The 129,975-nt window shown below is 27.6% G+C and overlaps 3 protein-coding genes and 1 long non-coding RNA gene across 10 annotated transcripts; 1 reads left to right on the top strand and 3 right to left on the bottom strand.

Annotated features, from left to right (window-relative positions):
• Positions 1-31,276: 31,276 nt before the first annotated feature.
• LOC129984711 (uncharacterized) lies at positions 31,277-38,846 on the bottom strand. Its single transcript, XR_008785522.1, has 2 exons — positions 38,518-38,846; positions 31,277-33,264 (listed from the first exon to the last, which is right to left on the bottom strand). It is a non-coding gene; the product is annotated as an uncharacterized LOC129984711 (long non-coding RNA).
• Positions 38,847-38,931: 85 nt separating this feature from the next.
• On the bottom strand, positions 38,932-54,347 carry LOC129984278 (BUB3-interacting and GLEBS motif-containing protein ZNF207-like). 4 transcript variants are annotated; one of them, XM_056094128.1, is made up of 12 exons: positions 54,122-54,347; positions 52,610-52,736; positions 49,892-50,021; positions 48,830-49,027; positions 47,534-47,560; positions 45,141-45,168; positions 44,192-44,300; positions 42,536-42,647; positions 41,706-41,756; positions 41,224-41,336; positions 40,622-40,772; positions 38,932-40,045 (listed from the first exon to the last, which is right to left on the bottom strand). In XM_056094128.1, exons 1-12 carry the CDS (start codon positions 54,160-54,162, stop codon positions 39,927-39,929), a joined length of 1,206 nt encoding a protein of 401 aa, XP_055950103.1. In that variant the 5' UTR covers positions 54,163-54,347; the 3' UTR covers positions 38,932-39,926. The 4 variants fall into 4 exon arrangements, with proteins under 4 accessions (XP_055950103.1, XP_055950105.1, XP_055950102.1 ...); XM_056094127.1 differs by having other exon boundaries at positions 38,933-40,045; positions 44,192-44,312; XM_056094130.1 differs by lacking the exon at positions 47,534-47,560.
• A 9,633-nt stretch (positions 54,348-63,980) lies between these two features.
• LOC129984097 (BUB3-interacting and GLEBS motif-containing protein ZNF207-like) lies at positions 63,981-90,357 on the bottom strand. Of its 3 annotated transcripts, XR_008785469.1 has the most exons (13): positions 90,098-90,357; positions 85,662-85,788; positions 82,003-82,141; positions 80,574-80,789; positions 78,938-78,964; positions 78,045-78,072; positions 77,221-77,329; positions 76,292-76,403; positions 75,579-75,626; positions 74,997-75,106; positions 71,563-71,716; positions 66,854-68,184; positions 63,981-64,209 (listed from the first exon to the last, which is right to left on the bottom strand). XR_008785469.1 is itself a non-coding variant. In XM_056093877.1 (12 exons), exons 1-12 carry the CDS (start codon positions 90,139-90,141, stop codon positions 68,066-68,068), a joined length of 1,233 nt encoding a protein of 410 aa, XP_055949852.1. In that variant the 5' UTR covers positions 90,142-90,357; the 3' UTR covers positions 63,981-68,065. The 3 variants fall into 3 exon arrangements, 2 of the variants coding, with proteins under 2 accessions (XP_055949852.1, XP_055949853.1); XM_056093877.1 differs by having other exon boundaries at positions 63,981-68,184; XM_056093878.1 differs by lacking the exon at positions 78,938-78,964 and having other exon boundaries at positions 63,981-68,184.
• Positions 90,358-90,686: 329 nt separating this feature from the next.
• LOC129984316 (ran-binding protein 3-like) lies at positions 90,687-116,669 on the top strand. Of its 2 annotated transcripts, none has more exons than XM_056094177.1 (14): positions 90,687-90,805; positions 101,597-101,628; positions 103,271-103,313; positions 103,444-103,506; positions 103,686-103,787; positions 103,869-103,913; positions 104,014-104,094; positions 104,973-105,192; positions 106,854-106,905; positions 107,406-107,523; positions 109,589-109,707; positions 111,419-111,533; positions 111,658-111,794; positions 115,254-116,669. In XM_056094177.1, exons 1-14 carry the CDS (start codon positions 90,793-90,795, stop codon positions 115,575-115,577), a joined length of 1,464 nt encoding a protein of 487 aa, XP_055950152.1. In that variant the 5' UTR covers positions 90,687-90,792; the 3' UTR covers positions 115,578-116,669. The 2 variants fall into 2 exon arrangements, with proteins under 2 accessions (XP_055950152.1, XP_055950151.1); XM_056094176.1 differs by lacking the exon at positions 90,687-90,805 and adding an exon at positions 90,954-90,978.
• The last annotated feature ends 13,306 nt before the right edge of the window (positions 116,670-129,975 follow it).

Raw genomic sequence — 129,975 nt, 5'->3', positions numbered from 1 at the left:
TTGCTTAAACTATCAAAATTCGATAAATCGATGCACGTATGGCACTCGGGCAAAACAGTTAGGCTATTAATTTAATATATAAATAGCAATGTACTATGTAGTGGTTACCTCTATTTATTACCGAATCTTAAAGTCTACATTTAATAAAAGCTAAATAGTTTATATTTTTTGAAAGGCAGAAATTTTTATTTCAACGCTGCAAATTAATTTATTGTAAATTGTTTTTAAATCATATTTCGCATGATAGTTTTAAAATAAACTGTGCGCTAATAAATGTACACTCTTATTAAATACAAATTAGGACTCTTGATTTTTTTTAATAAGAAAATAGCTTATAACATGAAGTCAATAATCATTGGGTCTATAATCTTCAGTTCGTAAACATTCTGCATTGCGCACAAACATTCTGGATTGGAATCAATACCAATATTCTCAAAATATCCAAAATGATCTACTTTTCTGACATTTGTGTGTGTTATTTTTTAATTTTCCAATTTTTAATTGTTTAGTAGATTTTTTAATAGTTTTGAAAACTATTTTTCAGGTTTAAAAAACATATTTTTTGTCATGTTAATTTCCTAATTATCAATCGTTATCTGTTTGTTAGTAACAATTTCACTGTCAAATTATTTTATTCTTACAACATTTTCAAAAATGTGTTTTTCTTTACAGCGATAATATTGTTGGAAATGTATTTAAATTTTTATACTAAACTTTTTAATTTAAATTTTATATGAAGTTTTTTTCATTTGAATTTTTACATTAAATTTTCGAACAAGCAATAACTACAAAAATTAAAGGAGATAGACTGCTAAATCACAATTTAATAATATTTTAAATATACTCGTAATTGTAACAAAGATAATGAGCACTTGAAACTGTATTTAACATCGTTGCAATGTATCTAAGTATAAATCTAGTTACAAATAGAATGAAAAGGCGCATTGTAAAATATATTTAAAAATATTTTGAAAAATCAAATGGAAATTAAATTGGTGTGACTGAAAATCACATATTTTAAATTTTAAAATAGAAAAAACGCTTTTTCTTTCTTTCTTTCTTTTCTCAACAATATGATCTGAATTTATTGCGAAAATTTTACTATATTGATTAATTTCCATTTAAAATCTAATTCAAAATTTCGAATTGTTTTATTGAGAAGTAACTGTACAGGGGGAAAAAATTCGCGATGATTTTCTCTGCAAAGCGTTGTAAAGAGTTTTAAGTTATGTGACTCGATGCTTCGTCATGTGACTCACATTCGGGATGAATTTTTTTTTAAAAATGCAATAAATGAAAAACATTTTTGAATTTTTGCATAAAATAAAACAAAAAATATCAATGAACATATTATTTAAATGCCAAAAATATTTTTTTTTAAGTAGAAGAAAATATAATTTTTTTTCTGGCTAAAATATTATCAAATGCGTCATTCAAAATTTAGCCGATAGCTTAAGAAGGATATTAATTAGTTTAATGAACAATAAATAAGCTGTATTTCTATACAATCCTTAAATATTGGGGATACGATTGACAAATAATGTGAAATTTTCAATTTTTTTCGCATTGCGAAACATTAAAACAACAACACAATATTTCTAAATTAACGGATTGCATATTTTCTAGTTTACGAACTTGAGAACATATTGAAAAATTATATTAAATTTAAATAAAAAAATGCATTAAATTTTAATTTATGAAATTTTCTATAAGAAAATTCTACCGGAATTCAGAATTTGAAGAAAAAAAATCGCTTTAATCAATGTAACTTCTCAAAGGAACATAAAACAAAATTCAAACAGTTTGAGGCTTTCAGAAATCAAGAATACTGTATTTTTTTAAATGATTTTTCAACGTAATTACTTATTTTAAGCAATTTCTTTATCACCTCTGTGGGAATTTAAATTTATTATAAACATCTCGGTAAACAGGAAACTTTTTTTTTTTTTTTTTGTATTTACACTTTTAAAAAAATGCATCTTTTCAGTAACATATTTGGTGTAAAATTTGATATACATATGGAGAATTAAATTGTGACCGTCATTAAAGCCGCTGCTGAATTTTGCTGCAAATATAAGAAAAGTTTCAACTAATGTTTTGAGGAAAATTAACTAAAATGGCTTTTCTTTAATAAAAAAGAACATTGAAGTATGCTTAATCAACAATTACTTTTTATTTAAATTTTTAATCGTTTTCTTTTAAGCTTGTCTTATTGTTTTCTTCCAGAATTGTTATATACTAATATGTTCTGGCAACAGTCATACAGTTCTACTTATCTACTAATCGTATTATATTTATTTATTTTGAAAATTTGTGATAAAGTAACTGAAATGAACGCATAGCTCCAAAAATCTCATAAATAAACCCAAAATCTTAAAAATTCTTCCAATTCTTCAACAGTAAAAAAATATTGTTACGCAATGTTTACAAAATGAATTTTGAAAAATATACTGCAGTGGGAGAAACAAATTGTATGAAATTGGAATATATATCATTCAAAAACTAATTTTTATTGCTTTGATTTGATATTAAAAAAATTTTGCACGATAATATTTCCGAAAGACATCACGAAATACCCCCCCCCAAAATTGTTTAATTTTTAACTAATTAAAACTTTTAACAATAGAAATTTTAATGGCAATATTTTTAAATCGAATAATCTTTAGAATCCATTTAAAATTAATAAAAAGGTTATTAAAAATATTTTTTAATAAAAAAAAGAGAAATATCAAAAAACGAAGTATTTCAAAATCTCACCATAAAAGTATCTATAATTTTCCTATTTGATGAAACAATACATTTTTTTGAACTGAATTGTCTAATTGCGTTTAGAATAAATTTCAAGGTTGTGGTAAAATCTGAAAAAACAATTATATCTTAATAAAATTAGTATCATTAAAAAGAAAATTTATTGTTCTTTAAGATGGTATAAATATATTTTTTTTGTGTGTGATAAATTTCTGAAGTTATTGGTAGAAAACAAGAAAACAATGACTTATATTTTAGTATTTTAAGAATTAATAAATTTTGGAAGTTAAAAACAGCAGATTTGGCCTAGAAATGTATTCTAGAATGCCATGTACAAATTTGAGGTTGCTAACTTTCACTGTATCTGAATAGCTTTTGAATCCGACAGACACACACATTTATTTTAGACTTTTCATAATAGATCAAGAATTCTCAAACTGTGGACCGCGTGTTAACTGTTGGAGAATCGCAACAATACGAACAGTCAATTATTCAGCAGATATGTTTCAAAATTTGATGCATATCAATACTTTAAATCCTAAGATTCTGTAACAAATTTTATTCATCGAAATTCTTAGACTATGTAGTTATTGTTTCATTTACACTGGAACAGCCAAAGAATGGTTTTCGTTCAAAATTGAATAGAAATCTTCAAATTTGGTGAAAAGGCCATATACCAAATTTCATTCCTCTAGCTCAAAGCATTTTTGAGTTATCGTGTTCACATACAGAGCGACAGGCAGACAGATATGATTACAAAAATGTGATTCAAACAGATGTGAAACATCGAGCTCAAACAGATGTGAAACATCGAAATCTTTTAAAATCTAAAAGTTTTTTTTTTTTTTTTTTTTGCTATTACGATAGTTCATTTTTGCATACTTCGAATACGAGAAAGTAATAATGCATCTAACATTATCTTTAGGTTTGTTTAATAAAATTATTGTAGTGAATTATAAGGAGAAAAGATTTTTCTCTGAGGATATAACATAATTTGCTACTTGTTTTAAAGCAGCGTAAAAAAACTGTTATCCATTTATTAAATTATTTAATTTATGATATTTAAATATAAAACATTAGTTCACTAAAACCCAGCACTTTTATTTACAAATGTTGAATCCGGTATAACGATATCGGAAACCAAATTTTGCAATCATGTTATAATATAAATTTGCTATTCTATAACTCAAAACTATATACAGGGTGTCTCAAAAACCTTGACCGCGGCTTTTATTCCTTATCATAGACATATATTGTAAATTACAAAGTTGTGTAAAAAAAAGGTGCAAAATGTTATGAAATCGATTAAACTTTTCAGGGGATTAAACTTCAAAAAATACAAAATTTAAATTTTTATACGTACCCCGTACAAAAAAAAATCCCAATGAGTAAAATGTGCCCCATACTTTAATAAGGTCATGTACAAAATTTCAGAATCAAAATTTCAAAATTCAAATCTATGCTTCCTGAAAAATACTTTAGAGTTTTATATCATGAATTACAGAATATAGCTTAAAAATAGCACAGTCAATGAACTTGTAAAAAAACTTATGTAACCTTTCCTTTAAGTTATTATTTCTACAAAATTTTAATACATTTGAACCAATAAATAGCAAAGTTATTATTTATTTATTCAATCATTACTTTCTTTGTTAATTTGTGTATGACTCCTAAAATACGACATCTGACATGATTTTTCCTCTTTGCAAATTCATATCCAGGCATCGAAAAGTGGTTTAAGTCAGCAATTATGTAGTTTCATACCTTTGAGACTTTTTGTGATGAATTGCTGAAATTTTGTACATGACCTTATTAGAGGATGGGACACATTTTACTCATTGAGATTTTTTTTGTATGGAGTCCGTATAAAAATTCAAATTTTGTATTTTTTGAAGTTTAATCCTCTAAAAAATTTAATCGATTTCATAACATTTTATACCTTTATTTATGGAACTTTGTCATTTACAGTATATGTCTATAATCAATATTTAAGGAATAAAAGCCGCGGTCAAGGTTTTATTATTACCCTGTATACATAAAACTAAAGGGTTGAAAAATTCTACACCCCCTTGACATATTCGGATAAAATTTATAAATATTAACTTTTCTGTATCACGAGTTTCATTTCAGGCGATTATTTCTCTTGTTTTAATCAAATGTTAATTAAAACACAACACAAATATTAATCACCTAATTAAAATACAATTTGCAATAATTCCTTTTGTTATAATTGTTATTAAAATATTAAACTTTTTTTTTTGTTTACTATTTAATCACATGTATCATTTGCTAGCTTTAAAAATATTAAAATTAATATGTTTGATTCGGAAATTTTTACATCCTTTTTATTCCGTAATCTAAATACATTTTACTATACGAGCGCAATGCATTACCTTCAAATATTGCTTTTTAAGTTTGTTGTAATACCTTTTCCTGAGTGGCTTTATTTAGTCTCAATCTTAAAGCATTTTTAAATTTTTAAAACACTTATTTAAAAAATCATATCTCATTTTAAAGACTCGTTTTTTATTTCGGTTCACTGAATAAGATTTTATTTCACTGATAAGTTGCCAATTTTTATTGAATTATTATCTATTTTATCGCACCAGCTTCAAAGACATACTTTTTAGAACGTGTCAAACGCCATTTTTTTTCTAACTTTGTGAAACTACAGATTGGACTTTGTTTCTTTTTGACTTCGCAGGAGCTATAAATTTCGATACTTTTTTTTTTTCTTCTATTAACCTTTACTATCTAATCATTTGAGCTCAAAATACAAATACTGGATTTTGAACATTTGATTAAACATTTTAGATAATTTAAATATCTCGCCACCTAAAATAGTGAATGAGGATTACAAAATCTACACTAAACAAGAAAACTTCCCAACAAAAGCAATTGACCTCACCGAAAATTTCTTACATATTATCTAATGAAGATTTTATCACCTTTTTCTCTCGCATAAAAATTAGAGACTTAGGCAACGTCGTGAACAACACAAGTACTCAGATTTTTATTTTGTGTCTTGCACACAAATGCCCCATAAATTGGAATATTGTGTGGAGAATAGAATATGCATTTTGGAAGGCCTTTTTTTCGACTGAATGAAACCAAAATTTGTCATACAACTAAAATTTTAGCGACAAGATCACATACAAATTTCATTTGTTTAAGTTATAGCGTTTTGAGTTAAATTTTATTCGTCTAGTGGAAAATGTTTTCGAATTATCATGTTCATAGACCTAATACCAAAAGTTTGTTTTTTGGACTCAGACAGGTCTGAAACTTAGATTTGTCAAAATCTCAATAACTATTATTATTATTACTTCTTGGCGAATACTATACCTTTTTTTTTGTGTGTGTGTGTACTTCCTGCCCGAGAAAGTAAAAATAAACACAATCAAAAGAATTTTTTAAAATATGGTCATTTTCATGCTCATCAATATCCGTTTGAGTCCACGTAGCATTTGCACCATGCTAGATCAAGTAGTTGTCTAGGGCCAATGGGTTGAGGAAGATAGCAGGAAGATCGATTAAAAGACCGTTATTCGTCTAGTTGCCAAATAAATAAATTTACGACAAGAATATAAATTTCATAATCACATTTGAATAATATTAGCACCTTGTCATCTAATTGGTCGAGCCTTTATTTTTTGCATTCGGTTCACTTAGTCATAAGCGTATTTACAAATACGGAGCATCTACTTCAATAATATTTCGTACAAACGTGAAGATATAAGTCCTAAAACAGAAAACAAAACATATTCAGAAAGTTATTAAAATAAAAAAAATAGCCTAAAATAAATCAATAGTATGATGCTGAGTTAAAAAATAATGTATTGAAATTTGATAAATTGAACAGTTTATTAAACGAAAAATACATAGTGTATACACGACCTAGAGCCACAAAGTATCTAAATCCGTCATTAGCCCAATGAAAATTATTTATTTACTTGAGGGTACCTGGATTTTATAGTTACTGAATTTGCTTTTTAATAACATGCCTCTTTAACTGTCCACTTTAATTTGTTCTCTCTCATTCTCTCTCTCTTTCTCTGTCTACACACACACACACACACACACACATATATAGAGAGAGGGGGGGAGGGAGGAGGGTTATACATATATATTTAGAAATTCCAAAGTAGCTAATCAGCAACGGTCTTAAAAAATTTCCTGATCGCTTGTACTTGTAACTTTAATTTCAGAATTTCACAGACAATCAACTTTTCCTTGGAGTTAAAGATTGGCAGACATCAGCCAATGATGTCTGCCAATTCTCTCTGAAACTATATAAAATCGAAATTCTATCCTAAGCTCATTCTTTCATCCATTTTATCTACTCGGTTCGTAGCTCTGCTTTCGCCATTGTTTAAGTAAAGAAATCTTGACAAAGTTAAAGACTGGAATTTATCTATGAAATTCTAAAGAATAAAGGCATTAAAAAACTCAAGAATTGTTTCTTTAATCCAAGTTTCAAACACACACACACACACACACACACACACACACACACACACACACACACACACACACACACACACACTCTGACTGCACTCTAACTTTAACTTCTGCGTCACGCGGTCTTTTATTTTTCCTTTGAGCCAAAATGCCATGTTTAAAAATTCTTTTCTAAAACTATATAAGCTTAAAACACTTTCACATAATCTCTATTTCATGCTTTCTGCCTTCCTAATCGGTATTCTGCACTATACCTGTAATGCTTTTAACAAAGGAATCTTGACAAAAGAAAAAAATCGGATTATTGCCTTGAAAATTATGAAGAATAAAAATCATTAAAGAATTCAATGCTTGTTCTTTAAAGCATGTTTTTCATATATATATATATATATATATATAAGCAAAAATTTTGTATTATTTCAAAAAGTTCAGTTTTTGGATTTTTTTAATATTCAGTTTCAAAGGATGTTTTAGAGCCCTTAATCCTAGTTTAAATAGTAATTAATTAATTTATATTAAGGATAGAAATAATGAAAAAAAGACCTTGTTATAAATTGTATTTAAATTAATCTTGAAAAATTAATTGAAATTAAAAAAGTAATTGTACAGAAGCTAAATTTATGGCACTGAAAAGCAAATTTTTCACTTTTCAAGATGACGTGAAAATAATTATATTTCAGTGATATAATCCGAAATTTTGGCGTAAAAAACAAAAATCCTTCTAGCCCCATTTTAATCCTTTTAAACGAGCAGAGCAATTTTTTTTTAATAGCGCAGTTAATTCATCTAGGTGCTAAGGAATGTAAGTACTAAATTTTATTGAATTTTGTCAAGGAGCGTGTAATTGTGTAAGGTTTAAACTAACAAACAAATGGTCATTCAATTTTATATAAGGTGTAAAACTTTGCTTCCGCCATTTTTCGATAGAGGCTGCAGCGATAAGTGCTAGACGGATCAAAAATAGATCAATCAGCACATCGACATTAACACATGTATATCTGCTACATTAATTTATTCTCGATCGAAGATGTTAGTTTTCGAGCCAAATTCTAGTCATTTGCCAGAAGTTTTGATTTTCTGCTTCCATTTCAAGAAAACTGTGGTTGAAGTGCATCGATTTCTCTCAGGTATTTACAGTGAGTTTACTCTTAGAGGGAGAATATGTTGTGATTGATTTCAATGTTTCAAGACCATTGAGTTTGAGATCGATCACCGGCATGGTGGTGGAAGAGAGAAAATTTCCGAAGATTCCGAAATGGAGACATTACTTGATAAGTTTAGTTAGTTTAGTTATATTAACGTCCCGTTTGAAGCAATACCAGGGCTATTTTGGGACGGACCTCGTAACTTTGAACCGCGGTCAGATGACGAGGACGACACCTAAACTGGCACCCCCCTCTCCACACCACACCAGCGGGAGGACGTTTGGTCAGGACGGATTTAAGATGCAACAGACCCCCTTACACGACAGTTCTTCGGTGGAATCGGGTCTCGAACCGGAAACCCTCCAGTTCCGAAGCCGATATCTTACCACCAGGCCACTGTGGCCCCCATTACTTGATAAAGAGTCGTGCCAAGTGCAAGAAGAATTGACAGAATCATTGGGAATGACTCAACAAGCCATTTCGAAACGCTTCAAAGCCACGGGAATGATTCAGAAGCAAGGAAATTCTTTGCCTTACGAGTTGAAACCGAGAGATGTTGAGTGACATTTCTTTACTTATGAATAGCTTTTTCAAAGACAGTTTCGGAAAATGTTTCTAAATTACACTGTGACTCACGACAAAAAAAGGGGTTCAATACGATAATCCCAAGAGCAGAAAATCATGGGGAATACCCGAACATGCCTTCGGGTCGACAGCCAAACAGAAAAATAATGCCAAAATTATGCTCTACATTTTGTAGGATCAGCTCGATGTGTTATATTAAGAGCTGTTGAAACCGAATGAAACCATCGGCACGAGATCGGCATCAATGCAATTGAAGTGTTTGAGCCTAGCAGTGAAGAAGAAAGGAGACAATCCCAAAAGAAACACGGCAAAGTTATTCTATAGTATGACAATACTCAACCATATATCTTAAAACCGTTCAAGACAAACTTGGAAACAATAAAATGGCAGGTCTTATACAGCCCCCTATACCCTCTAACCATTCCTCTTTCCAACTAATATTTGTTTCGATCGATGGCACACGACCTGACTTTTTCCTTTGTTATGAGGGGGTCCAAAAATGGATAGGTTTGTGGATCGCCTTAATAGATGCATCGTTTCTTTGAGATGGTATCCAACAATTGTCAAAAAGATGGAGAAAGAAGTAGCTGGTGATGGACAGTGGTGATTCATCTGAACGCCAACAGATGGCGCTATGAAAATCCAGAACTTTGAACTCTTGTTTATGTTCAGGGATTAGGCATTCTTAGGGGATGCTTGGAGGAAACGGATGCCAAGTAAACGCGCTCGAAAATGTGTAGTTTGAATAGTTTGAATCTGTATACAACAAATTTATTCGCTGTAATAAATATCGAGACGTGGATGAGGTGAGTCATTCCTTTATTTATTACCATAATCCTTCAATAAATCAACAGACAGTACTTTGAATTATGAATAGGTTATATTTTTTTTTAAGAATAAATCCCCAAATTTTGGAGGAAAAAAAAAAAAAAAAAAAAAACTGTGGAAGCTTAATTTTACACCTAATAGATAGATTTAAATGTTTTCTTGTGTTTTTATATTAAGTATCAAATAAAGAAAAGTAAATCAAAGAACGTTTCAGATATTATCTTCCCTTCCTTAAATTTGCTAAAAATTGCTGATCCCTTAAATAAAAATTTTATATCATAAAGTTGCCAGTATCAATCTAGAAACTTCATATTTCTCTCACTGTCAAACTCTAGAATGGGAACACCAAGCCATCTTTTTATATTTGTACATGCACCAAACGTTGAAATTAAGAATATTGTTTATCCTAAAGTTTTAGAGTAGTAATGGATTATTTATTATTGATTAGGGTTAAGGGCTCTAAAGTTCAATACCATGATGCAAAAATTACAGTTACAGGTTAAGTATAAAAAAAAAAAAAAAAAACTGAGGTCATTATGTCGGTAAAATTCATAGTGGAGTATTTGTAGGAAAATTCGGGTCAAAAAAAATGTTTTATTTGGTCTTAAATTAAAACCATCGATGTTGATTTTTGAATTACTTTGTATTAGTAAGTAAACTTAAATAATTTGAGTAATGCAATGTATGTATTAATTTTAAAAAATGCACAAGGCAATATTTCCTTAACTTTTTACTTTCTCATACACAAAGTATATAACAAAAAGAAATTATTGCAATCGTAAAAAAAAAAAAAAAAAAAAAAAAAAAAACTGAGGTCATTATGTCGGTAAAATTCATAGTGGAGTATTTGCAGGAAAATTCGGGTCAAAAAAAATGTTTTATTTGGTCTTAAATTAAAACCATAGATGTTTATTTTTGAATTACTTTGTATTAGTAAGTAAACTTAAATAATTTGAGTAATGCAATGTATGTATTAATTTTAAAAAATGCACAAGGCAATATTTCCTTAACTTTTTACTTTCTCATACACAAAGTATATAACAAAAAGAAATTATTGCAATCGTAAAAAAAAAAAAAAAAAAAAAAAAAAAAAACTGAGGTCATTATGTCGGTAAAATTCATAGTGGAGTATTTGCAGGAAAATTCGGGTCAAAAAAAATGTTTTATTTGGTTTTAAATTAAAACCATAGATGTTGATTTTTGAATTACTTTGTATTAGTAAGTAAACTTAAATAATTTGAGTAATGCAATGTATGTATTAATTTTAAAAAATGCACAAGGCAATATTTCCTTAACTTTTTACTTTCTCATACACAAAGTATATAACAAAAAGAAATTATTGCAATCGTAAAAAAAAAAAAAAAAAAAAAAAAAACTGAGTTCATTATGTCGGTAAAATTCATAGTGGAGTATTTGCAGGAAAATTCGGGTCAAAAAAAATGTTTTATTTGGTTTTAAATTAAAACCATAGATGTTGATTTTTGAATTACTTTGTATTAGTAAGTAAACTTAAATAATTTGAGTAATGCAATATACGTATTAATTTTAAAAAATGCACAAGGCAATATTTCCTTAACTTTTTACTTTCTCATACACAAATTATATAACAAAAAGAAATTATTGCAATCGTAAAAAAAAAAAAAAAAAAAAAAAAAAACTGAGGTCATTATGTCGGTAAAATTCATAGTGGAGTATTTGCAGGAAAATTCGGGTCAAAAAAAATGTTTTATTTGGTTTTAAATTAAAACCATAGATGTTGATTTTTGAATTACTTTGTATTAGTAAGTAAACTTAAATAATTTGAGTAATGCAATGTATGTATTAATTTTAAAAAATGCACAAGGCAATATTTCCTTAACTTTTTACTTTCTCATACACAAAGTATATAACAAAAAGAAATTATTGCAATCGTAAAAAAAAAAAAAAAAAAAAAAAAAAACTGAGGTCATTATGTCGGTAAAATTCATAGTGGAGTATTTGCAGGAAAATTCGGGTCAAAAAAAATGTTTTATTTGGTTTTAAATTAAAACCATAGATGTTGATTTTTGAATTACTTTGTATTAGTAAGTAAACTTAAATAATTTGAGTAATGCAATGTATGTATTAATTTTAAAAAATGCACAAGGCAATATTTCCTTAACTTTTTACTTTCTCATACACAAATTATATAACAAAAAGAAATTATTGCAATCGTAAAAAAAAAAAAAAAAAAAAAAACTGAGGTCATTATGTCGGTAAAATTCATAGTGGAGTATTTGCAGGAAAATTCGGGTCAAAAAAAATGTTTTATTTGGTTTTAAATTAAAACCATAGATGTTGATTTTTGAATTACTTTGTATTAGTAAGTAAACTTAAATAATTTGAGTAATGCAATGTATGTATTAATTTTAAAAAATGCACAAGGCAATATTTCCTTAACTTTTTACTTTCTCATACACAAATTATATAACAAAAAGAAATTATTGCAATCGTAAAAAAAAAAAAAAAAAAAGGATTTCGACAAATCTTCAAGCTTCAGACCATCCTGAGTCCAAAAAACACATCTTTGGAATAATGTCTGTCTGTCTCATGACCGGATTAAACCCTCTAGGGGCCCATTAGACACATTCACTGACATGAGCGTCATCCTTGAATTACAAATATTTTCGAATTGTACCGAACCATCTGCTTAATTATATGATCCCATCTCTACTATAATTAAGAGATAGCAAGAAAGGATCATCTAATTAGATAGGTGATCCAAATATAGGGCTTGAGCTGAAGAAGTGAAAGTGTTAAGCAATGGAATTCTGGGAGTTTTTTTTTTTTTTTCTTCTTACTCCAGCTTCCCAAAGCCAGGTATGTATTTATTGATTTTAATTAAATCTCTAAATAAACAGTTTTAAAAAACAAATTTTGTCAAACTAAAACAATAAAACATTAAATTGCGTATCGCTTTCAAGAGATTTAACATATGCATATCATTTCAACAGAGGAAACATACATTTCACCAAGTTATTAAAATAAAATATTAACTTAAAATAATTCGTACAAAGCCATGTCTGTCTCCGTAATTTATAGTTTGTAATACTTCTTCTAAATATTTGTATATCCGTGAATTGATCTAATCTTATAATCTCACTTAAGCCAATAATTTGGTTTCCACTTAGATAACATTGTGTTTTCGCTTTTTTAAGCAATGAGCAAAGGTATACAGTTTTATTTGCTCTGTGTCACTTCATATTGCTTTCTTACTAATTCTGCATGAGAAAAAAACCTCCGTAGGATCTGTTCTTTTAGCGCATTAAAAGCAACCTTTTAATTGGGGTTTAATTTAGTTATATTAACGTCCCTTTGTAAAACAACACTAGGGCTATTTTGGGACGGACCTCGTAATTTTTGAACCGCGGTCAGATGACGAGGACGGCACCTGAGCTGGCACCCCCCTCTCCACACCACTTTGTGGTGTCTCGAACCTGAACCAGCGGGAGGACGTTTGGCATGACGGATTTAACGTGCAACAGACCCCCTTACACGACGGTTCTGCAGTGGAATCGGGTCTCGAACCTGAAACCCTATGGCTCACAAGCCGAGGCCTTACCACCAGGACACCACGGCCCTTTTAATTTGGGGATGGGGGTCTTGTTGAAGCTTCTGTAATTTTTTCTTTCTTGTATACGAAGTGTAGAGAAAATATTGTCATCGTCAAAAAATTCGAAACTTTCACATTTCAAATATCCACGAGTTTGAAAAACACGTTTGGAAAATGTCTGCCAATCTGTGACAAAAATAACTCAAAAACGCTAGGAGCTAGACGGATGAAATTTGGTATATTATCTTTAAATCAAGTTTTTAATTTTCTGTCAAATTTTGAGCGAAATCCATTTAAAAAAGTCTGCCTGACCGACTGTCCGAATATAACTATAAAACATAAAGAGATAAAATTTGTGCATAGGTTCATCATCTAAAGTATAGATTGTTATCAAATTTAGAACCAAATCTGTCAAGTGATTGATTTTGACTGAGCTTTCACATGTATGTTAACGCGAAAACTGAAAAATACAAGAACATAAATATATTAATTTAAGTCTGTGATTTTGTAGCTACAATTGTAGTTCTGTTGGAAACAATGCATCTTCATTTGAAATTCAGTTTTCAAATATCTGTTGATAAATGCCAGGGATTAATAAGCAATAAAATACCACAGATCACATGATAAATTCAGTAAAAATATTAAATTCGCGCCAAAGATCAATATTTCATACCTATTGTTCGCCAATGCCATGCAAAGCATTCGCTGCCTTAGTCAAGGTCCATGCTTTTTATGCGAGGGTAGGAGCATAAAACCTTTATTAGATCGTATGCGAGAGAGTTTTCGGGAGACTACTAACGCTGTTTATTAATTATCATGTGCGTTTCAATCCAGAACAACAAAATGATTTTTATTCTTAAGAATAAAATTAATACATTTTTAAATGTAAAATTTTGAATACTAACCTTTTGCATTTAACGTTATAATCAGTTAACATAAATCTTTTACATTGTAATACAAACAGAAAATAAAAAAATCATATATGTTAAAATTACTTTTACAGAGTAATAAGAAAATTGTTTAGTAATAAATTCACTTTGAATTGGAAATCTTTCATTATAATGTCATTAAAGATAATTTATAAAATACCAATAATACTGTTATTTATAAAATTGGCAACTGTATGGGGAATATTTTTTTAATTGAAACTGGAACTCAATATTCTAAATAATACAAATATAAATTAAAAATGGTTCGACAAATTCTGTCACACATTTCAAAAGTTTTCACAATACCTTAATTAGAGTTAAATAAGTTTTTAAAAAAACAACTTTTTAAAGTTTAGCATTTCTAATATTAAAAATAAAATAATTTAAATTCAGACATAGCTTAAATTAAAGCTCTTATCTTTCTATTGGTCTTAGTTTTAATTCACCAAATCATAAAACCATATATATATATATATATATATATATATATATATAACCAATCTAAAGTAAGAAAAAGTTTGAAAACGAAACTAAAATGAAAACGAAACAAAACAGTTTCGAAATCGCAACTAAAATTTATTACCTATTTAAACTAAAACCAAAAAGGAACTTCATAGTATTTAGAGAGCGCAATTGCAGCTACTTCTAAAACACAGATGAATTGATACAAAAGTATTAGAATCAAGTTAATAGGTAAAACAAAAACCAAATAAAAATTAAACCAAAAAAATTATTAAAAAATATTAAAAAAGAATCCGGCCTGAAGACTTTTTCAAGGGTCACCCTCAGGCAGGGATTCAAATAAAGGGATTTTTTCTGTGAGGACATACAGACATTAATTCTAATAATGATTCCTCGTGACCCGAAAATCCCCCGAAATTATGCTCAAGAGATATACCATTTTAACAGAAAGGAAATACAAAATAACAAATTAGAAAAAAACCACAAAGTAAAAATACAATAAAAACAAGAACAATAAAAACAAAAACAGCATTAAAATTAAAATTAAAATTAAAAACGAAAAGGCCAAGACATACCATCCAACAGTGAACGAAACTTTAAACAATCGATTGTGATTTCCTGTTTTTGAAAGTTAACGGTAAATTATGTAAACAGAGGTAGGCACCCAGCGCCATCTATTGAGTGATCCAATATGCAAGTAAATTTCTATTTTTATTTAAGCCAAAAGATTAATCCCAAACCATACCTTGTTTAATTAAAAAATTGACATTACAGTAATTTCTAGGAAAATCATTTTTAATTAAATTTTTAAGGAGGATATTTGATGCTTCAATATAAGAATTTTTATTATTGCAAACCCTTTTGATCCTGTTAACTTGTGAGAAAATAAGATTTTTGAAAATTTTAGAGTTTAGATTGGAATGGTAGTTACATAGTTTTGTTATTTTAAAGTTGAAATCATCCCTATTATCGTATATACCAACTATTGTTTTATCATTAGCAATTTCGATTTTTAAATCTAGAAAGGTAGCCTCAAGTTGATTTATATTTGTATCTTTTAGAATTAAATCTTTTGGATAGCAATTAGTAATAATATTAGTATTGTCGAAGTTAATCAAAAGTAGGTCATCAATATATCTCCACCCGTTTATTAAATTATATTTAATTATTTTTTTCTCATAGTAATGCAGGAAAATATTAGCTAAAGCACTTGAGAAAGCTGTCCCCATTGGAATGCCCTTGACTTGTTTATAAAAATTAATACCATTAAACACGTAATTTTCAGTAATATTAAAATTACATAACTCAAGCCAGTTATTTTTAGGAATGATATTTTCATTTAAATATTCGTCATAAATAAAAGTGCAGACCTTTATTAATTTTTCATGAGGTAGATTAGTGTATAAATTTTCGAAATCAAAAGTATTAAGTTTATTAATGTTGTTATCTTTAAGAAAATCCAATACTTCTTTGTTACTAGAAATAATAAAGTTGTCTTCATTTTTTATTTTGTCCAGGATAATTTTTAAGTATTTAAAGAAATGTTTACCCGTATAGTAATTATAACTACCAGTGCTACAGATTACGAATCTGAATTTTAATGGATTTTTATGAAATTTAACTGTTGGGAATAAATAAGGATAGTTAAGAGAGCAAGTCTTAGTTTTGGTTTTTTTTTGCGAAAGCTAGCATTCTTTTATCTAATTCCTTTTTCCCGGTGTTCTTTAACATATAAGTTGCATTAGAGTTATATTCATTAATTAAAAGTTCTTTATAATAATATTTACAAATTAAACAGAAATTATTTGCTGATTTATCTATTACTGTAATAACAAATTTTTCTTTTAAATTTTTTATTTCATTTTTTAATGTTTTACTAAAATAAATCCCACGTTCTTTAGATCTGTCAAAATCAGTATTCAATTTTATTTTAATTTCCTTTAAAATTCTCACTTTCCATTCCCCGAAACCTTCCGCAGGCCAGTGGTATTTTCTAGATAATTTGGCAATAAAAACATCCAAATCATTACCAATAGAAATCAAAATTTTGTTATGGTTTATTTTTTCTCTTAATCTAAATTTTGTTCCTCTTCCCATCAAATCTCTTAAAGAGTTGGATTCAATAATTTTTAAATTACTTGTAATAATATGACCTTTATCAATATCTATAAAATCTTTATATTTTTCCTTGTTACAGTAACAATTAAAATAACAAAACTATGTAACTACCATTCCAATCTAAACTCTAAAATTTTCAAAAATCTTATTTTCTCACAAGTTAACAGGATCAAAAGGGTTTGCAATAATAAAAATTCTTATATTGAAGCATCAAATATCCTCCTTAAAAATTTAATTAAAAATGATTTTCCTAGAAATTACTGTAATGTCAATTTTTTAATTAAACAAGGTATGGTTTGGGATTAATCTTTTGGCTTAAATAAAAATAGAAATTTACTTGCATATTGGATCACTCAATAGATGGCGCTGGGTGCCTACCTCTGTTTACATAATTTACCGTTAACTTTCAAAAACAGGAAATCACAATCGATTGTTTAAAGTTTCGTTCACTGTTGGATGGTATGTCTTGGCCTTTTCGTTTTTAATTTTAATTTTAATTTTAATGCTGTTTTTGTTTTTATTGTTCTTGTTTTTATTGTATTTTTACTTTGTGGTTTTTTTCTAATTTGTTATTTTGTATTTCCTTTCTGTTAAAATGGTATATCTCTTGAGCATAATTTCGGGGGATTTTCGGGTCACGAGGAATCATTATTAGACTTAATGTCTGTATGTCCTCACAGAAAAAATCCCTTTATTTGAATCCCTGCCTGAGGGTGACCCTTGAAAAAGTCTTCAGGCCGGATTCTTTTTTAATATTTTTTAATAATTTTTTTGGTTTAATTTTTATTTGGTTTTTGTTTTACCTATTAACTTGATTCTAATACTTTTGTATCAATTCATCTGTGTTTTAGAAGTAGCTGCAATTGCGCTCTCTAAATACTATGAAGTTCCTTTTTGGTTTTAGTTTAAATAGGTAATAAATTTTAGTTGCGATTTCGAAACTGTTTTGTTTCGTTTTCATTTTAGTTTCGTTTTCAAACTTTTTCTTACTTTAGATTGGTTACTCGTTCTTGCATTTGGTTGGAATTTAGCTGCAGGTGCGCTGTTCCACGAACTGCAAAATTTTTAAATAAAATATTTTTAATTTTTTTTGGTGGTGGTGGGGGGTTTAATAGGTTTTTTGGTGTATTGCCTAAAAAATTTAAGAATTTTCAGATCATTTTTCCTGATTTTACTTTTTCGAGAATTCCTTGTTTTTGGCGTTTAGGAGATATATTTTCATTTTAATAAATAAATTAAACTATGCAAAAAGTTAATAACGAATTTATCATAGCGCATGGCCCGTCGCGCGCTCTACCAAGGGGCACTGTGGATAGCTTTGTGTCAGGAGCATTCACGGAGAAAAAATTACTGACACAATTGTTTTGTTTAAAAAATCTTAAAAATACAAAAAAATATAAAATTTGTGGAAACGGAAAGTGTAGGACATGTCCTTTGGCAGATAAGGAACAGATCAAAAATGAAAACTCAAAATTACAAACATTCTGTAAAAACAAAAATTTGATTTATCTCCTTAATTGTTCAGAATGTAATTTAAAATATATTGGCCAAACTAGCACCGAGCTTAATTTAAGAATTAACAATCACAGATCCGATATAAAAAACTTCATAAAAAATAGGACCACTGACTTCGAACTGGAGCATTTTCAAAACCATAACTTTAACAATATTAATATCTACATTCTAGAAGACAATATTAACGAATTAAACAAAAGATTAGATCTGGAAAACATTTATATTTGCAACCTGAAAACTTTATTTCCTTATGGTCTCAATAGTAAATTAAATGGGGAAGGTTATGCAGATTTAAACAATAATTGCATTTATAACAAATTTAACATTTTTAAAAATTTTCTAAATAAAGATAACTTTTCTAAAAGATTTAAAAGAGGTAAAGGGAAAGGAGGCAATTTTCAAATTATATTTGAGGAATTTCAAAATTACTGTAATCTGGAACACAATAGTGAAAACATTCACAGAATTAGGAAATACATTTTTGGTCTTAGAAATAATAAAATGAAATGGTTTTTAAATAATAAATTCGGGGAATTAGAGTTTAAAAATTCGTACACTAAATGTATTATTCTAGATCTTATTAAATGTAAACTTAACATTGGAAAAAACGATTTACTTTTTAATAATAAAAATAATGTTTACAAAGAATACTGTGTGATTAAATTCTTGGATATTTACTTCGAATATCTTAAATTACCCAAAATTATACATAATAATAATATATTTTTTCCTCTTGCAGATAAAACTAATGTATCAATAGCGTTTAGTTACACTTCAACTTTAAAGAAAAAAATTTGTAATTATAATTACTATAGCAAAAATTTAGATAAAATAAATAAAACAGATTGTTACTGTAACAAGGAAAAATATAAAGATTTTATAGATATTGATAAAGGTCATATTATTACAGGTAATTTAAAAATTATTGAATCCAACTCTTTAAGAGATTTGATGGGAAGAGGAACAAAATTTAGATTAAGAGAAAAAATAAACCATAACAAAATTTTGATTTCTATTGGTAATGATTTGGATGTTTTTATTGCCAAATTATCTAGAAAATACCACTGGCCTGCGGAAGGTTTCGGGGAATGGAAAGTGAGAATTTTAAAGGAAATTAAAATAAAATTGAATACTGATTTTGACAGATCTAAAGAACGTGGGATTTATTTTAGTAAAACATTAAAAAATGAAATAAAAAATTTAAAAGAAAAATTTGTTATTACAGTAATAAATAATTTCTGTTTAATTTGTAAATATTATTATAAAGAACTTTTAATTAATGAATATAACTCTAATGCAACTTATATGTTAAAGAACACCGGGAAAAAGGAATTAGATAAAAGAATGCTAGCTTTCGCAAAAAAAACCAAAACTAAGACTTGCTCTCTTAACTATCCTTATTTATTCCCAACAGTTAAATTTCATAAAAATCCATTAAAATTCAGATTCGTAATCTGTAGCACTGGTAGTTATAATTACTATACGGGTAAACATTTCTTTAAATACTTAAAAATTATCCTGGACAAAATAAAAAATGAAGACAACTTTATTATTTCTAGTAACAAAGAAGTATTGGATTTTCTTAAAGATAACAACATTAATAAACTTAATACTTTTGATTTCGAAAATTTATACACTAATCTACCTCATGAAAAATTAATAAAGGTCTGCACTTTTATTTATGACGAATATTTAAATGAAAATATCATTCCTAAAAATAACTGGCTTGAGTTATGTAATTTTAATATTACTGAAAATTACGTGTTTAATGGTATTAATTTTTATAAACAAGTCAAGGGCATTCCAATGGGGACAGCTTTCTCAAGTGCTTTAGCTAATATTTTCCTGCATTACTATGAGAAAAAAATAATTAAATATAATTTAATAAACGGGTGGAGATATATTGATGACCTACTTTTGATTAACTTCGACAATACTAATATTATTACTAATTGCTATCCAAAAGATTTAATTCTAAAAGATACAAATATAAATCAACTTGAGGCTACCTTTCTAGATTTAAAAATCGAAATTGCTAATGATAAAACAATAGTTGGTATATACGATAAAAGGGATGATTTCAACTTTAAAATAACAAAACTATGTAACTACCATTCCAATCTAAACTCTAAAATTTTCAAAAATCTTATTTTCTCACAAGTTAACAGGATCAAAAGGGTTTGCAATAATAAAAATTCTTATATTGAAGCATCAAATATCCTCCTTAAAAATTTAATTAAAAATGATTTTCCTAGAAATTACTGTAATGTCAATTTTTTAATTAAACAAGGTATGGTTTGGGATTAATCTTTTGGCTTAAATAAAAATAGAAATTTACTTGCATATTGGATCACTCAATAGATGGCGCTGGGTGCCTACCTCTGTTTACATAATTTACCGTTAACTTTCAAAAACAGGAAATCACAATCGATTGTTTAAAGTTTCGTTCACTGTTGGATGGTATGTCTTGGCCTTTTCGTTTTTAATTTTAATTTTAATTTTAATGCTGTTTTTGTTTTTATTGTTCTTGTTTTTATTGTATTTTTACTTTGTGGTTTTTTTCTAATTTGTTATTTTGTATTTCCTTTCTGTTAAAATGGTATATCTCTTGAGCATAATTTCGGGGGATTTTCGGGTCACGAGGAATCATTATTAGACTTAATGTCTGTATGTCCTCACAGAAAAAATCCCTTTATTTGAATCCCTGCCTGAGGGTGACCCTTGAAAAAGTCTTCAGGCCGGATTCTTTTTTAATATTTTTTAATAATTTTTTTGGTTTAATTTTTATTTGGTTTTTGTTTTACCTATTAACTTGATTCTAATACTTTTGTATATATATATATATATATATATATATATATATATATATATATATATATATATATATATATATATATATATATATATATATATATACAATTAAATTTTATGACAAAGCTGAATTGTTAAAAAGAAGCACGTCCCCTCTCAAAGAAATCTTTCATCAACTGAAGATAGGAGCTGATGTGTTGGTCTCAAGCTCCGGATATACAGGTGGTTATCAAAATAATGGAAACACCTTAGATTTATAAAGAATCCTTTATCAGTATAGTGTAGGACCGCCTTTGGCATGTAATACTATTTGGATTCGTCTAGGAATCGATTCCTACAAGTGTTGAATAGTGTTTAGAGGAATATTGTACCATTCTTCCTGGAGATTGTGAAACTTTTGGGAGAGAAACCGGTGGAGGATATCGATTCCGTATTGAACGCTCTAAAATAGACCGTAACGGTTCAATTATATTGAAGTCGAGTGACTATGCGGGCCAAGGCAGATGTTTAACTTCATCTTCGTGTTCATCAAACCATGATTGGACAAATGTCGCTGTATGGATAAATACATTATCATCCTGGAAAAGTCCATCTCTTGCAAGAAACGAAGTTTGCATCGTAGAATGAACCTGGTCAGTTAAAATTTCTCTATTCTTCTTCCCAATGATCCTTCCTTTCAAGGTTACGATTGGTCCAGCAGAAAACAACGACATGGCTGCCCATATCGTGACAGACCCACCTCCATGCTTGACAGTTGGAAGGAGACAATCAGGATCATACGCTTGTGTAGGTGTCCTCCAAACGTGCATCCGTCCTGTTGTAGGGAAAAGTGTGAAACACGATACACAGACATTTCTTTCTTCCACTCATCAATCGACCAGGTTTTGTGAATGTGACACCACTGTAGAAGACGCTTACTATTAATGTCTGTGAAAAGTGGCTTGGGAATTGCTGCCTTGCCATAGATGTTCTGTTTTTGAAGGTGCCTTCTAACTATAATCAATGACACTGGAGAATCCAGATGGGAACTGAGCTCTGCGGTCTTTTTTGCTGCAGTTGTTCGCTAGACATTTCAATCCGCTTCAATACACGTCGGTCTCTTTCACTGAGCTTCTTTTTCCACTCACTATTTTGCTTTGCCGAACTTGTCTTGCCGCGCTGTCTGTATCCTGTTATGATTTTAGATACCGTACTTCTAGAAACGCTTAAAAGTTGGGATGTTTCGGTCACACTTGCTCCAGCTAGACGGTCTCCTACAATTTGACCTCTTTAAAAATCTGAGAGGTCCGACATTTAACGCTATTGAAAAATCCAAGAATTATATAACTTCAATAAAGCTAACACATACTACCAGAATATATACATTGCTATTTATAAAAAAAAAACAACTGATGGCTATTATTTTATTTTAATGCTTACGAAGCGCATTCAAAAATGTCACTTTTATTCACAGGTGTTTGTATTATTTTGTTAACCACCTGTAAATGCCAGTTGAGTCAATTGTTATAAAACACGCATTCTATTATTTTTGCACATTTTAAATTTCGCAATATTGGCCAAGTTTTTACCACAAATACTTCACTTTACTTAAGTCTAAATCTTTGCAATAGTCTAAATTTGGCAATTCTCCTCCAATATTATAAAAGATATATAGTATAATGGGATGAGCTGGTACCACGGGAATATTACCTATCTTTAATTTCAGTTAAATCGTTTAGATATTAACTTCACGATACCGTGAAATTGTCGGATATTAAAGTTGTATTACTTTAATTGCAATATAAATGCTCCGTTCATTGTATACATGAAACTTTCTAACGGGAACCAATCCCATGATATCACGATACTATTAAACCAAATTAGCAAAAATATTAAGTTGATATCAACAAAAAGAATTTTTTAAAAAAGGGGGAAAGAAACGATGAATCCGGCCTGAAGACTTTCTCAACGGTCACCCTCAGGCAGAGACTCAAACAAGGTATTTTTTTCTGTGAGGGGTCTGACTTTCATCCAAAGATATTGATCCCTCGTTACCCGAAAATCCTCTGAAATTGAGGCCTTAGAGATAAACTAGTTTCTAGTTTGGTGACCCTTGAGAAAATCTTCAGGCCGGATTCATCATTTTCCCCCCTTTTTCTTTTTTTTAAATTCTTTAGTTTATATTAACTTAGTATTTTTACTAATTTGGAGGTGACCCTTGAGAAAGTCTTCAGGCCGGATTCATTATTTCTTTCCCCCTTTTTTTTGTTTATATTAACTTAATATTTTTACTCGTTTGGTTAAGTTCATCTGTGTTTTAGTAGTAGCAGCATTAGTGCTCTTTAAATACATTTGCATCTTTTTAAATTCTTTTTTAGTTTGATTCAGAAATAATTTTTTAATTCAAATTTCATAATGTTTGTATTTTTTATTAATTTTTTACGATACTATTAAAAATATAAATGTGTGGTTCACCAATCATATAGATTTCGCGGTATTGTGACATCACTTTTTTATTCGTCTCGTAAACTACACAGATATTAAACAAAATCCTTCTTTCTTAAATTTCAACAATGGAAGAAAATCACGTGATCGGATAGTTGATGAAACACTCGGATGATGATTCTCGCTCATCATTCAAAACGGCGCATCAATTTATTGTTTATTTATTTATTTAATTTTGATTGTCAAAAATACGTGCAGAGTAATAAGAAGATGCAAATTAATTAAACGGAAGAATTCGATTTTAAACAATTATATATATTTATTTATCGGAGCAATAAACAAGTCTTTGTATTAGGCGAATAATTTTGCTTCGAATTACTTTTCCGAGTGCAAAGGGTTAAGTGTAGGTAATTAGGCAATTTTTTTTTTAATTGCAAAAATTTGCACTGCTTTTATTAATATTGTTACGAAATTTCCGGGTTGGTTTGGATAGTGAAAGTTATATGGCGTGGAGAACGCTCAATCAGCAGGCGGCAGTAGAAAAAACAAACAACGACGTTTATTTACACGAAGACAGGACAGCACAAAGACGATAACTATATACAGCATAGAGAAGACAATTATCTTTAGCCGAAATGTGCACACAGCAGCATACAACCAGACTCTACTGCAGGCAGTAGCGCACAGCTTAGTTCAGCACTAGCTTGACTCCATCGCTGCTCTGCTAATCTCTGGAAGACTCGTTCTTCACCGTCGATTCCGACTACTCCAGGCAGCTGCAGACTGCCTCCTTTTATAGGTCTCAGGAGTACTATTTCATTCTAGGTCAATTATAGGTCAATTTAGTACAATATACTTTGGATGATAGGAATGTGCACCTTGGAGTGATTTTTTAAAGATTAGAATTTAAAAAATTTGAAAGATGTTTCTTTTTTTCGCGATAACTTCTTTCACGTTTAAAAAAAAAAGAATAAAAAAGAAAAGAAATAATCTTATTTAGATCAATTAGCTGCCATGCAAAATGTCCTGATATTCGATTTTTTCAAAAATATTTTTTTTAACTAAATTTCAGTGTATTTCATTATTGCGATGAAATTCAACCCATTTTCATAGTCTCATCAAATATTTAAAAGCATCATTTTCTTCAAAAACTAAAAATAAAAAAAAAAGTTAATTATCTACACGGTTTACATGAGGAATCAAAAAGTGAAAATGGTATTGATATTTTTACATCAACAGAACTGTATACAAATTGGGCAGGAATAAATATGTTTTAAACATCATGAATTCATATTCACTATGACGATCATTGAAAAACAAGATTCCTCTGCAATATTTTGATAACCAAATATTTTATGCACCGTTAATTCATATTGGTTAAGGTATTTATAATTAAAGTTACATGCAATTTGAATTTCAATACTTACAATGAAATTCAATTATTATGAATTTCCGTGATTTTGTATTTGCGGAAAATTGAATTAATGCATCGACGGCAGCATATCGACCTCTTGACCTGCAGCTACCAAACTTGGATATTTATACATCGTAGGATTGGAAGTACACCTCAGAGCGACTTTTCAAAAATAAATTAACTAAAAATTAAGAGAAATTTTGGCGGGGATTTTTTTTTTGTGTATGATAATTTTGGAAAATATTAAAATGCAAAAATTATTTTTATATCATTGTAAAATGCAAAAAATTATATTTTCAATGATACCAGTTTTTTTGCCATATAATTTTTTTTCTACTTTCAATCAATTTTCAAATATGTGTTAAGGCTATTTTACAATAAGATATTTCGGTGTTAAAGTGAATCTAAAATCGTCCACTCATATTTCATCCTGCCTTCCCCCCCTTCCCAACGACGCGATCAAGATATGAGGACTCGGCTTATTTTTTCATGTTGAGTAGGCTTCAGTATAAGGCATGTTTTATATATTTTTTGTACTGAAAATTAAGGTTTAGGTTCAGGATCAGGCAATAGTGGAAAATTTTTAAGGTGCATCCAATTTAGAAAATTGCTACTTTCTCTTATGATATAATTGGATGAATAAAGATGTTTACAAAAAAACTTAGGGAAATACAAAGTGTAGTGAATAGCTTATAATCCAATTAACAACTACGCTGCACGAGCAATTGCTTTTGTATTCTGGTTATGTTACTGGACTGCGAACCACAAGATCCCAGGTTCTATCCTCGTACATCCCAATCCGCAACATTGGTGACCTAAGACGATGAACCTTCAACCTTCGTACAAGTTGTTGTGGCGCCATCTACCCGCAACCAAAGTCGTCAGACTCACTTGACGCAACAACCCCTCACCCACACACGCTCGCCATAACGCTTGGCGTTATTCAAATGGGTACAGACGTATTTGTATCAATAGCTAATAATACATCACCACTCAACAGCCATATCGTTCGTCTCACTGGAGGAGAGTCTGTAGTGTAGCCAGTTAACAACTACGCTTTATGAACAATTGCTTTTGTATCCTGGTTATGTTACTGGACTGCGAACCACAAGATCCCAGGTTCTATCCTCGTACATCCCAATCCGCAACATTGGTGACCTAAGACGATGAACCTTCAACCTTCGTACAAGTTGTTGTGGCGCCATCTACCCGCAACCAAAGTCGTCAGACTCACTTGACGCAACAACCCCTCACCCACACACGCTCGCCATAACGCTTGGCGTTATTCAAATGGGTACAGACGTATTTGTATCAATAGCTAATAATACATCACCACTCAACAGCCATATCGTTCGTCTCACTGGAGGAGAGTCTGTAGTGTAGCCAGTTAACAACTACGCTTTATGAACAATTGCTTTTGTATTCTGGTTATGTTACTGGACTGCGAACCACAAGATCCCAGGTTCTATCCTCGTACATCCCAATCCGCAACATTGGTGACCTAAGACGATGAACCTTCAACCTTCGTACAAGTTGTTGTGGCGCCATCTACCCGCAACCAAAGTCGTCAGACTCACTTGACGCAACAACCCCTCACCCACACACGCTCGCCATAACGCTTGGCGTTATTCAAATGGGTACAGACGTATTTGTATCAATAGCTAATAATACATCACCACTCAACAGCCATATCGTTCGTCTCACTGGAGGAGAGTCTGTAGTGTAGCCAGTTAACAACTACGCTTTATGAACAATTGCTTTTGTATCCTGGTTATGTTACTGGACTGCGAACCACAAGATCCCAGGTTCTATCCTCGCCCATCACAACTCGCTAAAAAAGCACAATGAAGAGAGCCGTGTAAGATTTCTAAAATAGTATGATTTATATGTATATCAAAATTTGAAGCTTAAAAACTTTTTGGGGAGAAAATCGTTAAGGCTAACTTTTGTAGAGCGCAGAATTTTGTTTTATAGTACTCATAATGAAGACCTGAACAGGTTTGAAGTGCCAATAGCTTCAAATATTTAGTCTCTGAAATGAACAACATAATACCAGAGGTTCGCAACAATCACATCTGCTAATAGATGGTTTTTTTTTTTTCGGACTACAAAAATATTTAAAATCTAATTTCACTAAACTTTCATTATGCTGCTAAAATAAACTTCTCACATACGCTGCTAAAATGTGGGCAATGGCCGTGAAAGATACTCTTGCTATATTTGAATCAGGAACATTAAGAAGCAAATTTGATGCAATTAAATGCGAAAAATTGTTAGAGAAGAACCAGCTCGGAATTTTACTAAGTATTTAAAGCGCCAAATATTATTAAATTCATAGCAAAACTGAGGATTAAATGGGCAATCAAGCCATTAAAAAATCTTTATGGCTAAAGACCAAAACTAAGGTGAATTGACTACCTGCAAAAAGACCCGGATAATATTAAATATGAAAAACCTTGGTCAAAAGTAGCACAAATGGAATGAAATTCTGAGGAAGAACTATGAACATTCAGGGTTTCCGCGTAAGTGGAGAAGAAATTGAAACAATTATTTACTATAAAATGCAGTAGCAAACAAATGAAAGCTAGAACTGAATCAGGGGTGTTTGTGGGACCCCAAAAAATCCCCTGAAACTTTTACGGACTTACTACCGACATTTTGGAGTTTCGAGAAGGGGGGGGGGGAGAAATGAAAAATTACGATTATGAAGTATTGAATGACCTAATTATAAAAGTTCAATGAATTACTTTTTTTGCAAAATTAATAACCATTAATTTTGCAAAATTAAGACCTTTGAACCCAGGTCACGTGATCGCACATCTGGTCGAACGAAGTCTCTCCCTTTTTTTTCTGCCGCGCCTACTTGCCGAAAAGAATCCAGAAGAGAATGTCCGAGAACCGGGGGAATGAGTCATAACTCGCAATAAGGAAAGAACAAAAAAGAAGTTTTTTCACGCATTATCACTGCCTTTGGAGAAAGAAAGGAAAAGTTTTCGCCACACACACTGACCTTGCGTTTTCTGCTTTCAAAGCAAACAAAATTACCCAGATCAAAATAAATAATTCATTATTATTCCTACTTCCTTTTGAACGACGATCCCCGGAATTTCCGGGTATCGAAGTTCAAAATCCCCGGAATTCCGGGGTTTCCCCGGAGCACAAACACCCCTGCTGAATAAAAAAAATCAGTTAACCACATGGTCTTCCTAGCCGGAGCTAGCTGTCAATCATGTAAATATCACGTGATCTCCCTGTTGATGTTAGTATATATTTTTTTCCCAGTAAAAGCGAACTTGACTCGTGTACTGGGGGGAGTGTGATCTCGGCTCTCTCTCTCTCTCCCGAGAAATTTTATGTGTAATTCTCTAGGCCTACTACACTATGGCGTAATCATGTGCCTTTTATTGTTGATGTTACCAATAAACCCCATAAAAGACAACCTGTGTCTTCAAGTCATTTCACCCAGGAGACAATCTTCACTATCAAATAAATTATTGTGTAATCAAAAAATGCAATAATTTACAGAACTAGGTAGCCTGTACTGAAAGTTTATACAAGAACAGGGATGGCGAACCAATAGCACGCGACACAATATTTTGGACACGCCACCGATGAAAATGGAACTTTTCCCAATTCGATTGGGTGGAAATTGAAGAATTTCAAATGAAACTGATTGATTTCCAGTCTAGTTCAATATGGTTTCAAAAATTTATTCAAACAAGGGAAAAGTTGAGATTGATTGAAACAGAAAGATTAACAAGCAATATAAGTAAAAATGCCAGTAACGAAATTTTGGAAACATGCAATTCAATTCCAGACATATTTAACTGTTTGAAAAAGCTGAGCTCGTGCTATTTTAACTATATTTTCATATACCTATGCCTACGATTAATTATTTTTAATAATATTTATAATATATTTTTATAAATATTATATAATTATTTAATAATATATTTTTATTTAAATAACATTAAAGACTCGCTTAGAAACCGTTGGCAGATGATTCCAGTTCAGCATGCATTCTGATCTTACAATCCTAATACAAGTTGTTATCTAATCTGCAACAATCGAAGTCACACTTAATCTTGTTTTAATTTGAATTACATATATAACTAAAACATCTACAGCTATACAGTGCAAATTATATTTTTTCACAGTAAATAAAGAGTTTTCAGTAGTTTGTATTTAGTTTTATTATCTTGCCAATAATCACAAGTCAAAATTATTTTACGGCATGTCTATACCTCTTTAAACTTTTCTTTAGAAAAAATGGCACGTTGATCCATAAAGGCTCGCCAACCCTGTACCAGAAGAATGCCTTGAAGCCCAAAGATATGAAGAAAGCATGAAGATTTACCTGAAAGCTAGTACTACTATACTAGGTAGCCAGTACTGAAATAAAGTTTAGTAATCCAAGATATAAGAATCTATTTAACTTAAAATTTCTAAATTTTTTGCTTATGCATTCATTAAAGTTACCTTATAACGAATTTTTATAATGTAAATATCTGCCAAATACATGCATCAACAACAACATGCTAAGCCTGTACTCTATTCAACACTGAGACAGGCATGGATATCTGATACTGTCTGTATTTTAGGCGATCTGCGTATACTACGATCGGTGCAGTTAAAATCTGTTTATGGCCAAAGGCATCCTTCTTGATGAGACTTGCAGGTTGAAAAGGGGAATGCTACTCATTACATCCCCTTACTCCTAACAGAGTATTTTATTCAATGTAATAAAATTATAAATAAATAAATCTCCTTTCTGAACAAATAAGTTGGTACAGAAAATTTTGTCACATAATTTTAAAATTTCTTCTGTTATATAATCAAAAGATATCTATATTCAATAACACATTTATGCATGATTTCAGTTTGCTTAAGATCCTTAAGAATTTCTTTGATGAATTGGAATTCAGCCTTAGAATTTCCTAAAATAATAAAATTCCAAGTTTCATTATTTGATTAGTTTTAGTAGCACAACAGTGGAAACTTTTTTTTTTTGTTTAAACCGCTAGTTATATTTAATCTAACAAGATTAAATATAAATAATATTTAAATAATATATAATATTTAATTTTTAGATTAAATATTTAATCTAACAAGATTAAATATAACTAATAGGGCATGTAAAAATATGTAAAAACTTAGATTATGTAATTTTTTCAATAATACATTTATTAACTCAAATGGCATACAAAATAATTATCACTACTTTAAAATACTTACCATTTTTAGTGACCACTTATTTGTCAAAATTATTAATATAAAATGTTTTTTTAAACATCTCATTTTGTTATCAGGTGAGTATGAAAAACATGACTTTAATTGAATCAATCTGTTATAAATGATTGTGGGTGTAACTTAAAAAGTGTGTATACTACGAAATAACCTAAGAAGTGAAAATTCAATTTTGATGATTCTGTCAAAAAAAAAAAAAAAAAAAAAGAACTTTTATTTTTAATTTTAACAATGATAAAAGCGACTAATTTAATATTTTTATGAATGCATTTGAATTTAATCTTAACACTAAAAATATTATTACCAATTGTGTATTAAATTAAAAAAAATCACACAGAGATAAAACTGATATCATTAAAAGGTCATCATTATTATTGTTTTAGTTTTAAGATAGTAGAAACGCCACTTTCATAAGATAATAGTTTTGAGGATATGGTCATCAATTTCTATAAGTCATAGCAATTACTCATCTGTCAACAGCTAAACCTATATTTGCACTCGATTAAATTTCCTGTTTGATGGATATTTTTTGCTTTTTTTTTACATACTCTTTCCACTGACTAAATGGAATTTTTGGTGACATGGTGAGTCTTCTAAAGAGCATTTCTAATAATATTTTGGAGCTCCATTAATTAGCAAAACACCGAAAGAGATGCAGCTGTAACAATGTCCATATAGCAATTTGTTTACATTTAGTTGTCATTCAGAGTAAATATTAAGAGCGATTTCTGCACCAAGTATGTTCATATTTTATCTGTAGAATTTTTTACAGTGAAAGGTATATGTTTATATAGCCTCAACTATTGTACAACAATCATAAGACACTCTGTATAAATATATAAATATTGCAAATGTTACAAATATTTGACCTCCCCCCCCTCCCGATGAACTGTTAATTTTAAATAAAATAATCACTAAATTTTAATGTTCTGGCATAATTACAAAATAAATTAATATATGTAGTGAACATAAAGAAATGAAATTAACATTGAAAGGAATTAAAGAATACACAAACAAATATAATAAAAAAATTTAATGATATATTCACAGGATCGCTTTTTCGCTTACAAACTCTTCAATGGTGGATTAGTGAAAAATTAGTGAAAAAATACATAAAAGTATACAAATCTTACTCATATGAGATTCACAACAATATTCTATTCAATTTTGTTACATAATTCATGTCCTCTTCAGAAGATCATCGGCATCGGAGGCACAAACAACCAATTCTTGATCTGAATACAGTTCTTTGCTTTGGTTTTCATTCATACGTTAAATACTCCTGGAAAGCTAAAAATGTTACTTCTATTTGAAACACAAAAAGATATATTTTCCAATATTATGTTTGTATTTAATATATATTTGTTTTTAGTATCATTGGATAAAAAATATATTATGAATAGTAGAAGTATCCAGTGGCAGCTCTTGCATTGTAGCTCTATTAAGAGGAAGAGGGCTTAACTCGTACTATGTTACACAGCATAGTGAAGCTTTGTCTTAATTTAGTCTGAAATTTTGCTTTTTAAATTAATGTTTAATAACTTGATGATTAAATAATAAAAAAAAATAAGACTTTGGAACTGTTATAAGTATATTTTAATTAAGAATTATAAATGAACAGTTTTTAATTCTTTAACAATTAAATTAAAATTGAACCCTGATATCCCTTAATATTTTATGTGACTTTTTTATTCTTATTCATAAAAATACATAACTGTGGCTAAACAAAATCAAAAAGAAGTGTGAAGTTCAAAATAAAGATATTGTATTTTTTTTTCTTATTATGATATTCATGAGTTTTTTAAAAATTAAAGTACACTACTTTTATTTCTCAATAATTAACATTTATTTTCAAATTTTTAGGCTTTCAAAAACTTTCCTATAGTGGAAAAATCTTTAAAATTTCACCACTAATATCTCTGCAACTGTATTTACAATAAAACCTTTTCCCTTTGCAAATTTAGATTAGAAGTGAATGTGCTTTATTATCACATGGAACAGTAGAGGAAATCTCCTCTGAATTAAAAATCAGGCATTTTTAGAAAGTTTCTATCCCTATAAAGACATGTTATTATTTTTCTCTAAATATTGAAAGATCTAAAAGGAATTGCATTAAATTAGTGGTGAATTTAAATATTAACAACGAAATTAAATAAATTAGTGATTACAATTGATATATACTGGAGAAAAAAATTTAATACATGATGCACTTTTGAAATGCCAATGCTATAAGTTTTTATCATTAACTTTAAGATTAAATTAAACTTTTTTTCTTGCAATTTGATATATTATTTTTGGCTATTGGATATATTATATTGTATTAATTTTTCATTGATACAAATATTGCTTTTTTTTTTTGGAATTTACTTTCTATTAAATATTTCTTAAGCAAATCTTCAAAAATAGTTCATATAGTTTTTAATGAGGTGGAATATATTCATTTTTCAATCAAATTAAAAAATTTTAAGAAAATAACCAAACAATATAACATTTTTCTTTTCTTTTTTTTTTAAAATGAATGAATGTGTTGAAAGGTAATTGGTTTTAGCTTTAATTAAAAATTCTTCCAGATTTCCTTATGGAATTCAGTTTTAAAAATATAACAAAGCAAAATTAAAATGAATGCCCTAGAAACAAAATTAATAAATTAACACACATAATGTCTACATATCTTCTGTTAAAATGTATTACATCTATTAAGCATATGTTATAATGATAACTGCCTTCAACATGTAAATAAATAAAGAAAAATAAGATAAACTTGGGCACCATGTTTTTAAAAAAAAAAAAAAAAAAAAAAAAAACAATTAATAAACAAGCATTTCGCCGAACCTTTATAAAAAGGTTGGGGACAGAAGTGTCCAACAACACAAGATGTGTTGTGAAATGCTGGGCTAAATACAAAAATAGCCACTTAGCTTTCCCCACACACTGGATGCGAAGGTTTATTTCCCTTCACCGCAGGACCTTAGTTTCCATGAAGAGTAACTTCTTTGCATATATCAACTGCATAGAATTAAAATTGTTACTATCATCAAAGATAAATGGAAAATTTTTTATTACTAATGACATTAAAATAATAGCAACACATCAAGGGATAATAAATTTTTTTACAAATGCAAAAGAGAATAAATAGTTTTTTAAAACACACTTTAATAATTATCTTAGAAAGTAGAGTGCTTTTTTTAAAAATTACTTTCTACTTTTTAAAACTTTTAATTTTTTTAATATAATAAATATAATAGGATGTTTAAAAAATTATTTTTTCAAATTCTACTAGATAGTCATTTAGAATCAAAATTAAATTAAATTTATTGATTAACTAATAATTCAGATGATATAAAAAAATAAAATAAATTAAATAATCATCCTTGAAGTGATTTCTTTTTTTAAAAACCACCAGCATGTAAAGAAGTAATACAGATTATGGAATCCCATCTTCACAAACATGAAAAAAGACATATTTAATGCATATAAAAACATTTATATTCACTATATGGATACTTTCAGTTGAAAAATATAAATACTATTATTTAAAATATGAAAATAAATTATAGGAATGTGATGAATATTTTACAACTTATATCAATAATTTGATGTTTAGTGCAAAAGTATGAGGAGCATATTTATTTCAAGCAAGAGACTACTGATAAATATCTTTTTTATAGCACAGAAATGGTTTGAAACTACAAGAAATTTTTGAATTCCGGTTTAAAAATAAAACTATATTTCAGAAATCTTTAATATATTCATATCAAGTCTTTCTTGAAAATGAAACAGTTCATGAGGACTTAATAATTTGAAGAGAATTTCCTTTCTTGCATTCTAGTGAAACAAACCAGGCATATAGTTAATAATAAAAATAAAATTGGACAATCATACATTTGAATTTTTATTTGGCTGTACAGGTCATATGAATTCTCTTTGGCATCTTACTTTAATATGCTGTTTAATGACTACAGGGATTATATTGAACAAAAATAATGAAATAGAATACACACTTACAATAACTCAATGCATGTAATACTTAAGTATTTAATGTATGAAATATATGACAGTACATCCATATGCATATAGAAAAAATAAAATAAATAAATGTAGATTTGATAAATGATGAATAATAACATATTTTCAATTCCCTTTAAAACATCAATAACTCATTCAATGTTATTTCAAATTAACACGTTTAAACAAACAAATTTGTATAAAAAAAGTTCTTAACAAGGAATGTTCCAAGTGTGTTGAAACAATGTTAAAAGAAAGCCATAAAAAATATAATCTAATAAATTTCAGTTAAATGTTCCTAATCAATCAGATTCAAAGAATCCGATTCCAATTTTTTATCATTAAAGAATAAACATGAAGAAGAACAGAGTCAATTTTCAATACTTCATTCATAAATTAAACCATACAATGGCCAGCCAACATGAAACCATACTATAATATAAACTAATAGTCATTTCTTTATATTCCCAAGTAATAAGAAATATAAATGGAACTAAGAGCCTTTTCTGACTTAAAATTGGCAAACAAAGGCTTTCATAAGTCAAATGAGATGAATTGTTCGATTTGATCTCATGAAATAATACACCACTTCGAAATTTAAAAAAAAAAAAAAATTATACCAGTGAGAAATGTGATAACTTTCAAAACAGTCAAATAACAAAAATGATCATCTTAATATTTCACTATATATTCACTATATCAAAAATCAGGATTTATGTTCTTAACTTCAATACAACAGCTCGACCAACTTAATAAAGTAAATATGAACACCCAAATTTGAGATTCTGTTATCATGTCAGATCCACTTTCCAAATGATAAAGTTCTATACTTTTTTAAGTTATATTAATTTCAAGCTGTTAAAATTCAAAAAGCAAGGCAACAAAGCTATAAATAAAATAAAAATGATACAAATTAATGTCATCACAATAGCCTCGAAAACGTTTGCACAACAACTTTGATCACTTGATCCTCAGAAATGTAAGCAAGCAAATAGAAATAACAATATTAAACAGTTTAGCTATGACTAGAAATCTTTCATGTACTATGTACAATACTGAGACTTTCCAAAACATTTTGTTGTTTCTCTAATCATGTGCAATTTAAATTAACTTGAAAAGTATTGTGAATTCAAACACACTAAACAGTTGATAAATTATCCAGCCATCTAGACATTCTGCTGCATTATAGTTTATGTCATGCAGTTATTGTGAATTAAGATAAAACAATGATATACATATTTACTTTATGACTTCTAACAATATGAACATTTAATTATCATTGTCAAGGTCACCTCTACTCTTTTTTTTTTTAAAGTTAAATTTATTTTCACAATTACATAAGATAATATTCATTTATTTCAAAGATTATAAAAAGTTTTTGAAAGACCGTAAAATATACTTTCAACTCAAATCTCAAAACATTTATATATTTTATTCTAAAATAGCCAAATTGATACTTTTTCACTTTAAAAGACATTTAAAAAAAAGAAGATAAATTCTTCCAAATAAGATGAAGAATATATATTTTTAAAAGTGATAAAATTTAATACATTTAATTCTATAATAGTGGAAAAAGAAGAGAGTGTAAGGCAATAAAAATTTTAATCATAATATATGCAACTTTTCATCTCTACATTTTAAATTATAAATTTTATATGTGAATCAGTACTTTCACTCAAAATTAACAGAAAAAAATAAGTGACATAAAACCAGTTTTTTTAAAAAAATTTCATTACTTATCACAATGTTTCAATTTGATTCTTTTTTAACAATAATTAATCTTGCACAGTAAATAAATAATTTATGTGAATTGAATTAATACAGCAAGCAAAGTAAAATGATTATTTTGTACTATGATAAACTATTGAAGGCAATTTATTTGAAAACTGTTATCTTGAATAAGAATTATATTTTAAGTATTATTAAATAATTTCAGATCATAACATTCATTTGAGAAATGAACACTCATATATGAAATTTCTTAAAGTGCATTTATAACAGCGTTATAATAATACCTGTTCTACTACTTAGGAATAATTCACATTTAATGACAATATTAATCCTAGCTTAAAAACATTACTATTCTTTCTTTGTCCCTAAAACATTTTATAGAATTCCTGCATAAAGCAAATGAGAATGTGTTGGTACACTGTAAGGGAAATCATTTGACTAGTTACCAAATTTTCCCCAAATATGCTTTGGAAGGTTGGTATGTGTACTTTGAGTGCATACTTTGGTACAATTTTCAACAAAATTTTAATCAACAAAAAAGTTAAGCAAAATTCAGGCATTTTTTTAAAACATAACTTTCAAAGATATCAAGATTCAAAACCAACTCATATAACCACCTTAAAATTTAAAAAAATAATCTTTTAAATAACACCAATTTAGATATTAAATTTTTCTCCTAATTTTAACAATTTAAAAATCCTTTTATGTAGAATTTGCAGCAATAGTTTTCATTCTTACAATGAAATTCAAGTTTTTTCATTGCTAATAAGAATATTTAATCATGTACTATCCACCATTATTTAAAGCTGGTTGATGATTTTTTATATTTTATCATATTCTCTGCTAAAATTGCAATGAATTTTACTTTCAATTTCTAATTTTATCTAATTTAGATGGTTCATAAATTTTCAAAGATCTTAACTATATGAGAATTGAAAAAGCATATAAGATAAGCTGACTGATTATGATTCTAAATTTTTAATTCTTTTATCAATATATTTTAATGGAGTGAACATGATATCAAATATAAAATATGTCACACCCCTTTAATACTAGAATCACTTGCATATTTTGCATCTGAAATAAAAAAGCAAAGTTAATGCTGATAATGAACAATTAAATACTCAATAATCCAACACTCACATCATGTGACCTCATGCCATTAGGGCTTCTTATAAATAAAACAGAAAAAAAAAAAGGCAATTCTATAATAATAATATATCTTAAATGTTGACAATGATTTGAAGTTTAAAATACTTTGTTAAGCATACCATGTATATCAAATATGGGATTCCGACTAAATATAACTGACTCACTACTATCAGTGAGAAAATTGATCACCACAGATGGCTAATAAAAAAAAAAAAAAAAAAAAAAGGTAAAACATTTTTTCCCCAATATCGTTTTATCTCAAGCAATCTCAGTTAAAATTTATACCTCGATAATAATCTACTGAAAGAACTGTATTAATTATCAATATATTGTTACTTCTTTTTTTAAAAAAAATTAGTAAAATTTCTTAAAACGTTTTAATTAAAATAATAATAATAACTTTCAAATCAAATGAGGTTATTAAGTTTTGTTTGAAAAGTGATGATAATATACAAACTCAAACATACTATAGCAGTATAAAAGAATGTCAAATGAACCAAAATACTTAAAATTTAATTATAACGTTATTTACAAATTTTGTAAATTTATGAACCAATTTTTCACTACATAAATTAGCCATACTATATATCACAAGTTAATAGAAATAAGATTTCAAGAACCAAAAAAAATATTTTCTCATTTTGAACTTAATAATCTGAAAACTAGGGATGTTTCGTAAAATTATTATTTGCCATATTTTCAGAAAATAATCTTTAATTTGATTAAAAAAAAAAAAAAACTTATTTGCATTATGACTCCCTCTTGAAAAATATTAATTTTCAAATAAACTAATAGAATTAGATACTACTACTTTTTCTGCTTTTAACACTTAATCATTTGGAAAATGGGAAAAAATATGAAAAAAGAGCATAACATAATAACAAATAATTTCCTTCATTGTAAATGAGGAATACAATGCATCAATTAGAAAGATGTTTAGAAATCAGAACTCTTTGAGCATTGAAAATCAAAAATAAATGCTTGTTTCAAACACAGATGCCTCCTGGAGCATATTTTAGATAATATAAAATATTCTTTTTATAAAAATTATAGTAAATTATATGTAACAGCAACTTCTACTTTAGTGGATAATATATATAAAAAAAAACATTTTTCAAAGAATATAAAAGAATAAGTAGTGATTTACATTTATTCATTGGCAGCAAATTTCATTTTAATGCATGATAATTTTCAATAAACAAATTTGCCTAAGAAAACAGCAAATCCACGTTAAAGAAAATGTGCAGAAAATACCTTTCCATACATTTCGCCGAACCTCCTAATGAGGTTGGGGACAAAAATGTCCAACAGCATTTAATGCTGTGAAATGTATGATAACAAAAGGTACTAAGATGCAAATGACCTACTCACTGGTTAATCAGAATGCCGTAGAAGTTAACTTCATCCAATCATTCATTATTCTTCGAGTACAGCCAAGTAGATAATGACAACTGTGCAAATTTTTAAAACAAGCAATTAGAAGATGATTCACAGATTTAAATAAAATTCTTCTTATTCATAAAATACTTTAGAAGTCACTATGAAATCCCCTCCCCTAAAAATAAATAAAATAAACAAATAAATAAAAGTGAAATATTAAAAAATGAAATTAATAAAAATGGTAGATAATCTGAGCTACAATTAAGTAAATGAAAATATGTGAAAAGGAACTTAAAAAATGATTAAAAAAATAAATATTCTTTGCATTTATAATAAAAGTTATATTATAAGATGAAAAGTTAACAAATGCTTTATGAACATCAATGCTTGACAGAATAATAGAATATTACAAATAGTATCAATTAATGTACTAAAAACAATCAGTGCGGTAACATAAAAAAAAGGTATTTGAAATTGATAGTTTCAAGTACAGTGTTACCATAATAAAAGTTAAGCCATTAAAATTTTGAAGGCTTACATAAATTTCATAGTAACTTCATCGAAACAGGCAAAATCCACAGAAATATAACAGTTGACTATTTACAGCAACAAAAAAAAAAGTTTTAATTAAATCTTTTTCATTATTAACACTCCTTTTCTTCAATAATTACATGACAAAGAATGTTAGCATGTATGTAAGTGAAATTTTTTACAATTAATACACTTGCTTAGCAATTATGTAACCAATTTAAACCCCTATTTGGAGTTACAAAAAATTAAAGCATAATGTATCATTTGAAAGTCATAGTTTTATAAGAATAAGCAAGTTTTAAATGGCAAAGGCAACTAAATAAAGAAATAATATCATCATATTATATTTTTATGAAAAATTGGCAAATATAACACATTATAGGATTACATTTAATTTAAATGAGAGAGGTAATCTGATAAATGAATGATGTATTAGGAACAAAAGAACAGCTATATGGAAAATTTCAAATACTATAAAAATACAATTTTCATGCATTTTAAAAGAAAAACATACATTTACTATTCATTTAAGAACATAACAACTACATAAATAGTCACAAAAGCTTACATATACAAATCACTTAAAAGTACAGGCAAAAATAAGTGGTGAAACAGAATAGTCTAGTTAAGAGTTGCATTCAAATGTTTATAGAAGATTCCATTGTCCTTCTAATTCAAACATTAATAGCATGTTATTTTTAAGCATGTCAAGAAGTTTTTCTTTTTTTGAAGAAATCATCTTAATATTGAACATAGATAAAGTACCTCCTGGTACAAAAGTTCTCAATAAATGGCTCTCCCCCCTCTCCCAATTCTTAGTATAATAAAACACTTTTAGACACTTATCTTTGTGCACTTGTAACGATGATTTAATAAGGACGTGACCCTCCTTGACCCATCATAGGTGAATGCAATGATTGGATATGAGGATACATTGTTGGTGTAGAATATGGTATACCCATTCCTGTTATAGATGTTCCAGTCATTCCTTTAGGAGAAAACAAAATTATCGCATTTAGACATTAATTTCATAAAAACATCAATTATATTTATGTGGCAGTTGCATCATAAAAATAACGAGTAAAATAATAACCAACTTGATTAGATTTTGTTTTTTGGAAATTATAGACTTATAAACTTTTTATATTGTTCACACCATTTCAATCCTCATTTTTAATTTTTTATGATACTAAATACATTTACAAAATCATTTAAAACAGTAATTTGGATGATTTATAACTTATATCATTAGCAATAATTTATATCAGTAAAAGAAAACTTTTACAATAATAAACTTGATATTTATTATTTCACAAAGAATTAAATATGTCTGATTATTTAACACACACACACACACAAACAAACAAGACACCGCATTAATTTATTAAATTTGATATGTCAATAAATAAGTTTGTAAAATTTTACCAAAGTTTAAACTTATAATTAATAATAAAATTTTGTATTAATAGAATTTGTGCCAAAATTAATTTTATAAAACTAATCTTCAAAATATTACTGAACTTTTCTTAGGAAAGAGATACAAAGGAAAATTAAAATTACTAACCAGGTGGCATTGCCATAGTACCTGGTCTCATCATCCCATTCATCATCATAGGGCTACCAGGCATAGGCATTTTCCCAAACATCATAGGTATATGCATTCTATTTACATTTAAATACATTTGATACTTGGGCAATTGAGCTCTTATTTCTTCCTACAAACAATAAAATAAACAACAAATTTAAATAATGACTGATCAACATTACAAACAGGAACTACCTAATTAACAAAATTAAACTAACTTGGATCATACTGCTACAAAATGATAGTTTATACACTGATACTTGACTTGTCTTCAAGGCATTTGTGTACTGAATTATCATATTTCAAAAATTAATTATTTTAATAAAAATTAATTCATTTTGACATCCTAGAATTTAATACAAAAAAATATGGAGTTCATAAATATTTTCAAAGTTTTTTCTTTAATTTTTTGTAGATAATTAAGTAACACTCTTAAAGCAAAATGCATCATCAAATAAGACTGCAAAATAAAAATAATAAATATATAAGCAATTAACTATTAGTCCACAAAAAACTCATTTTAGAGATGAGCTCATAGAATTAAAAGCTGGTAAATCAAATAAATATTTAAAACTGCTTACCAAAGATAAATCATCATCAGGATGTAAAATTTTACCATTAGGATTATCTGCAGGAATGATAAAGGCAGGTCTTTTCACTTCATTAGTAACTCGTGGACTAGACATGATTTCAGCTACAAAATAAAAACACATATGAGAGTTTAATTGTGAATGCATATGAATGATGCTGCCATTTTCCAAATATTACAGAAGAAATTTATAATCTCTGATAATTTTTTTTTTTTAAACCAAATCAAAACATTTGATAATATTTATAAACACATATCACAATTTTAAACTTTATACTAAGAGAAGTGAAAAAGTTAACACTTAAAAGAAACTTCAATAAGTTTTAAAATAAAACTATTAAAAAAATTTATTTATAGAAAGAAAAAGGAATCAACAGCAACATTAATGTTTTGCAATTAGACATATTTATCAATATTCTCCATAATTGCCAAAATATAGATGGCAATAATGCAATGAAATAAAACACGCTTTACCTGAACCATAAAGGATAGGTCCAGCTCCATGTGTTGATGATGTAATACAACCTGTAATAAGGGGAAAAAACCCTTTTTTTAAAAAAAAATTACATAAAATCAATTAAATATAAGCTTAAGATCATTAGATCTAAAGCTACAAATCTGGGCGAGTAGTTATTTATTAGATAGTAAATGTTATTAACAAAGGTTTTCGTTTTCAAGATTTTATTTAGAGTTTTAAGAATTAAACAAAATTTTAACATTTTCTTTCTATAACTTCAGAGTATAATTTAATTTTCTAATATTTTTTACACCATTCTGAAATTAAAAGAAAATTAATAAGTTTTCCACAGACATCTGTTTTATTTATATATATTTTTTTCTCAAATTTTAGTAAATTAAATATATTTAAAAACATTTTACTGTAGTTGCACCTGCTTTTATGTGCATTTGCAGTGATGATATTTATATATTTTGCGTGTATGTTGTATCTGCTACAATTATGAATAAATTCTAAAAATAATATAAAAAGGGATGAATCAATCCTAAAACATCAATATTTTATGATGATTCAGACTAGAAGTTCAAATCCCCTTTATTTTATTTTTTTATATAACAGGTGTGAAATAATTGCCACAGACACATCAAAGCCAAGTTCCAGAACAGCAATAATTCCAAAATAAACTATATGGAAAATAGCCTAGAACCATTTCATCTTAAAAATTTAGTATTACAGCTTTCACATAACTTGGAATTTTTTTTTTTAAATTACCAAATTACCCTAGGAAACTCAAGATTGTTGCATTCAGAAATCAAATTATTATAAGCAATGAGAAAATAAAATGTACCTGTCATACTTGGAGAAACACCCCCACCATAAGCTGGAAAGGTCGGTCGCTGCACAGTGGTCATTAATGGCTTAAAATCTGTTCCTACAGTCATTTGTGATGATGCAGGAGCCTAAACAAAACCATAGCATCAAATAGATCAGTCACAAAAATTTTTATTGATTAATTTAAACATCAACTACTTCGTTAGCTAAATGGTACTCATTTTCATATTTTTAAGATGAAAAATTTAAGAATAATTTTTATTCACACAAGTAAATTCAAAAATTCAAGTTAATTGAAAGCTGAAAGAATTGACTAGTCACTGACTGAAGCAAAAGATACTGCATCATGCTAAAAAGAAAATCTGGTTCAGCCGAGAAACTCTAGTTCATTTTGTTCTTAATATGCAATGCAAAAGAGTGAATGCAATCCATCAACAGCCAAATACAACTTTTTATACTACAACAAATCTACAAACTTATATACTACAAAAAAAAATTATATATATATATATAAATGTGTGCGTGTGTAATGATATTTTAAAATGTAATTTAAACTTAATTAATTTCCTAATTTTTTAGCTTAATTTAGCCTACATTAACTTCATCCTAAAATGTTCTCTTACTTCCAGATCCAATACTGCCTTTTTTATTTAATTAATGCAATGGAAGCTCTGTAAAATTGCTGACATCGACAAGTTCCCACATTCAGAGTGAAGGGATAAAAAATTGTTGAGCTAAGCCATTCTTTTAACAGATCCCTATAATTCCCTTACCAGAATCCACATGCGTAAAGAAATCCTTGTCATCTCACAGTATATAATCACAGGAATAAATCTTTTTAGCTTTTCCTCATTTCACTCTTGTGTCTTCCGTGCTGATGTGCTCGTCGCTTCTGTTTGTACATAAATATTGCCTCCAGGGATGGAATAAAATGAAGATAAATATTCAAAGTGTCTGCTACGTCTTTGGCTACGATTCTGCTTCAAAAATATATGCTCTCTCTCTCACACATACACACACAAATATATATATATATATATATATATATATATATATATATATATATATATATATATATAAATTAGTAGATGCATGGTTGAGAAGAAGAAACTTTTGAAATTTTAAAACTTCAATTTATTTCACCATGAGAGGCATAATTTATGTACAAAGAATAAATAGTAAGAAATATGTTAGTACATTGCAATACAAGCGTATAAGAGATAAAATTTTTTTCTCTTCAATGATTTTACTATGAGATTTTGATAGGGATTTCTTTGACACGTGATTTAGAAATGCGAATCATAGATATCTTTAAAAGACTGTTGCAAACATTCAAGATTTTTGCCCCTTCGCTAGGAGCATAAGAAAATGCTGAGATTAGCAGTTTTATAAAGAGTGTGTAGAATTAATTAAGTAAAAAGTGGGAATTGGATCAGGAAGTATGAGAATAGTTTAGAATGAAGTTAATATAAGCTAAATTAAAATACAAATTAGAAAATTAATTAGGATTTAAATTAGATTAAAAATATCATTATATATATATATATATATATAAAGGAGAAATGTTTAGGAAAATTCTAGGAAAAATGTTTTTAAAATAATTTTGAAATTTTCCATTATACTAAAATATAACTAAATATGTATTTCAATTAACAAAAAGATACATCCGTACTTGTGGAACTGCAGCTGGAAAAAGTGGTTTAGAAGGAGCTTGTACTGTAGTTGACATAGATGAAGGTGGTATAACTGAAGTTGGTGGAATTGCTCCCATCATGGGTAAACTACAATCATAACTAATTGAAACAAATGTGATTAAAAATAATCTTTAAAAATTTTTTATCACACTCACATACATATACAATTAGAAAAATATTATTCAATTTAGATTAATAAGTAATCTGAATATTTACTAATGTGTGAAATTTAGAAATGTTAGTAAAAATTAAAATATTATTTGTTTAAATTTGCTTTAAAAATGGTAATTAGTTGAAAGTAAGGATTGATAAGGTGTTAATTGAACTTCGAAGTATCATAATTCATTTTAAAAAATGCATCTTTGATATATTCGTATAAGTGAGAAATTTCGGAATGTTTCATACAGGTCAGTAAGGAAAAACTGCAATTTTGAAATCTAATAGAAAAATAAAATATTTTTTAAACTTTTCTTTACAAGTGGTATAGGTGCTACACTAATAAAGCCAATAAACCTCCTTGAAACAAATCAGTTCTCACTCTAATCATCCAACTGATCATTTTACATCTTTATGCTACCCAGGTATCCATGCATGTTGAGAAGATTGAAAACTAATAGTAAGGAGTTTTATTATCTCCAAGGTAAGATAAAGGGGAAAAAAAAAAAAAAAAAAAAAAAAAAAAGGCCTTTTATTCTACATAAATGCAAAGAGTGGAAAGCCTTTTTCTATTATTATTTCAAAACTGCAACTAAGGGGAATTTAAGTTTTTCTATAGCACATAATGTAAATGATCAAAATCGATTTAAAAACCAAGAAGGGCAAACAAACAATTCAAATGCATTTATTCAGTTACAAGATTAGTTTATTTTATCTCAATGAAAATTATTTAAATATAATCAAATGAACTAGAATTCAAAAATAACTTACCCTGATGGTATATAACCAGACGGCATTCCTGTAAGTTTTTTAAAAAAAGAAACATTATATTATTCTGATTCAAAATTACATATAAAATTCAGAAATACTATTGATGACATTTTTATTAAGAATAATATATATATATATTTTTTTATGTAACAAATTTTATAACCCATAAGTTTTAAAAACACAGCCATTTTACGATTTAAGAATGTAGAAGACTGAAAAAATGTTAATACTGATTTCATTCGGAAATTTTTAAAGGAAACAAAATAAATTTACAGATAAGTAAAAGATTTGAAGAAATAAAGGCAGGGAAATGATGCGTATGAATTTTAAAACCACTTTAATAATATATGTAATACAAAATTTCAATCAAAATTTGTTTAAATTTCATTAGAATACAATAAGAAGAGGGGGGGGATTATTTTTTGGGGAGTATACAAATAAATAAAAATAAGTAATCACTTATTTGTAATTAATATATTATCTTTACTTGATTTTCTTACAAACTGTATTCTTACAAAGAGTGATTTAGAAACTAACCTATTACAAAACAGGAATAAATCTGTTTTGAATACTGAATGATTCAGATATATAAATCCATGGATAAGTAGTTCAAAATGAAAAGTCTTGATATTTTTCTGTTGCTTTCACAGTAATTTTCATCAAGTAAAAATTATGTTGAAGATTACCACTTTTTCAGCAGCATATAATACTTCAAATTACACATAAATACCCTAAGTAAGTTGTTAACTTTGCACTAATTTCATATAGAAAAATTAATATAAAAAAAAGCATATTTCATATATGACTATTCACATATGACATATATGACTAAAACAATCTAAGAATATGACTCACATTTTAACTGCTGTAACACTAACAGAAAAGCATAAAAATTTATACAAATAACTAATATTTGTAATTCAGGTAAATTTATAATAGTGAAATATAAAACATATGAAAGAAAAAAAAAAAAGTGATATTTAATATTAACCCTGCATCAACTATAGTAATTAATTTTTAGCCACTTCATTGATAACAAAATCACCTTTTTTTCTTTTTAAAGCAAGTGTAATGAAATTAGCTCATTATAAAATACACATTGATTATTTAAAATTATTATTATTTAAAGTTCATTCTAAAAATAATCACAATTGAAATTAAAGCACAAGAGTTAAAATGTTAGAAAAATAAAATAAGAAATTGCTTAAGAGGAGAAATACAGTAAAACCTCTTTAAAATGTAGTACAAATCATCAATAAAAACAATATATTATTAAATAGTGAACCAAAATATAATCAACTACTCAAGCTAGACACTATAATGGAAGGAGTCTAATTTTTAATTCAATTTCATAATTATTTTATGATAATACATTTATAATATCAAGACATATTAATATTTTTAAATTTTTAAAAAAATTCATTTTCCAAAAATAATTTAAATGAAATAAAAATTATAGTACTTACAATAACCATTTTTATGTAATCATACATGCTAATTCTTCCATTCTTGAATTATTATCACAGAAAGTTTAACAACAAAATGGAATTCTTATTGATTGTATAGCTACTTCAGATTTTTTAACAATACATAGAACTTGATAGATGCATGAACTAGTTTTATTGTTTTAAAAAAAGAAGTTTGAAAATAATTGCACAAATTTTAATCTTATTTCAAAAACTTTTATTAGTGATGATTGCTTAAGAATTAGATTTTTAGGTTCTCTTAAGTCTTTGAATTCTGAATTAATACTCTTAAAAATTTTTTCTCCAGTGACATGATGTTGATCCATCTTTTTGATGTTTTTTCCTAACACTTTTTGATGTTTTCTATTGCTTATTTTATCATGATTTTCACTGTCTTTGTCACAGTAAGTATATTTAATGAAATCTTCAATTAGCTGTAACTAATTTACACCACAATTCATATAATCATCAAAAATAGTTATTATTCTGAAATATTTCCAATCATTTTTTACTTTGTGTATCTGTTCTTAATATAATCATTTTATTCATTTCCATTTCATTTCAGGATAGAAACAATTTTTACTACCTCTAAAACATTATTTTTAACATTTCATATTTTCTCAATATTATTTTGCAAAGGAATTCAACAAAGGATTGTAGAATTATGTATGGTTTCAAAATATAAAAAATAATAAGACTTTACACATTAGTAGAAAAAAAATAAAAAAGAAGTTCGGTAATAATGTGTCAATTAATAAAAATAAATTACGCACTAGTGAATATCAGAGATATTTCATAAATTTTTTTAAACACTATTGAATTGAATCATAACAAAAGTTCAGCGTATTGTCAGTGGCAAACCAGTTTTTAAAAAGGTTTCACTGTAAAATTAAGAACAAACTCTCAAGATCAAAAGAGTAGGCCCACCTTTATTCATGCTGGTAGATGGCAAGTCTTAAAAGAGAAAGAGAAAATATTATTGCAAGGCAATATAAAGAAAGTATAAAAGATGTGAATTTTATTTTACAAATATAGCTGAGAGAAAGAAAATGAAATCTGAAACACTGACATCAGTCACCACACGTTCAACTACAAAGTATTATTTCATAGAATAATTAAATGTATGAGATTACCAAAAAAAAAATTCTATTTTTTAATTATCTATTACAGCTATAAAAAAATCATAATTTTATTTAGAAAGAAACAATTATTAATAAAATTTAAACAAGATTAGCAGTATTTAATTTAAAATGATAATTTATACAAAATAGGCAACCCTAATTTTACACCATACAAATCATATTTTACTGAATAATGATAGCTCATTACATAATTCTTTTGAATGTTAAAAGTTTTTAGTAAGTGCAAAATAAGTAGTATCACTCTATTTAATGAAAATGGAATACATCATAATCAACAGCAAAGTGAAACTGCAGAAAACAAATATTTGAATGGATCGCTGCAATAATCAATTAAGCTAAATGGGGGATGATTTTTTTTCTGAGTAAACATCACATTTAAAAAATCTTTTATTAAATAGCAACATTGGTATTTAATTAATTTAAAATGAATCTACCACTGAAAGAATATTTGTTTACATAAATGATAGCTACAGAAAATGGGAGAGAAAACTCTGAATCGGATTTACAGGCAGTGATAATTACTAAAAAATAATTTTCAATCACATGTACAGCATTGACAAATTCTTTGAATCTCTTTTAACAAGAAAAGATTGCCGGAAACCATTTGTAGTAAAAAGTTCAAAAAGTGAACTCAGAAGAATTGCACAAGAATACAGCTTATTCTAATGTATCAATATGAAACAAAAGTAGCTTAAAAACACAGTTTTTCCTTTTATGTTTTTTTTTTGGTTACTTTTAGAGCTTTTTTAATACTTGGGATTATATCCATTTATCAGTAACAAAGAAATAAGTAAGAATTATTCCTAATATAACAAATGAAAGTTATAATAAACCAATAAAAATCAGTATTTTGCAGTTTTTAATATTCTTCTTGTTCTTGCGTACAGCCGACCACCGCGCCAGGATTTGTTGTATCCGACTGAGTTTTTAATATTAAAAATAAAATGAAAAAGTTAATAATAAGATAGCTACTAACTATAATAATATACTACAATGAAATGCTGATTAGTTTGCCTAAACAAAACCCATACAGTATTTTTTTTAATAAATAACTAAATAAAATAATTTAAAAAATCCTTACCCATTGCCATGGGTCTCATATGGCCCACAGCTGGATGGCCAGGCATAGGGGAACCATATGGCATACCTGACATCATACCTGGCACTGATATACCAGTCATCATACCAGATGTTGAAGTTGCAGTAGACGTAGTAGCTGGTTTTTTGTTGCTGGACTCTGATCCTGAATTTGAATTTTCATCTTCCTCCGTATCTTCATCTGAAATATATACTTACTCTTTAAATGATCATGATTAAAGAAAATGATTTAAAAGTTATACAGAGAAACACAAAATGCTTTTCTTTTTAATAAAACCTAATACACAAAATTGAAAATATTATCATCTTCGAGAAATATTTTACTGATAATAACCAAAAGTTTTTGCTTCATGTTACAATTCATTACTCCAATAATAAGCATATATTTTAAAATAAAAAATTATATTGATGAGTTAAACCAAAATCTGCTTATGTTTTAATTTTAAATTAACTGTATATTTTTTTAGAGATGTAATAATTCACATTTATAAAAAAATTACTATTTACAATAATTAAAATAAAAGGTAAAAATATATTAATTATCAAAATAGATTATGAATAAATATACTTTGACTAATAAGTAAAACTAAGAAATTCACACAATTACCCATATTCATCCAAACATGAATACTACATTTTATATAATTCTAATCCTGCTTTGAGAATTCTTGCATGTTGTTTTTTCAGACAAATACCAACATTTTGTAACACCATTTTTAATCTATGCACACCAAAGCTCTGATTTTTTTTAAAGAAAAGATATGATTAGTCTATAGTGCATTTCTTTTTTAAATCTGTTGATTAGGTTGAAAAATCTTATGTTCTTAATCAATCTGATCAGTCAATAAATTGACGATATTTTTAATAAATTAAATTCTTACTGAAAGTGGTGAGCTCTTTCAAGTGTAATAGTTTCAGTATCTGAAAAACACCATATAACAAACAAACAAACAACCCCTCCCACCCTCAAACTCCTTTGAGGAAATGCAAAAATAAATTAGTTTAATTAAGTAAAACATATATAAATATAATAAATCATATTCACCCTTGCTACCACCTTTTTCATGCTCCTTTACATCACCTGTTGGGATGCCTTCCATGCCATAAATTTCAATTTCAATATTATTTCGAGTAGGCAAAGCATTGGGAACATTTTCAACAGTTTGTTTATGAACCTAAAAAATAGAAAAAAAAAAAAGTTTTAAAATACAAAGGATGAGATTTAGATTTATTTTGAAGGATAACATTCAGATCAAAGCATTCAATTTTAAAGTAGATCAAGTACTCTTTTTTAAAATTGTACTATAACAAATAGTAAAATCTTTATAATGTTATAGATGTTAAAAAAAAGTTATAATGAAATGAATGAAAGAATACCAACCAGTTATTTCAGACGAAATGTAGTTTAGACAATTCTTTGGCAATGAGTTCTTTTTTTGGAGAATACATAATATTCATATTTTAAATCTAAGGAGCATTTAGTTTAATAAGAAAAAAAAATGCTAAATTGACAATTTTGAAATTTTTTTCAAGTAATGTGCTAAAAAGTATGTTTTTACTGCTACTATAGTTGTATATAAGAGTTGAATTTTTTTATTTGCCTGATAAGACTAAAACACAAATAAAATCACAGATGTAAAATCAAACTCAAAATAAAAAAAAATATTTACAGTAAAATCCTATTTCCCATGACTATCTTTGAATAAAACTGTGATGTAATAAATAAATAATAATATATTCTAATTTTTACTATACCATTCAATTTGAAATTTATAAGAAATTAACTTTTACAATGAATAAAATATACATTTCAATATATAATGAGACCTAAAAGCAAGACAATTTCGTCCAAGTAATTTTAAGGAAATTAACTAATAAATATAAATTATCTGCATCTGAATTCAGCATGAAAAACAAATCAGCAGTTTGAAACATTACTAATACAAGATATACTGTTAAAAATTTATTTTACACTACTGTTTGGTAAGATTTCCAAAAATGCCATGATAACATTCTTCTCTGTTAATATTATCAAATATGGATATCCAATTTTGGAGAAAAAGTAGTACAAATAAAGTTAGTGGCACCTAAAATAGGTATATTTTTTACTTTGTAACATTAATAACGGTTTTACTTGCTATTGAAATCTTGCAGCTTCATCAAAATGCTGTAAATTAAAAATCTTATGCTTGGAGTTACATATATGATGAAAGGTAAATTATGCACATAATGTCAATAACATTTTAAATGTCATCCAACAAACATTTTAACCTTTAAAATAATGACTTTCACCCTTTTTTTGTTGTGGCACACAAAGAAAAAAAGTTTAAAAGTTGTTTACTTACCTATAATATACTGTGTAAAATAGTTTATGATAATAATTTTGAATAAAATGTAAAATAAAATAATATAATAAGTACTACAATAAAATAATATAAGAGTACGTTTATTAAAGGATTAATTACAAGGTAATAATAAGAATACTTTTAATGAGAAATTTGAGCTTGATGTTTTTTGATAATTCTATTTATATTTGGTTGTAAAAATCACATATTTAACACATATTTTGGTTGTAAAAATGTGGTTTGGTTTGGTTGTAAAATCACATATTTAACACAAAATTTGGTTGTAAAAATCACATATATATCACGTATTGTCGTCTACATTTAACAGTCTCAATCTTTTTTTCGTTTTTATGTTGGTAATATTGAAAATCCGAATTCACACAAATAAGATGTAGAAAATTATAATAATATTTTTAAAGCTTTTTTGTCTATCATGGGATAATTGCATCTAATGTTATTCCAAAATAAATTAATTGATTCTTCCGAATATTTTAAAATTAAATCTCAATTATTAGAAAGCAAAATTAGTTCTTCCTCTTCATTCAAAATTAATTTAAATACAGAAGTATTCGTTATCACAAATGGATAACGAACCCAATCAAATTTTTTCATAACTAAATTTGGGAAATAATGAATAATTCTCCCCTCTAATGTTGTCAAATAGTCAATAACAGTTTTTAACTGTTGTGAAAACAATTTTCTTTTACAGTGCACTTGTCTTTAATTTAAACAAACTTTACTCGTAATTAAAAAAAAAGCATTATAATTTTTACTATGTACATTTCTAAAATTTATAGCACACTTTAAGAATTTGGCAACACATAAAAGTGCTGCGACACAGTGGTTGAGATTCACTGCTTTAGAGTCTAGCAATTTTGGTATTAGAATTAAGCAAATTATATAACAATAGCTACTGGCAAATATATCCATATTCAAGTTAAGCGAGTATAAAAGCAACTCAAAAGGCTTGTTTGTTTGTCATGTAATCATAATGACATTTTAGGGCACAGAAATTTTTTGAAAATACTAAATTTTAATAGAGACTCATAAAGAATATGATTCTCAGAAGAATTTATAAAACGCTGCTAATCTATGACATCACCTAATGCAGCGTCTTGTAGGAATTTATTCCTATTAAACACTTTATTTGATTATTTCAAATTTTTTCTCAGTAAATGGGATTGAAACTATCTCTCTCTCTTTTTTTCAATAAGTTCAGGAAGAGTTCCAAAACTACATTAACTTTTTCTTATATCCTGTTATTTATCAAAATAAGAACTGCAATAAAATATTCCAAAATAATGTCAATATGCATTTTTTACAATATGGCAGAAATATACAAATTTATTAAATCTTATTACACATTTTTATACAAGGACAGCTACATTTGCTAAGATTCTAGAAACATGTATACTTACTTGCATGCAATGAATTGCTAAACCTGGTCCAGTATAAAGCTTTCTCTTGCATAAATGGCATCTAAAATGTTTTGCCTTTTGATGCTGAATGAGAATTTTTTCATCAACAAACTCTCGATTGCAGTACCTTAATAACGTTAAGAAATCTAAAGGATTGGCATAAATAAAGCACCAACATAAAAAAGGGCTAAGTAAATTACAAACAGAGAAATTTAATATTGGACAGTCATTACAAAAAAATAATATTTTCTTGTTGAAAAATTATTTATAGTACAAGCATTATAAATATAGTCTAGGAAAAAATAATAACAAAAGTATAAAATACTATTCAGGTAAATCTAATTTTACAATTTATCTAAAAAAAAACTAAAAACACTAGAAGTTTCAGTAAGAGAAACTTATAGTAATTAGGTATTAATTTGGATAAAAATGAAATTAAAATTTAGGACAAATTTAGCAGTATCAATAACAGTTCTTACAAGAGACTTGTGAACCCTGGAACAACAGATGTATATGAGGGTACCCTCTTTATTGTTTCTTTCAACTTTAGCTATTTTTTAGTTAATATTTTTTTTAATAATTGATTTAGTTCCATACAATTTAACCGCAAATATTTCTATAAGTGTCTTAATGATGAGTGCTAAATTATATATGTTCTTGCATAATACTGTTAAACCAAAAAGAATATGACATTCCAAGATTTAATCTTCAAGACAATCTGGCCAGACAACATCTGATATCTCCGATACATTCACTGGTTTTTATTTAATTAGAAATAAATTTTATTTCAAGTAAGTATACAATCTCCTAACTTGAAAACATATCATTAGTGAAGATTAAAACTTCAATTTTTTAAATAAAATTACCTATATAAAGATAATTGATCATTTTATTTTTTTCTCAATTGGGACATTGCCTTGGTTATAGTTAGGCTGTTATAACAAAAATTAATAAACAGTGGTTGCATATTAAAATAATTTTATCTTTAAAAAAGTGTTAATGTTTTATTATCAATTTGTTTTCATCAAAATAATACGCTATTTTTTTTCTAACACTTCGATTATTTAACTCATTTTTATATAAAAATTGGATGATAAATAAAATCATCTTCATTTTATAATAATAATTAACTGAAGGTTTGAAAAAATATTCTCATTTTATATGTAAAATAAAATAATTTCTTTATAGATAGTATAAAAAGACGAAGAACTTTTAAGCTATCTATAAGAATTTATAGACAGTTTAAAATAATACGAAATCCGAAAGCATCTGTGTAAAATGAAGATATATTTATTCTCTCTTAAGAAAAGGAATTCGGATTTCTTTTAAAGGACATTTTCATTCCTGAATTCTATGGCTGACGTAACTATTGCGAAACATTTTTTAATTTTGTAAATGTCATTCATCTTTTTTAAGATAATCTATACAATCTCATAATATAGAAATTTGGTTAAAGTAGCAATAATTCTGAAAAACACAAGAAATTATGATCAAAATATGTTCAGAGGATACCAGCACCAAGGCTTTGAGGGCTTCTTCCTTTTGCGCCCCATTACATTGTTTTGAAATTCAAATTCTCTTTAAATCTTAGTAGAGTTGATATATAAGAAGAATTATTATATAAATATATTGATAAATTATCAAATAGGTGGTTTTGTTTCACCAAAAGAAGCTACATTTTCTTTATTTAAAATAGCAACTTTCTGGAATAGACATTTATTCCGGTAAATTCACGAAAACAATCTTCTTTTTGTTTCTGGTTCGAATCAAATCACTTCACTTCTTTTAACATTCCGAATTTGTGCGGTTTTCGGTTGTATTCACCAATCGTGATGATTAGTAGTCGCTGTTCAGAGATCCAATAACGTAACGACAGCCCCAAAAAAAATGTATTTTTTTCTTTCTTTCTTTCTGTTTGCTTTTTGTACCAGTTCTTATTCTTGATAGAGCGAAATCGAGTGATCAAAATTTGATCATTTGTTTTCCGGATGAATTACAGAAAGAGAATTTGAGTTAAGCAAGTGCTTCATATAATGATTTTAATACTACTAGTTACTTAACTGAGATTATTAAATAATAATAACTGAAACTATTTAAACTAACATTAATTTTTTTTTTTTTTTTTTTTACAAATTGCAAGAAAATTATTAAGGGTTAAAGGTTTTTTACAGAACATAAAATGTATATTTGCAATTCCTGCTTTAAAGAAAACTCCAGAATTTTAATCTCAATATATTTTATAGAAAATCATTTTTTAAGTAAATATTAATCTATAAAAAGGTTTGAAAATTTCATTTTTTTGAAAAAAAATTATTGTTAGATTTTATTTTAAAGTAATTTAATTATTCACGCAAAGAAAAACGTTTGGTATTTTTGAATCATTTATCTAATTGGATATCTGGAATGAAAATTGTTTCTTCATAATGGGTCAATCGAATAATGTTTGTTTATTTGTCACGATAAACCCAAAAGTTTTGTTCTATCAAACCTAGTGTTAACACGTTTAAAATATTTTCTTGGCATTCTTAAATAGAATTCAAAGAAATTGTATTGGAATTCGTCCAACAGATATGTCGAGAGTCGTTGTATATGTATAACCGACGAAGGGACTCAGTATGCTGCGAGAGTGTAAAGAGTTATCAATCTCACTAGATCTATATAAATCTACTATGATTTTGGTTGAAAATATTTCAGAGGAAATAATTTACGCCACCACTAATAAAGTTTGCCTCAAGTAATGTAAATCTGATTTAGAATTTGGAACTATTTTAATTTAATTTTCAAACACAAAAATAGTATCCGGTGGTCAAATTATAAATTTTAATTATGATAATAGACGTTATTTGTATATCTTAAAAACTTTTTTTACGTTTTTTTTCTTCAATTCATTCATTTTAGCTTTTATCATATAGGAATATTCAAACATATGTGACAAATTTAAATATGAAAAAAATTTAATTAAATATTTTTAGGAGTTTGTAATATTGCGTTCCAGTGCAATAAGGAAAATAGTTTTAAGAGCAGCTTTAACGGATGTTTTATCTAGGACCACCGACCTCGACGTCAAACTTGGCAATGAATTTGGCGACAAAATCAAAGAATTCAGAAATTATAAGAAACTTTTATGACGTTTGGTCTAGAAGTTTCTGTGCATTGTCATGGAAATTATAAAAGACGAAGCTAAGAGTCAGGCAGTATTGAATCAATGAGAGTAGCAGACTATAGAGAGGCGCGAGTAGTTATGCGAGGTCTCTTTCCAGTGAGTGCCTTATAAGTATTTTATGTTTATTTATGACCTACCAGTTTAATGTTGCTGCTTCGCGAGTGTTGCTTTTGTGAAAGCCTCGATTTATTTTGGTATTGTAAATTCCTGCTTTCGTGTAGAATAAAAGTATGTTCTTTCTTACTAAGCTTGTTGGACAATTTCATTGTATACATATACAATGGATTTTTGGATTATTTTCCATATCAATATTTACGAATAGAGAGTGCAGATTTGTATCCATTCACATATATCCAATATGGTGTATTTCACATTAAAAAATATTACTTTCAATTTATAATAAACAAGTGTATTACAAAAAGGGCATAAGCACAAAAGACAATTTGTTAAGTTGCATTGAAAAGTATGTAAACCTGCTCATAGTAACAATAGATGGTAATGACATTAGTGCAGCTGATTTAGCCTTGGTAAATTTTTTTTTAAATTTTCTAATATATGACGCAAATCTAATTTTCTTGACTGATCATTTTCGCATTCCTAAAATCTCAAGGTTTAGAAGGGAAAGTCTATTCTGCACTATCGTAAGCGAATTTTTAACAATTCGATATGAACTGATACTTTTGCAGGCAATTTTGAGAGTACACGAAATTTTTTTTATTAATCATAAAATGCATCAGTAACTTGAGAAACGTACTATTGCAGTTGTAATAATGTTTTTAGATTAGATACATATTTTCTTCTTTCAAAGACTTGGACACATATTCTCCAATTTGACTTTTTAATCTTGTGGTTTACTGCTATATATTATGCAAAAGCCACAACACTTTCTACATTCAAAAAATTTTGGCTACTGTGATAATCTTTTATTCCTACTAACGTCCAAGACTCATGTATTCATGCACACAACACTTGAAAATAGGGGGAAATCGAAAAAATTTCACATTCACATATTTTATCACTGACGGGGAGCCATAGCACTCCTACCCTCCACTGACACCACCTCTGCTGATTCAGCATCATAAGATCTTGATATCTCAGTAGCTTAATGAGGACAAGTGATAACCGGAGCATAATATAATTTTTCTTTCCCATTAGCTTAGCAAATTTAAATAGCGCCAGGGGTATGATATTATTCTTTCACCCCTTCAGCATACTTATCTTTAAAAATAACACAAGTGGCTCAAACGCTCTCTTTAAGTCCGATTCGTGGATTTTCATTTTAGCATGATCATTTCTTTAGGAGCCCACATTATTTATAAATAGCATTATGTGAAAACCGACATGTGAAGGAATGGGGGGAGAAAATTAGAATTATAAAGCTACCATAAGACCAGCGAACAGATGTTCATCCATATGAAAGACGTTGCTTCAATAAATTGCTTAAAATAAAGAATTACAATGGTCGTTGCAATAAAGCTAAAACCTGGGCATTTTGTGATATTTTGGACTAGATTTCCGCAATTGATTTTAAAATAAATAATATTTAAACTTTACAATAGTCTTTAGTTGTAATAGCAAACACGACGTATGACATAAATCTACGGAATACTGAAAAATTGAATAAAAATATGTCTGCTTTTATGAATATCATTTACTCCAAGTTAGACTTTTAAAAATCGAAATTCTTTGCTCTTTGATAGAACCACAAATTTTCAAACAAATAAAGTTTCTTATGAACAGGTTGTCTGTTATATTTATTTAACATCCGCCAAGTTACATAAATTCAGTTATGTTATAAATCTTGCCAGACACATTAGATAATGCATTATGTAGAAGGTAAATGTGTAAAATTCTTTCTTCAACTTTAGTTTTGAGATTCAGCTTTATCATTGAGCCAATTTATATTATAGAATATATTTCTATTTATGCATCACTCAAAGTTTCATCAGATTAATTTGCTGTGATTTTGATTATTCTAATACAGTATAATCATAAATGGATTTAAAAAAAAAATTCAGGCATCAATACATTATTAGATAACACATTTAGCATTAATAATTTAGATGCAAAATATACATTAAATTTACTTCATGTACATGTGAACACAAAGAATTTCAACCATTCACAAAGTTCTGATTAATATTTTAGTTTACCGTTATTTTTGTCAGAATAAAAGTATACATTTTCTCCCTTAACACAATGCAAACGAACAGCAAAAGTGGATCAAATGAAACTGAAAAACAATAAATTTTAGTGATAAGATTAACATACTGAATAAAGATTTATTTTTATACCCTTTTGAAAAGAATTTCGAACCTTTAAGAACAATTATTTTTAGTAAACTACATTTAGATGCATTATTACGAATTGCAATACTTCTTATTGATTTTATTTCCCCATTTAATATAGTAGGTTGATTTTTTTTTTCTAAGCCAATGTAATTAAATTCTCTTTGTAATGTTTAAGCAAACAAGTCCTAATATACATTTTTGATCATGAAAATGGTTACCTCTGAAAGACATCCTATAGAATAATTCTAATTCTTAGATACATAAAAATTCTTATATATATATAATCATTTGTATTCTTCTTAAAATTATATTCATATAAGCAGCAGCAAAATATAAGAAGACTAACAGCTTAAAAAAGTGCTAATGCAATTTAAAGATATGAATGAACATTTATGGTGATGTTTTGCAATTTGATTTCCATGTCTGTACCTTAAATACACGTCATCAGTCTAATCGTCTTGCGATCAAAAAACATTTGTATAGACACTATATCTTCAGTAAAATATGCAAGATGAACTCATTTACATTTATAAGTGAATGAAAAGCACTACCATAAGCTGAAGTGCAATAAAAAATCTTCTCTCAATGCTCTTAAATATTTCTTTGCAGAAAAGAATCAAAATTCTCTTCAAAATGTTTACTATAAATGTAAATTATCATGAATGAAATACCAACCAATTTTAAAATGAATATTATAACTTTACAGTTTTTTTCAAAGTGCCCCAATAATAATTTAAAAAATACCATTACCAACATTCAGAGAATATCGAGATTTTACATATCTACATATGGAAGCAGCCCCTTAACAGAAAATGTCAAATATCTCCTGATGTAATGGTAATATATAACTTAAAATTTGTACTCCGGGGAATTTTTATATGAGGAATACATTCATGTCTTGCCACTGAAAAATTTTAAGTTTGTACAATTTTAAATATGTAAACAATCACTATGAAAATTTTAGGTTCAGTGTTTTTTTTTTAGTATTTCTTGCTATTTTTAATCTTCACATAGGATCGTCGATAGGAGTGAATAAGCCTCTACTGTCTCTTGGCAGCAATATCTTCTGATTCTGTTATGGATTAACATTACATTTACATTAAAAATGAAAGTAATTCGAACATTTTACGAGTTGTAACAAATTTGGAACAATCCGTATTTTGCACAGTTCTCTTTGGGATAAGCATTTTAGTATATGAGATGTATATTGTTGAAAAATGAGTGAGTATTTATCCAGGAAAAAAGAGGGAGGGAAAGTATTAGTATATGTTGACAATCCTGAATTACTCAGGATTCTTTTCTTTCCTCAGTTTACTTTTTGATATATTTGTTAAGTAAAACCTAACGATTTTGCTTTATCATATACTAGCCGGATTTGGCAACCAGCCAGTTCGCCAATCTTAATGCTGGTTAAAATTTTAATAATTAAATATTTTAAAACTGCAAATTTTAATAGTCATAATTTACTTATAATATTATAAAGGCCTTCAGCCATAACGTAATATGTATCTCTCTAATTTTCTATTAGCTCCTGTAGAATTTATCCTTTCAATTAAAGTGGAGATGATTAAACTGCAATAAATATAATATTTTTTTTTACTGAAACGAAGCATTTTTTTAAATATGAGTACTGAAAACAGAGTCGCTGAGTATTTAAAACTTATGGGCACTAAAGAATATTTTTCTTAATTATATAATACCTCAAGAAGTTTTCAACAAAATTTTTCCAGATTCATCATGAACAGATCGATTAATTAACAATGCTTAGTTTTAAATGCATCAAACACTAAAAAAATAAGCAGAATCGTTTGAAATAATCTATCGAAAACATATTAAGCTGTCAAAACCGTCCGTATCCGTTGTCAACAATCAGAACACATTGCGCATGCGTGAATTTTCAACGCCATTTATGGTAACGCAAATGCATGAATTTTCCACGCCAGTTGGGGTAACGCTATGCAGATTAGAAATTTTTAATTTCCTTTATTCTGTTTTATTTTAATTCAAAAGTACTTCAGAATGAATCTGAAAGATTGATTAATTAACAATGTTTAACTTTAAATGCATCAAATCTTAAGAAAATAAACAGAATCCTTTGAAATAATCTGCCGAAAATTTCTTAAGCCTATCCTCTTTAGCGTGGGGAAAAAAAAAAAAAAAAAAAAAAAAAATGAAACCTTACTCATTTTGCGGTGGGGAAATGAAAAGATTTTTTTGGCGGGAAAGTTAGTTTTTAATTAATAATTAAAATTCTAATTAAAAATTCAAAAAAGGGACCCCAGGTGCACATTCCCGACCTCCGAGGTATGCATGTGCCAAATTTGGTAGCTGTAGGTCAAACGGTCTGGCTTGTAGAGAGCTTTATATAAGTATAGATAATGTGAGTGTGTGAGACATGTTTTCTTTTCATTTCTTGGGAAAATTAAACACTTTTCATAATGTTATACACCTGTTAAAAAATGAAATGCTATAACACAAAATTTTCATCAGTATAATTAACAAAAAGTGTAAATGTAATGCAGCAAAAAGAAAACACACAAATTACAAAAAAATGTTTTTAATATTTCTGGAAATTTCATTATTGGTTACAAACTGAGTGAAATAATTTCAGTTTTATAATTCATATAAAACTGACAACGGTCAATACAATTTCATTCTGCAGTTGACAGTGAAAACAAAATATCTGAACTTGATTCAGAATTCAGCCTTTCATTGCCGTTTCCATTATTCTGCGAGGATAAATATTCCTGGAAAGCTAAAAAGATTATTTCTGTTTTGATACACGCAAAAAGATAATGTTTGTGGTCCAGTTAATTTTTAAGTAATAAAATTAACAGATGTATCTACAATAACTGCAGTATTCATGTGTAGTTTAATAATTAATTGAAATGTTAATGGCTGAATTTCCAATGGTTAAATTTTGTATTAAGATATTTAAATACAGTAAGTGATCGGATAATGGACAGTTTGATATATATGTACAACACTGAATACTTTTGTGTCAGGTGTTTATATATATATACAAGCATGGGCAAAAAAACACATAAAGCAATATTCTAAGAAAACAGTGAAGAAATATTCCTTCTTGCAAGTCTATAACTAGTTCTATACGGTATGATATTCCTGAAATTATGAATGAAATAGTATAAATGCCAGATGTTTGTACATTTAGAAGTGGAGAATGTAATAAAGTAGATGATACTGAAAAAAACGTAATGAAACGTGAAAATGATCGAATTCCAAATTCAAGGAAATCATGGTATGAGGGGGGAAAGCAAAACAACACGTTCAACACTCAAGAACCTCTTAGATCATTATTAGATTACCTGATATCTGTCATTAATTTTTTTTTTTTGTGAAGATGTAAAGGAAGTCAGAATGCCATTTAAACTATATTAAAGCCAATAGTTTATTTTTAAAACAATGATAATGGTATTAATAACAAAGATATGAACGATGATAATGCAATACAGATAATGTATTGCTGTTAATACATATAAATTAGTGTAATGTGTGTGTACAATAAAGTTTAAATTCAATCAAATAGTCAGGGAAAAAAAAAAAAAAAAACAGTAAAATGACAATTTGTTAAGGAAAATGCTTTTTAAACAGATTAAATTCATTAACCGATCACCCACTGTATTCAGTACTTTGGAAAGTTTAACATTTCAACAAACAAATAATGTTTTGGAATATATAACTAATGGTCTCTGAAACTTTTTGGCAAACAACAATGATATGCATGATAGAAGTTATACTAAACCAAAAATTTTTAATGTTTATTTAAAGAACACTTTTTCAGCAAATTTATGCCAGATGCTAAGAAATAAGTTTTTATATCAGAATAGTGAATGCATTAATTAAATAATCATATTGCAATTAAAATATGTTTTGCTGAATGTTCTGTTTCATATTGTACGGTATATCACAAATCATTCCGAACCAGATTACCACAATTATAAATACATTATTCATGTATTCTGAATCACCTTGTATACCTTCACAATAAAACTGTAATTAAAAAAAAAATTTAAATAATAAAGTTCTTTACGATGTACTGAGATTTCAAATTGCATTCCCATTTAAAACAATTACTAGAAAAATAGTGAATGAGCAGTAAAAAATAAACCCTAATTTTTAATAAGAATCGTTGCTTCAGTACCTATCAATTTTTTGAAAGGCAGTTTCAATTTATTATTCTATTTTTATTGCATAGTTTGGTTTAAAAAAATTTTCAGAGAAACATTAAAATGACAATCAACATGCAACGTTAATCACCGATTATCACATCCACGAAACATGTGCTATATACATGGTGTTTCTAAATGTATGGTACAAATTTTAAGAAGTGATAGAACACATCTAAGTAAACAGAAATCACCATACAATGCATGATTGGAAGCTGTAGCAGAAGAAAGAATCTAATATAAGAGCTGATCACCCACTGCAATTTCATTTGAGAATTATCAGTGAACAGGAAGATTCAAATAATCACAAGGAAATGAATGTGAATTATATCTTTGAGCTACATACAAGAATTTAAGAAAATATTGAAGAATATATTTCCAGAACTTTCTAACAATAGCTTGCCAGACCCTATCATTTTCTAATTATTGAAACCTTTAGGGCTAAAGTATTACATTCTCGCAATAAATAACTTTAGTATAAACTGAATGGTATCTGATAATAAAGATGAATAAGTGTGCTTACAAATATGCATGTTGGTGCTCTAAAGCTAGACTGTTTGACTTAAAACCATCAAACTTAGTACATATGTAAATTGAAGGGTGGGAATGAACACCACAGTGATTTTTTTCTTCAAAATTAGGGCATACTTTTTTGCAATAACTTCCAGAAATATTACAGTTCAAAAATAACTTTCCCATCATCTTAAAAAGAAATAAATAAATAATGATGCAAATTTTTTTTTACATTTAAATATTTTTTTAAAAAAAATTATGTATTTTTTTGACAACAATACAAAGCTATGCAAGAAAAGAAACATGCAAAATAATGAAATTAAAATTCAGCCTTCAAAAAAATCATTGCTGGCAAAGCAAATTTCATGCAAGAAAGCTATAAATATAGTTCTTAAAAGGATACAGAAAATTTAAATTTTTTTTAAAAATATACTATTAACATGAAGAAAAAAATGCAAAATTTTATATAGCTAAAAGGTTATAAACAAAAAGTCTCGGCTGATTTTTTTTTGAGAGCTAACAGAAAAGAAAGCAAATGCATGGTAAAAAAAAAAAAAAAAAAAAAAAAAAATGTATAGAACAGAATATAATAATATGAATAGAACACAAATTTTAAAATAGCATGAATAATATATCTATCAAAATTTGAAAGGCAAAAATATTTGGAAGAACATATTGCTTTGAATTTTTATTTTATCTTAGAAAAGGATAAGATCTTCATTTTTGTAAATAATTACTAAGATTACACTAGGTTGTTTTAAAAATATTTCTTTAACAATGTTGGAAGAAGAAAAAATGATAGAGAAGAGACAGCAAGTATCGAATAGAAAACATTAATCTACCTTGCTTGTTGTTTATATTGTTTTAGAAATTAACCACTTCTATAAAAATAAATTTTTTCCCTGGCACACATAAATTTAGAATTTGCTTATTTGGTCTAGTCTAGTAGTTGAGTTTGATACCAGTGTTTATAATTTAAATAAGAGGCAGAGATTCTGCATGAACTTTAGGGCATGAAAAATGAATAAGAAACACTGAATATTGTTTCTAGCACTTTAGCTTCACCACTTGAATGGCAACTATGGATTGTAATATGATTTCTGTTTATTTAAATGTGTTCTGTACTTTCTTAAAGTTAGTACAAAGAGCTTTGAAACACTTCGTACAAAGATATTTTCATTGAACTATAATAAAATAAAGTTAGCTCGAGTGTGATGTTTAAAAAAAATAACATGGGACAAAAACATTTAATAAGCAAGCATTTCGCCGAACCTTTATAAAAAGGTTGGGGACAGAAGTGTCCAACAACACAAGATGTGTTGTGAAATGCTGGGCTAAATACAAAAATAGCCACTTAGCTTTCCCCACACACTGGATACGAAGGTTTATTTCCCTTCACCGCAGGATCTTAGTTTCCATGAAGAGTAACTTCTTTGCATATATCAACTGCATAGAATTAAAATTATTACCATTTTGAAAGCAAATCAATGAAAAAAAATGAAATTGCTAAAAATATCAGAATACTAAAAATGACAATGAGGATTCAAAGATATTACCAATGCATAAGAGAGAAACACTTCTAATTGACTATAAAATCATTTCAATAGGAAAACCATGATAGCATTAATTTCAGAGTAACAGTCTAAATAATTAACAGAAAACTATAACAAGTTAAAAATATTTTTACTATTTATACACATAATTCATGTTTAGTATTAAAATGAATTTACTATGAAAAAGTCTCAAAATGATATTTGTTTCATTCAACAAACACCCAATAAATCTCTTGAATATGGTTCAACAATATAAACTGTAGACCGATTTTAGAAAATTAGCAATTATAATAAGGCCATATTTCAGATGTTCCTTGGTATGAAATATAATATGAATTCTTGGATTATTTTTTTCAGTCATGTACATACATTTATTCATTGCTATTTGAGAATTCCTTTCATAGAATAGAATCTTCTGATTCCAGTACTAGTAATATATGTACAAACGAAATATAACTTTTTAAATTCGGGAACATCCTACAAAATGAGTACTTACATTAACTAGCTTCATATTTGAATTGCAGAATCTAACAGAAATATCAGGTCACACAGAACACAGTTTTAATTAAATTGCATAGTTCAGAGTCTCAGTAAAGTTGCATAGTTCAGAGTCTTAGTAAAGTTGCATAGTTCAGAGTCTTAGTTAAGTTGCATAGTTCAAAGTCTTAGTTAAGTTGCATAGTTGAAAGTCTTAGTTAAGTTGCATAGTTGAAAGTCTTAGTTAAGTTGCATAGTTAAAAATCTTAAAATAAGGGATAAATGCCATCTTTCTGCAAACTTGCAAGAAAGACAACTGTTTGCAAGGTTTGCAAAATTTGGTTAATTTGCTTGGAAAACAATTTCTGGGAAAATTATTGCCTTTCAATCAATACAAGCAGTCTTCTCAAAATAATTTTAGGATTTCTTCACATATAAGTGGCTGTCAAATAAATATCAAGATTTGACTGCTTAAAATTCCATCAAATTTTCAAATAACATTCAGATAGCAAAGATGACACTTCAGATCCCAAATCACTTGCTAAATTTTACACAATACTAATGTGGGTATAACCATGATTGTACGCAACGTACACGAAGTGAATAAAATTATCCTTGTCCGTAGAATTTGCTTCCTCTACTAAATTATTAAATAAGACTCAAGGAAAAGAATGATCGAATTCCTAACCCATTCAACAATTTAGAACTGAAACAGATCTGCTAAGCCACAACAATAACAAAAACGAGACATTTATGCTATTATTGAATCCTGGTGCTTTGATAAAGTTAGGTGCATATTCATTTAGCAAGGTTTTAATCAGTGGTACTATGAAATTTTCCATGCAAGCCACCGTTAAAAAAAAAACTCCAATGTATGCAATATTAAAATAATTATCTTCATCAATAAACATGTTATTTAAAAATTAATCTTCATTAGTTAATCAGAAATTAAGAGCTATTTGTAGTCACAATTCATTTTTTTAAAACAGCAATAATAAATTACTTCCATCAGCGGGAGACAAAATTTTCCACAGGATAAAAAAATTCAAACATTTTTGGTTTTTAATAAAAACCAATTACTTTCAAGTTAATCCGGTTTGTCAGGTGTAATAAAAATATACATATTTAATATCAAATATAGATAAAGAATACTATATGATATAAAATAACGATAAGAACACTTTTACCATTTTATAGTAGTTAATGACTAAATTGTATTAAATTTATAATACAAAGTCTTATTGCATAGATTAATGATTTGCCATTAATTTATATATTCAATTTCACAATTATAACTTGATAACTAGACTTTTTGGATAACCAGCTAGCACAAATGCTGAAATGAAATCAATCAACTAGTTACTTAGAAAATTTTGATGTTATATAACTAGAAATTAAGTGCTATCTACATTCTCAATTCATTTTTTTGTAGCAGAAATAATTACTTCCTTCAATGGAAGACAAAATTTTCCACAGGACAAAACTTCCAACAATGCCATGGAAATTAAAATTCAGTCCAATCTAAAAAAACTCAAATGCTTTGCTATGATTGCCTTTCTTTTAAGTAACCATAATATAGTAAGAACAAAATAGGAAAAATTAGATGCTTCTATAAAATTTAAAAGAATAAATGTTTTAACTAAATAAATTTATTCTTTAATGAAAAATTAATGTTTGAAATTAAATCCTATTTGGTGCCTGCTTTGCACAACTGCAATGAAAATTGCTTTTTATATAATGTATGCTTACAAAATAAATAACTGCATCAAATAATAGGACTGAGAACTTAATACTAGGTAAAATTTTTATCTGATAAATAATCTCAAGTGTTATTTTATTTAAAAAAATAGTTACTAATTTGAAAAACTGGCAAATTTAATAGTTAAAATTATCCAAGAATACAGCAAATAATTTCCATCTTTAACAAAATGTGCACAAAATATCTTTCCACACACTTCGCCAAACCTCCTAATGAGGTTGGGGACAAAAATGTCCAACAGCATTTTATGCTGTGAAATGTGGGACAATAAAAGGCACTAAGATGCAAATAACCTACTCACTGGTTAATCAGATTGCTGTAGATGTTAACTTCGTCCAATCGTTCGAATATTCCTCATGTACAGTCAAGTAGGAAATGACAACTGTGTAAATTTTTAAAACAATCAGTTAGAAATTTATCTACAGATTTAAACAACTTTCTTCTTATGAAGTAATTCTGAAGTCACTATGAAATTTTAGAAAAGTAAAAAATATACTTAAGATTATGGTATCAATAAATGATTGATAATTTGAAGAATAATAAAGAGGGGTAGGAGGATTTCCATTTCTTGCATACAAAGAATTGAAAATCTTTATAAACTGTGATGCAAAATATTTAAACTAATATTCACCTGAAGTGGTTGCAAAATGCATGCAAAAATCTTGGGTGCAGCAAAATTAATTTCAAGTAAACAGATAAGATATTTGAATCAATAAACTTTTTTTTTTCACTTATTTAATTTCATAGTGACTTCAACAAAATTGACAGAATCTACATAAAGATTAAGGGGAAAAAATCTATTTATTTTCCTTATCATACAATAACTGAAGAATTTACCAGTGCCTAAAAACTGGAATACTAACATTTAATCTGAAAGACTTATTTACAGAATAACAAATTTATCAAAATAGATCTGTCTAAAGAACATTGTATGTTAAAATCAAGTAATTATAATTTCAAGTAATTGGAATGCAATTAAATTAAAAAGCCTGATGATTTATAATATTAAGAATAATAAATGTGCATTTAATAAGATAAAATATTTAAGATAGTGCTATTAAAACAGAATCTTTAAGCATATTAAATACAAATAAGTATTTATTATGTGTTGTAGAATATAAGAACTACACAACCAACCACAAGAATGAAGTTCATAACATAAAAGTTCAAGTAAAAAATATTTGCATTAACAAAAAAATCCACAACACATATTTGATGCACACTAAAATGGAAATATAAGAAAACCGAAATAAAGTTTTTTTTTGTTTTGTTTTTTAAGAGTAACAGTCAAAACATTATTGTCAAAATTCCAATTATTACTTTCTTCAGAAAATTTTATACAAGTCATATTTTACAATGTCAAGAAGTCTCTTTATTTGAAGTATTCCAAAAAGCCGGTAAAGATAGTTCCACAGGAATACAAATTCTTTAGAATAGTTGTTTCTCCCTCCCACATCCCGTTTTCAATTAAACACATATTAGAAACTTATCTTTGTGCATTTGAGATGAAGATTTAATAAGGACGAGATCCTCCTTGACCCATCATAGGTGGACGCACAGGGGGACCCTGAGAATATACATTTGGTGTAGAATATGGCACACCCATTCCTGTCATTGTTGTTCCAGGCATACCTTTAGAAAATAAACAAGATTGCGTTTAAAATAATTTTTACTTACACAAGAAAATATTTGCATGTGAGAGTGCAGTGTCCAGTCAAATGTACATTGAGAGGATAACCTGCCTTAACCTTACAACTAATAGTGTGACACACTCAAAATCAATCGAAATTACACCTCACTGCATCCTGACGCAAAAATTTTAAAATTTAATACAGATTTTTTTAAAATTTAATGTATTGAATGCTTTTTCACATGTACTTGTCTATAGAATGGTTTCTAATGTATCAGGGTGCAGAGTAAGACATTGCCATAAAAATGAAAAGCTTTTATGCACCTTAAAAACATACACGTCTCTAGACCCATCCATTTTCGAAGCATATTTAGAAAATGGGAATACTTAGAAATCTATTTTTTTTTTTTGTCTTACAACAATGATTAATTTACTGCAAAAATATTTTTTAAATTTTAATAATTATTTCTGTATTTGCACATCTTCTGTTGTAAAACGAATAAAAATACAATAGTAAAATAAAAAATAAATTAAAAGTAAAATCTTATAGATTATCATTACCAAACAATTAAGTCAATCCTTATTATAAGATTAACAATAAAAATACATGATATTCTCTGAAATTTCTTAAAACTAATAAACTGGTATTTAATTTGGATGGATTTATTCTTTTTAAAAATGTTTGCATCAATACAGAAGCATATCAAAACAAAGTTTTTTCCCCATGTTTATATAAAAGCTGAATCAAAATTCAATGTTTATATATATAAAAAAATAATGTTTTATATTAAAAATGTTAAACGAAACTTTCAATATAATTTGTTTTTATGTTTTACTAATATTGATTTTTTAAAATATCAATACATTTGGTTTATGGATATCACAGAATTAAAATCAATTGACGGTGGAAATAATCTATGAAAAAAATAAAACTTTTTAGATTTTAAATCAAGCCTCACCATTTGTTGAGAATCTCAGCATTAAATAATAATTGACAAAAGAATTGAAAACCTGAAAAATTTGTTTACGAGATATTGATAAGAATCCATCCGCATTATATATATATATATATATATATATATATAAAAAATGTTACAAACAATGGATATTTCCATGATTAGCAAATTAATTAAAATATCTTATAAAAATGGGATAAAAAATTGTGATGGTGGGGCAGGAGGCAAAAAATATCTGGACATTGTTCATTATTATGGAACTAATAATTGACATTAAAACTGTAAATGCCAGCTGCAGCAAAAATTCGAGAATTAAAAAAAATTCTTTTAAAAAAATGTTTCATTCTATGTTAGAGTATGACCCCCCCCCCAACAGGCATTGTCTATAAATTGCATTTTGCACAAATCCAATTTTTTCATTCCATTTCAAATATATACTGAAATTCTCCAATTAAAAAAATAGATTGAATACACACAACATTTTGAATAAACAACTAATAATTTATAAATAAAAATTTTGAATTCCTAATATTAAATGTAATTTCTTGTTTTTTTTATTTATTTCAAAATATAAGAAATTTTTGATAATTATTCTTATTTTACATTGAAATATTTAAAACGCAAGACAAAAGTCATGTATTTTAAAGACAATACAATTTAGTAATTTTTTTTAAAATTTACAGATAAATTTTTAATAGAAACTCAGAAAAAATTTAAAAATCAATAGAAGGAGCAAGACTTAAAATTTCACTGTTTTAAATTTTATTCGTTTCCATAAAATAGTTTTAAAAATATGTAACAACAACTAAAAGCTTTCAGAACACCATGATTTTGGCTTTCTTGGAGAGAATTTTATTTTTACAAAAGCATTCTTAGGCAAGAATGAAAAATTTCTATCATGAAATGAAAAACAAAGAAAGCCTGTTAAGGTTGCTTTGGATTATAATATTTTACTTTCCTTTTAAAACAAATGTAGAAAAAGACTAATTAATGTAACAAATTCTATCCCACCTACATTTCAAGTGCAATTTTGTTTGGGACAAATACAGTCGTAAAAAGAAGGAGTAGAAATTAAAAAGCAAGGTGGAAATTCTGTACAAAGAACAATTTATATAGAATTAAATGTATAAGTTGAAAAAAAATATCATCACTATCTAAAACAGAAAAGCAACTTCTTGAGAATTATTAATATATTGAACATTGATAAAATACTTTTTAAAAAAAGTAGATAAAAGCTTAGAATAGCTTCAGTTCATTAATTGTTCTTGAGTTCTTGAATTCAGTTCATGTTCTTGATACTCTTTCAGTAAAAAAAAGAGTGGTAGAAATTGGAGCATGTAAATTAATAGCAGTACGTTATTTATACTTATAAATATATGAGAAAATAAGCAATTGCTGTTTCTTTAATTGTCATATGAATTTCTTAATTTACACATATGTTTAATTAATATAAAATTTATCCAGAACTTCTGATTACCTTAAATATTGTCTTGAATTTTTTTAAAAATTAAATATGCAAATAAAAGCACATATTTCATGATTTTATTTAGTCTTGTATCATCACTACTATAGGTAAACTAAAAAATATTAATCTTTCTTAAAAAAAGTCATCATATTAACAACTACAAAGAAAGCCTTCAAAGAAGTTCTTAAATCGTTTTTCTAGCATATCTCTGGTTATCTTGAACTTATTTATCTAAAATTTTATATCTGATAACTTTTCATTATTTAGAATCATTTAAAAGATGAAAAATTGGAGGTTGCAAATTAAAATTTAAAGATATATACACATGGCCCTCTATGAGAATGTATTTACTTGTTTAAAGAGGGCATATTTCTGAAAAGAATGACATGATTAAACATCTAATAACAATATCTTTCAAATTATGCTAACTATTTTGTATGTGATGTCTCATGAATGCTAAAATCATAAAACTTTCTACTACAAATGGTTAATTTGTTAAATTTTCCAACTTCATTTATTGGATCATTTAATATATACTGATTCTGAAAAATAATAAATGCAATTATTTTTAATAGTTTTTTCCTCTCTGGTTATTAATTAAGATTCCTGTGTTCCAAAAGGATTAAAAAAATACTGCAATATAATGTATAAAATTTTCCCTGAACAATACTCATTGGGAATATTTCTATTCTTTCTGATAAAATTTATGACATTCTCTTATGTTTATCTTTACAAAAAGAGACTGAAAAAAAAACAATATCTGAAATCAATAGAATAGACTTTTAAAAACGGGATTAAGGAATTTTCATTATTAATAGCATATTTAGTATTTATGAAGATGCATGCCCAGTTTTGATCAATATAAAATTAGAATAAAATTTTTATGTATCAAATCCTAGGCTGCAAACATTTTAATGGATACTTCTTGCAAAACAAAAGGAGAAATAAAAATTACAAACCAGGTGGTACTGCCATAGTTCCCGGCCTCATCATCCCATTCATCATCATAGGGTTACCACCAGGCATAGGCATTTTCCCAGCCATCATAGGCATAGGCATTCTAGGCGCATTTAGATACATTTGATACTTTGGCAGTTGAGCTCGAATTTCCTCCTGGCAGAGAATCCAACAAAAAGATTAAAAAAGAAGGGAGTGGGAACAGTACTTTTTAAATAAAAAATTAGAACTTTGATCAAATTATTATAAAAACATACATCTTTACTAATAATAAAGGGGGGGGGGGGAATATGTTTGTCAATGTATTGACACTTAACAGAACAGACAATTTGACCAACTATTTGGAATAGATATACTTTGGAGATAAGAATGTGCACCTCACAGAAATTTTTTAAAAATATTAAACATTCTAACTAAAAAATTTGTTTTCAAGAATTAAATTGAAAAAAAAAAAAAAAAAAAAAAAAATCCTTTTTACACCATTTAAAAATGTTTGATTTTTCTTTTAATTAACTCAATATTATAAGATTTTTCTACTCGAATTTGCTTTATATAATTGTTTAGAGAACACATTAAACTCAAAATAAATTTAAAGCTTACATTTAATAAATAAATGCACTCAATATTAGAATAAATAGTTATTAATATACTCTTTAAAAAGCTTGAGATTATCTTCTACTATAATTAAGTAAAGATTTCTTTTTGTATGTGTGCTTCATTAAGGGAACAGATAATTTAGATTTGCCAAATTTGACAATTATATACTACGGTCCAGGTCTTAGAATATCTCATTGCAGTTTGATCAAAACTTCAATTTATTTTTTATCAATATCTTTTAATGAAAAACATTGGTTGTGTTTAAACAATTACAGTTCCTGATTTAATTTCATAAATTTATCAAATTAAATGGTAAAAGAAAAGTTCTTATTTTTTCTTTGAAGTTGCCTACTTTGCATTTTTGGCCTGTTTGCTTCCAAAACTTCTAAACCTCATTTAACTTCAAATGAGATATACAGTGAAATTATTATCCTCGAGAAGATTCAACAACAAAGAAAAATTAATGACTCTGTTAAGAAATTACAAGTAAACATACGTGGACACTTTATATGCCGCATAAATTTCCAATGAAATATTCCACATAAATTTCAGTTAGCTTAGAACTTATGTCACCATAAAAAATAATTAAAATTAAATATACTTATTAATTTATACAAAAAAAAAATCTGATTTCTTTTTGTCACCACTTAAGAGAAAAATCAATATTTTACATTATAAATAAATACACACAATGATACATACAGAATTTTGTTAAATATAATACAAGGATTTAATAATCTTTTTTATTTTTCGATTCTAATAAAGGGCAATTTTTTGCTACATTTGTAATACAATAAATTTGTATATGACAAAAGTTCACTTATAATGACTTCTTTTTCTTTAAATAAATATCTGAAACAAGTTTTGCTTACATATAAATTCCCGTCATCCTATTTTGCATGATAAAAGGAAAAAAAAATAAATAAGATCTTAAAAAACAAAATAGCATCTAATTATCATATTCTGAACTTGAAACTTATTTTATGCTTAATAACAAGAAAGTAAATAAAAAACTTTTTTCTTCCACATTATTTATAAAGATAACAATTTGAATGATATTCATCACTTCTATGCAGCCAAAAAATCACAAATATTTACAAAAATTAAAATATATAATAAAAATCACAATATGTAATCACAAAAATTCCCACCATATAATTATCACAATAAATTCTCAATATAAAATAAAACAATTACTTTTTTATAATTGCACTTACGATGATATTTCATCAATTTTGACAAAGCAACATGCTAACATGATTGAATTTCTTTCCGATATACAATATTGGCTAAAGAATATTGTAGATGTTAAATATTTTGTTGCAGAATATATAAGAATCCTACATTTTTAAATATTCAATACAGAATATATTACAGAAAAATATATATATATTTCTGAAATAAAGATTGCTCTCATGCACAAAATTCAATTGCAACTTTTTACTTTACCCGAAAAAATAAATTAGGTAGTGATTAATATAAAAAGTATAAATTAGAATTATAAAAATAGTTTAATTCAAGAAAAAAAAAATGTAGATTGGAGAAATATATTTAACTGCATATGAATAACAGTTTTCCACCTAAACGTCTGATGTTCAAATATTTCAAAACAACGTTTAATCACAAATGAACATAAAAATTTATTTTGAATATAAATTCAATTCAACTTTAAAACATTATGATTAACTAAGCTATATCAAAGAAATACTTCTTGAAAGAAAATATAATCTCAATCTAATTTGCAACAGAGTGTTTATGGCATATGCAGACAAGACAAAAAATTCTTATGTTCCTCTTTCCAAAGAATGACCATCTCTCCTAATATGAATACCATTACAATGTATGTTCAATAAACTCTCAGACTCTTGGTCAATGAAATACCTTTAAATGGCCGTAAAACAGCCATGTCTGAATTCATTGTATTTACTGCAATAGAATTCATCAAGATTTCAAATTTTATGGACGGAGTGGGGATGGGGGGGAGAAGCATGTTAAAATACGTTTGAAACATTCTATAAGCTGTATATATCTTACGTAATAAGTCGTACAAACTGAACTTCTTTCATTTCTAATCACATGTTAAAATGGAGACAGCACATTCTTGAAGACCTCTTGCTAACAAGTCTAAATATGTGTGAAACCCTTAGAAGGTTAAGCTATCTATAAGAGATTTATTTGAAAGTGATCACCAACAACATTTCTGGAGAACCAACTGGTCATTAAGAGTGGCTAACCACTTATAAGACTTCACAATTTAAGTGTTGGATTAAGTTTTGTCAAAGCATGATTTATCTCGTTTTAGATAGTATGCATCTTTATTATTCAAAAATAAACAAAATTAGCAATTTACACCACAGTTGCACTGCAATCAAAAAAGTGTACCAAACTGGATCAAAACATTTACAGATCAAATATCTTTGTTAGAGAAGGCAGCAAATTAGATATTTCCTTTCTTTTTTCCTTGTAAGATATTCCAGGATAACACTGCTATAAAATAAGTTTTACTACATGGCTGTCATTACACGAAGGATTCTTTACTATTAATATACAAAATATGATGTCTCAATATGACTAAGTTTCAAAACATCGATAATAATTATGTTAAGACATGCCTAATGTATTATCATCTCAACTAGCAGTTAAATGCTTTATTCCATTAATTTAAGTGATATTTATAATTGGTCAACAGAGTTTACCTTTTAAATATCCTAAATATATTTTTCTGAATATTTATGGTTATTATATGGAAATTATTACTTAAATGTTAAACTATCTTGACAGTGCAAACTACGAGATTGTATAGTTGAAATTTCTAACAAATATTTTAAAAATCACTCACCAAAGATAAATCTTCATCAGGATGCATTATTTTACTAGAAGGGTTCTCTGCTGGAACCATAGTAGCTGATCTTTTTGATTCATTATTTACTTGCGGACTCGAAGTAGTTTCTGATACAAAATAAAAAAATAAATAAAATTATATATGTAAATTTAATAAGTATTCAAAAAGTGATACAAGAGTTTAAGCAAAAAAAAAAAAAAAAAAAAAAAGGAAAAAATTTTAAGCTTCATTTCCCCACTATTTATCTTTTAAAACTAAAAATACTAAGAATGTTGGAAAACATAACATTAACCATTTGCAGTGGAAAGGTGTACCACAAATGTCAATGTTTTGTCAAAGAATCATCAAAGATGTGCTAAATAAAACAGCAGGCAATTGTCACAGAAATAAAAGTTTTGTTTGCTAGAATACAGTTTACGGGAGCACAGTATTAGGTCAAAAATTAATTTATTTAGAAGATAATTTCTTGATTAAAATGTCAAAATTAAAGTACCAACTAAAAAAAAACCCCAACAACATTTGATCAATACTCTTTCACATTAAAATGACACTTAGTAACAAAATAAAAAGAAATAGTACCTGTATTGTAAAGGATAGGTGCAGCTCCTTGAGTTGATGAAGGATGACCTGACGAAAAAATAATTTACTTAAAAAAGAAAAATACCCGACAGAGCAAATATAATTTCTTTTGTAATTAAAATACCAACTTGAATAATTTATTAATATCAGAACCTTGATTATTTTCAGCACTTTAATGATCAACAGCAATGGTTTAGCATCAATAAAATCCAGCTATCTTTCAGATCAACAATTCTAAGTAAGGTAAATGATTGAAACTATTTCTGTATTTTAAAGCATTATGCTACAAGGCAGGGAGTGGCTTTCTTTTCTTGTTCAAAGGCCTTTTCATATGCAGATCAAAACATATAATTTGGGGGGGGGGGCATCCAACAATTTGATGGAATAATACACATCATCAACGGTGTAATATTGACTGGGTATGATTAAAAACTTTTTATTTTTGATTGATAACATTGATCTTCCTAGAGCATAACATTTTTAATGACAAAGTAAAATTTTTTAAATACAAAAACAACAGCTTCTTTAAAATTGCAATAAAGTTTAGATATAAAGCATGGGCAAAATAGATGACTTGTATTATTTTATCCATTAAATAAAGATTTCCTTTCCATGAAACTACTGTCTACAAAAATAAATGTGAAACAAAATGATAAACTATAGCACTTCACTCTTAAACTTATTTAATCCAAAAAAGAAGAAAGGGAGCATACTTGAGATATTTGGTGAACTATTTCCACTATAAGCTGGAAATGTTGGTCGCTGTACAGTAGTCATTAAGGGTTTAAAGTCTGTCCCTACTGGCATTTGTGATGATGCAGAAGCCTAAATAAAGTAAAACATAAAAAAAGTAATTATTATTACTAAACATTTAAAAAGTTACTACTAAATATATAACTTTCCACCCACTGATTTTTACTATCCTATGAACATTATCTACTACTGAAGCTATATATGGATTTATTCCCATTTTATTATCTAAATTACTTGTAAATGCAAATAAAGGCAAGGACTAACATGTAAAATGAAATAACGGTTTAAAAACTGACAATTTAAATTCCGTTTCTGCTATTATGTAAAATGGTGATTCACTGGCGATATTAAGTAAATGAAGGGATACAGAACTTTATAATAGCTTAATTGTTTGTAAAATATGATAAAATTTCATGTCAGAAAAATATATATATGCCAATAATAATAATAAAATTGCATAACATTTTTTAAGGAAAAAAAAGGTTTGGGAACTTTTGAAGAATGAAAAAGAAAAATTGCACTGATTTTTTATCCTTATGAATATTAATCATGCATTTGTCAGTATTTTTTTATCTTATACTTCCCATATGTTTCCCTCATCATTTGGATACAGTTACTGACAATTTAAGTTCACAGTGTAGATAAGTACAAGAAATCAAATTACTCATGGGTGAGCAATGTATTCCAACATCCCTTATGGCCATAAAAAGTCACATGAAATCCGGCACATTTAATATAAATTCTGTATATAGGTTATTAATTAAATCTACACTATACTTACTCTAAAACAATTTTATATTCAAGATTATCCATTAGATATTATAATGTACCATACAGAAACTAAAAATTGACAGTATACCTAAATATGGTAGAGGGGAAAAAATCTTACTTGTGCGACTGCAGCTGGGAATAAAGGTTTAGGTGGGGCTTGAACAGTAGTTGACATAGTTGAAGGTGGCATAACATTAGTTGGTGGCATTGTTCCCATCATGGGTACACTATCAATATCACAAAATTTGTACCATATTAGAAGCTAATATTTCATATCAAAATAGGCAATGCGAAAAGATTATATATGAAAAAATTAAATAAAATCCTAGCTTCATAACATTATGAAAAACTAAAAAGCACATAAAACCATTCAAAATCTTAATACATTGACCAAATTTGCAATTTAATTATAAGTAGGATAACATTTAACAGGGAAAATAGAAAGCTTGACTTTAAGTTTTAAAATTATAAGCATACTATGCAATAGTTAGATTTCATCAGAAACAAATCTCATGACATGAACTCAGAATATGAAAGATTGCATGAACATTATATATGTAATAATTTCAATTTATTCACACTTTTAAAGTAAATTATTTTCAGATCAAGTAAATACAAATTTTGGTTCAGCTTCTGAATTGTGCATGGATTTCCCCCACATTAAATAAATACTATATCAGCTGAATTTAAGGAAAAATCTTCCTTTGAAGGGAGTATATAAACTCATAATAGATATATCTGCATACCCCCTTCTTATTTTCTATTTGTTCTGCTGAGTACACTGGTCATCGATTTAATCAAGAAATCTTAATAACTGTCAGATTGTACTCTTTCTTTAACTATGGAAAAATAAAATAATTAAATAAAATTTTTAAAGCTGATTTCCAATTAACACATCCCTTCTCTTTTACCAGAAAACTATTATATTAAATATCAACTTACCCTGGGGGCATGTAACCAGGTGGCATACCTACAATATAGGGAGGGGGAAAAAAACAACATTAGATAAACAATATTACGCAAGATAAATCAAAACTGTGATTTCCATTTTAATATTTGAGTGACTCTCAAGAATTATTAAAAATGTAAATATATCCACAATGAAACTTTATGTTGAAAAATTAAATACGAGAGATAGAAAAAAGTTACTTTGTTTAAAAATCTTTTCTAAGAAAAAATTAATTGTATATTGATTAAAATTTCATGATTCTGTTTTGCTTTCTAAAATTTATCATACATTAAAACAATAGAAAAAATATCTGATACATGAAATAAAATGTCCATATAACAGCTTTTAAAAGCACAAATATGGAAGGAAAACAATATGGGAAATTAAAAATTATATATATTATTGTGACATTTTAAACCTAAATATATTAAAAGGAAAAGTTAGATTAATTATTTTTCCAGATTTTTTTTTCATGAATAAAACTAGCATTAATTATCCCTGAATCAGTCAAACATCAAATACGTATCGCAAATATTTTTCAGATAATTGATATTTTATCTTTAATAAAATACATACAGCTTAAGTTAAGATCATATATTAACAATATATTATAAAAAAAATAATTTTAATTACTGAATGGAACATGCCAACAAGGGACACTATGATCTAATTCAAAAATAAAGCAGAAGGATATTTGCAAGAAACCGACAATTTAAAAGTAAATTCATTGCTTACAATGAAATATTAGATAAAATAAATCTAAACATTTTATAATATAAATATTTATTTTAGGACACACATTTAAAATTGATCAAAATAAAAAGAAACTTTAAAAAGCTTTTAAAAGAATAAATAAATGCTTTGATGACCAAAAGAATATGCCCACCTTTATTCATGCTCGTGGTTGGCAAGTCTTAAAAGAGAAAGAGAAGAAATTACTACAAGGCCATGTTAAAAAGCATAGAAGATAGAACAGAAGTTTAATTTCAAAATTTACAATTAAATACATGATAAATTTAAATCTTTTACTGAAGCATATAGGATGCTTCAATATCAGTTTTACAAACTTGTAAAAGAAGTAGAAAGCATGTTTGCTTGGAATCCCACAGCAATGCAGGGTCAGAAATGATTTCCTACTATGGTTGGTTAAGGGAGTTCCTAGAATTCTTATAGGAAGGTTTCATTCATTTCTGGGCGGGAAACCACAACACGACTTTATGTTGTGAAGTAAACCGATTTGTTTTGTGCAGCATTTAGCACAAAGATGCTGCTTTAAGGGCGAATATTTTAGCTTTACAGTGGGATTGGGAACAGCTCTTAGGATATAAGATGTAGCAAATGTTTGATGTAACATTACAAACTTTTTTTTGTAGTTTAAGTATAATATAGCTTTTGTCACTTTTGCAGCATAGTTTACGTTCATATAATATACTTGACAAATAATAGATCAGATGTTGTGGTTAGGTAAATCAGCTTGCTCGATAGATGGACTTGGCATTCCCCATTAACTTATCTACAGTAGACACATTTCCATTGATAATATTGAGAGGTAAGGAGCCATTATCCATAGAAGAATGCTTGAGAAATGCCTGGAACCTTCCAGAATATTTGGAATTTCATACATTAGATGCAGGCCATGCAATACAGCTCATCAATTATCTTTTTTGATCTATGCAATTTCAGCTAATGTATAATATTAAAATGTATTAAACTTAATGCAAGAAATAAAAGTGCATTGCATATCTTTTTTTCATGTACACTATCATATGCACATATAACTTACAACATGATTCAAAGACATTTGGACATGAAACATACTACTATATTGTTGAACATGACAACAAGATGAAACATTACATTAAAAAATTTGAATTTTGAAGAATTACAAGTGCTGATAAAATAAAAAATATTAATATTTTCTTATGAATTGCAAAATATTAGAACTTAATTAGAAGACACTTTTGTTTCAGAAAAATATTCTATTGTCTGAAAAAAAGTTGAATTTTTTCAAAATATAATGTACTTTGATAATTTCTACAACTAATAAAGATAAACGTGTGTGTGTGTGTGCATGTGCTGCCGCTTTACAGGCCATTTAATCCTCAGTTACTGAATTAGGCAAGGTTATATTAATAACTTAATATAAAAACTAATAATCAATATAAACACAATCAATAATACAACAATATCAACTTAACAAAACATTAATAGCATATTTTTGAATAAGATAAAAACTATATTTAATAAAATAGAAATAATCTATATCTTTGCAAGGTACTGCTATGCATTAGCATGCTTATTTGGCATTATCTTATTTCAAAAATGTATGGTGACCAATTTATCTGAAATTGTTTCAGAAAAGATTCTATTGTTGCAGCTATTTCCAAAAAATTGTACAAAAGGTGCGAGAAAAATAGTTCAGTGCAAAATTGAACAGAAATAAATAAAATCATTTCTTTCTGACTAATGCAGAGTTAAAAATAATTTCAGTATTAAGTGAAAAAATATATTTCAAACATTACCCATTGGCATAGGTCTCATAGGACCCATAGCTGGATGACCAGGCATAGGAGGTCCATATGGCATTCCAGGCATATTTGGCATCATGCTAGGCATTGGAATACCAGGCATCATGCCAGGTACTGTTGGCATAGCAGGTGCAGTAGTCTGTTTTGGTTTGTTGTTGTTGTCTGTTGCTGAATTAGAGTTTTCATCATCATCTTCATCAGAATCTTCAACTAAAATATTCAAAATTTTGCAAATAAATATTATTAAAAGAGTATAAAACAAAAAGTAATTGTTCTCCAAAGATATATTATTAAGGCATAAAATTTATTAAAGCACAATTTTACTCTCCTTTTTATCATTTCAGATAAAAATTATATAACAAAAAGTATGAAACTTCAGATTCAAAAATATTTGCTTATATCATTAAATGTTTTTCACATCTTCGCATCAAAATTGTAGTTATAGATTAAAATATTAGAAGTTTGTAGTTAATTTGTAGTAGTACACAAATCTCATTTATGAGATTTGTGTACTACAAACTTCTAACAGTTTAGTTTATTTACATTAATGTCCTGTTTTAAAACACTAAGGTCATTTTGAGACCATATAACTTTGAAATGTGGTTCAGTTTACAGGTAAGGTCAACCTGTAAACTGGAATACCATTTACAAACTTTCACACCACACCAGCAGGTAGATATTAGGCCTTAACAGTTTTAATAAGTACAAGAACCATTTACAAAGCTGGAATCAGGTCTCGCAGCTGACTCTCCAGTCCTGAAGCAGAGACCTTATCACCAAGCTACCCAACCTCTATCAGAAGAAACACAGTTTTGATAAACAACACAGTAAAAGATAAAATAGTAAGAAAATTATTAGATGCAAATTAAAACTATAAAAGTATATATAATTATGAATGTATATGTAATTTAAAAAAAATAGAATTTCTTAAGAATAATATGGTACACCAGATAACAAATTATTTTTTCCTCTTGAAAACTGATCTTTTAAACTTTAATAAAACTCTTTTAAAGTTTTTAAATGGATGAAAGCAAGAATTTCTAACTATGTAATAATTTTTATTTGGAAGAAAATTTTTTTCTTTGTTCTTATCCTAAAAATTAATTTCAATATCTGAAATCCATCCATGCTTAATCTAAAAACATTTTCATTTAATAAACAATTATTTTTTAACTTCAATTATGAATAAATGGATTCTCAGTAATGCATTACAATTTTCTTGCGTGGGGGGGGGAGAGCAGAAATCACAAAATACTAGAGGGGGAGGGAAATAAGAATAACAAATTTAAAGAGGAAAAAAGCCTTTATAAAAAAAATGCATTTTAATTCAAAGATTTTCTAAATGACTAAGAGCATCGCAGATGTAGGGGAATGCATATAAGAAACAAGTTTCAGATTTTATAATAAAAAAATGTATACATACCTTTACTTCCACCATGTCTTTGTTTTTCATGTTCTCTAATATCAGCTGCTGGAATGCCTTCCATACCATAGATTTCAATTTCTATATTATTTCGAGTAGGTAAAGCATTGGGAACATTATCTATAGTCTGTTTATGCACCTAGAAAATGAACATATTAAAATGACAATATGTGGATATTTATATAGAAATGAATACAGGGGAGGAAACAAGTAGTAGAAGAGATCAACAATCAACTTTTATGCATTAAAAATGTTTAAGATGAACACATTTTTTCTCCATCTTCTGTTAAGAAAAAATTTCATATATATGCAACAATTAATAAATGGCATATATACATTAAGAATAATAACAAAGCTCTTAAAAATAAATAAAAACTATGCATTGCAACAGGTCGAAAAATTTTTCTCCCATCAGTTTTTACAGGATGGCTACAGAAACTCTAAAATTTTGGAACTTTTCCTGATGAAACTTGCAACATTTCCCTGATTTACGGCTGCTAATTATATTAATTTTCTTTTATTCCCAATTCAGAATCACTGCATGTGTATAATATACATTATTAAAAATAGTTCTACAAGTTATTTAACATAAAAAAATATTTTCATCAAATTTAATTTAAAAAAAAATTAAAACATCCTGTTAGAACTATTTTGAAGATTGCAATTTTTTCCCCAACTTTCTTTTAGAACTGCTACAAGAATTTAATCTTTTTTTGTTTGTTATTGTTGTTGCTGCTTTCATTTCTTTGAGCTGATACTCTCTGCTCTGTTTTTTCCTTTGTAATTTTTGTATAATTCCTTTTCTTTTTGCTTATTATACTTGGCTCATGAATTTATCACACTTAAAAATCAATTGTTTTTACCCTTTAAAATTACTTGTTTTACTATTTGTTTAAATGCTATCCAACATTTTTTTTTTTTTTTTTTTTTTTTTTGCAATTAGTGTTTTTTTTTTTATATTCTCCTATAAACAATTTTTATCGATCGAAAATCCTCTTACAACAATAATACTGTCATGAAAAAATATCTTTATCATTCTAAATAAAGATATGGTATCATTGCAAGGTTTTAATTCAGAGCAGATCAAACAAAAATATATTTAGTCTTTGTTTTGTGAAAAGTAAAAATTGATCCTTTCAACAGTTTCTCGACACCATTCATCAGTTTATTGCTCTTCTTATTATAATTAAATTCCAAGAAGTCATCATACCATTGCAAGAAAGCTATTAGTTCAGTTTAGTTACATTAACGCCCCATTTTAAAGCAACACTAAGGCTATTTTGGGACGGACATCGTAATTTTGAACAGCAGTCAGATGACGAGGATGACACAAGAGCTGGCACCCACTCTCTACACCAGCAGGAGGATATGTGGCCCTGGCGTGTTTAACGTGCAACAGACCCCCTTACATGACGGTTCTTTGGTGGAATCGGTTCTCATGCCTGAAACCCTACGACTCACGAGCTGCACCAAGCAACTGTGGCCCTTTTTACGACTTTAGGCTTGTGATGCAGGGAAACTATAATGCAAAATCATTGACAGCATGAAAACTACATGGATTTCTCTGGTTTTTAGACATTTTTATGACTTTCACTGACCTTTCCTTGATTTTTTCAGATTAAAAAAAAATTTCCTGACTTTCCCCTGATTTTACCACTACCTTGTTTTAGCATGTAGTTTACTTAAGTATAAATAATTGTAATGCTCAATCTTTATTGCACTTTTTTCATGTATTTTGTAAGTTATGGTGTTAGAACACATTGAACATAAAATTAAGAGTATGGTTAAATAATTTAATTTGGATCTTTTTCTTAAATATTTAGAGAAATATAGGAAGGGAAGCACTACCCTGATTTAAAAAGGCTCTTTTGCACAATTATGTTTTCAATTAATTTTTATTGCATTTTTTCCATGTTTTTTTTGTAAGTTACAGGTTAAGCCTAACATGTCCTGATGACAAATTGCAAGATTGGATTTTTGGTGACTTCTTGGCAGGCGGGCGGCGATTAGTCCAAATATGCGAGTCGTTCTTTAAATTTATTTTCATATATAAAGCAATAATTTTAATTGACATTACCATAAAATACAAATATTCTGTACAGACTATTAAGTTATTGAATATGCACTAATATGCTTTTGTAATTACAATTAATCAATGACATATGGCAACATACAAATATTAATCATGCTATATCAAATATAAAACAGAAAAATTCTTTTAATAAATATTATATTCTAGGCAAAGCTTCAAATCCATTTAACAAGAGAAGAAATGGGTTGAAAAATGGATGATTTCAAGACGAGATTTAGTATAGTAAAAGATTTTATATACTAAAGATAGTATACCCTGAGGATGCTCATTCATTAAAATATTAAAAGGCAATACTATTCAATTCCAAGAAAACAGTGCTCAAACATTCTGCAGAATTTGCGTACAGAATTCACATTCAACAGCTTGAAAGCATCTGAAGAATTTTGAAAAAATTCTTCAGATTGAATTTTTAAAAAATAAATTATAAACAACTTTAACATATTTTTTATTTTTAATGGAAAAATAAATGTTTATTCTCCTTGCACTTAAATTACCATTTAATTTTTAAAAGAAAGATAATTATAAATGAGAGTCTAATAGTTACAAATAATCTAAATTATCTTAAAAGAATTAAAAGTTATACATTTTTAAATTTTAATAACAATAAATTACTAATTCTAACTCAAAGCAGCTGATATTGTTTTAAATGTATATCAGTGAACATTCTGGATTTTAATCCACAATAAGAAATAGTAAGTAAGAAGCAGATATTAAACTGTTGAAAGTGTAAGCAGATGTTTCAAAATTTTTTAATAAAATGGTACAGTATGTTTGGTATTTACAATTTTCAGATGAAAAACCATTTTTATTAAGCATAAATGATGTTTGTTCTGTAATAAGATTTCTTGGAAAAACATTGGTTTAGTCAACAATTCTGATTTCTTGACTGACTGCAAAGCACCAAAATGTATTTTTTCTTATATTTTTATGATTATTACCAGTCTTGCATTTAATTCAAAATTAATGGATGCAGAATAGATTTATAGAAAGATTGAAATAATTATCATCAATTAAGCTATGTTTATAATTTCATATTATATAAAGATTAAATGTTAATTCAAGTAGTAAGTGAATGAACATTTATTTTTGTATAAAAGACGAAAAAAATATTGATTAAAACTATCAGTACACTGTTACTTTAATTAAAATAATTTTTGAATTTAAAAAACCTATTTATATTTATAATTATTTTTCTTTTAAAAATTAAATTGTAATTCAAATTAGAGAATGAAAATTGAAAATAAGTAAAACTATTTATAAACATTCAATTTAATTTCAACAATTTAAAAAAAAAAGACACATAGACGATTGAACTCTAATGTTTACTTATGAAGTTACTGCCTTGACTCTAATGTTCACTTATGAAGTTTCTGTCTTGACAACCACACTGTCATTAGTATGCAAAAAGTTTGATGGCTATTTTCTTGGAATCGGACAGCTATTTTTCTTCAATATTTTGATGAATGAACATTCTAATGAAATTTTATACTAAATATCATTATGGACTCAATTTCCCAACCCATAACTTTTACTTTCAAGAATATGAATCTCAAACATATACACTTACTTGCATACAATGAATAGCTAAACCTGGTCCAGTATAAAGCTTTCTATTACACAAGTGACATTTAAAATGTTTAGCCTTTTGGTGCTGAATAAGAATTTTTTCATCATCAAACTCTCGATTGCAGTACCTATGCTACGTTAAGAAATTCAAAGGATTGGCAGAAAAAGAGCAGTAACATAAAAATGTCCAAGTAAATTATGGATATATAAATTATTTTTCAATAAAATGTTCTAGCTTTGTTTAGAAAAAAACTAAAAAACTTTAATTTATACTAAAGTTGATTATGAAAACAACAAATACAAAATAGCTACCACAACTGTCATAGATACCATGTTAGTAGGCAATAATGAGTAACCACGCAGTTTGAAAGTAGAAGAATAACAAATAAATACACAATTATAATAGGCACACACACAAAACAAAAAAAAGTAAAAATACTGGGGGGTTGCTTAAAAAACAAATGAAAATAGCTGACAAATGTTAAATTAAGAATATCTATTCATTTCTCAACACCAGCTTCAAGTTTAACAATACTTATATGAGGTATAGTTACTTTTCCTTAAGCACGCAACTCATGTTGAATTTTAATTACTCAGCTAGATTGATTGTTATTTTAATTTATTGTATCTATTGATTCTTTTGCCTTTTTCTGGAATGCAGATCGAAAATGAGGACACCAATTTTAAAATTTATATTATATATATATATATATATACATGTGTGTGTGTGTGTATAAAAAAACTATTAGCTTTAAAAAAATTGGTGGAAAAATAACCTTTAGTCTCCATTTAGAAAAATAGATGGCAGCAGCAATTTTATTTTCTTTTATAGCATTAATTTTATGTTAAAAATATCCCGATTTTTTTTTTTGCCTCAAATTTGGGAATTTTGAAAATTTTTTTTATCAAAATCAATCACCCATTTTCCTACAATATCCAAAAAGTTGTAAATCACAATTTTGCTTAATCTTCAAATTAAGAACAAACAAAACTGGTCGATCCACAAGGTGTCCTCATTTAAAGACACCACCCATCGAGGATGTCTGCTTCTTTGTCGACACTCATCTGCGCTGCCACCTATCTTCGTATGCAATTTGACATTTTTCAGAGAAGGACGGATGCGAGGCTGATTCCAAATTCCATGGGGGGGGGGGGGGCAAGAGTTTTGTTCATTTATCTGTAGATTCGAGAAATAGAAACCTTTGTTTGAAACCAAAAAACATTTCATATTTGCCTTTCTTTCTAAATTGTAACTGATGTTTCACTCTCATGTTCTGCTTTATTTTTTGCAATTTTCCTCCCATATGTATGTTTTATGTAGCCACAATCTTTTTTATTTATACTTTTTTTTTTCATAACTATTATTATTGCATTCAGCAAGTAAAAATTGTACACCGAAATATATATATAAAAGACATTGAACATATGCCCATCAAGTGTCCCCCCTTGAAAAATATTCGTAGCACAATATTAAAAAAATTTGCACAAAACACAAAAAAATGCAAAACAATATTTTACCATTATGTGTTATACATGAAGATACTACTACGTGCTTAGAGAAATTTCATACCAAATAATAAGTTATTTTTAATTTTTCACTTCATTAATTAATAAAATTCACACTTAGTAAAATTTAATTGTAAATATTTATTTTCAGTATTTTAATTAGAAAATTTTTATTCTTAGTTGAATTAAATTATAATTTGTTACTATGATTTGTATTAATTTGAAACAGTTCCCCTTTTTTAAAAATTATTTATAAGATTTAGTTTAAATTTTTGTATATTTATTATATTTCCAATTTTTAAATGTTTCAAATTACCTAGAACATGAATAAAAGTGTTTATAAACCTAAAATATTTGTAATTACTGCTATTGTCATAAGGAATTTACACAATTACTTCAAAAGATTTTCTTGCACAGAGAGAAGGGTGGTGTCCTCAAATCTCCGTAGCTTCACTCTATGGCCTCTCCAAATGGCTGCAATTCTTCACTGTCTCCTTGCTTCAGCCGTATGCAACTGCTGACACGTTATTACACGACTGGCTACTCCTCACAAGACTCAATGCTGCATCCACAAAAAGTACCAGGACTCAGCACACAGCTCAGTTCAGCAATTGCTTGAGTTCCATACAATGCTTGTTCTTCGCTATCTTCACGATAACTCGATGCTTGTCTACGACTCCGATTGACTCCAACTTGAGACTGTCGGCCTTTTATAGTTCTCGGGAGGCAGGCTGAGACGGTTCTGAACCAATCAGGCATATCACAATTCCTATTGGATGAATAGCTAAAATTCTCAAAGTTTCCACTAATATCTATTTTGTCGCCAAGCTCTGAGATCACTGATGCAGCCACCAATCAGCACGCAACAGAGCTGATTGTAAAACGGTCTTTCCAGTGATTGAACTAACTGTGCTGGGAAGCAATATTTTCAATTCTGGAGAGCCCCACATATCTATTCAAGCAAGAAATAGTAATTCCTGCAAAACCTCCACAGTTTTTTTTCCTACCTGAAACCATTAAATGCCCTAAATACATGCTTGTTTGCTAAGAGTGCTTCCACAGGGCGAGTTTGGAAAACAAATGATTTTTTAAGAACCTTCTAAGAAATTATGAACATACATTTGTTGAAATTTGCAACTAAACACTTTAATAAAATTCCTCCCAATAGCTATTAATTAAGCACAGTCCTTTTTTATATAACAATCCATTAAGAATGTAAATTGTTATTGGAGTTTTCAAAAGGGAAAGAGACTTTTTACATTTAAATTTGAACATCCTGATATTTTAAGCTCCAAAAATCTTAATATCAGATGCTTATTATCTAGGTATTACAGTAAAATTAAATATCCACAAATAGCATAGCATGTTCCTATGTCTCTTCAATTACCAATAATACGTTACCAATTATAACAGTAATTTCTCTCATTAATTAAATTTTTTCCCTTGTTTTAATGGCCCTTGGGATACAAAATCAACTTATTCTTACATAGTTCATTTATACTATTTACAGCAGACACCTTTCCTCAGTGTATTAATTTATTGGGTAAGAAAAATACTTAACATATTAACAAAATAATTTATGCTAAAAATTACTGAGGGTTTTCATTTTGAAGTTTCAGAAAATACTATAAAATTAAGCATAAAAAAAAAGAAAGGTTTTAAGAATATACTATAACTATATTGGAATTTATGAACAAAATTATTCAACCAGAATATGAGTAAAACTGGTACCAATTCAGCCGTAATAACTTGATGGCAATACATTCTTTTAAAGAAATTAGTTACTTAAATTCATTCTGATAATACAGACCAGACATATGTCAGCATCCGAATATCTTAAAATGTCTATTACTGCATAAATAAATCAATACTCATTTTTTAAATGTAAAACAGGAATTAATTGCCCAAATATATAAAACTAGGGTCTTTTAAAACTAATGTTTGTTTACATAATTATATACAAATATTTTTTAACCATATCCACACCTCTTGACAAACACATTTTTTCAAAACGTTTCAAATACATTTCAGAAACTAAATAATGAGAAACAAGGAAATACAGAAAATAAATAAATAAGAAATATGAAACACAATCATTTCTAGATACTCGAGTATTAATTGCATGTAAATGGTAACTAAGGTAGCTATGACAAACACAATGTCTTTGGTGATTAACTAATTGCTAGTTACTTTAAACATGACATATTTAGCAATTTTTTTGTGTGTTTTATTGCCATAAACAAATAACACCTTCTAAACTACAGGCTGCAATCATACAAGAATGAATATGAAAAGTACTAAACATTCAATGAGACTTAACTTATCAAGAAATGAAATTTAATATAGTTTTAAGACAAGATCTTTGCTAATAAGGGAGTTTTTTTTTGAAGTTAATAATGCATTCAATTTTCATAAAGAAACTCATTTTTACTGCTTAATAAAATTGCGCAAAATATTGTACATACTATATTCTGAGACGGTGCATAGTCAAAACTAAGTTGATTTAATGTATTTAAATTTGGTTGAAAAGCATGTGGTATTTTAGACACTGCTTTGCCCTGTGCAGAGTCCATTGATTACACTTGTCGAAAAATCAAAGAATCTAATAGCAACAAGTTAGGTAAGTTGCGTTCCATAAAAAAAGTTCGTAGCATTACTAGTCCTAACAATTAATGCCCTGCTTAACGTAATATTTGTAATGATTTAAATCCTGATTTCTACATGCAATAAGGCGATTTGTCATAGACTGAACAAATTAAAAATTCTTCGAATCGTATATTGGCGTCTGTTTCGAATGCGATTGGTTTCAAAGTACGGAAATGGCATTAACTTTTCTTCAAACATTGGCGATCCCATAAATTGTAAATTTAAATTTCAAAACACTTGAAGCACAGATTATAAAAATATGATAAAAGTATGTTTAAAGGATACCAACACCAAGGTTTTGAAGGCTTCTTCTTCTTTTTGCGCCCCATGACCTGTTTTGAACTTCAGTTATGCTCCAACCTAGGTAAATGCTAATAGAACAAACCCTTTAATAGTAGGCTGATGCAAAAGATAGTTGAATATCTGTCGATTCTATTTGAATAACGTCATATGATCTTAATAAAAAAAAAATGAAATTGCTATTTTAGCGAACAAATATTTATTCGTCAGTTAAGAACACGCAAACAAGCTCGCCTTTCTTTTTACCATTTATATTACTTCACTTCGCATCTTTTTTGGTTCCTTTCAGACGGAAAGTTGAAGTATTAAATAATGTGTTAAAATTTTCTATTACGCAATGAAAACATTGTTTAAAATTATTCTAAAAAGTGAAATATTTTTCAAAAGTAATGTTTTGATTGATTAGATGTTTTTTAGTAATTCATGAAAGTTAATGTTTTAAAAATCAAATAGAATTTTCTTCCTCTTTTATTTGTATTCGTTGTTTGTACTTATTTGAATGAATCTAGTTTAATTCATCCCATTTTTCACTAAACTGAAATAAAGCAGTACTTTTATTTTCTCTTGACATTCTTGCTATTATAAACACGATTACAACTTTTTTTGTATGCGTTAGTATTTCGATTTTTTGAGTAATATCATACTGTATCTGAATCAAATCAGTAAACCAAGATTTCACGATGGCGGATGAAGGTAAGAAATTTCGTTCTGAACAAGTTTTTAAAGCTTTTACTAATTATATATTATATTGTATGATTCATACTTTTGATGGGACGAGATAAACAACTAATGTTTGTTAAGATCTGTTTGCACAGTCTTGATAACTTGAAATTCTGAAATGAACGTATTACGAATTATGCGTACTGGTAATAGTAAATAAAAACATATTTAGAAAACTTTTTAAAAATTAATTATTTTTTAAAATCTTTTTTACTCTCAGTTATTAGTTCAAGTCTAGGTATTGATTTCATATTATATTTGTCATTGGATGAATTTTATATTTATCCAGCTCATACAAATAAACTTTTTAAAATATCTGTGTTCGTGCTGTGGTTTCTTTCTATTGATGAAACTGTCATACTTTGCAATGATTGTTATTCAAATGCCGGTTTAACTTTTGCATTGATTATTTTCCCAGTTAGTAATGACTATGTATCGTTAATTTTCTAACAGGATTGAAATAGATATAAGAATAAGTTGAAGAATATTATTTACGATAATTAATTTTTACTAAGACTTCTTCGAACTTATATTTCGCTAATAGCTGCATGAAAATTTCATGTTTTGTGAAAAAGCATTATTATCAAGCAGATCTAAGGTGCTTCAATGAAATATTTCCTTTTAATGTAAAATTAATTTATATTTCCATTTATTTTTTATTCGCCTAAGTACGTCAGCTTTGCCGTCATATAAATATATGCGTATAGCTTCTCAAAAAATATTTATTTAATCATGAATATTTTTCATGATTAAATAAATTCTTTTCCTTTTTCTTTTAAATTTATTTTTGTAATTATTTTTCTTTTTACCAACCATATGCCCCTTTTATCTTCATTTTTTAAATTAATCTGTAGCTATATCAAGATTTGGAATTTTGACGATTAGGCTGAACAGAATTCCCATATAGATATGCCAATTATCTGTGTAATTATATTTATTAAAGTACTAATGTTTTTTTGAAATGCAGTAGGTGTTCTATATTTTTACATTCAGCTTTTCTTTTCCTACCAAGTTATTTTTTCTATAAATATAATTTTTTTGTTATTTTAGAATCTTTCTTTAAAAAATTAATTGGATAGTATTAATAATGAATACAAACAGTTAATAATTCATTCAATCAATAAATACTTTAAAGAATTTATCTTTCAGTTCTTAATATTAAAAAATAATTGTCAAAAATAGAATAATACTTTATATCATTAAGATTTATTAGTAATACTATATTAGAAAAAAGAAAAAGAATTTATTTTTAATGTCTAGAGATAATTGTTCTTCTAGAGATCTTCTTTGATCTTTTCTTCAGGAAATAACTTATCTTATATAGAAAAGACCATACTATCTCTAAATTCTTTCATTAGAGCCATCATTTTTAAGTCCTTTTGCTAATTTGATTTGTCATCATTAAATTAATTTCCCAATGAAATTTTATGGAATTCTGATTATAATTTTGACAGTTGTAGGATTTTGATGCTTCTAATATTAAATGAATTTTATGAATTTCCAATGATATCTTAGAAAACACTATATACTCCTCAAACTTTTTATCTTTTACTAAAAGAAAATTATTTTATTTCCTAAAATCATGAGACAAATATATAAATAACACAAATTTAATATTTTTGTAATGAATTTTTAAAACATGAAAGTAGGGAAAAAGTGAATTGTAACAAAATTTTTTCATGGTGGATACAGCTGACATGCTAAAATTTCAGAATCTAAAGAATTGTACGCATACCACTTATAGTTTTCAAAATATTCATAAGAATTGTAAAATTCCTACAATCGATAACGCAATACCTACTTTTAGGGACCATATATTAAATTTATGATCTACTTTTTGTGAACAGAAGTTTCAATGACCATTGTAGTATCATGATTGGATAAATATTGAATTTATTTTCACTTTGTCATGCATTTTGATTTCTCTTAAAACATTTTTTTCACTGAAATGATATAAAAATTGACTCCTGGATTGATTGGCTGCAGAAATGTTTAATTAAATTTTATTCTTTACTGCCAGTTATATTGTTTGTAAGACAGTGAAATAGAAATCTAGGGAAATCTGCATAATTTCTTACTATTCAGTAAGTTAAGTAATGTAAAATATGGAAATTAATTAGCACCTATTTATTTATATATTCAAAGATTTAATATTGAGCACTTTTTCATAATTTCTTTGATTAAGTAGATAACTTTATAACTCAGAAAGAAAAGATATTCTCAAAATATTATCTATTTAATCAAAGACAATATGAAAAATTGCTCAAAATTAAGTTTTTGAATATATAAATAATAGGTACACAAGGAATTTCAATTAAATTTGTGTATTTACAAAATTTTGAACCACTAATTCGAAAATCATTATGTAATAATGTGCAAAGCTTGATTCTTTTGTATTTCTTTGTCTTGATTTCATCAGCTGACAGGAAAAATACCCATCAGCAAATCTTATTCTTTTTACAAATCTTTATAATATTAATTTTTGCCACTTTTTTTTTCAATAAGTGGTTTCTGCACACCACATCATACAGTTTATAGATAACCCAACAAGTATTAACTTGTTAAAAAAAAAGTCTTGAAAGTATGATGCAATCCAACAAGAATTTCCAGCCAGCTACCATTCATTTCAGTATTCTGACACAACCACTTTTCGACGATTCTATCACATCAAGGGGAGAGACGCATGAAGATCAGCACATTTCCAGAATTCTTCATCGTTCTTTGACCTTGATTTTTGCCTTATTAGATACTTTTTATTCAATTTTTTTTTACGTGTATGTGAGTATCTTATCGTTTCTGACTGCATTTTTTTAATTTAGCCTGCAAGTAATCCGAGTTTATTTTATTGTTAAATGTAACCATTTCCTCCTTTCATCTTTTGTCTCATCCTCATTTTGATGAATTAAACCCACCCTAATGTGTGCGCTAAAGGGGAGGATTTTAGAATCTGTTGTCAAACTATAGGGATTCTAAACTCCACGATTTTTCTGTATGCTACCAAAATAAGCTTCACTTAAGAGTTAAAAAAAATAAAAATAGACATATAATCCAATATACCTTTTAAATCTCATCTCTTCTATTGATTGCATCTAAAATTCAATGAAGAACAGTTTAGATGTCAAAGCTATAAACTGAATTGCACATTTCCAGCATGGTGCATTTATGAGTAATTATGTTTTAATACTTAAAAATAAACAGACATTATCTTTGAATATAAATGAAATTTTAAAATTTGACGCATATATACAAGTTGTATAACTAAGCTTGTACTGAATTTCATTTATCTAGTTATTTTATTTATTATATTTTTATAGATTTAAATAATCAGTTAGACTTTTTTAGGTGGTTTTCATTCAAATTAATAATTTTAATAAATCACTTAACAAATTTCATCTTGCTAACTTTTTGCAATTTTGAGTTAGACAGACAGATGGGTGTTATTTGAAATATGCTTTTTTTATAGGCCTGGAGTGGCCTGAAATGTTAAGACCCATTGAAATCTAGAAGTTACTTTATTTGAAGACTACAGTTCTTTGCCCTGTATAATCTATATATGGACAAATAAAAAATATTTCATTGGCACAAATATTACTCTCATGCAGTTTTTTAAGCAGATAAATGAAATTTCGTGCAGTTAATTAACTTTTATCCATAATATTTGTATAAATTTTTACTGTTGTTGTATTGGCAGATAAATTTTTAACATTTTCTGAAATCATTGAAATAATGAAAATATTGTTGAACTCTATGTAAAATTAAATGAGTGATATATCTTTTATAATAAAATAACCTTGATAAATCCCCTATTTGATTAACAACAATTTCCGCCTGAACATAAAATTCCCTGTTTTTGAAAAATACAGATAATTTTATTGACTTAAAAAGTTTTTATGCTATTTACATCTCACCATTCAGCAATTCAAAAAAAAAAGTTAAAGAATCGATTTCATTCACCATAAAAATTAAAATGGCTATTAATTTCTTAGGGTGGGATTTACAAAAAAGGTTGAATAATAAATGATTTTTTTTTTAAATGAAAATGCTTCAATATTTAAATAAAAACAAATTATGTCTATAATTTGAAAAATCATATGCATATTAAGAATAGGTTTGAATCATGTTATTTATTCTGAAATTCCCGAGTACAAAAATGAGAAGAAGAAAAAAGTTTGTCAAAATACATGCAATTGTAGGTATGCTTGGGCATGATTATGTTAACATATCAACACAGAGAAATTTACCGTTACTTTGCTGTGCTTAAGTGATCTATTAGAATATCATAATTATCAGGTAGGAGCTTCATGGAATTTTAAAATCTGCTTACCCTCTGCAGTCCTGAGGTACACATATGTGTACCTGCAATTTTTTTCATTTTTCTTATCCGATAAAGTAAAATTTTGACGAAATAATGTATGTATTTCAACATTTATGAATGTAGCTTTCATTTTGCATCAATAAATAGTAAAATAGTTTATTTTTTTCATATCCATTGCTATTAATTAGAGATATATCGAAAATTGCGTTGAACAGAAAACACATCAAATTTAAGTACATTTTTTGAATATTTGTTATTAAAATAAACACTTGTATATTTTTTTATAAAATACTAGGTGCCTGGTTAAAGTCATTACCAAATTATATCTTGTTATCTGTAATAAAATTGATGAAAATACAAATTTTATTAAGGTACACATATGTGTACCTCAGGCGCTTTCGCACTCATTTCCTGACTTCTTGCAATCCATTGCGCTGTTTATCTTTTGAGCGCTTGTTTCCAAATTGTCATTTCTTGTCCTTGAATATATTGTATATCTTTTTTATAATAAATAATTCTTATATTCTGTAATGTAATAAGATATAAATTTAAAAATATTTATTTTTTTAACTTTAGTAAGAAATTGAATTTTATAGCTGTCTTGTAGTCAGTAATTAATATTTCAATCTGACATGTATAAAATATACGGAATTTTATAAGCTAATAAAAAAAAATTTCACGTCAAATGGCTTTAATTCAAAAGGAGGTTATTGAACTTTTAAAAAAAGAAAATGATTTTAGGGGAAGCAATAGAATTTCTCATGTATTGAAAATAATGAGACCTTGCAAATGGGATGAATTGGTCACAGATGATAGTCGAATATGCCTTGTCAAGTAGAAAGATAATAAATACGTGACTCTATTATCCACATGTATAGAGATAATGAGCCAATTGGAATAGGCAGAAGACAGTGAAAATAATTGAAACAAAAAGCTGATATAAAATAATCTACTATTGTAAAAGTATATTATATGGGATTCATCGACCATTATTTTGCATATTACCGGTATGCAGTAATTACAAAAAATGACCGATGTGAGCATTCACGCATTTTGTAGGTTTAGTAGTTGTCAATTGCTTAATATACTATAAAATAGTGGCAAAGCGACAAGCAGTGTTGTTAGGAATGAAGCCGAAAATGTTATGATCTTATTGCAATTTCGAATGGATATAATTTGATTCTTGTTGAAATGTAAGAAAATTCTCATCATCAGCAAGAAAAGAAACCAAGAACCAGTAAAAAATCATGTTTGAATGAAAACAAATTAACGGAAGAAGGGTCATCAAATGATGGAAATGCAATAAAAGACCATTGGAGATTTCATTACCACCATCTGATGAAAATATCTCTAAAAGAGCAAGAAAAATTGTCCCTTCTGAATTAAAAAGAAATAGGACTAGATATGTCAAGCCATCTACAACATTATATGGATGATAAGTATGTATTAAAATGCAGGTATCCAGATGTAAATCTAGGGGAAGAGTCAAGTGCCCAAAATGCAATATCTACTTATGCGATATTTAAAAGAAAATGAAATTTCATTAAAAATAAGGTTTAATAGATTATTAATATAATAAATTTTGTATTTTTTTTTTCATTTATAAGGCTTTAGAATAGGAAAAGTATAGCTATTAAACAACCAGGAAAATTATTATTATTATTTTGTCGAGGATGCTATAACTTGCTCAAATCTGAGGTACACATATGTGTACCTTAAAATTATGGGACTTAAAATTGTTTGATCAACAAATATTTTTTTCCACAAACTATTGAGCTGTAACAAAGGTAAAAGATCTTGAAATTAAATTTTTAAATCAGTTTTAAAAAAGTAAGGTTTGAAAAGCATAGGTTAAATTCACAAATAGAATCAATATAAGATTTTTTTCTTCTTATTATTAACGAGCTGAAATATACTTAGTATGCAGTCTTTGGGGGACTGCTGTTTAGTAAACAAAATCAGTTACCCACTGGATCAAAATATTGGAAAATCTCAATTTACGAAATGGGAAAAATTCTGAGATACTAGTTAATTAATTCAATCAATTTATTTATCTAAACAAACCTGCCCTTTTAAGTATGAAAATGTAATAATAAATAATTTAATTAAAAAGATATTCTTTGTTGACGACTGTATTATGAAATACAATGAACAAATTACAAACTTTAAACATTTTTATTTCATTTAGATCAGTTTGTGAAAACATAAATCATTTAATTTCAAACAATTTTAATTATATATTAGAATTACTGTTTCCTTCATTTTAAGGAATGTTATTAATTTTTTGAACATCTAGAAAAATGTTTTTTATATTAAAAATTTGAATAAATATCACTGATAATTATAGGACAGATCTATAATATTGAATTTATAAGTTAAATGCTTTTCTTTACAAGGATAATTAATAAGTTGTACATAATCTAAATGTTTTTTAGAAACTGATTTCATGCATTCCATATACTTTTAAGCTACTTTTTCTTGAGTGTACACAGACTACTTTTCATTTAATGCATATCCTGTTTTGTAATTTTTCATCTTGAGATAAATTACTTTCTTAAGTTTCATTCTAATAAGAGTTCTTAATGCTAGCTTGAGATCTTTTGATAAAAATGAAAAAAAAAAAAAGAAAAAAAAAATCATGTTTTTAAAATAGGGCTTTATACATTGATTTATTAATAAAAGCATAGCATTCTTTATTTTTGGAGGCTTAGGATAAAACTGAAATAATATAATTGCATTTATAACATACATTTACAATATTCTGAAAAATTTTGCCATATGCAAACATTGTATTTGCTTGTTACTTGAATAAATGTAATATTTCTTATCAGTTTTTTTTTTTTTTTTTTTTTTATCTACACAGCCTTTTGCTTTGTGTAATTCTCTAATTTCTGGTTTTCCTGCATGAATATTGGTTTCATATACATAATGCATTGATAAAAAGAAAATAACTATTTCTTTTTGTAGGAATTTAGGAATCAAAACTGATATCTTAAAAAAATCTGTATAAGCAAGTAGGAATTTTTCATTGTTATCTTAAATACTTTTAGATTTTTTTTTTCTTTTAAAAACCTGTAAATGGAAAGTATATCTATTGGACAATTCATAAATCTATTGATGAAAATCATTTATTTGCAGTTGTGTTTGTTTTTATATTTCAGTTGTTCAAGGAACAGTTTGTGCAGGTTTATCCACCCCCTTTTTTTATCAAGCCTATCTTCATCAGAATTTATTTTCATTAGATGTTTGCATTTTAAAGAAAAATGTTTCTTTTGTTGAAAAGATATAATGCTTAATCTGTACTTGCTGGGTTTATATATATATATAATACTTTCTGTATCCTCTGCATTTTTTTACTTTTCGTCAATACATAGGTACTCCTGTATAAAATACATATTATTTTTAAATTGTTGTATTGAATATTTCTGAAATTGAAGTGAGGTTTTTGATATTTCATGTGATACTTTTTTGTTTTAAAATTATGAAACCATAAGCAATTCATTGAAAATAAAAATATCACTTTTGAAGTACCATAACTGAATATTTCCTCTCCTGTACTGTCAATAGCAAATAAACAATTTGATTTGAATATAACATAGAAAAAAATATATAGTCCAAGAAACAGATTGATTTCTTATTGATTAGTATTCATGAGTTCATGCATATTTAGTTCAGAATACTTCATTTTTCTGTAGTCTAGTCTGTTTCGTGCCTAGGTTGATCACACTTTTTTTAAAAGAGTAAATTCAAAGCATCTTCAGGCTCTGTTTTAGAATTTGTTTTTGCAAGATGTTTTAGACCGGTAAACTGGAGAAAAGTATTCTGTTTTGTTGTTTGTTCAGACTGATTGAATTTTTTCTACACCACATATAACATGTTTTTTTTTTTTTTCCTATAAAAATTATCATGTACTCTATCATTTCAAAAGTTCTTATCTTCATATTCGGATTGTCCAGAAGACACAGATTCTGTTTTATATCCACTCTCAATATGCTTTAAGAATCAGAATACCCTAAGTAAGAATAATTGTTGACAATATTTTCGATGTAAGATGCAAGGATAGTTTCTTGTTAAATTTGAAGCCATATTTAGCATTTTGACAAAAAACAAATGAATGCAGATAAATGGCATTTCTCATACTTTAAAGTTGTTCTGTATATGTTGTGAGCAGCTTCTCAGACTTAAAGAAAATTTAACAAAATAATAGGATGTTGCAACTAAAAAAATAAAAATAAAATTGGAAAGGGGGAAACTGAATATGTGACCTTGAGTGACTGGTTTCTGAATGTTAAAGAAGCAATAATGGCCAATTTTTATTTTTAGGGGTTGAAATGGCGATTAGAAAATGGTGATCTCTCAAACTGCACACAACAGTTGGAAGTTCATAATAAAATAATATTCTTTTATGAATTTATGAAAAGTTACTGAATGTATTATTATAAATTATTTTCCCGTTTATAACAAGATATTCAGTTGATTTGCTGTTCTTTGTTTTATACCTGTATCTTCGTTGGAGTTTAAAAATAAGTCAGATTATCTTCATACAAGAGGAAAGTGAAAATTTCATGTTGCAATTGATTACTTCATTTAAGGGATTAAGTAAACCCTTTTTTTTTTTTAGACTCTTTGAAAGGCTAACACTTATTTTTGAAAACTTAAACTGATAATCATGTAGATACCAGGAACATTGCTTTTATATTGGTTCTGTTGTGACTTCAACAACAGTGAAGTTTTATTTGGATTTTTCCGAATGATCCAAAGTATTAATGCACCTTCAAATCTCATTTTTAATAGTCTTTTTAAATAAATGGATTTTAAAGTTTCAAAAATGTCCAGTGGTCATTTGAGACAGCAAAAACATTTCACACATGTTATTCAATAGAAGAAATTGTAAAATAGGAAAAGTATATAAAAGAAATAGGATAAATTGAACATGCATGAACTGTTTCAAATGGGTACTGGATAGTTTTTTCTAATGTAAAACATCTTATGGTTCATCTTATACACACACATACACACAAAAAAAAGCTATTGATGTTTTTTAAAATTTTGTGAAACATATTCCTATTCATGCGTGTTTCCAACTGTTTCACTAGGAGATTGAATATAAGGATTCTATATGCAACTGTAGTATTCCTACCATGATGTACAGTGAGAAACAAATCAAAGTGTGACAGTTTGGTGCCAAAATGCATGTTGTTGTTATAATAGCAAAGCACCATTTTGTCTGGCACCTGACTGGCTTGTAGATTAATGTATAAAGTATTGCTGTACTATAGAATATGAAAAATTAAATAATAATCAAAATCTAATTATGAATGATCAATGATGCAAAATTATAACAAAAATACATTAAATATTTGTCAAAATTATGGAAATGATTTGAATTTAATTGCAACAATGAAAAATATTGTTGTAAATTAAATGTAAAAAGTTTTCTCATATATCAGAATTCAGAATAAGTTATGTAACTGATGGTATAATAAAATAAATTGTATGATATTTCTAATCTCTCTCGCACATACATACTAGAGATCCAGTGCAAAATGAGCAACAAAGGTCATTACATTCTTTTTAGTGGTATCTTCACACTATTTATTTAATCATGCTGCTACTGTCAAATATAGTAAACTGCAAAACTTCTTTGCGTACACTGATGAATATTGAAAAATATTCAGTCTTTGAATTTAATTATTAACTATTTACTTTCAGCTTTCTAAAAATATTCTTAAAAATTAAAAAAAAATTATTAATTTATTTGAAAGTGTCACTGAGATTAAATAAATGATTGAAAAGTTGTTAGATGCCTTACAAAAAATTAATGCAGTGTCTGATACAGGAAATGGTTTATACTCTTTGCTTTTTGAGTCTAAAATCTTGATAAATAATTATTTTTGTTGTATACAGATTATTTGAAACATTATTCATAGTTGAAATAATTTGTCTTATATAAAAATTGAAATCGTAATGATCTTTGAACTTATTCTTCTGTTTCCACTTTTTATTTATATTTTTTTGACGTGACCTTTTAAATTGCATTTCTAATTATTATTATTATTTTCTTATTTTTTAAAAATCTTGTTAGACTATTTGATTTTTTTAATACATTCAAAAATAACCTTTCAAACAGGAAGCCTTTGGTTATTTTTGATTTGATAATATTCAGTTTTTTACATTGTGCCTTTAAATAGAATTGACGTTATAAAATCTGCATGATTATAGGGAAAATTTTCCTAGATTTTTTTTTTTTAAATGAAATATATGTTGGATTAGGCAACATGGCCATTTCCGATTATTGACCTGGAGCTTTTATGAGCATTTCTTTGGAAGGTTAATGGGATAGTTTTAAATTTTTTTATTTGAAATAACTTTTATGTGTTTGTTGAATGGCTTTTTAAAATTTTAAAAGCCAAACTATAAATTAACTTTTTTTTTTTTTTTTTTTGTAGGGGCATCTTCAAGCAGCAACTCTGTTGATGAAGTAAGAAATAATGTTATTTTTGTATCCTAAATTTTTTAATTGTATGAAAAATACTAAAATTTTAAAAATTGTTAAAACTTAACAATGTTAAATTGTTAGACTATATCTGCTATCCTATTTAACTCTCCTTCTTATCTACTTCTACATTAACTTATTTATTAATCATTCTCTATTATAGGAAATTAATATTTTTTTTCTCTAAATCTCTGAAAAAAATTTTATTATGTGATTTAGTATGCTTATATGAAGTTTTATATTCAAAACTTTGAAAGCAGTAAAAGTGATTCTGAATGAAAATAAGTTTTCCTTTTTATTATTGGATAATCCTGTTGCCTTAAAAGTTTTTCCGCTGAATTATATTTCCAATGCATTAGAAATGATATTTAAGTGATTGTGATATCTGTAAGAATTAAGATAACCTTATGAACTGATTACTATTTTCTGCATTCTGAACAAAGTTTTTTTTTTTTTTTTTTTTTTTTTGCATAACATTTTACTACATTGAGGGGTGATTCTCTCTTAGGATTCTGAACTCCTCCATATATAGATAGATTGAAGTTTTACTTTCTAAATCATGTATATTATATTGATTTTAATCTATTTGAAAACTGAACTCTGTTCACAAAAACTTGTGAACTAAATGTAAAAAATATATGAAATAAAAAATTCTCTGAAAAATAAAGTTTTCTCAATAAAAACAACTTGGATTCAATGCAAATTTTTTTATAAGAAATTAATTTTTGTTTAATATGTACTTATTTTTTATTTGTTTTGAATAGTAGGTTTTTGAATCATATGCTCTTTTTATAATGTGGATTTAGATAAATTTAAAGTGAACATGGAGCATTTCATGTGATGCTTTCTCTATTCATAAAATATTTAGGAAAAATAAAAAGGCTACTTATTTTCTTTTTGGCTGTTCTTTTGTTAATCAAAGGAAACTTGTTATTATCACATATGATTTTGTAATGTTTTTTGGTTTTCTTATAACCAATTCTTTCTTGATTATTATTTTTTTAAGCTCTGCCGCTTTATCTTTAATAATAATTTTTTATTGATATTATTGTTACTGATTTTTCTCCCTCAGTTGATTACTTAAGGAGAAAATAAAACAGCAGCAAAAAAGTACTAATATCTTTAGTTGCAAACAAAAGCAATTTCTTATTTCCATTGATATCATATTTCTTATAATTTGATTGTTACAAAATAAATGCATTATGATATAAATGAAATAATTCTCATCTTAAAATGTGACACACTAAGAATATCAGGTATTTATTAATTAAGAGGAAGATTGATGATGCATTGATGATAATTTTGATATCTTTTTTTCGTCTTTCACATTAATAATTTTGAAATCTTTTGATATAAACAGCATAACAGAAGCTTGTTTTCTTCTTGTTCTTGTAAGTTAGAAGGGCACTCATAGGGTTGCAATGCCAATTTGCTTTTGGTTATACACTTGGCGAGTTTTGGCTCTTCCATCGTTAATTAATAAATACTGAATATCATCAATTCTTTTTATAAAAATATATTATTAAATAGTTGAAAGATTTATAATTGTTCACATTAATAGCATTAAAAAAATCAAGTAATATATTTCAATGTAAAAATTTTATATAAAAATTATTAATATCTTTAGATTGAAGATAAACAAGAGAATCAGCAAGGTTGCTTTGTTACAAGTAAGTTATTTCTTTATTTTTTTCAACAATTGCTCATATTTTATAAATTTCAGACAATTTAATACTAAGTATAAGTATTGTTTTTGTAAATTTGCATGAAATATTAATAGAGTTACTATCTAATTTATAGATTTTACTTCAAATACAAATGAGAACTGTGCAACTGTGTCTAGTTCTGGCCATGGAAGCCAAGGTACTGTATAAATTGTAAATTAAAATATGATACATATGGAAATTGTTGTTAGGTTTTTTCAATATTTTTGTTCTGATAAAATTGTGAAAAATTATTTTTCCCACATTTTTTTTTGATTGATGAACCTTTAATACATATGCATTTTAAAAATCTAATAACAAATGTTATTTTTTATTTAGTGTTTCTACTAGGTAAAGAAAGTAGTAACACTACTTCAAATCCATTTGCTATTAAGTTGTCGCAACCTACCCGGAGTGTTGCTGATAGTACAGACAATAAAGGTACATATTTGTAAACTATTAAAGATATTTACGTGATTCATTTTCTGTCCACATTTTATTTATTTCTTATCTCTTTGATAGAAACAAGACCGCTTCTTGCTCCTCCAACATTAAAATTAAATTCAGGTAGCTATTATAATTTTATGATTTCTATAATCATAATTTATGTATTTATTAAAATTTTTTATACCAACTCTTATAATCTAAATGTATTTGTATATTTTAGATTCTCCTAAGATTGTGCTACGGCCATCAGCCTTATCAATTCAAGCTGAAAAATTGAAACAAATGAACAAACTTGATAGCAGTATGTATAAAATGATTCTTTTGCATTTTTATATTTAGAATGATTTCAGATAAAGACAGCTCTTTTTATATCATTAAAAAGGTTTTTTTATATGCAGTTCAGAAATCGAGAGAAGGTGAACATTATAATAGATCTCTGATTAAGACATTTTTTAAAAGAGATATTACATGTTTCTGTCTTAATTTTTTCTCTGTAGATCGAACAATATATTTTTTCTTACATAAACAGTAATTTTAAAACTACTATAGCGAGAAAAAAAAATTGTCAAAAGAGTGAAGAGAAATAATACAACTTTTTAGGAGTTAATTTAAAGAATATTGTAAATATATTTTTAGTAAAATCATTTGCTGCATTTCAGTCAGTTTTTGGAGTGTTATATTTGTTTTGATGGTTTTTGTGAGTTTTATCCTTTGTAATATTACAGCATGTCTTGATCTAATTTTTAAAAGTTGACATTAGTAATTTTAGATAAATAATTTTTAAAAAATTTCTGAGAATCAAGCAGTTAGGAAAATTCTTGATGTAAATCAATGTATAAGTAAATAAAATGCTCTTAATTTACTTTTTTTTTTTTTTTTTTTTTGCTTACATGTATTTTTATCCTCTAAGGTACTCAGCCTAAAGGAGTAATAAATGATTTACTCCATCAAATGCATACTCTTTGGCTCATTTGGATTATGTTTGCATAATTCCTCTCATTGAACTTTCACAATTATAAGATCTCTGATATAACTAACAATTTAAAAAAATATTATAACTTTTTTTTTTTTTGTATACAAATATTTCTTTGTGACAAAGAAATAATAAAAGGCAAATGTAAAATTTGTGTGAGTGTTTGTATCATTTACTATTTTTTTCTTCTTCTTCTGTCTTTATAGCTGGTAAACAGGAAGGAAAAGAAAATTCATCAGACGAAAGCAATGTAACTAAAATACCTCGTCTGAGCACTAGTGAAAGTAATGGTAAAATGTCTAAAGTTGAGCTTCTTGCAAGCTGTATTTCAACTTCATCTGATAGTTCTATCATGTCTTCCCCTTCTAAGCCCTCCTGTACTTCAGGAAGCACTTTCTGTATATCAGAAAAAAATTCTGATGAAAAGTAAGTGCATAAAAATAAATAAATTAGAAAATAATTTCTTTTTGGATATTTAGGCTTTTAATATTTGTTGTGAAGAAGGCTTTTGTAAACTGCGAGTTGTGATTCTGAGTACGATAATAAATCTTCATCATATCTTTCAGTTCTTTGTCATATGTAATCAAAATTAGTTAAATATTTTTGATGTAAATAATTTCATTGAAATTTGCAAAATGGATATTTGTAATTGAATTTCCTTTTTACGTATTCTTATTTACATCTTAACTTTGGAATCGCAATAGATGTTTTCGCAATCGCAAAAGGAATCTTGCATGAAGAAATTAAAAAGTTTTGTTTTGAAAGAATTGATTTTAAAATGCTGGGAAAAAATATGTTAAAAAAATTAAATGGTAATTTATATTTTCAAAGATAGCAGTTTTATTGTTAAGATTATTGTAAGGATATAAGTTTGATTAAAATCTAGCATTAGAGTGATAGTCTATGATAGAAGTTTAGTGAAAATTATGTCTGTGATGACTCAAATGAGACTTTGTTTCAGAATTCATGTTCATCATTTATTAATAATTCAAAATTAAAGGATTGTATCATAATGATCGTTATGGTAGTTTCCAAACAGAATGCTAATGTAACAAATAAAAAGGCTTTTTACAAATAGACTTTCTCTTTTATGAAGAAAATGTTGCCATCATCAAAAATTTCATTATTGGAGTTTTTAGATATTCTATAATTGTAGATCTTATTGAATTTGAAGGAAAGAAAATTTCTTCCAAATTCTTATTATATATTCTTCTCTAATTCTAATTCTGAATTCTTCTAATATTCTTCTCTCAATTTTGAAGTTATATAGACAAATGACATATAATATTTGAGAAAACTAAGAAAGATTTTTTTTTTTTTTTTTTTTTTTTTTTTTAAACATCTATAACATTTGTATCTATAACATCAATGTGCATACAATACTATTGCATTGTATGCACATTGATAAAATATAAATACTGATACTGAAATACAAATGTTGATAATTCTAAAGCTATACTATGATGAAAATTTTTATTTTTTAAAAAAGGCATGTACTCAAAGCAAATGATTTTATTTTAATAAGGATTTAATATACTGGTAAAAGAAAAATATTGCTTTAATCTTTCAAAGTAAATTATTGTTGTCATACTGCTTTTCGTCAAATCTTAAAAGCACTCTTTTTTGTCCTTGCTGAAAAATTGGAAAAATTCCATTTTATTTAAGATTTATCTTTTTGAAAACCAGTTTACAAGTTTGTTGTAAATTCATTGATATTATATATTGTTTTAACTGTTTAAAATCATATCTTTCTCTAACTACTATTATAAATTTATCCTGAATTGATATTCTTTATATTTAACTTCTGTGCAGATGTTCTTCTTTAATAAATATTTATATATGATTTTGGAAGATTTCACTGAATGGTAAAACTTATGGCATATTCTCTTTAAACATTGCTCTTCTAAACTGAAAATTATTATATCAAAATGACTAACCATTTAAAGATTAAAATTTAAATATGCCTTATATTGTTTTTTTTTTTTTTTTAAGTTTGTTATTCCCTTTTTGTAAAATTCATGTCAATAAAAATACTATTCCATTTGTAATGTTTCAATTAATTTTCTTCTTTTTTTTTTACTTTTCAGACCAACTAATGGAGGTTTTATTTTTGGACAGAATCTTCATGAAAGAGTTCTTGTAAGTATTTTCTTAAAAAGCTGTTACGTGAATAATTGATGCCATCAAATGTGGTTAAATAAATGGGATTGGAAAGGAAAGAGTGGAAACTTTTATTCTTATGGGTTTTTTTATAAGGATTTGATATGTTGAAAATTCTAAGCTTTTAGTTTTTAAATTTCAATGTGGTTAAACTATTTTCCATTTAAAAAAAAAAAAATTCTTAGTATTTATATTGGGTAAAAGAGCCATGTAGTATAATGGTAGAGTAGTGAATTCAAATTTGTCATTCAGGATTCAGAACCAAATTTCAATGAAGTTCTGTTGCTACATAAGTCGAATTAAATCATCATGTTATAACTGTGGCATTATGGATAATTATGACAATGATTTCATTGTTTGAATTTTTTTGTCATAGTTATAGAAGTCAAATGGGTTTTTGTTGATGTGACGTAATTAGGAGAGTGCAGTGTAATCTCTGTTGTCATTGTATTATAAGGCTTGTTGTTATTTTTTTGTAGAACTATGGGAAACCTCCTGAGCAGCCTTCTTCACCTACAGATTCCCATAATCTAACATTTGAAGAAGCTGCGTTAAAGAAAGAAGAATTAGAAAAAATGGAAAGGCAGAATCAGGAAGGTATAGATAGCATGTTAATACTCCTTTAATTATTGTACAATTTTTATATGTTTGTGATTCTCAAATTTCATTTTTAGCTAGTGATGAATTTCATAATTGTTAAATAAAAGTAACATTTTTTAAAAGTTGTGCACATTTTCATTCTACACTTTTGAAGAAACATAGTCACATCTACACTTTTGTAAGCATTTTTTTTAAAATTACAAATTAAAATGACACTAGCCACTTTTGATAACCAGCTATTCAGCCAAAACTTAATATTTAAAATTATTAGCAAAATCAATAAACCAGGATACAAGTCCAAACCACTTTATCAGTTTGCTGGCGTCCTGGCATAGGGGTAGTGTGTTTTCTCCGTGATCTGGGCATCCTGGGTTCGAGTCCAAGTTCGGGCATGGTTGTCCTTCATCTGTGAGATGTATGAATGTGCCTCACTGTAAAAAGGGAATGTGATACATGTGTAGCAAAATTGTACTCTTGGCCCTAGTTGGCGCTACGTAAAAAACAGGAGACGCTCTCTCTTGGCTTAAAATCACTGAATTCTAAATCATTGGGCTTGTCATTGGCAAGTGCCATCAGAAACAACAACAACACATTATCAGATTTGTCAATTTTTGATTGTTATAAAAGTTGTTATGCATTGATTTGTCATCAATAATCCCTTGCTCTCGACTGTCCATTTTTGAGAAAAACATTAAAATCACTATTTTTGTATGCATTTGCTGTGGGGAAAAACTTTAACAGTGTTTCCAATCATAACTATTAAGTAAAATATCTAATGTACGGGTTTCACCATTTTTTTTTTCGTTTGATTGCTCTTGATCCCCATATATGTCATCAAGGATCGTTTGTCTTCTCTCCATATTCGAGAGATACTTCATGCTAAATTTAGGTAGGGCTCCCAACCTCAAGAAGAGAAAGATTTCACATTTTGCAAGCAAACTAGCCATTCAGAATGGTTATCGTCATAACTTAAAATAGTACTTTCTTTTGTTTTAATAAGATGTATTTCATCAAATTTGGTTGACATTGTTATATTAATTAGTTGCTATTACTGTTGTTATGAATCAACTTTATAGTATTACATTTTATCACAGTAATAGTATAATTAAAATAATGTAAGTAAGCGTAATTTTGTTTACTATAATTTAAAATTATACTTGTGTAACAATGATAAAACATTCTGATTAGTTAGCATATAATTTTAAGTGATGAAATTGTGGGCAAGTTCAAGTTGAAGGCTTTATCATCAACAGTTTATTTTGAAATATCTTCAAAATGATATATCTAGAAATCATAATTTTCAATATAAAAGCAAAATTTATGAAACAAGTTTGTGATTTTGGTTGAAAACTTATGTTCTGAGATTCTCCCATTGAGTGTATTGCATAATAGTGTTTCGTTTATTTTTCTCAAAAATGAATTGTGGAGTCCATTAGGTGTGTCTTTATGATATATCTATGGGTAATAGGTTTTCATATGAAATTAAAATTATTTAAATCAGTTCAGTAGATTTGGCTGGCAAACTGTGCTGCAGGATTACCCCTTATGCAGTTTATTAAGTTTTATTTTATTTTATTTCTTTCAAAAATAAAATGTGTAGAAGAGCATGCATCCTTTGATATATATAAGCTTTCAAATGAAATAAAAATTCGCAAAATCAGACCTGTGATTGGATCTGGGCAGCTGATTGACTGATTTTCCTTATAATTTTAAATATATAGATTGTGTTTTCCGTGTTTTGTCATAAGAAATTATCTCTGAATTGTTTTGTGCAGTATAAGGATTTTTTTTTTTCATAATTTAGATTGCAAAATCAACAATCAATCAACAATAATTGTATTATGATTAATAATTTGAATATTTCTTGTTAATCTTTAAAAAATTTATATTCTGCCTTAAGATAGCAATTTTTGGAGTTTTTGTAACTGAAAAGTTGAAATTTACTTATGCAGTTACTCCATTTTGAGCTAGTGAATAAATCCATCTTTCACGTTCATGATAACTTGAATCTGGAATGAATTCCGCACATACTTCAGATTCCTTATTGTTTTTAATATTGCAGAGAAATTGAAGAAAAGTTTATCTGAATCTGCAAAAGAATATGAATCTAAACAAGTGAAACGGAAATTTGATGAAGTAGCTGTTATTACTGGTGAAGAAGAAGAACAAAATGTTTTGCAGGTGAAATCTAATTTAAAATTTGATATATTTCAACACTCATTGAGCTCTTTCTATGTCTATTGTGATTGTGTTTTTCTATTTAATACTTGATTATTTGATAAGAGATAAACGAATTAAATGGATTTAAAAGGCTATACAGATTTCTTTTAATTTTTTGTATGCCTAGTTCAGTCAGTTTTATATTCTTTTCCTGATATTTTTGTTTAAAAACAGAATAGACATGTGAATGTCAAATTCATTAAAATTATTTTTTTGAATCATAAATATTGAATTTTAAGAAGCAATCAATTTTGCCCAAGCAGTAAGTTTTCTTATTTTTTTTCTTCTTTCTACTGTTGGGTAAGTTAAGCTTGTAATATCAAAAGATTATTTCAAAATTATTTTCAGATTTGGAAAGGAGAAAAAAAGATAACACTGCTGAAATCTTGTAATCAACATGTATCAAAATTCATTTGCATTCCTTCTTTTAAATTGAATTATATTAATTTGGAATATCCCAAACTTTTAAATTGTTGTTATAAAGTGTTTCATACTTTAAACAATTGCAATAATTTTTGCTGAATTATTTTGGCAATTTCCTTAGATGGATTTATAATATATGCAGTATGATTACAAATTAATCACTCAGTTGTGATGGGAAATACACTGGAAATTGCTACTATAAATTTACACTTTAGGTAGAGATAGTGCACTGTATGTCTACAATATCTTCTTAAATGTAAAATTATCTTGTTACAACAGCTAGCCATCATTTTTAAAAAGTTGATATCACAGATTAGTTGTTTGATTTATTTATGGGTGCTAAGAACATTATTTGGCCATGCTGAATCAAACAAGATAAGAGATTTATAAAAAGTTATGAATGACTTCATAGAAGTGACATAAATCAGAATACATTTCATGAATTTGCTGATAACTGTCTTAACACAAGTTGCAGCAAATTAAAATAGTTAGGCGCAGCTGCATTGTATTGTATGAAGATTGATATTCTAATTGCAGCATCAAATGCGTCACTCTCAGCTATATGTTATAGGAAATAGTTTGTTTTCAATGTTTGCTCGTACTATATATTAGTATGTAGAGATAAATGTTACTCAACTCTCCTCTTGTTTATAGTGTTTATTTTCCTTCACCTTTTAGGTATGTATTACTCTTTGTATTTGTGGCCATACTTTCCTTGTGAAATTGTATCCTTTTGCTATTTCTTACCTCCCCAGAAATTTTAAATATTCATTTTGGAATCATTGTTGATGTATAAAATATTCTTTTTTAAAAAGAAATTTTAAGTAACTTTATACCTGTTTAGATCCTTAGAGCTTTAAAAAAATAAAGCTTCAAATTTTATTTAAAAGAAAGAACCAAATAAACTTTTGTTCCATAACTAAACTCCAGCAGTGCTCCTTTGCCTTATCAATTTGTAATTGAGTTACATTGAATTATTATTAATATGTATTTATTTTTAATTATAAAGGTTGTAACTTTGTTTAATTGTAAAGATGAATATCAAAAATAAAGAAACATAATTGCAAAAATAATTAAATTGCCTTAATAAAGTCTTAAGTACTTAAAAAAATTTTTTGAATGAAATCTGATAGTCATTGTTATTTGAGAGTTGATCTGAAATATGAGAAAAATTACAAAAATTTAAGATCTTTTCTTATAAAATTTAATGCATCTAATTAATAAACTCTTGTGTAATTACTTATTTCAGATTAACTGCAAATTATTTGCATTTGATAAAGTCAGTATGAACTGGCAAGAACGAGGTAGAGGTTTACTTCGTCTTAATGATAAAGAATGTAAAGGAAATTTGCATTCAAGAGTTGGTAAGTATTTATCTTTTCTTTCTTTCTGTTTTTAAGTTTTGAGATAGTTAGAATTGCATTATTTTTAAATTAAATTTTCCTTCTTCCACTTATTAAAATTTGTATATGCATACGCATTTTTCAGTGATGCGCATTCATGGAAGTCTACGAGTTGTTTTAAATACAAAAGTATGGGCAGGAATGTCTGTAGAGCATCCTAGCAAAAAAACTGTTCGATTGACTGCCTATGATCCTCAAGGTGTTAAAGTTTTCCTTGTCATGGTAAGATTGTGTTAAATATTAAGAGTAAAATGTTTTTTAATATGTTTATACTATGTGGAGGTAATTGCTCATCTGTATATATCTAAATTATAGATGCATCTAAATATTTTCCCTCCAGGATTTTTTTCCTTCCTTATTTATTCAACTTATATTTATTGATTTATCAATTATGTGCATAGTCATTTTTCATGTAATCAAAATTGCTACATTTTGGATTTAGAAATTAGGGCTTTTGAAAATTAGTAACATTATTAAAAATAGATTGAATTTTAAAAACAATTCTTGCATATTTTTTCAATTTTATTTATTAGATTTAGAGTGTAATAAAAAAATTGGACATGGAACTATTTTTTTTTTACACCATATAATTTTTTGTAAAGACCTGTGTAATTTATATGAAGTTTATTTATCCTATCATCAACTTTTCCTTGTTCAGGTATGTCTTCGTTGACCCAGTGGTAAGATTTCAGTTTTGGGGCTGGAGAGTTCCAGTTCAAAAACAGATTCCTTAAAAAAAAAAAAAAACTCCTGTATAAAAGTATCTTTTGCATATTAAATTCATCAGGGTGGAATCTCTTGCTGGTGTGTTGCAGAAGATTGGAGAAATGGATAGGGAGAGCATCATTTTAGGTGTTATCTTTACTATCTGACCACATTTCAAAATTATGACATAAATCCTTAAAAACTGTTATGTTGTTGCAAACTGACATATAAATTATAACTAAGCCAAACCATCCACTCTCGAGTGTTCTTCTGGCATCATTAAATACTAACACATTTTATCAAGAATTTAATAAAATATTTTAGTTATTTCAGAATTCAAAATGAATTCTTTGATACTTGATTTTAAAACATATTATATACATATGCTTATAAGTCGAAGTAAAAATGAGGATATTATATTTACTGGATAACAATAATCACAATTACATATCACATATTGAACTGTGCTAAATCAAGATTAAGATTAAAAATTTAAATCATATATAGTTTAACCCGTTTCTGCCCAGCGTCATATTTATAGGACAGTTCATTTTCACCATTATAAATAAAGCTATTCTTCGTTTCGTCTATTCTTTTTCTGTCCCCTGAAGAGTAAGGGTTTCACACTACTTACTTAAACCGATTTTGGACCGGATGGAAGCATTTTTCAGCAGCTGCAGACACGTAAACTTCGCCATTTTCATGATTTTTTCTTGCTGAATTTCATTGTAATCGTACGAAAAGGTTTTAAAGGAAAATTTAAATATTTTTTCAGAATTTATATTTCAGATATTCTTTTATCAGATATCTTATAACGTTTTAAGATTATTTTTACTTTTAATAGTTTTAATTACAAATTTAAACTACTGTCTTAAAAATAGGACGCTGGGCGGATTCATTAAATTTTCTGATATGTAGTTTATTTCATAGGTGCTCAAGTTGTCGCGGATTTTTTTTTTTTAACTGCCGAGGAAGTTGTAGAATATCTATTTTCGGATTAATTAGAGTCCGAAATGATTGCTTTACCTCCTGAAGTAGATGAATTAACAGATGAAAAAGGTTTTGATGACACTGAAACTCGGGTATAAGATGTGGGCATTATGTGGGAACAATGATTACTGCTATAATTTTGATTTGTATTGCGGCAAGGAAGTTGTCGGTACTGCTTCTGACGGGGTTCTTTCAAAAGAGTCATTGGGAACTCGAGTTGTAAAAAAAATTCTTCAGCCAGTTACTGATCCCAAGAGTTATATAGTTTATTTTGATAATTTTTTTTTAATTTCTAAAATTTGTTAGTTGACCTAAGAAAGAGTGGATTTCGAGCAATAGGAACAATAAGAAGTGATAGAATACAACATTGACCCCTTGAAATTGATTCTACTTTGAAAAAGACTAGCCGTGGTTCACGTGATTTCTACTTTGATGTGAAAAATAAAATTACTGCAGTAAAATGGAATGATAACAAATGCGTTACACTTGTGACAAATTTTGACATAATTGAGCCACTAACATCTGTTTCAAGGCGTGTAAAAGGAAAAGCTGAAAAAAATAAAATCGGAACAGCCATGTCTTGTAAATAATTATAACAAAAACATGGGTACTGTTGATTCTCATGATTGGCTTTTAGAGAAGCATACCATAAAGATCCGTGAAAAAAAATGGTATTGGTCAATTTTTACCCGAATTGTAGACATGGCTGTTGTAAATACCTGCGTTATTTACAACATGGTAAATGCAGGAAAAAAGAGTATCAAAGAAATAAGGAGACATATTGCATTATCCTATCTAAAAAAAGGCAACACAGGACAAAAACAAATCGGTAGACCAAGTTATACAATTTCATCTCAAGTGAAGGAAATAGACACTGTTATACGTGATGGAGTTGGCCATATAAATGGTAAAAGAGAAAAACAAAGACGATGTCAAATGCAAAATTGTTCGGGAAAACCTCTTACATTTTGAATGAAATATAATGTAACTCTATGTACCAAATGTTTTCCAAATTACCATAAATAGTGTGAATATGTTTAAACTTAATAAAAAATGTCAAATTTATTTGTGTTTCATTTTATTTTGCATTAAATATTAAAGTTCAATTGTTTGGGAACAGAAACATAATCAAGTAACTAAAAACAAAGGAGAAGTATTAAGAGTTCAAAAACTTCCATATTCGCCCAGCGTCCTATTTATAGGACAGTTATTATCTCGTACCCTAAATTAATGGTGTGGAGTTTAATTGCATATTATATTTAAGTGTTTAGAACATAATTTTAAAAGTTTTTAACAAAATTTCAATTTTAAATTAAGTTGGGCGTTAACGGGTTAATAGGATAAAGAAATTTTTTTTAATTTAATTCAATTCTGCAAGTCCTTTAATTTTTGTTTAACAATTGTGCTTTCAAAATATTTTACTTTTTTTTTCCCCATTTTTTTTTTTTAAATCATCTAGACATTCCAGTATTAATTAATTATGTTATAGTAAGTTAGTTGTATAAAAATAAATGCCAAAATTTAAAAAAAAAATCATTATATTTTGTATTTATAAGCCATGTTGCTCTATGTTTATCTAGATTAATATAAGGCAAATTTATCATATTAAAACTAATAGGCCAGAAAACGGTGATAAAGTTTAGGCATATCTTAAAAAGATTCTTAGAAACACAGATTTATTTGGAAAAGTTTTAAAATGTATTTTTTAAAGAACTGTGTTATTAAATATTTTCTAAAGGGACCATCTGCCCTCATTTATAATCCTTGAGTGATAGGATATAGTTAAATGAAAAAGATCATTGTTCATATGTGACAAATGGATTATCAATGATCATTGTTAAATTTTATGATTCATTAAATATTATATATAACTGGTAACCAATTAAATTAAATTAGCAATGTTATTATTATATTAAATTTACATGTTTCAGGCCATGAGTTTGATATTCTCTGAGCGGGCTTATTAATGTTTAAAATATGTTTCAGGCTCAACCAAAAGATGCAGAACAGCTATTCCATGCTCTTGATTGGCGAGTGGCAACTCTTAAAGCTCAAGAAACGACTTCTACCAAACAACCTCTCAGGAAAGATGAAAATCAATCAACGATTGAAGAAGCAACAAGTTCTTCCACTTTACCTGATGCTTGTAGCCAAGACAGTTGTGACAGTTATTCGAATAAAAGCATTATTGCCTCTGATAGCACATGTGGTGGAGCTGACAGTAGCTCAGAAACAAATTTTGTACCTCATGAATCATCTGAGGAAGTTACCTCTGATGGTGCTGCTGATTCAACTGAAACCCAGTCATGAGAACTATTTTTAAAAAAGCCCTCAACAGTAATGTTGGAAATATGTATCAGTTTTGCCATATTTTTATGGTTACTTTTGTATGTTTCAAGTGGGCTGCACTGTGCTCATTCTGGACTTAAAACCACAGTGCTCAGTCACAGGCATAGACTTTATATATAAATATGCATTCTCATGTCTCTTTCTGTGGATTAGACTTTGCCTTTCAAATAGGTTCATGCAATGCCAAATCTTGGTATGTTTAGTTCACCATCCATGTCTACTTACAGAAAAACTTGAAATATGATTCTAGTTCATGACCCTATTTATTACAGTCTTTAGTTTTGGAAGTCAGTGTGAATTTAGAAAAAACAGCTTTTAATAAAAATGACCCCATATCCAAAATTTATTGGTTGTGTTTATATAATACTAAATTTCAAATAAAATAACAAAACTAGGCTTTGTTTTATAAGGACAAGATTCTTTTTAAATGTTGGAATTGTTAATATGTCGTATGCAATCATAACTGTAGAATTATTCCACTAAAATAATCTCCCCTATTTGTCTATTAAACATGTTACACTTTTTCGTTTCTTTCCTTTCCATTTATTCCATGTCAATCTCTAGAGGTTGATATAGTCTATTTGGAAAGCCATAAACTTTCTTTTAAGGACAGGCATTGAGCTTTTTGTGTTAACTATAATTTTTATTTACGGTTCAAACATATCTTTCACGAGAAGCTTAACTCAAACAATTTTTGTTGCTTTTATATTATTTTTGTATGTTGAAATGAAACTCACTTTCATAGCAGTTTTTATTTTTTAAGGAAATTCTTTTAATAAAGTTGAACTCAAACAGTGTTTTGAAGAATGTATATAGTAGCATTCCATAATAAATTTCCTGTACTGTGTCTTAAACTAGTGCATTATGAACTCTTGCCTTTAATCACTATGCAATGTATAAAAATGTGAGAATACTGAATTGTACTGCCACAATTTTGATGAAATTTAGTTGGTGAAATAATTCACAAACGATTCTAAATGCTGTGTTCAAAAGTTGATCCAGATTTTTATATGAATTTGGAGCCAATAAACTGAATAAAAAATTTGAGTGCTCTTTCATTGCATTTTGTTAAGTTTTCAGTTGATTGATTTATCAGTGTTCCCTTAAGGCTTATGATCACATAATTAATTTTTATTCATAAAATAAAAATAAGCTATGTGTTCATTAACTTCAAGTTTTTAAATGTTGGATTGTAGCAAAGGTCAATATAATTTCTGCAGTTTTTATTTTTCTATATTTATGCTGTTTCATTATATTTTTTTTCACTTCACAGACCAGTTAGAAGGCAGTGCTAATTTTTTTAAAACCTTTTTAATTTAATAAGTGGATTTTTGTTTTGTTTTGTTTAAAGGATCATTGTTTTTTCAATCGGATTTTTAGTGATTAATTTTGATGATTTGATTTGAATGTTTGCATATAGTATTCGAGAGAATTGCATGATGGGGTGCTGGATAAGAACTAAAAGACTTAAAATCAGATCTGATATATTGTTCACATAACAGCTCATCTAAATGGGAGCATATTTTGGTTTTAAATTTATAAATTAAAATTTGCAAATTTTAGTAATATTAACATTTCATATCCATAGATGGCAGTATGATGTAAGTTGTTATTTGTTCTGTCACCGCTTATTTCCAGACATTTATTAACATGCTTTAATCTTCGAATTGTGATAATGTCTGATTAATCAAAAGAAAATCTTGATGAATATTTTGCAAAAGCCAAAAATTAAGGGCCGAGTACTTCTTGTGTATAGTTGGTCACCCCACCACCACTGAACAAAGCAGTATCAGCAGTATTTGTTTTGGCCAATTGGCGGGGAGTGGGGGGCTGTGCCTTTGATCATTTCTGTCCGTGCAGGAAAAAAATGTTTGTCTAGTACAAATATTAGATACTAATTATTTAATTTTAACTTTTTGCTATTTTAAAAAAGTTCTTACTTTGGTGAATAAAATTATTTATGGTTCCATTACTAAAAAGTAAGTTTTACTAACATAAATTTTTACCATATGGCATTTTTTATATAATGAAGAAAGGATTTTAGTATATGTATATTATAGATAAACTATATGTTCTATTTCTGACTACATACAATCTAAAAATCTTATAAAGCTTCTGAATTTTCGGTTCCTTACTAAAAATAAGTTATCAAGGTTTAATTGTCAAAATGTACAATCTTGCACTTAAGATCACCATGATGTATTATTTCCTTGATTGGGTTAGTGATGCAATATTTCATAATCAGCAGAAACTAGAGATACTTTATTTAAGATTTGTTTTCTTCAGATTGTGAGAAGGGTGGCAATTTGTGTACACTAATTCTATTTGACTCTTCGCTACATAGCCTATTGCAAGAAATGTTTTTCTTATTTTTTTTTTTTTTTTAACTTTATTGTAACAGCAGGAAGATAAATATGTTTTGGGAGCTCGAAGTAAATTTTCTCTTTTCATTTTTCTGTAGGTTGAGTTTTTATTCTTGAAAGAAAGATTAAAGAAAATATTTCTGAGTTATAAGCATATTTCAATTTATAATTTGATACATGTTATTATTTAATATTTTAATTCTAAATGTTTTAATCTATGTTTTTTTTTTTTTTTTTTTTACAAGTTAACTTCACAGCTTTTAAATTGCTTTTCGATTTTCAGATTACTTTACAAGACTACTTTTCATCAATTATTTAACCAAGTTATCAGTCATACCGAGCCAAATCTTGAAGCATCTACATTGTTACTCCTTAATACCAGGAAACTTGTGTAACTGGTCCTGTTATTGAGAAGGCAAAAAAAAAAAAAAAAAAAAAGTGCAACTGTCATGATTTTTATCCCTACAACAATAATCAAAATCCTCTGTTAGATAGGGATTTATCTGGTCCTTTCAAAGCTTATTACAAAAAATGAACAATTGGATGTTGATATCGAATAACTGTAGTAAACTTCTTACTATATCTGTTGTGGAATAATTTCATGGAAGGGTTCAAAATTATGGGTTTTATTCCCTTTAATAAGTATACTTTTATTGATGATGAGTTTGTGCTTCAATTGGCAAATGGATGATTCATACAGATCTCATGCATGATTTGTCAACACAGATTCTGACCCAAAGTCTTATCACTCCAAATATATTACTGATTTTCTCAATTATATCTTCATGAAAATGTGAGGTCTTCCCTAAGGCTAAGAATCCCAGGAATAAATAAAGGAAGACTAAAAATTACATCAACGAGTATCACAAACAGTCCTGAAAAACTAGCTTTACTGGCATTGAGATCAAACAATGCCCTAAAACATAAAATAGACATAAAAGGGGACTCGAAAGAAATTACTATTTAAAGAAAGGGGCTAAGAAAATTAGGAATTTTTTAAAGTAATGATGATTTCACCAAATTATAAAGTTCTGTAAAGATTTTTCACTTTCGTTTGATATTAACCCTTATCGTAGCAAGATTGTTTTTTTGAAGAAAAGCAAAAAAAAAAAAAAAAAAATGTATATAGGTAGCTTTTTTATGCTATAAAAAAACATCAAAAAATAAATGTCATCAAATAATGTCGTGTTTAATAAAACTAATTTAAATATTATTTTATAGTGGTAGTATATTTTTAAAAAGTTGTATGTATGGTATACTATACAAAATGAACATAAGGGTTAATATACTGAATATATTTTAACAGGAATAAAATTTTAAGAAATTGCATATTCTTGTAAATATATATAAAAGAATGAGATTTAATCAAAAATATAATTTTACGTGTTTGAAATTCATATTTCATTTATTTTTATTTTAAGTGCAGATCAAAGGTGTAATGTTATATCATAATACCATTAGCCATTTTCTTAGATATTTAAAAAAATGGTTGTAAATTTTGATCTTTTAAAATATATAATAAATACAAAACTAGGCATAGATGAAATCAGCACTCTCAATAAAATTGTGAATTTACAAACAAAACTAATAAAAAATTAATATTTGGAATTGGATTGACCAAAAATATAACATTCTCCATTACTGATTGTCTGAATAATAAAATTCCTAATTATAATGCACAGTTTTAATTAATTTAGTACAACTGATTGTACAATGGAAAACATCTTTATTTAAAACTTAACATAAAATAGCTAACTGCAAGGTAGCATTTAAGGGGGGACAGTATGTTTAATTATATAAATGTAATGGTTGTGCTTTAATAATTATGTGCCTGATTGAATTGATGTGGTTGCATTAATTAATATATTATTTTTTAAAATCGTGTATCTGGTCAAAGCAAATATCATAAAAGATTTGAACGCTGACTTTTAAAAATTGGAATTTGAATCGCATTCATTAATTATTTAAATTTTTAATGTTTTGTAATTTTTTTCTCAGATCCCCCCCCCCCCCCAATTATTAATATATTGCTCAATTCATTGATATACTTACTAAGGAATAATGTAATCAATTTTTTTCTCTCTCAAATACAGTATAAGATGACATCTTATATTGAATCAAAACTTATTTACTGAGTGGCTACTGAATTCTGTTATAAATATTGAGTTACTAACTGCCTTTGGCAACCAACTGGTTCGCTATAATTAATGGGCACTAATATTTTTAATCAAATATTTTATATCATTTGATTGAGCAAAAATGTATAGTCATATAACTGGTACTATTTTAGAAGCTTTACATAGTTCTGTACGTTGAACTATGCACTCTCTTAATTTTCTGTCATGTCTACAATTAGAACTTTAATTTGAAAACGGAAATGAATAAATTTAACATATAAAAACTTTTGTCCCCCTGAAAAACGTTTTTATTTTAAATATGAAAAAGAATTTAAAAAAAAAAATATCAGCATTGCATGTACTATAGAATATATTTTATAATATATGCAATATCTCAGAGGATTATTCAATAAGAATTTCCCCGATTCAACATAAAATTCAGTTTACTATAATAAGAAAGTGATTTTTTCAACTGAAAAAAACAAACAATAACTTATGCATGTAATTTATATTTATAGGAAAGAACAAAATGCACTTATTTTAGAATGTTAGAAATGAATGCACTTATAAAATTTTTCTTTGCTTACTTGTGAAGTTAACATTTAGTTGTAAGTGCTGCAAATTTTCGAACAGTATTTTAAGAACACTAAATAAACGGGAACTTATTCTTTATGAAAAAATAAGTCATGTCTTCATACCTTTAATTTAATAATGGAAGAAAAATCTAGGATGAAATATTTGCAGCAACAACATCATAAAAAAAACAATTTGAGTGTCTTTATAACACTAAAATATATTGTTTTAAATGTGCTTAAAATATTTTTATAAATTTACTGACTGCCTCTAGTGCCCAGCTGGTTCAGCGGGAATATTGGTTATATTTTTATTTCGGATAAATCGTCTTGACATAATTTTATGTCTATAATTCCGCCAAATTGACCGACATTAAAGCTTTATTATTTTAATCGTTTTACCTCAGTTCTGTTTATTGTTCACACAAACATTTCTAATGAAGACTAGTTCTATGACATCATAGAACTATTAAATCCAGTAAATGTTCGATTCATCTATTTTAACTTTACTTTGTGTGTAAATTTTACACACAAAATTTATTTATTATAACGTTTATTTATTATGCAAGTAAGTTTAAGTAAGTAAGTTTATTTATTACACATTACTTTTAAATTTATTTACTGCCCAAAATTTAAACAGAAATCCTCTTTCTTTAGCTTTGAACAATGGAAGAAAATCACATGGTTAAATATTTGGTTAAACAACGAAAACAGTTTAAATTTCAAAGCTGCAATGTAATTTATATTTCAAAATTATGCAAAAGATGTCGTCAAAAAATTGGGAAATTAATAAAAAACGGGCTTTTTAATTATATTGTTAGTATCAGGAAGACCAAGCTTCGTTCGGCAGCTTTTTTTTTTCACTTCGTAAAATCTTGTTTTTTCGGAGAAAATATTTAAATAAGAATCACGTACTGATCACTATGAATATTTTTCAATCTTACTGACATATAAACTGGTTATTTAAATAAAATTAAAAAAAAAAACATGAATGCACTGAGTTTAACATGTAATTAGAATTGGTTAACACAATAATTGCTCTGTTTCTATTGGATGTGAGCTGAACGTATTCGTATTCGAATAAAGTCATATAGCGCCATCTCACAAAATTTTGAGGTACCAGTAGTTTATCATCCTATGGCAACAATGCAAGTACCACACAGATTCAACGCCATCTCACAAAATTTTGAGGTACCAGTAGTTTATCATCCTATGGCAACAATGCAAGTACCACACAGATTCAACGCCATCTCACAAAATTTTGAGGTACCAGTAGTTTATCATCCTATGGCAACAATGCAAGTACCACACAGATTCAACGCCATCTCACAAAATTTTGAGGTACCAGTAGTTTATCATCCTATGGCAACAATGCAAGTACCACACAGATTTAACGCCATCTCACAAAATTTTGAGGTACCAGTAGTTTATCATCCTATGGCAACAATGCAAGTACCACACAGATTCAACGCCATCTCACAAAATTTTGAGGTACCAGTAGTTTATCATCCTATGGCAACAATGCAAGTACCACACAGATTCAACGCCATCTCACAAAATTTTGAGGTACCAGTAGTTTATCATCCTATGGCAACAATGCTAGTGCCACACAAATTCACGAGATGGCGCTATATGACATAGTTAGCATGACAGCAGATAGAAAAAGGTTTTAATAGTTATATATATTTTTTGATTGTGTGTGTATGTGTAAAATCGCATTTTTTCAGGAAAGACACCTATATAGTTAAACTTAAAAAAACAAAACCTTATAAAATTCGATCCAAATCTTTAGAGTCATTTCCGAGATACACGAAATAAATTTATATATACACAAGAATTGTTCGTTTCAAGTGATAAGATTTCAGTTAAAAAGATATACATATATAGTTTAAAATTTTGAATTAACATGGAATTCTTTTTTTGTAAAATAATATTTCCTGAAGGTATCGCGGAGGAAAGCCGAAAATTCAGTGTAATTTTTAATAAATTGAAATTCTTATTAAATTAAAAATAATCCCACCCAGGTGCACATCTTTATCCTCTAAGTGAAAATGTGCACTTCGGTGGCCTTATATATGTCTCAAATTTGGTAGCTATAGGTCAAAGGTTCTGATCTGTTAAAGGCCAACACACCTAATCACACGCACGTACGCATACAGACACATTATTATTAGTAGAGATTAAAAATAGATTTAAAAACTTGAACTGCATTTAAGCTAAATCATTAAAAAGACACTCTTTTGTATTTCAAATAATTTAGAAGTCATTTTTGTGTTATAATAATTTCAGAAGTTAAGATTTAAAAAATACATCCAAATTTTTTTTATTTTTAAATAATTTTAATGATTTATTAATTTTAATTATTATTTATTAAGTTTAATTTTTTTATTAAACATTTATTATATTTTCGACAATTTCGTATTACTTTATAATCCTGGGGAATATACAATAAACTGGTTTTCTGGATTTCCAATTCTACCACTCCAAAATCACGATCGTTCGGTAAATTGAATGTCCTGACAACTACAATTTATGATCAATGATATTTATTTCATTGTCACTAGATTGTTGAAAGTAAACATATTATTATCGAAACACAAAATTAAGATATACTTTTTGTTATTTTTGAAACACTGTACAGCCACCGATTTTCATTATCTAAGATAGATAGAAGCACCCTAGATTTCAGACATGATATCAAACGGCCACATTTGCTTTACCATACTGCAACCGGAGCTAAATTTTGCCGTAATATGTTCGGTCAAAAATAATTTCAATCTAAGATGGACTTGCACCACTTTCAAAATAAACAGATTTTCAATACTGTTAAGGGCTAAAACTGACATCTCCAAAATACTAGAATGTGATTTTTTTAACTAACATTATCGAAATTTTTTTTTCAAAAATGGATTTTTACTTTCAAAACAAACGGCTCATATGGATCTAATTAGATGCATATCTGATGCAGACCTAATTAGATGCACACTAATTAGGACTGTAATAATTAGATGCAGCCCTGATTCCGCTCTAATTAGATGCAAACCTGATGCAGATTTAGATATGGATCTAATTAGATGCAGATCTGATGGGGGCCTAATTAGATGCAGATTTGATGGATGCCTAATTTGATGCGGTTCTATTTAGATGCGGGCCTAATAAGATGCAGTTCTATTTAGATGCGGATCTAATTAGATGTGGGCCTAATAAGATGCAGTTCTATTTAGATGCGGATCTAATTAGATGCATATCTATTTAGATGCGGATCTCATGCGCTCTTAATTAGATGCAGCACTGATGCTGGCCTAATTAGATGCAGACCTGATTCCGCTCTAATCAGATGCAAACCTGATGCAGATTTAGATATGGATCCAATTAGATGCAGACTTGATGCATGCCTAATTTGATGCAGTTCTATTTAGATGCTGATCTAATTAAATGCAGATTTGAATATATCTAGTTATTTACAGCTCTAAATAGATGCAGATGTAATTAGATACAGTTAGGATGCGGGCTTAATAGGATGCAGACCTGATTCAGGTATAATTAGATGCAGACCTATATGGATTTAATTAGATGCAGTTCTATTTAGATGATACATCTGATGTAGGTCTGATAAGGGCTTAATTAGATGCACACCTGATGCGGATCTATTTAGATATAGATCATATTAGATGCAGACCTGATTCAGATCAGATTAGATGCAGGTTTGATGTAGATCCATTTAGATATGGATCTCATTGCATGCAGATCTCATGCAGGTCTAATTAGATGCAGCCTTCATGTTGGCCTAATTAGATGCAACCTTCATGTTGGCCTAATTAGATGCAACCTTCATGTTGGCCTAATTAGATGCAGTTCTATTAAGAAGTGGATCTAATTTGATGCAGATCTGATGAGGGCCTTATTAGATGCAGATTTAAAAATATCTATTTTATATCTGTGGTCTAAATAGATGCAGATGCAATTAGATGGCGGTCTGATGCGGGCATAATTAGATGCGGACATGATTGTGATATAATTTGATGCAGATCTATTTAGATGAGGATCTCATGCGCGCTAAATTAGATGCAAGACTGCTGATGGCCTAATTAGATGCAAACCTGATGCAGATTTAGATATGGATCTTATTAGGTCTGATGGGGGCCAAATTAGATGCAGACTTAATGTATGCTTAATTAGATGAAGTTCTATTTATATGCGGATCTAATTAGATGCGGATCTAATTAGATGCGGATCTAATTAGATGCGGACCTAATAAGATGCAGTTCTATTTAGATGCGGATCTCATGCGCGCTTAATTTGATGCAGAATTGATACTGGCGTAATTAGATGCAGACCTGATTCCGCTCTAATTAGATGCAAACCTGATGCAGATTTATATATGGATCTAATTAGATGCAGACTTAATGCAGTTCTACTTACATGCAGATTTGAATATATCTAGTTATTTACAGCTCTAAATAGATGCAGATGTAATTAAATGCAGTTCTGATGCGGGCTTAATAAGATGCAGACCTGATTCAGATATAATTAGGTACAAATCTATTTATATGCGGCCCTAATTAGATGCAGATCTATTTAGATGCGGATCTCATGCGCGCTTAATTAGATGCAGGACTGATGCGGGCCTAATTAGATGCAGATTTATATATGGATCTAATTAAATGCAGTTTTATTTAGATGATACATCTGATGTAGGTCTGATGAGGGTCTAATTAGATGCACACCTGATGCAAATGTATTTAGATATGGATCATATTAGATGCAGACTTCATACAGTCCTAATTAGATGCAGACCTGTTTCAGATCTAATTAGATGCAGGCTTGATGCAGATCTATTTAGATATGGATCTCATTACATGCAGATCTGATGCAGACCTAATGAGATGCAGCCTTCATGCTGGCCTAATTAGATGCAGTTCTATTTAGAAGCGGATCTAATTTGATGCATATCTGATGCGGACCTTATTAGATGCAGATTTAAATATATCTAGTTTATATCTGCGGTCTAAATAGATGAAGATGCAATTAAATGCCGGTTTGTTGTGGGCTTTATTAGATGCGGACCTGATTGAGATATAATTAGATGCAGTTCTATTTTGATGCATACCTGAAGCGGTCCTAATTAGATGAGGATCTGATCAGAGATGCACACATGATGCTGTATTATTATTCAAACACAAAATTAAGATATAGTTTTTATTATTTCAAAGATAGATAGATAGAACCACCCTAGATTTCTGACATGATATCAAACGGCCACATTTGCTTCACCATAGAGCAACCGGAGCAAAATTTTGCTGTAATATATTCGGTCAAAAATAATTTCAATCTAAGATGGACTTGCACCACTTTCAAAATAAACAGATTTTCAATACTGTTAAGGGCTAAAACTGCCATGTCCAAAATACTAGAATGTGATTTTTTTTTTTACTTAAAATTTTTTACTCATAAAAAAGATTATAGCAAGTTTTATCCACACTACCATTATCTCCATTTTTTTTAATGGGCTGGCCCCACTTTTAAAATAAACGGCTCATATGCTGAATCAGATTTACAAGTTATGTACCATACAAAATGTTCTACAAAATTTCGATAGAACGAGTTGTTGAATTTAAAATTATCGATTTGTCACCACAACGAGGAAGACAAAGAGATTTCAGAAATATAAAACTATCTTTTATGTATGAAAAAAAGGAGATCTATTACATCTGAAAAATGCAAGGATATGATGGATTTATTACCATATATAACTCCTGTTCATCATAGACATTTTAAAATGTTAAACCCTGAATAAAATTCAATTTATTTATACCTACGTATAAACTGAAAATGTATAATTTCATTGACATTCTTAATAAAACTGAATTGTTTTTTGTTTTGTTATATTTTCTACAAGAATATTCTTTGTTTTGTTTCACTTTTTATTTTTGAATAGTATTTAGTTTTTATTATTAAAAATAACAGACTGATGTAACTGAAACACTTCCCAATTAAATGAACGTTTACAATAATTCATTCATTTTGAAAGTGGGGCAAGTCCATTTTTTTATAATAAAACTCTTATTTTTTTAGTCAGCACTGTAAACACTATTGGATTATAAACCTACATCATCTGGTGCCACAAAATACAAAAAATATATCTGTTAATACTTACCAATATTTTTAAATTTATCGAAATGCAAACCTTTAAATAACTCGCAATAACAAAAAAGAGACTTGCCCCATTTTCAAAATAAACGGCTCATATGTCTATAAAAATTTTAAGCCTACAAACATTTTGGTGAGATTCCTTATTTAATTTCTAATATTATTAATTCTGGGAGCCAAATGACCGCCAAAGGCTATTAATCTTCACATTTCACATTCTGTGTTCGGAAAAAAAAGTATATTTGAAGTACTCTCGTCTGTCTGCGATAACGTTAGCTCAAAAATGGAACGTGTTAGGAGAATGAAATTGCAATGGGATTTTACACCAAAATCATTAATCTAAATGAGATCGTCTTAAAGAAGCATATCTTATCACCTAAATCTGTTCTAACATAATAAATAAATATAAAAAGGGACAGATGTACGAAATTTTGTGCAAGCTTAATCATCATACTTGTCTATCTGTGTCAAATTTTAAAATTCCAGTTCTATTAGGAAATGATTAAATTAATTATGGCATCTAAACTAACGAATTTTTGATTCTATCAGTCGAAGATATGAGTCTTGAAGGGTATATTTGATTGAATGCAGTATACGAAAAAGCTTAATATAAGCATATTTAATTGCACATGGGAAAATTGTGGAATTTAAAATCTTGAATTCGCTGAAAATTCTTGTTGAACTGCATGTTATTTTAAAATATTTTTAAATATATATATTTATGTTATGTTAATATTTATAGATTGGCATGGTATCTGTAAAATGTTTGATGAAGCGTGTGAAAAACTTCGTTGAAACATCAGGGGGGGGGAAGTACTATTATAAAGAGCTACTGTATGAATGATAGAGTAATGGACATTTTTTCTACTCCGCAACAGCTGATGAGATCAAGGCAAATAAATATAAATTAATAGAGCTATTGTAGGAATGATAGAGTAATGGACATTTTTTCTACTCCGCAACAGCTGATGAGATCAAGGCAAATAAATATAAATATAAACTAATAGAGCTATTGTAGGAATGATAGAGTAATGGACATTTTTTCTACTCCGCAACAGCTGATGAGATCAAGGCAAATAAATATAAACTAATAGAGCTATTGTAGGAATGATAGAGTAATGGACATTTTTTCTACTCCTCAACAGCTGATGCGATCAAGACAAATAAATATAAACTACTAGAGCTATTGTAGGAATGATAGAGTAATGGACATTTTTTCTACTCCGCAACAGCTGATGAGATCAAGGCAAATAAATATAAATATAAACTAATAGAGCTATTGTAGGAATGATAGAGTAACGGACATTTTTTCTACTCCGCAACAGCTGATGAGATCAAGGCAAATAAATATAAACTAATAGAGCTATTGTAGGAATGATAGAGTAATGGACATTTTTTCTACTCCGCAACAGCTGATGCGATCAAGGCAAATAAATATAAACTAATAGAGCTATTGTAGGAATGATAGAGTAATGGACATTTTTTCTACTCCGCAACAGCTGATGCGATCAAGGCAAATAAATATAAACTAATAAATATAAACTAATAGAGCTATTGTAGGAATGATAGAGTAATGGACATTTTTTCTACTCCTCAACAGCTGATGCGATCAAGACAAATAAATATAAATTAATTCAGAAAAGAACATTATCTAGCAACAATTTTTCAAACTAGGGGTTCGAAACTATGTTTTTTCATTAATTTATTAAATTAAAAAAATTGTGATTGTATTTAATTAGCTATGTTAATTAAACTGGTTAATCAATTTATTGTTTGGAGCAAACTTATCACTTGGAGTCATTTTCATCGACTTCACATTTGTGAAGACACGATAATAAATAAAAAATGTACAGAGATGTTCCATATGATTTTTTTGACGACTGTACACAAGTTTAGCATCTAAACATCTAGCAGAGGTTAACATCTTAGATCCCCGATTTTGAATCAATTCTGTGGAAGCTTTGATAGCATGTTGGTCTGCACTTTCACATGCATGTAAACACAATGACTTAAATCAATGAAATCCCGTGTGTGATCTTGAGACTATAACTGAAATTTTGTGCCAAATTTTGGCTTAATCTGTTGGAGAAAATGTCTCCAAAATACACATTCGCCCGATATATTCAGTAATTAGCGGTAATGATCTCTCCCGAAAACTATGTCGCATACTCTCTCATAAAGGTGTCATCCCCGAGAACACCTTACATGGCATTGGCGTACAATAGTAATGAAATATTAACTTTTACTTTGGCGAATTTTTTGGCTACTAACCCGTGGTATGCAGTTAATAATATCCAAAGATAGAATTTGTGTTTTGACATGTTTTTCTCAAACAATTGGAACAGAAATTTGACACAAAATTGCATTGTAGTCACAAAATCCCAAACCAAATTTGATGTATTTAAGTCATTGAGCTTTTGAGTTATCGCGTTTATATTTTTTGAAAATACAAACTGACAGATGGACAATTCTACCAAGTTTCGAATTTGGCTCAAAACTTGATAGAAGTCTACACTATAGATGTTAAATTTGTGTACCTAATTTTATCCATCTAGCTCTCTTCGTTTTGTAATTATCACGTTAACTTATATTCGAACAGCCTGACAGGCAGACTTCTTCTGATCGAATTTTACTGAAACTTCGATAGAAATCTGCAAATTTGATATAAAGACTTTATATCAAATTTCAACCGTCACGATAAAAGTTTTTTTGAGCTACTTTGAAACAGATAGACAGATGGACATTTTATAAAAATGTGTTTTTCTAACTCAAGAAGGTCTAAAATGGGGAGATTCATCAAAATATCAGCTTCTAATTTTTTGACGATTTCTATACTTTCTCTACACCACGCGTATACGAGCAAGTGAAAATGTTATATCCATTCCAAAGATATATTTTTCTCCATTTTGTTTGTTAATGCAGCCAAGTTTGGTTCGCCAAGACATCCGCGGTCTTGTTGAAGGTAAACAATTTTATGCAGTGGGAGGAAAATAAGACAGCTATTCTGCTAATTAATATAGGTAATTAAATACTATAAGACTTCTATATACACTGTAATTACAGCCGAACAGCTAATTCTGAACTATCGGGGACTGATATATACTTTCAATTGAGAAAATTCTCTAAATGGTGTAACTAAAATATTTTATTTTGTTTC

Source organism: Argiope bruennichi, chromosome 9 (genome assembly GCF_947563725.1).
Source record: "Argiope bruennichi chromosome 9, qqArgBrue1.1, whole genome shotgun sequence".
Taxonomy (NCBI): domain Eukaryota; kingdom Metazoa; phylum Arthropoda; class Arachnida; order Araneae; family Araneidae; genus Argiope; species Argiope bruennichi.
The sequence above is the reverse complement of the archived record's forward strand: the minus strand, read 5'-3'. Positions and strand labels throughout refer to the sequence as shown.

Bases quoted from the DNA above. Each gene is read 5' to 3' on its own strand.
- LOC129984278 (XM_056094127.1), bottom strand. From the start codon at position 54,162: ATGGGGCGCAAAAGGAAGAAGCCCTCAAAGCCTTGGTGCTG. The intron at 41,337-41,705 runs GTAAAGCGTGTT...TTTATTTTGTAG, and splicing joins ACCTATCCTTTATGGTTCAG to CTGAAATCATGTCTAGTCCA. The intron at 40,046-40,621 runs GTTAGTAATTTT...TTTCTCCTAAAG, and splicing joins TACTATGGCAATGCCACCTG to GAATGACTGGAACATCTATA.
- LOC129984097 (XM_056093877.1), bottom strand. From the start codon at position 90,141: ATGGGGCGCAAAAAGAAGAAGAAGCCTTCAAAACCTTGGTGTTG. The intron at 78,073-78,937 runs GTGGGCATATTC...CCTATATTGTAG, and splicing joins AACCACGAGCATGAATAAAG to GTATGCCACCTGGTTACATG. The intron at 71,717-74,996 runs GTGAGTGATTTT...ATTCTCTGCCAG, and splicing joins CTGATGAAGATTTATCTTTG to GAGGAAATTCGAGCTCAACT.
- LOC129984316 (XM_056094177.1), top strand. The intron at 101,629-103,270 runs GTAAGAAATAAT...TAATATCTTTAG, and splicing joins GCAGCAACTCTGTTGATGAA to ATTGAAGATAAACAAGAGAA. The intron at 105,193-106,853 runs GTAAGTGCATAA...TTTACTTTTCAG, and splicing joins GAAAAAAATTCTGATGAAAA to ACCAACTAATGGAGGTTTTA.